This window comes from Talpa europaea, assembly GCF_964194135.1.
Source record: "Talpa europaea genome assembly, chromosome: 2".
Lineage (NCBI taxonomy): Eukaryota > Metazoa > Chordata > Mammalia > Eulipotyphla > Talpidae > Talpa > Talpa europaea.
In genome coordinates this window covers 42,069,603-42,185,532 of record NC_140068.1, presented here as the reverse complement: position 1 = coordinate 42,185,532, position 115,930 = coordinate 42,069,603, and the positions used below count along the sequence as shown (strand labels likewise).

Sequence of the window (115,930 nt, the reverse complement as noted above, 5' to 3'; positions counted from 1 at the left end):
ACCTTACACAAACTCTTTCATAAACTAGGGACACAAACATTTTTATTACAACAGCATATCTCCTATATGAAAATTTACTAAGGCATTCCAGGAAAAAGTAAACTATTAACCCTCCTGAACAGTAATAGTTTTATTATCAAAACATTAGCAAATCAAATTGAGCAACATATATAAAAAAGATCATGGTCAAGCAAGACTTAGCCTAGCAAGGTTAATTTAATGTTTGAAAAACAATCACTGTAATGCATATTAATAGGAGAAAGAAGAAAAATCTTATCAGGGTTCAACAGATATAAGAAAAGCATCTGACCAAAGGCAATTCCAAATCAAGAGTAAAAAACTCTTTGGACTGGAAGAGAACTTCCTCGATCTGATAAAAGCATCTACAAAATTCCTGCAGCTAGTATCATCCTTAGTGGTAACAACATACCTAAAGTGAATGCTTTCCTACTAAGACGGGATCAAAGCAAAGATGTCTGCTCCTACCATTCCTATTCCACAATGCACTGCAAGTCCTAGCTGTAATGAAACAAGAAAAAGAAAAAAAAAGGCATACAGATCAAAAAAGAAGTACACAAATGATATACCTGCTTACACAAAAATTTCTGTGGATTCTATGAAGCAACTTTTAGCTTAAATGAGACCTGCAAGTGTGAAGAACAAAGTCAATATACAAGTGATAGGATGAAAACAAAATGAAATTTAACCCTTAGCAATTCCAGATAATTATTGATCTGTGAAAGATAAAGCAACAAAGTCTCTAAAAACAATATAGGGGTGTCACTTAACAACACTGGCATGAGGAAATAGTTCTTCAACAGCACACACAAAGCACTAGTCATAAAAATGTCTGATAGACTACATTAAATAAGTAATTTTCAAAGAGTACCCATAAAAGTAAAACCAATAATCACAAGAAAGATGCTCAATCTTACTAGTAACCAAGGAGAAAAGAAAACCTACAACACAGTTAAACATTGCCATGTCTTCTAGAATAGCTTAAATTCAATGGAACAGTATCAGAGGCTGGCAAGAATGTGGAGCAACAAAAATTTTTCAGACTGCTGATAGGAGTATAAATCAGCACTTCTTTGGAAAGCCACCTAGTATTATCTATTAATTACCACATATCCTATGATTTAATAACTTCCCTTTTATGTATATGCTTCAGAAATGCCTGTACATGAATAAGAAACATATGCAAAAATGTTCACACCAATTTTATTTGGAAAAGTCCCAAACTGCAAACTGAAATGCATATATCATCAAAGAATGATAAATTGTGGTATATTTCTACCATGGTCTACTATAAAGCAATGAAAATGGACAAAGCCACAGTTTACAAACAAAGTTTGAAAAGAAAGTAGACGCAAAAAGCGTTGAAGTTTCAAAATAGAGACAGAATTCAGAAACACATGCTTAACTAGTGAAAAGCTAGAAAGAAGCAGGGAAGTCTTTACCATAAATTAAGATACTTGTTACTCTGGGGGCAGGGGTTGAGAAAAGGAGTGGTAATGAGCAGGGGGCATGAGACAGTCTTTCTAGAGTGAAGACAGTATTTCTTTTTTTTTTTTTTTTTTTTTTAATAGAGGCATGTTTTTATTTATTTATTTATTTATTATATTTGTTTGTTTTGTTTATACAAGCACTGGGTACAGTCAGAAGCGCGGGAGGGTGAGAGAATTCACAAGAGCCAGAGTGGGGAGCAGAGCAGGCAGAAGGACCGAAGTACACTGCTGAGGGGAGCAGCAGGGGCAGGAGAGGTCTGCACGCCATGTGGGACCCTCCTCCGGTGGCCGGGGAGCAGCCCGGGATCAAACCGGCGCCGCAGAGGCCGCGGGCAGCTTCGCAACCCAGTGCTCAACCGCTGCGCCACCGGGGAGGCCCGAAGACAGTATTTCTTAACCTGGGTGGTGGTTACACTGGTAATCATAGTGCAGATTAATTAGCTGAAAAACTACATGTACTTTTCTGATTAAAATAAAATACAATAAAAAAGATGAAACCACCATCAAAAGGAACAGCTGGTCTCGATATGAAGATGAAAGGCTTAGTATCTGGTTAGCAGGCCTTTCTCTTTGAGCTCTTTTTCTGGATAACAGTAAGCTGCCATTACTGAAATACCCAGATTCTTTTACCGACACCCCAGGCCACACAGTTCTGAGATGACTAGCTAAGGGTAAAGATTTTTGCCAAAGACCTCTGGAAAATTAACCAATCCAATAACCAAATTAAAAAAATTTAGCCTTTTTAAAATATGCTCTCAAAAACAAAATTATGCATACTACTTTTTGAGTTGAAGAAAGTGTCTTCAAAAGAAAATGGATTTCTACCAACAAAGTAAATGAGGCAGATGAGATAACTCAGACATGAAAGAGACAGATAAAAAGTCAAATCCCCAAAAGCCTCCCTTGGCTGCTTGTTTTGAATTATATAACCTTTACTGAGAATTTTCTTTGACAGAGTCCTTAGATTTCCAGATCTGAAAGATAACAGAATAAAAGGTAGTTGAGCATGAGAAAGAAAGAAAGAACAGGGCAAAATTGCTGCAGATGTAACAATAAAAACGAGGAACTGAAGAATAAACGTCTTAAAAAGACAGATCATTCATGTGTATGATTTCGCAAGCCAGGGGCTTATGAGTGTACTTAGTGAGAAGAGCGCAATCAAACATGGCAAATCAGATGAGAACTTTAACATGAGAGCAAATCATGGGATTAATACATTAAGGACATCAATCTCTAAATAGTCTTACCATCCCAGAATACAGTCAAAACACAACTCTGGATGAATCCAGCAATCTCTTTCCAGCAACTGTCTTCAGACCACTGGAAAAAAATATCAATACAGCAAACTGGAAGCATGATAAATTCATGGTCCCTAATCTCAACAATGTTTCAATATTGTCTGAAAATTTCCTATTCTTTAGCAAGTTCTCCCATTTTTCACTACTTCAAATATTCTCTTTTCTTGAAATTATTGACACTCCTCCTGCTCCCGATCATCCCACATGCAGCATTATCATCTACTTCAAAGAGGAAACAGATGTCATAAGAAGGAAAAGTCCTCACATTTTTGGCACCACACATTCAGATCTAACTTGTTACACATCCATGCTTTTCTCCTCCCTGCAGCAGAGATCTCCACTCACAAATTTGTAAGATTAATTCCTCCCTGTGACACACCACTGATCCATCCTTCCCCTGTCTTAAGTCCCAAACTATCTCATCCTTCTCCTCAAACGTGCTCCTTCTTTAAAGGTCTTTATATCAATAAGCCAGGACTCAGAAAACAAGTCAATTCACCCAAATTCAGAGTATTCCACATTCTAAATCTCTTTTTTCGATTGCTATCTCCTCTATACCCATCATCTCTAATTATTATCTGCCATCTACTATAGTAGTCTGTTGACCCCCAAGTTTTTTGCTTTCTTTCACGTACCACTTTGCAGCTAGCAACTATCTTTTCAAAGCATTATTATGTCACTTCCTCAACTTTATTGCCTGTGAAGTAAAATTCCTTAATATGGTTCTAAAGCCCTCTTATGATTTGCACCTGCTTGCTTAATTGATGTCTACTTCCTCTATTCCTTGGTGCTTTCATCATGCATTTCCAGTTTTCACCTACCTATAAATGCGGATGGGAGACTGTCCACCCACACTTCAACATTTGTCTGTCTAGCTCCACCTCAAACTTTAAATGCCATTTCCTTTTGGAGGTCTTTCCTGACTTCCCAGACTAGGTCTTGCCTCTGTGCTATGTGCTTCCCTAACATAACATTCATTGTTCTTTGTTAATTTATCTGTATACTCAGAAAGCAGGGCTCTGTCTATTCACTGTCACAGTTCCAAAACCCAACAGAGTAATTCTGCAAGCATAAAAAGTTTTTGTTGAATGAATAAATGAAAAGAAAAATAATATCAAGAAGAAATTTTTAAAAATACAAACTATTAATAATAGGTGATATGCTCCTTTATCTGGAAGTTAGATTTATCTGGTTCCTATTGATTTTCTCTAAAGTTAGAAGTACATTTCATGGTTTTCATGGGTAAGATGAAATATATACACTTTAAAATAGAAGATATATTGTGACTTGGTGGTTCCTGTATCTTTTATGTTATTTTCAGGCCAAAAAAGTGGATAGGAAATTTTATTACTCTTGGAAAACATTAATGTCCTTTAGCAAAAGCATAGTATTGAAGAGGATAGCCTAAAGGCAGGATGGATAAATAAAAATTTATATACTGTAAAATATTCAAAATCATTACCACTAAACAAATTTCTTTATTGCAGGAAAAAGGATAAACTAATAGTCTGAGAAGATGACTTCAATACATGCTCAGTTGTGTTTAATTTTTTTTTTCTTAAAGTCAGAGCAGCTGGCCTTACAATAATGAGAAAAAGGTATTGATAACTAGGTCTGTAAAAAAAAAGTGTCTGAAATGTTCATTCAAGGCTGGTATTCATTCTTTATTCAGTGCCTGGTTGTCAGGCTTGAAAAGCAACAGAGATTACTGATGTATTCTACAGCCTAGTCATGGAGAACATAAATTTGTTCTTAGTATAGCAGTGTCTAAAAGGAGGAAAAGACATTCTTTGTATAATAAGGAGCCTATGCATTCTGTTTGGCTTCAGTAAGATGATTTCTATTAATTACAGTTATTTGACACAACTTGGAAATAACATAATATAGTATGCATAGTCATCTTAAATTCCAATATTGCATCATTAATATCTTGCATTGGTTGATTTGTATTTTTAATTAAGTAGATGATGCAGAGATCGTGAATCGTGATGCAGAGTCTCGTCTAAAGCAATTTCTTGAACTATTCAGGAGCTTTAAATAATTTATGCTTGTTTCAGTTTAGGGAGGTAGCTTTCAGAAAGACTGGGATAAAGATAAATGTAGTAGAGTAAAAAAGAGAAAATACACAGTAGTACAACGGCAAAGTTAAAGCTATATTTTGAAGTAATTAATGAGCATGTCCACTAAATTAAAACACTTGGTCAATTTTGCTCAGTGCCTTAAGAAATGATTTCAGATATACTGGTAACTTTCAACTTCTGTCCAGAAGAGTCAATCCTATGCTTGCTATTTCTTAAATAACACACACACACACACACACACACACACACACAGTTTTGATGAATTTAGGACTAGTTTTAGGTCAACTGGGGGGAAACTGTTTTAAGCAGGAGTGTCTAGGAAGATACAATTTTAAAAGTTCTGGAAGACAGATCAAAAAAGGGGGTGTTTCTGAACTTGTCTACAAGATATATTGTGAGTTGCCCACTTAAGACAAGGTCCCTACTGTGTTTGGCAAATTTGAGTAGCTAAAAAAAATGTGATGCCATTTTGTATAACTTGAGAAAAAAGTTAATAAAAGAATTAGAGGAATTAAAAAGGAATATGAACTCCATTGTGATAGCTAAGAAAACTTCATTAAAAATATGGATGTGATATGTTGTTGAAGAAAGGGTAAGTCTTCTTCAAAGTGGAAAGGGAAGTATTTCAAAATTTACTCAAGTTAACACTGTCATCTTTTAGTAAATATTTATAAAATGAAAATGCTTCAGAAGGCATCTTATCTACTAAGTTATCAAAAGTAGTGGTTATAGCTGAAAATGCCTTATAATTCTATAGCTTAGAACTATCTTTTTTAGGAAAAGTTACCAAAATACTCCTTTTTCCCTCTACAGTAACAGAATTTCATCACAAACTCTACTGTGTCTCAGTATTTTGTTCTCCTTCCTCTGTACCATCATTGGGCAGGAGAACAAAGTCCAAAAAAAAAAACCAGAGGGAACCATTACGGAAGTATAACATACTTAGAACAAAGATTACATGAATAAAGGTCTAAAAAGTGCTCACTGGATTTGGTAAGATGGAGATAAATAGTAACTTCAACCAAACAATGGAAGCTAATCATTTATTCATGATATACAATTCATTTTTCCTGACTCTATGCTTATGCATGACTTTGTGGAATAGTACCATAACTCAGTAAGACTTCTATTCTTCTGAGGGGATGAAAATTGATCTCTGAATGATTTGTTCCAAAATTCTGTCAGCTAGTTAAGTTGTACATGTAGACTGAAAGGGTATTTTGATTTTAAAATAGACTTTATATATATATATATATATATATATAGTCTATATATACATACACATATAATATATATGGTGTCTGTACTCTGTGGACAATTGTAGTCTAGAAATGATGTGAAAAAACCAGAAAAATCTATTATAAACTATTTAAGATACACACTACCAGTTTTACAACCAATCCACTTCTATTATTAAAAAATCTTCAACCCTTTATGTTACCCTTAATATACCAGTTCAATACCAGTGCCATTATATTTCCGTTATCTGGCCACAATTGAACTTCATAAAAACTGTAAGCTAGCTACTGCCTTTTGACCATAAGCACACAAAGAAAGATAATATTTAAACCGTGTCTTATTTTCTTGAGTTAAATGCAAACCTATACATTTCTGTATGACAGGACAGAAAGAAACCTCAAAGAGATATTGAATCTCTTGTTCAAAGCAAAGTTACCCAAAAGCACAAAGGAGATATGTTGTTTATTGGAGCCATTAGGAAATGCTTCTTATGTCCAAACTGTATTGTTAGTACAACAGATTTAGTCCATCATCCTTATTCTACAGAGAGTACAGGGCATTAGTTATGTACCTAAATAATTCCTGAATGATCTAATTAAAAAAGTGACCTCACACAGCTACAATGCTGTGTGAAATAATCCATCTCAAAACTTAGATGTAAGACAATAAACATTTATTTTTTGCTCAAGAAATCACAGGTCAGCTGAACAGTTCTTCTGGGCTGGCCTAATCTCAGCAAGGCTTGCTCATCTACCTATCGTCACTAGCTGGTAAACTTGTGCTTGACCGTTCTAAGACAGCCTCACTTAGGATAGCTCTGTGCATGAGATTTCAAGCTAGCAAGTTAGCTTGAGGTTACTGTTTGCCATGTGCTATTGGGCAAAATAAGCCTCAGAGACAGGCAAGGCTCAAGGAGGTGGGATTAGAACTCATCTTTTTTATGGGAAGAGGACGAAATTACATTGCAAATGGGGTAGAAAAAGTCAAAGATGAACACTGCAGTTATTTTTACAAACTTCCAAAACATCATTTAGTCTTTTCTTCACATTCAGCAATCTAATATTAATGTTACTTCCCTTCTACCCCCAAATCTGTGCACTGTGTAAACATTAACAACTCATTATATCATTGCAGAATACAGTTTCAAGAATGCTGTTAAACTGAAGTCAAGGTATGTGAAAGTAGACTGCAAATTGAGATTTTAATTTAAAGTTTAAAGAACTGAAAAATACTGATTTTGTGACTTTAGGGAAAAAATGATATACTGGCTACCTTATACCATCCATAGTAACAGTCTGTACCATTAAGAGGAAATTGCACAGCTTAAACAATTTTAAAATTTTTGACAGTAAACATTTTACTGTCACTGTATTTAGAGCCTACTTCATATTATTTAATAAAATATCAGAAATAGTTTTATTCAAAGAACAACACCCATGAACCTTTAAAATGAACCATTTATTAAATCAGACTGTTACTCTTAACAGTTATGTAAGTTACATGTATGTTTATGTCAGAGTATTTCACATGGAAAATTTTTTAACTCGTATAGGCAAGCAAAATCATACCACACAATATATAAGTGGGAAGGGAGTACTGCTAAACATTCAAATAAGGCAAGTATTTAAAAACCATAAAATAATGAAAAAAAAAATTCAAGCATTCCTTATAAGAGAATTCAATACTACAAGCTAAATGTACTTTCTGAATGTATTCATATAATCAAGGCAGTGTTTCTTCTTTTAAAACATCAAGAAATGGAATAAGGCTCATTAATAGATACAGCTGCCCTCAAAATTTCAATCTCAGTTGGATTCTTTAAATTAAAATTCACAAAGTGCACAATTAAGATATATCAAAAAATGAATCTGCTACACTAACAACAGCTGTCCATGCTTAATACTTAGTGGTTTATTTGACCAAATTATTTCTTTTCAGGGAAAAATAAAAAAGATGAGCCACTGCAAAACATTTAGTTTGAAATGTATGCTAATATCTTTCTTAGAAATCAAAAATTATGGAGGAAAAGGGTTATTATCATACAGAAAAGAAAGCAAAACACTGGAATGACCAAACATTTTCAAAGAACAAGCACCACAAAGGACATTTGCATTCAGTTTTGTAATATTTATCAATGCATTTTTCTTACTCCAACCAATCTACTTCATCAAATTCGGAATCATCTTCTGAATCACTATATTCCACAGCAATACGGCGAGACAGGATGGTGGCCACATCATTTTCAATACGTTCATGTTTAGCTTCCTGTTCACGCTGCTCTTCTACTTTGCGTAGCTGAATACCTGATATAGTAAACCCAAACAAACACATTCATTGCAAACCAAAATACTAGATATTATGAACCTTTCTGAAATAAAATTAAATACACATTAGAAAAATACGAAAAAAAAGTGGTATCTATTAAAAAGAACTTGAAGGAATCACAATGAGAGACATTAATCCTTTCACGATGTTATCATCTCTGTCTGATATTTGTTAGTGAAACTTAACGGATATCCCAGTGTATAGCTACAATTTATTTAGGCACTGTGGTCTATTGTGCTTCCCCACTGTAGGGTAAGGGGAAAAAGTCAGGCTTTTCTGCTCTCTCGCCATCAGGATAGATGATGGATCCTTGTGGTCCTGAATGCATGCCTGATGGCGGGCACCTGGAGTAGGGTGTGGGCATAGGTAGATGGGATTCACCTGGGCTGAGACTGGGCTTTTAAGGGCGGCAATACGGGGACGCCACAGAAGTCAAAGGGAAGCCCAGAGGTAAGCAGAGCCATGAGAAGAACAGAGAATGTGAGAGAAGGCCGGAGAGCCCAGAGTGAAGACTTGCTGGGGGCTGGGAGGCCTACCAGCCTCCCAACCCCCCAGCGCCCCTGCCTGCTGTGTACCTGGTAAACCCCAATAAAAAACCTGCAAAAGCCACTGAGGACTCTGACTCCTCCCTTACCCGGTCTGCTGGATCATAGAAAACCTGCACTGTGGCCAGTCCTGGCCCTACACCCATACTTACCACACCTTAAAAAGTGCAGGTGATACATTTCTTATGTTACCTCTATGGCCAAGTAAATTAAACTATGTTGACTGTATTTTCTGTGACTTTATTCTCTCCAATACTTGAAAGAAAGCACTATTATTCATCCTGTGCTGTAGCGCCATATAGTAGGTACGTAGGCAATGTTGGCTGAATAAATGAATATGACAGCTCTTTACTTTTTTACTAAGGGAGAAATCTTAACCCTTTATAGGTTTTTGGTACAGCAACTATCACAGATACACCAAATGAACAACTAACACTGAAGAAAATACCATTTTTAAAGGATTTAATACAGATACTAAACATAACATGAAGGGTTTCAACTAAATTTTCTGTAACATTTAAGGCTGAGAGTTCTTTTCATTCCTTCAATAAGCATTTTAATATTCCTTAGTATGAAAATAAAATGGCTGTGACATATTTTCCTGAAAATAACTTAAAATATAAGTTGAACATAGCTTTACTTTCTAAGGAACATTTTTACAAAAACATGATCACCTAAAAATTTATAAATGAAGAAAACATTATTGTCGCAAACATTTCAAAAGTTTCTAAGGCTACCATAGCAATGCTTTAATGGTCCTGAGAAAATTACCTTTTCGTATTGCTTCCAGAAGTACACTCCTGGCGTCACTGATCACAGGTAGGGTTGATGGATGACGCTTTGGCTCAGAAGCAGGTATAACTTGTGATGGAGGAGATGGAGGCATTAATGGAACATGGGGACCTGGGGCAGCAGATGGAGTTGGATGTAGCCCAGAGGGAGGATGAGCAAGAGCCGCAACTGTGACAGGTGATGATGGTCGAATGCCAGGTGGAGGCAAAGGAGGCGGAGGTGGGGGTGGAGGCAGCCCCTGGACTTCACCTTGTGGAAGTGGATGCACTGGTACAGTCTCACATACTGGGGCAGCTCTAGCTACCGGTGGAGAGGGCTGCACTAGAGGAGGAGCAATTGGAGGAGGAGCTGGGTGGAGAACTCCAGGGGCAATCTGAAGAGGAGCTGGAGGTGGTGGTACTGCTGGAGCTTGCAAAGCAGTGGTTGGAGGTGGAGGTGGGGGAGGTACTGGTGGGGGAGGAGTTGAAGTCATTGAAGCTCTTAATGAAGAAGTTGATAAGGCAGATGGAAGAGGTGGCGGAGGAGGTGGGGGGGTAGGGCTCACAAACACAGGTGTCCTGCATGTAGCTGGTGACTGAGGGCGGTTTTCTATCAAACCTGTAGCAGAACTGCAATGATAAAGAGATGCTAACAGATTATTAGAAGAGAATAAAACTAATTACACAAAATATAAATGACAACACTTCAAGGTAGGTGCATTTAATAGGTTCCTATAGAAATGAGCAATTCCTTAGCAGTATTTAGAATGAAATGAATGGAAAGTACACCACCAAGAAAATTAATAGTTTGGTATTTTAGTTTGTAATATTCTAAGTGGTCTCCTCTCATGCAACTTTTATATCTACTCAAAGCATTTTATGCTTACTTTGGTAAATAAAAGGCTCAATTTTTACTGTGCTATAAGTCTTTGTAATGACTCTACATTTATCATATTACAGTATCTATAGCAATGCCTGTGATCAATACAATGCTGTTATTTATACTGAAGCTTTTAAGACCCATCAATGTCATTCAGTTTAATCAATGACAACTAATTACAAACCACAAAAGAAACTTTATGGCCTTCACCTTTTCTTCCTGAGGATGGAACATCAAATGAGTCAATGCTAGAAGGCTGATTTTTTTAATTGAAAATTATAAAGCTGATCTCTATTTCTCTTATAAACTATAATTTTGATAATTGATAAAAGTAAACTTCATAATAGCTTTACTGAAAACTATGCCTATTCTCAAATTCTTAAAGTACTCCCCCCCAAAAAAATTAGCATTTGTAACTAAGAAATGTTCCCTTTTCTTAATCCCTTGCCACATTCCAAAAATCCTTAATTTTTATTAATACCACCATGTATTTGATAACAAAGCTAAAATAAAATGAAACACACTTTTAATATTTAAAGTAAATCCTCGTTAGACAATTTTTTTCCCCAGAGAATGTGCCACCTCTTATTAGAGGCAGGCAAATTATACTACACAGGCTAAATCTGACCTGCTACATGTTTCTATAAATAGTTTTGTTGAAACATAAACATAGCCTCTTGTTTATGCATACTCTTAGGCTGCTTTCATGCAACAATGGCAAAGCTGAGTAGATAGCTATACCAGAAATCATAAGTCCACAAAGCCTAAAATATTTACTATCTAGTCCTTAAAAAAAAAGTCACCAACCCCTGTGATAAACATCTTGTGCTAGTCCCAACATACCTGATACAGGTGGGTATGGGTTTTGCATCTCCGGCTCCATGCATTGGTGGAGGTGGAGGTGGCTCATGCGGTCTAACTAAGACCCTCTCCTCAGCTCTAGTCAGAAGTTCACTCATTTGACTAAATGGCAAGGCAGAAAGTGAGTAAGATCCATCCATATGATCCACATATGTCTGAGGTCTAAAATAAACAAACAGTATCAGTGTCCTTTTCTTAAACTGTAATGGAGTAAAGTGTCTAAAGTGAGATATTTAAGGTTTATTAACCCTTGAATGCCAATATTTTAACCACTTCTAAGAAACTTTCAGAAATCTTACTTTTAAAGCAAAGAATACTTATACTGCAATCTTCCCTGCCGATTCTAGCTTATTATGATGACATTCAGTTATTTTACTTTTTATCATACTAATTCAATTCCAAGGATGAAAAAAATCTTACACATATACTCTTTTCAACAAGAAAATAATTAACTTTTAACAAATTGTGTTCAAAGCGACTTGCCTCTGTGTCATATTTTTCTTTATAATAAGATGTCAGTGACAAAAAAGTAGACGTTGAAAACTAGAATTCTCTACCAGAGAATTGCTGCTCTCCTAACCCTGAAAGACTTCTACAAGTCTTGCACCCAGGGAGGCAGGCCTTCATGATACTAGTACAACAGAAATGGGGGATCATATTTTCTCTTTTGGTGTTCCGAAATGTGCTAGGGTGCTTAAAAAATAGCTTAGTAACATATAAGTAGTGTATTTTATTTAATAATGCATATAAATAGTATATTATTCCTAAAATAGTCTAAGATATTTCACAATTAAGGCCAAATAGTTTATATATAGTATTCAAACCACCATTCTTTTCAATTCAAAAGTTAGTAATTATTCTAGTTATATAATATCATACACCATTATCAATCAATATATGCAAATTTTTTCATAGAGAAATGTTAGTAAAATGTTTGTTAGGGTAGCTGGCTACTTAGATGAGGTTCTAGCTATTAAGAAAAGAAACAGACATATTCTATATTTCTGCTAAAGGGAATGAATGTTTTGTTTGAAAATCCTTATATATATGAGGTGGAAGATGTGTTACAGAGAGGAAGTCAGGCAAAAGAATAAAGGAACAAAATATAACCCTTCCCAATTCTATATTTAATGACTCAATAATACTTCAGAAAGATTCTAAACCCTATTTCCACTATTATGAAATCCTAACAGACTCTACCTGAAATATTGAGAGGGAGTTGAGACTTCATGAAAGCCAAAACAACTCTGAAGGTCATCTACTCCAACCACATCTTTCTGCAGATACCAAAACTAAAGTTCAGGTATGAAAACAACCCTCATAGTGGCCAGGATATCGAAATCATCTTTATATGTTTAACAGTCTGTCAGTTCCATAGTTCAGAACTGACAAAGCTGAGTGTTATGCCAGAACTTATATTAGAGATACAGATTAATTAAAAATAATGCCAGTGTGTTATCATTATTTAAAATAAAATAAAAAAAGAAACGAAACCTTGTTTCAAAATGTGAGGCTGGGCCATTAGCAACTTCAATATGCTTATGTAAGAGATTAGCATCATCTTCAGCCAGCTCTGGACCTTGGGCCAGCTTCTGCCATTCTCTCCGCCTGTCATGAGGTGCTCTTGGAACTTTTTCTGGTTCATGAGGACGATCTAGATTTTTCTGCTATAACAGATGTATTGAAACAAAGCCAAATGCTGAAATGCTAAGCTTTTTAAAAAAAGGTTGTAACAATCAAAATAAAATTCTAACATCGATATTGAAAAAGACAAGGTTATTCTAAAAATAACACAGTTTATTTGTACATTCATAAATTTTCCTAGTCTGCTTGTAATCCCAGTTTCTCATGTTTCTTTAACCTCTACTTGAAATTGAGGCAGCAGATAAAAATAGCATGCGTAGGTAGGGACTATAATTTGAAGTCATAAAGACCTTTCAAGATGAAAAAAAAGATTCACCAACTTCGCTCTCACATCTACTAGTTTTTGTTATAATGAGAAAAATTTCTACCATTAATGGCAATGTCTACCTCTAGCCAAAACCTGGAAATTCACTAATGTTATGTTATCTGGGAAGTGACTAACTAGTCAATACATTAGAAAAATCTAATTATCTAATTAACTCATAACTATGCCATTCAACAGAAAGCAGATCTTTCAATAGAAAGATCTGGAGTAGGAGTAGGTGTAAGATGAGAACAGCTATCAACTGACAATCAAGTCCATTTAAGGCATTCTGGTTCAGAAACTTTAAAACCACTGTGTTTGTCAAACAAAACACTGCTTGCAGGCAAAATCTGGGCTCCCAGTCACCAATTTGCAAACTCTGGCTAGAATACTGGAATACTGTCTAGTGCAGAAGATTGTAACACGAAGGAATTATGGGGCACAGAAAGAAAAGTAGAGGAGAAACAGAGGAATGATGAAGATAGACTGCCTCCTTCATAACTCTGTCAAAATCTATTTTTGTTTCCTCCTTCTATATCTCCAATTATTATTAACATGGAAAAAAGGCAGAACCAAGTACACTTTATTATAAAGTAGAAACGACAACAGAGCAGACAGATGCCAGGGATTCAGTGGGAATATAATAACCTTTCTAATACACTTAGGATATGCTCTGTGGTAAGAACATATTAGCTTAATCTACTTTACAGTATCTGCACAATATTCCTTTGTTTTTTCTTACCAGAATGCCTTCCCTTCCCTGACCACTTAGTTCCTGTTTGTTCTTCAAGATTCACCATATGCTTTGTTGTCACCATATGCTATTTTGTGTTACCCAAATCTTCCATGCCTACCTCTGTTATGGAACTTATCACACTATTTATAACAATCTAATTATTCATCTGGCCCCCATTAGCCTTTGATCATTCCATGTAGTTATAAAGACTTCAGTATTTCACTTATGAATCCCCCAAAAAACCAATGAAGTACAAGGTTAATAAAATTTCACATATGAAATAAAACATAAAAACATGAAAGTTTCAGTTTTTTTAAATCTCTTGCAATACCTTCTGCTTCCTCTTTTCCTTTCTCTTATCCTCTGTATCTTGCAACATTTTTTCTTTCCACAGATCAAAGAAATATGAAGGATTGGTATAAAACTTCAAACCTTCTTTACCATCATCTCTGAAATATAAAATAGATTAAAATATTCACTGGTAAGCCTTAGACGACTAGAATGAAATCACTAACTTGTTTCTTCTTTGACATTAGCAAAATACAGAATTTTTGTGTAAAACACTGGCAAAATAAATTAGAATACTGCACCAACAGAGAATTTCTGACAATCAGAAAGGAAACTGAGTAAAATGGAAAATGAAGATGTTTTTCAGAGTTGGCGCTAATAATTTAAAATATGGCTGGACAATTTTCATTCCTAACTTCTACTAAATGCCAAGCTTTCTGAAAGTCCTTTGAGAAATTACAAATGGTTCTGCCAAAGAGAAAAGCCTGAAAGGATAGTAATATAATTTGGAACAGAAAAACTGTACAGGGCTTGTGTCAATACTAAATTTACTTATTATTTTACTCAGTACAAAAATATATTACTTAATAGTCATTCAACTAGTAACAGTTATAGTGAAGGCTTGAATACTGACAGTTTCAAGTAGCTATATGAATATCATTTTAGTCAGGACATGTGTTATACATCTTAAGTTAACCATTTAACTAATCATGTGAGAGGATTCCAAAGAAGGCTTGAATAAATCCAATTTTACTTGTTCAAAAAGCCTTGAATAAATTTATTTTTAATAGATACTATATACTTATGCAAAAATTTAACATACATAGGTCAAGAGTAGACAGGAACAAGCAAAAACATTTGGTTTTTTAGTATGGTAGAATTTTGAGCTCTTTATTCTTTGTTTTCCATCTGTCTAGAAGTTAAGAGACAACTCCTTGTCCCCTCCTATTAATAAGATTGCCACTGGCTTTTCTTAATAACACTCATTAAAACAACTCCCTAGAATAAATCCTGTCTTTCGTATGCTAGAACCCTGGAAATTAATGAATAAATAAGTTTCTAAAGTCATGGATATGAAGGATTCATTGCATCAATCAGAAGCCAAATAAAATAAAGACTGTTTAGGAATTCAGCATTTAATGGTACACTGCCACCTATTTGAACTTGAAGTTGTGTTAAATAACTGGCATTCTTAGTTATTAGCCTTCTGACCTATAAGGAGTGAGTATATTGAGAGGCGGAGGCTGTTCACAAACATCATATGTCTCTTGTAATGGAATAGGCAAAGTCTTGCGGTCGAAAAGCTGCTGATCTTGAATTGTAGAACTTCGGAAAGCTTTTCTCATCGTTATATCTTGCAAAGACACTAAAAGAAAAATCAAGAACGCATTTTGTTTTATTTTACTAAGATGATTTAACATAAGGACAAACTCATAAACTGCATTTGTTTAAAAGTCAGCATAGCTCAGGAGGTTGTGACTTGTGAATCAGAAGTTGTATTCTGAATGCTCTAATGTCACATCCCACATAATTTGCGCCTAATTTTCCCAATTAGATGAGTATAAATGCAACCTTTGCTTTCTAAGGTTCAGAAGGCTTTAAAGTGACACCTGAATGAAGCATATCTACATTTCCTATCATACAGACCTCCTGCCATCTTTGGCCCCCATCAACTTACATTCTCTTTTTTCTATAATTTTCCATCTCCTTTTATTATTTTTATTTAGCATATACTAACAATACTTCAGGAATTGCCTAGTTATTAGTGGCATTCTAGGCTAAACATATTGTTCACCTGCATGCTCATTAGACTATAAATATTATACATATACTATAAAATTAAGACAAACTTTACTGTAAAGAAAATAAGTACTGGGCAATCTATCTTACTGTCTATTTTATTTACCTTTTATCTTGTACTATAAGGCTCTCTACTTAACAATAAGCCCTTGAAAATACAGACTATCTTATATATTAATATCTCTAGTAATATATAATATCTCTATCTTATATTAATATCTTTATCTTATTAAAATTAAATTAATAATTAATAATTTATATTAGTTAATGTATTAATATGTAACATATTAATGTAACAACCTATCACATTATTTAAAATTACTTATTCATTTTCTTTTGGACTGTGTAGCATGTTAAAATAAGAGATGTACCAAAATACTACATTCTTAACTCTTAGAGTGATTTTTCTGATATTAAAAAATCAGGTGATTTCTTATATATTTAATATGACTTTAAGTATCAGGTAAATGCTTTGTAACAGAGCCAGGTTAGTACAAACAATCATAACAATTCTTAAACTACTTTTTCCTCTCCCTTACTCTCTCATCCTCATAAGTAAAACTTACCCCAAATAAGCAACATTAGACCTTTGCAATAGGTGACTGGATATGCAATGGCCATGCCATGACTGCATTTCCACATCTCACTACTGCATGACTAACAACACCAAAATAAAATTCAGAGCAGGAAAAAAATCTTTTTCCTACTATCACTCGAGCAGTATGAGATAGTTAATGACTACATATGGTATGTGTTAGATGTTTTCAGTAATCTTTATTTTTTTAAATCTTTATAACAATTTTATTGAGTTAAGAATTATTGTTCCATTTCTAAACATAAGAAAACTTAAAGCTAGGAAATATCTGCCTGGCCCAAGGCAAAATCGTTAATAAGCAGTGGAGAAAAAAACAGGAAAGCCAGATCTGGATGCCTTTGAGTCTGGTCCTTTTGCTACAACACCACATAGTGTTCCTCTGGTTCCTGTCAGAAGTGGTCAGTTTTCTGCAATCAAAATGAATTAATTTTTGCTATTCCCCCATGCCAGTTAATAATCAATAAGTACATATCTAGAATGAAATCTAGTGTTCAATCTCCCAAAATTTTCTTAGTAAAGGATGTAAAGAACATGAAAGTAATGAGTACTTTGCTATCTTCAAATACTCTTTATTTATTTGTTATGATTTATTTGTTAATAGGCCACAGTTACAAAGCTCCTTCCAGTTACCTGTAAGGGTATCATATAATTTAAATAATATATAAAACAGAAAGTCAGCACCCTATGTTTGTAAATATACTTTTATTAAATATAATTGTATAGTTCTTTTATTTAAAAACTCACTGTGATATACTTCTTTACTTTCTAAATTATATTAGTAGTTCTTACCATTACCTACTACTTAATGGTTATTTAAAAAACAAAAATATTAACATAATGTTGTGTAATTTAGTATTCATTTTATTTTCCTTGCACTCTCACTGAGTTTCAAAATCTAAATGAATATCTTAGTAAACTAAAATTCCTTCCACCCAACTTTCCTTCAAACAATTTCTAATTAAGTTGTTCAATTTTTAGGTTCTGATTCTTCCCAAATGCCCTACATAATTTTAAAGGAAATGATAAACAATTCCGACAGCATTGGCACATTAGCACTATTTTTAAGCACAAAAACATAAGTTATTTACTGGTAACTGGATTTTTGTTTTTAATTTTAATGGGATGGTAAGATATGTCGAAATTTAATAGTACTTTAAAACTAAATGTTAATTTTATTTCTATTACATACGAGAACTGGATTTATGTCTTATTAGACAGTATATATTAAAACTTAAATATTTAAGCTATATAGAAAAGAAATTTTGTACATAAATGATACACTTGAAAGTATAGGCAATACATGAATGTGCTGCAAAGAATACCACCAAGAAAAACCACCCACAGAGTAAAGACAAAATATCTGCAAATCATAGACCTGGTAAGGGATCTGAATTCAGAATTTTAACAGAATTCTTTGAACTCAACAATAAAAAGAAAAATCATCCCAATTAAATGGTAACAGAATCTATAGAGATGTTTCTCTAAAGAAGACCCTCAAATGACCAGTAAGTCACTTAAATACTGGTTTTTAAATCTACAAATTAAACCAATTCTACAAAATGAATCAATACAGAAAACATTATGTTAAGTGAAAGAAGCAGTCACAAAAGACCACACATTCATATGAAGTGTTCAGAACAGGCAAATTCATAGAGACAGAAATTGGGGCAGGGATGAGGGGGAAGGGGTGGGAGTGACTGTTAATGGATATAGGGTTTCTTTCCAGGGTGACACAAATATTCTACACTTGATTATGGGATAGTTGTGCTAACTGTGCATACACTAAAAACCACTTAATTTTTAATGGGTTAGTGATAGGGTATATGTACCTCAGTAAAGTTGTTTTAAAAGAAAAAAAGCACTGTTTCAGTTTCCTGCCCCTGAAACCTATATAATAACATTCAGGCCTGTGAGTTTATATCTTTTTAAATTTTTTTTATCATTATTTTTTTTTATTTTTTTACATCATTGTTCATTTTTAAACAATATTTGCTCCCCCCCACTCCCTCAGGTGTAGTCCCCATAGTTTCCTTCACCAATGCACCCGTGCACCATCACCTCAGTCCCCTGTGCTCCTCCCTCCCTCCTTCTGATCCCTCTCCCTCCTCCTCCCCTACAGGATGTCTCTGCTTCATAATTGACTGTTTGTTTTTGTTTGGTTGTGTTGTGTTTTATATTGTTATTATTCTTTTCCCCTGATGTATTATTTGGTTCCTCTATATTCCTGCTGTAAGTGAAACCACCCAAAATTTTTCTTTTTCTTTCTGGCTTATTTCACTGAGCATAATTCCTTCTAGCTCCATCCACATTGCTGTGAATAGCATGAGCTTATCTTTTTTGATTGCTGAGTAATATTCCATTGTGTATATATAGCACATCTTCTTGATCCAGTCATCTATTTTTGGGCATTTGGGTTGTTTCCAGGTTTTACCTATTGTAAATAGTGCTGCAATAAACATAGGGGTACAGGTGTTCTTTTGAATCAAGTGTATTTGTATCCTTTGGGTAGACCCCTAGTAGTGGAATTGCTGGGCCATATGGTAGCTCCATTTTTAGTAGACCGAGGAACCTCCAGACAGCTTTCCACAGTGGTTGGACCAGTTTGCACTCCTAGCAGCAATGTTGCAGAGTTCCTTTTTCACCACATCCTTGCCAACATTTGTTGTTGTTTGTTTTTTTGATATATGCCATTCTTACTGGTGTAAGGTGGTATCTCAATGTGGTTTTAATTTGCATTTCTCTGATCATAAGGGATGTTGAATATTTTTTCATATGCCTGTTGGCCATTTGCATTTCCTCTTTGGAGAAATGTCTTTTAAGTTCTTCTGCCCATTTCTTAACTAGATTGTTTATTTTGTTTTTGTTGAGTCGTGTGAGTTCTTTGTGTATCTTTGTGATCAGTCCCTTATCAGTTGACTGGAGTGCAAAGATTTTTTTCCCAATCAGTGGGGTGTCTATCTGTTTTGGTTAATGTCTCTTTTGCTGTGCAGAAGCTTTTCAATTTGATGTAATCCCAGGTGTTTATCTTTGCCTTGACTTTCTTTGCTTTGGGTGATGAGTCTTTTTTTTTTTTTTTTTTTAAAGATTTATTTATTTATTTATACAAGCACTGGGTACAGTCAGAAGCGCGGGATGGTGAGAGGATTCACCAAAGCCAGAGCGGGAAACAGAACAGGCAGAGTGACGAAATACACTGCTGAGGGGAGCAGGGGGCGGCAGGAGAGGTCTGCGTGCCATGTAGGACCCTAGTCGGGGGCTGGGGATCGAACCCGCGCTGCAGAGGCTACGGGCAGCTTCGCAACCCAGAGCTCAATCGCTGCGCCATCAGGGGAGGCCCTTGGGTGATGAGTCTTTAAAGATGTTATTGCGATACATGTCTTGTAATGTTTTACCTATATTTTCTTCTATATATTTTATGATTTCAGGTCTTATGTCCAGTTCTTTTATCCATTTTGAATTTATTTATTAATTTTTTTTAGCTTTTTTTTAATTTAAATTTTATTTTTATATTCCCCATACAATTACAACCCCCTTATTTCAACCCCAAACCCTCCTTTCCCCGCCCCCCACACCTCATAGAATGTCTCTGGTTCATAGTTGTTTGTTGATTTTTATATTTTCTTTTTTTTTTTAGATTTATTTATTTATTTATCTATTTATCTATTTATTTATTTATTTATACATACAAGCACTGGGTACAGTCAGAAGCACGGGAGGGTGAGAGAATTCACCAGAGCCAGAGCAGGGAGCAGAGCAGGCAGAAGGACCGAAGTACACTGCTGAGGGGAGCAGCAGGCGGCAAGCGAGGTCTGCGCACCATGTGGGACCCTCCTCTGGTGGCCGGGGAGAAGCCAGGGATCAAACCGGCGCTGCAGAGGCTGCAGGCAGCTTTGCAACCCAGCGCTCAACTGCTGCGCCACCGGGGAGGCCCTGATATTTTCTTTCTTATAGTTATTCTTTTTCCTGGTCCCTTATTTAAGTTTTCTAGATTCCTGCTATGAGTGAGACCATCCGGTATTTTTCTTTTTCTTTCTGGCTTATTTCACTGAGCAAGATCCTTTCCAGCTCCATCCATGTTGCTGCAAATTGCATGTGTTTATCTTTTTTGAATGCTGAGTAATACTCCATGGTGTATATGTACCACATCTTCTTGATCCAGTCGTCTATTTTTGGGCATTTGGGTTGTTTCCAAAGCTTAGCTATTGTAAATAGAGCTGATGAGACTCAACAAAAACAAAGAAAATAATCCAGTCAAAAAATGGGCAGAAGAGCTAAAAAGAAACTTCTCTGAAGAGGAAATGCAAATGGCCAACAGGCATATGAAAAAATGTTCAACATCACTTGTAATCAGGGAAATGCAAATCAAAACTACAATGAGATACCATCTTACACCAGTGAGAATGGCACATATTAAAAAAACTAGCAACAACAAATGTTGGTGAGGATGTGGAGAAAAAGGAACTCTTCTGCACTGTTGGTGGGAGTGCAAACTGGTCCAACAACGATGGAGAGCTGTGTGGAGATTTCTTGACCTACTAAAGATAGAGCTTCCATATGACCCAGCAATTCCACTCCTAGGCATTTACCCAAAGGACACAGAAACATCAATTCCAAAGAGCACCCGCACCCCTATGTTTATAGCATTTTGAATTTATTTTTATGCATGGTGAAAGGTAGTGGTCTAGTTTCATTTTTTTGCACGTGGTGGTCCAGTTTTCCCAGCACCATTTATTGAACAAACTGTCCGTGTTCCATTGCATGTTCTTTGCTCCTTTGTCAAAGATCAGTTGTCCATATAAGTGTGGTTTTATTTCTGGGCTCTCTATTTGGCTCCATTGGTCTGTGTGTCTGTTTTTGTTTCCGTACCAAACTGTTTTAATTATTATGATGGCTTTGTCATATAGCTTGAGGTTTGGAAGCGTGATACCTCCTTTCTCCTTTGTTTTCATCAGTAGGGCTTTGGCTAGTCGTGGTTTTTTGTGGTTCCATATGAATTTCATCAGTATTTGTTCTATTTCTTTGAAGAATGTCATTGAGATTTTTATTGGAGTAGCATTGAAGCTGTATATTGCTTTTGGTAGGATGTTAGTTCTTCCAATCCATGAGCAGGGGATGTCTTTCCATTTCTTTGTGTCTTCTTTTATTTCTTTTAAAGTGTGTTTTATAATTTTCCTTGTGTAGGTCTTTCACCTCTTTTGTTAGGTTTATTCCCAAGTGTTTGATATTTTTTGTTTTAATTATAAAAGGGGTGGTTTTCTTGATTTCTTCTTCTTCAGACTGTTTGTATATAGGAAGGCTACTGATTTTTATGTGTTAATTTTGTATCCTGCTACTTTACTGAACTGGTTGATTATTTTGAGTAGTTTTTCTGTGGAGTTTTAGGGTTCTCTATTTATATTATCATACTGTCTTCAAATAGCGATAGTTTTACTTCTTCTTTCCCTATCTGGATTCCTCGCATGTCTTTCTCTTGTCTCATTGCCCTGGCTAGGACCTCCAGTATTATACTGAAGAGCAATGGTGAGAGAGGACATCCTTGTCTTGTTCCTGATCTTAAAGGAAAGGCCGTCAGCTTTTTGCCATTGAGAATAATATTGGCGGTGAGTTTGTCATATATGGCTTTTATCATGTTAAGTTATGTTCCTTCTATCCCTAGAATTTCAAGGGCCTTCATCATAAATGGATTCTGGGGGCCTCCCTGGTGGTGCAGCAGTTGAGCGCTGGGTTGTGAAGCTGCCCGCAGCCTCTGCAGCGCCGGTTCGATCCCCAGCCACCGGGTGAGGGTCCCACATGGTGCGCAGACATCTCCTGCCATGCCCGCTGCTCCCCTCAGCAGTGTATTTCATCAGTTTGCCTGTTCTGTTCCCTGCTCTGGCTCTGGTGAATTCTCTCCCCTTCCCATGCTTCTGACTGTACCCAGTGCTTGTATAAATAAATAAATAAATCTCTTAATAAATAAATAAATAAATAAATAAATAAATAAATAAATAGATACTAGACTATGTTGAATGCTTTCTCAGTATCTATTGATATGATCATATGGTTTTTATTTTTCTTTTTGTTGATGTGTTCGATTACACTGATCGATTTTTGTATGTTGAACCATCTGTGCGTCCCTGGGATGAATCCCACTTGATCGTGGTGTATTATCCCTTTGATGCATTGTTGGATTCTGTTGGCAAGGATTTTACATCAGTGTTCATTAGGGGGATTCGCCTGTAATTTTCTTTTTTTGTGCTTTCTTTTTTTGGTTTTGGTATTAGTGTAATGTTGGCTTTGTAGAATGTATTTGGTAGCATTCCTTCTTCTTCAATTTTTTGAAAGAGTTTGTATAGGATAGGCACTAATTCACTGCTGAACATTTGGTGGAATTCATTTGTGAAGCTGTCTGGGCCTGGGCTTTTGTTTTTGGGGAGTACTTTGATTACTGCCTCAATTTCGCTGCTTATAATTTGTCTGTTTAGGTATTCTATTTCTTTTTTGTTCAGCTTTGGATAATTATATTGGTCTAGGAATTTGTCCATCTCTTCTAGGTGGTTGAATTTGTTTGCATATAAGTGTTCATAGTAATCTCTGATTTCTTTTGATTTCAACTGAGTCTGTTGTGATTTCTCCTCTTTCATTTATAATCTTATTTATATGTGTTTTCTCCTGTTTTTTCTTTCTCTGTGAATCTGGCTAGAGGTTTGCCTATTTTTTTTATTTTTTCAAAGAACCAACTTTTGGTTTCATTGATCTTTTGGATTATTTTTTTAAATTTCTATTTCATTTATTCCTGCTTTGATTTTTATTATTTCCTTTCTTCTATTGGCTTTAAGGTTTATTTTTTGTTTTTTTGCTAGCTCTTTGAGATGTGGGATTAGGTTGTTTCTTTGAGTTCTTTCTTGTTTCTTGATGTGAGCCTGTATTGCTATATATTTTCCTCTTATTACTGCTTTTGCTGCATCCCATACATTCTGGAAAGTGGTGTCCTCTTGGTCATTCAACTCCAAGTATTTTTTTTTTTAAATATTTATTTTTTATTTATTTATACAAGCACTGGGTACAGTCAGAAGCATGGGAGGGTGAGAGAATTCACCAGAGCCAGAGGGGAGAGCAGAGCAGGCAGACTGACGAAATACACTGCTGAGGGGAGCAGCGGGCGGCAGGAGAGGTCTGCGCACCATGTGGGATCCTCCTCTGGTGGCCGGGGAGCAGCCGGGGATCGAACCGGCACTGCAGAGGCTGTGGGCAGCTTGGCAACCCAGCGCTCAACCGCTGCGCCACCAGGGAGGCCCAACTCCAAGTATTTTTTAATTTCTTCTTTGATCTCCTCATTAGTCCAGTGGTCTTCCAGTAGTGTGAATTTCAATCTCCATGAAGTGAGAGGGTTCCTTGTTTTCTTTTCATGATTTATTTCTAGTTTGATGCCTTTATGACCAGAGAAGATAGTTGGAATGATTTTGATCTTCATGTATCTGTTGATGTTTGTCTTGTGGCCCAGTATATGATCGATTCTGGAGAATGATCCATGTGCACTTGAGAAAAATGTGTACTCGGATTTTTTTGGGTGCAGTGTCCTATAGATGTCTGTTAAGTCCATGAGTTCTATGTCTTTATTTAGGGGTCTAGTGTCTTTATTTTTTGTCTCACTGATCTATCCATTTGTGAGAGCTGAGTTTTGAACTACTATGAGTTTATATCTTTGTGAGCATAAATATTTAGCATGGTATCTGTTTCTCTCAATTAGGAATTATATTATGACAAAAGAAGCTGGTTCAATTACTAAGACATCTATCATTACAACCTAGTTTTTTCTTTTTCTGTTGTAGTAGTATCTTTAATTGCTTTTAGTGTAGAAATTTAGATCTATCATATAACTTGCATTTGTTCTAAAAATATTACTCAGCATAGTAGTAGTTTGAAGAGAAGATTGTAAGCAATTCACGTTAAATAATTCTCTAGGGTAGATATGGAAATTATGTTCTTAGTGGCTCCATTTCTTTTTGGAAAAATAAAAAGAGGTGTTTGAGAACATCAGCATTTTTGTATTCAACCAAGGCATGAAATGTTTTACCACTAAAATAGCTACCATTATTTTAGCTTGTAATGTGTGTGTGTGTGTGTGTGTGTGTGTGTGTGTGTGTTTTAACCTGGTATCCTTGGTTTTATACCCAGTATAGACCATTTAACTAACTTGCTCTAATTTTAGCAATTTAGCAATATGTACACAGAAGCATATTGAAAGGAATAATCACATTCTTGTAAAATTGAACCTAAGAATTACAAGTAATTTTCAAATAATTTTAATTTCTAAGACAAATTTCTAAGTACATGATAATAAGTCATAAGGGAGAAAAGAAGAGAAGGAATGGAGAAAAAGTCTGTCCAAAAATTAAGAGCTATCAAATATACAAAAAGTGGTTAAAAAAAAAAAAGAGTAGAAAAGAAAAACCAGGTCATCCTATGGCAGTATAGAGAAGTCAGTGACTTAATACAAGTTCCCCAAAAATCACAGGTAAAAAAAGATTTGCAATAAATTTGTGTTTAATATTGTTCTTAAATATACTGCTCATCTCACCTAACCTAAAATATATACAATAAAGAAAACTATAAATAAACTTACATTCTTCTTCTTTAGGGTCAAGTTGGGTAACACTAACAGATAAACGGTCCACACGTTCCTGTAATGAGTTAACTCTGAAGGAAAAACTATGTGCTTCATTGAATAATTCTCCAAATATATCTTCAGCATATTTACCTAAGCAAAAACAAAACATACACCATAATATTTAATGTCATCAGAGATACATATAGAACAATTTAATATTTAAAAGTGCTATCTGGATAAATTTGGTATTTATTTGGATGTAGTTTGAATTTTAAACCCTAGCTTGAAAGTAATCTAGTTGTGAGAATGGAAAACAATACAAACCCTGGAAATTTTATTTTAAATACTGGCTCTTCTGCTTCCAATTTGGCAACATGTGTCTAAAATGGAATTATTCAACTTGCTCTATCCACATCTACCCACTTGTTGAGGGTTAGAAAAGATTATGATGGAAAAATACATATGAATAATACATCTTTTAATCTCAAATCAGCATCCATAAATAGATTCTCCACTAATATTGAATTTCAGGCCAAATTGAAGAATTCAGCATACATGACCCTTGTCTCCTATACCCAAAATACAGAGTATGAAAATTTATGAGAGATACTTTACATTCTCTGCTGGCTTAGTTTCTTAAAAAATCATCATAAATTTAAAATCAATTATTCTTCTGGTCATGTAAATTTCTATTATTGAAAAGAAAAGGCTAAAACAAGAGACAAAAAAGAATACACATTTTTAGGGGCCTCCCCGGTGGCGCAGCGGTTGAGCGCTGGGTTGGGAAACTGCGCGCGGCCTCTGCGGCGCCGGTTCGATCCCCGGCTGCTCCCCGGCCACCAGAGGAGGGTCCCACATGGCGTGCAGACCTCTCCTGCCGCCCGCTGCTCCCCTCAGCAGTGTACTTCGGTCCTTCTGCCTGCTCTGCTCCCCGCTCTGGCTCTGGTGAATTCTCTTGCCCTCCCGCGCTTCTGACTGTACCCAGTGCATGTATAAAAAAAAACAAACAAACAAACCAGCAAACAAATAAATAAAGCATGCCTCTATAAAAAAAAAAAAAAAAAAAACAAAACAAAACAAAACACCTAGTTGTGGTGTTTTGTTATAAAAAAAAAAAAAAGAATACACATTTTTATCTAGTAAATAAACCAGGGGATTTTAGACAATCTATAATGAAAAATACTCGTTTATTTAGAACACATAAAATAATGAATACTTACAAGATAAAAATGAGTCAGTCACGCTCTGTACCTTTGAACAGCTGGTCTTTCTAAATCAAGATATTTGACACCCAAACATAGTGCCTAGTTAAATGTAGCTCAATAGCAAGTTCTATCAGTTTCTGTAATATAGAACTGTTCTAATCATTTCTATTTGAATAATGCTGCATATTTTTCAAAGGATTTCAATATATTATCAGCAAAATCAACAAACATTTACTGGGTTCACCCTGTGCCAGATTAAAATTATGACCCTATGAAGACATCAAAGAGTAAGATGCAAAATTCCTCTCCTAACAGATTCAATAATCTTTAAGGAAAAAAAATCAAAATTATAATCTCCTTAATGAATTTAAAGGATGGCTTTGTATATATTCATTTACTCACTATATTCTTTAAATCAAACTGACTGAAAATGTCTTACTTATGTTCAGACACTACTCCAGACCCTGGAGATATAAAGATATTGGAAGACGGTCTCTGCCTTTCTGAGCTTTAAACAGAAACAGCTTTAAACAATTTAATAAGTAAGTTCAAAACGCTGGTCCATTCACTTTGAGACCTTGGTGTTACTGTCCTCACCTGTGAATTGGGACTAAAAGTATTGCTTTGAAAAGGAGAGGCAGTGAACAAAGGGCCTGCTGGAGTTCTTAACAGAGGACAGGAGCCCAACAATGGGAGTCTCCTCTATAAAAGGAAATAGAAGGAAGCCACAGAACACAGACAAGCATGGAACTTTTGGGAACAAGAGACACTTTCAGAAACAGTTTTTCAGAGACTTACTTTCTCACGGGGAAGCATTCAAAGAAGTTTAGGAATAGAAATGCTAGGAATTAGCTAAGTTTAATACTACCAGGATCCTTAACTTACAATCTGTAATAACCACATGAAATTATATGCAGACTTTTTTTTTAATGCATTTGCAATTTTCCGGTGAAGGCTTGCAGTTTTTTTTTTTTTTTTTAAAGATTTATTTATACAAGCACTGGGTACAGTCAGAAGCACAGGAGGGTGAGAGAATTCACCAGAGCCAGAGCAGGGAACAGAGCAGGCAAACTGATGAAATACACTACTGAGGGGAGCAGCGGGCATGGCAGGAGAGGTCTGCATGCCATGTGGGACCCTCGCCCCGCAGCCGGGGATCGAACCGGTGCTGCAGAGGCTGCGGGCAGCTTCGCAGCCCAGCGCTCAACTGCTGCGCCACCGGGGGAGGCCCAAGGCTTGCAGTTTTTAAGTGGATTTTTAAGAGTCTATGTACCACTGCCACAAGTTTAAGTACTAAAGTACTTCAGTAGATAAACTACTCTGTCCATTCTTTTTATATCACCTATTTTGCAAATCTACCTCCTCCTCCCCTCCCAGAGAGAGGTACAAGCAATAGTTTACAGTATAAACTTGTGCATATATCTGAATTTCAACTAAGTGAGCAACAGATTATACCACTTTTTCCATTCAATTTTCTATAATGTTAAATCCAAATCCTCTCATCCAACACTGTTTTCCATAATTAAGAGTATACTATTCTTATCCAATATCATTTTTTCCTTTAACCTCCCCCCTCCCTTGTATTTTTACTTTGCCTCTATTCATTTGCCCAATTCTTCATGTAAGTTGAAATGCCTTCCATTTTCATTCCACTCCATTTTCTAAATTCCTTTGTTCCTTTCAAGGCCCAATTAATTCACATTTCATTTAACAAGCATCCTTTAATAACTTCACCTTATGTTTATCTCTGTCAGTTTCTATAATCTAAAATTCATTTTAATTATATAAGTGCTCACACTATTCAGAATGGCTTCAGTATTCATATTAACTCTTCAACTAAATGGGATATATTATTCTCAGACAAGGACCATGTATTCAGTATTATCTGCTCATTGTTGGTCTATGTATCTAACTAGTTTTATCAAGCTAACTTATGTTAACTTATGTACTAACTATCAAGCTAACTTATGTACCTCCTCCTACAAATCTACCCTGATGCCAATCTGCCAAATTTTCTGTTTATAAGAAGTAGGCTGTAACTATCCATCTTGGGAGCATGAATTGACTATATTCAACAACTGAAATGCCTTGGGAAGAGAAAATGATAAAAGATCCCTCAGATATAGTCTAAACAAGACTATCATTTTGCATAGACTATACAGAGTCCCAAGAGCTGTTAAGAACAATAAAATGGGAAAGAATTTTGGTACAGCAGAAAAACTTAAATAAAGCACACTGAAGGTTTTCAATAATTATACATTATAAAGCAGAATTACATTGTACTATTAAGAAACAAACCTGGGATGTACATTTTTGTGAGTAAAAGGTCAGAAAGATGTCCAGTTCCAAGTTATGCTAAGCCTTGAGATTTACCTTTATTGCAATTTACCTTTATTGGCTCTTTTGTTGCCAACAACAGTACCAGGGTGAAAATATTAACTATAGAACCATTTGGATAGGCAAATTTTCAAAGTAATTCAGAGATTATTTAATGCATTAATTATAAGTTTAACTATTTTGGATGGAAACCTATGTAAAATCTAGTGTAAGCCTCCCTGTCTTCTTAAGTAGAATATAAAATTAAATGTAATGTAACCTTTGTTTGGACTCATAGCCATGAATTGATTATGAAAATCTATTCATGTGCTAGGATAGAAAACAGGCTTGACATGTATAAGTACATTTGCTTTTACATTAAATGGTCTCTTTACAGTGTTTGTATTGCTTCTTATCTTACATCACTTCTTCCTTTGCTATAAACCATCTATTCTGATTGGCTCCAATAATGCCTGCTTCTATTATCTCCTCCATACTTTCTCTTTTAATACTCTGAAGCATAAATGTTTGTCCTTTTACCTTTAATTCTAGGTTCTCAACTATATCAAGTTAGAAAGGTGCCAGAGACTGTAATTGCAGGGTGTTAAACTATTGTTATATCATCTTAAAGCTACATATTTTATGGACTTTCTTTTTGTTTATGAATCTCCAGAAATTGCTTACAAAATGTTTATATAGTTTCTGAGTCCAAATTTGAAAGCAAATGCTAATTTATAGTTTCACAATGTATTTCTATTTTCAGAGTTTGGCTACATCATGACCTTGTACTTACTGCTTGTGTAGACTATACTAGGTGCTGCTTGTATAGTCTATACTAGACTTGAAAATCCTTTAAAGTTTCTCATTTAGGTTATGTAAGAAATGAGTTAGTAGTGAAAATTAGCAATCATTACATTAATTCTAAATCTATATTGGGAATATACCTAAAACAAAAGTGCCTGCAGTAAGTCCAAAATTCATTTTAATTTTAAGAAATATTTTAAGCAAATGTACCAGTATCATTTCTATACTCTTAACATGCATTTTAATACTAATGTGCTGATGTACTCATACACATATAGTATGTGTAAATTTTATATGAAATCATGTTATGTTAGATTCGATTACAGCTAGATCACAAAAAACACCAGCTAATATCTTTAAACAATATAGTTAATCATATGTTAATATAGTATCTAGGACTCTCCTTTGACTTGTCTCAAAAGTACATTCTGTATTGACTTTCCCAAGGAAGAAGCAAGTAAACAATACTTTAGTGACAAACATTAAAAAAAAAAAAAAAATCACCTAGAGGGACAACTTTTTTTCTTAGAACATTTATTTCAGAGGCTCTCACAAAGAGCATTCAAATGTAACATTTTATGTTACACTAGCTATATAGATTTATGGCCAAATGTGCCCACTTGAAATAAATTAGATTAACAACCTCTTTTTTTTATCTTGTACTAAGTGTAACAGGTCCGCCAATAACTCTATTTGTTCAACATCTTTTCTTTATAATGTTATAACCACAACATTGATGAAAAATATAATATTGAAGAGGAAAAAAGCAATCCCAGGCAGACAATGTTATTATTCTAGGACCGGATTTCATTATGTTATTTCTTTACTGTGTTTGAAGTCTCAGTTTCCAAGAACCTAATAATCAGTTAAGTGAGGACTTACTGCACTCAATTATGAAAAGACAAAATTTTAAAGGAAAAAATGAGACAATCCTGTCTACAAAGACAATCTACGTGGTGAGTATGGATGAGTAGATAAATCTAGTACTATGACTTATAGAATATACCTAGGCCAAGAACACCTTGTTTTAACTTTAAAATGAAATACAAATGTTTACTGTAAGCTAAACCTTCAATTCAAAAAAGTTGATTTTTTAAATTTTCTAACATTAATTTTAAAATGGGAAAAATTTTAATTCCTTAACCTAGTAGCTCTGTAATCTTATAATCTTATAATAGGAACACACTGCCTGATCCTCCTTCCCTACCTGCCCCTTTCATTGGTCTTTATTATCTAGTCTGACTGCTTACCTTTTGTATACCAGAGGTCAGGTTCACTAGATATTTCATATTGTGCTGCACATCAGACTCTTGACTAGTATCCTAATGTCTTTCACAAACTCCCTTAACTAACCTAATCATCTGACTAGTGACAATGCACATACTAGTGTAGTGGAAGCCTTTAAATAAGTAAATAGCAATAACAAGCAAGCAAAGGTATAACTCTGCCCCTAATTTTCACAGATCAAACCATACGTTAAAAACAATTCAGTAATTGTTATGATATGACTGTTCCTGAAGAGTTTGTCCTTGTTTTCCTTTCCCAGAAGAAACATGTAGGGGGAGAAGAAATGGTTCTAAAATTCACTAATTTTACTTAAATCTACAGTATTTTTGGGACAATTTTGTAATCTTCTCACCAAATATCCCCCTCAAAATTAATCATAAGAACATCTTAATATAATTATTTGGTTTGCAAGTAATATTTATAATTGATATAAAATACTTACTTAGGCTACTTAGTTGTCTAATTATATTTGCCAAGGAAATATTGGTCACACATTCCAGTTCATTCTTAATGCCTCTAGGCAGTGCTGTGTGGCACAAGTGCCTAGGATCGATGTTTCTTTTCACTAATGGCATCTTGAGATCAACCTCTGTGCCAGTTCACCTGTAGGAAATCAAACAAATTAATATTATTCAATCTCAGCCAACACAAAATGGGAGCTTATCTTTCACATTTAATAATAAAGTATCTGCCAGTAATTGGAGTCACCTGATTAAATGAATCAAAATTGATTTGTTAACCTTTCATTTTCAATTATTACAATGTCAATATTATATCAACCATGAAAAAAATTACTTTCAATATCTATTGCTTCATGGTGAATTCATAATCACTAACTATTATTCCCCTGAAACAACTGTTTTTTGCTTACTACAACTAGAAGTTTTGTTCTAGAGTTGATATGAATGGCCATCTCTAAGGAAATGCTTAAGAGCACTTAAGAAGTGAGAAGAGTAGTTCATATTTACATTTCCATATAAAATATTTGGGGCTTGAATAACAGCTCCTAGAAGACAAAAATCTTGTTTTACAATAAGCTTATGTTTCTAAGATCTAGAAAATACAAGATGTTTAACAGTTGACTGATAAAAGGAGAAAAATTGAAACTTTAAAACTATGAAGCCAAAAAAAAAAATAAGTTACTGAACAGAGGGTGTGTGCACACACACATACACAACTTTTGTAAATTAACAATTTAATGATTCTAGGGAACTGCTCTTTGCTGTGTGCATAGAAAAGGAATGAATACTTTGGAGAAAAACAATACTTCACTATTCGATTGTGGAATAACAGGTTTGCTTGTTTTGCTCTCCCAAGAGCAAGGATGGATCTGCTCTTACTCACTTTCGCATTTTTAGAGACTAGTTATGTTGAGTACAGCAGTCACAGAAATTTTGATCAAAAGAATGTTGTACCACATACAAAGTTGTTTTAAATATTGTTTTAATCTCAAAAGAAAAATGGCTTTTTGATGTGATTAAAATAGTGCCCTTAGGTAAAATATCAAAGTTTTTTCAGAGAGAAACTTGCCTCATCCTCTTCTTTACTTAAATTTCAATACTGGATTGTTTTTCTTATTTCTGTATCCTATTCATTGGTGATTCTAATGATCACTTATCTAAATCAACTATCAAAATCTTAGTAGGAAAAAGTAAAATAAAGCTTAATAACTTCATCTCCTAAATCCCGAGAAAACTGTCTGATTTTCTGATACTTTTAAAAAAGGACCCTAGGGTTAACTAATGTAGGAATTTTTTTGTCAGATTGGTAAAGAGCGAAAAAAACTCTAATCAGTAAAATTAGTTATAATTAAAATTAGTTACTAATTAAAAAATTAGTTATAATTTATTTAGCAAGCAAAAACAAAATCAAGTTCATTTCAGTACCTATTAATAGAGCAAATGATATTTTCTGCTTAAAAGCAATTATAAAATACTAAACAATGAATTTTTTTTTTAAGATTTATTTATTTCTGTACAAGAACTGGGGTGCAAGCCCGAGGTGCGGGTGGTGAGAGGATTCACCAGAGAGAGTAGGGAGCAGAACAGGCAGACTGACTGAAATACACTGCTGAGGGGAGCAACCGGTGAAGCAGGAGAGGTCTGCTGAGCCATGTGGGCTGCTCCCTGGTTGCCTGGCTGGCCAGGGATCGAACTCTTGCTGCAGTGGCTGGCAATAGCTTGATAGCACTGTGGATGTCTTTTACCCCTGCGTCACCAGGAAGGCCCTAAACACAATGAATCTATGAGATATTTTAATACCTGTTAAAGTTCACCATTACCTATTTGAGGGTGGAAAATTTTTACTTAAAAAGAAAGTTAAGTTATATTGTGCTAAAAAAATTAACTAATTTTTAAAAGTGATGATCTGTTTTCTTATGTCACAAGTAAAGATATCATCACACAAACAACAATTTTCCAGCTATAATATAATCCATCTAGTTATAACACTAACTGAATTAGCCAGCTTGTAAAAAAAACAAAACAAAACAAATTTCTAGGTTTCTGCATATACTTTCCTGATCCCTAGCAATTAAACTGTCAATTATGAAGCAAACAGAGATTATATTAGAGTATGAAAACTAAAGACTGCATTTCCTCAATTATTTCTTAAGGTAAAATAACTTAAACTCTCAATAAATGTTTCTAATTTAAAAAATCTTTTCATGAGTTTAATTTTAACTCCTAATATGAATTTTAAAGTAAAAATAAATTAACTACAACACTGCTTAAGACAGGTCTATTGAGCTAGGTACACTAAAAGTCCTTAGAAGGGTAAGGAAAATGAAACTATTTCATGAGTTACATAGAGCATAAGAATTAAAGTATTTAATACCATCAACAACAAGTGGTTAATTCCTTATACTCATACATTGATGAAACAACTAATCTATGATCAATTAAGGTCTTACCTGAATTTTTAAAATAATAGTAATAAGGAAAATACCAAGGTAAACTTATATCATATAAGCCTTTATTGAAGTTTAAGGCTATTTTGCTGGAATGTGAAATATTCAAGACCTTTAAAATATTCAAGACATTTACAACTAATTCCCATTAAATTACATCATTTTTATTTTCACCACACGAGACTATTTTAGTGCCTTCTCACCTTTATTATTTACTGTCTGTGAGACTCCTTGTATTTCTTTTCTTTTTTTTTTTTAATTTCTCCAAGTATCAATCTATTTATTTATTAGAAGATTTATTTATTCATACAAGCACTGGGTACAGTCAGAAGCACAGGAGGGTGAGAGAATTCATCAGAGCCAGAGCGGGGAGCAGAGCGGGCAGAAGGGGCGAAGTACACTGCTGAGGGGAGCAGCGGGCAGCAGGAGAGGTCTGCGCGCCCTGTGGGACCCTCCTCCGGTGGCCGGGGAGCAGCTGGGGATTGAACCGGCGCTGCAGAGGCTGCGGGCAGCTTCGCAACCCAGGGCTCAACCATTGCGCCACCGGGGAGGCCCGAGACTCCTTATATTTCAATGCTTGTCTTTAACATGGGGATAACACCACCTACCCTCAAGATCTTTTGTGAAGAGTAAAATAATTATAACAAGTAGAGCTTTTAAAAAACTCCTGAATGACTAATGGGTCAAAGAAGAAATCAAATAGGAAACTAGAAAATATCTTAAGACAAACAAAGATGAAAACAAAAGATACCAAAATGGATGGGGTGCAGCAAAAGAAGTTCTAAGTGGGAGACTTAGTCATAAATGCCTGCATTAAGAAAGAAGATAAAAGGTTACCCTATCGGACCAGGAAAATGAATAACTATAAGAAAGTGAAAATCAAAATCAACAAAAAACTATGAACCAGAGACACTCTATGGGGGGTCGGGGGCAGGAGGGGAGGGATTGGGGTCAAAATAAGGGGGGTTGCAATTGTATGGGGAATAAAAAAATAAAATTTATAATAAAAAAAAGGTTACCCTATCTTAATTTTACTTTCCTTCATTTTACAGGAAAATATTTGAATAAAGGGTATTCTGGGTTTCTGCCTCCTTCCCTTTTATGAACTATTATTTTGAATGCTCACAGAATCCATTATGTACATGCTTGCAGAAAAGTGCTTTGCTGAATCTTCACGTGGTCTTTAACATCATCAATAATTTGGTTGGTAGTTTTTAAGACTCAGCAGAACAGAAGAACTACGATCTGTTTTTACTCACACTGCACTTCTGACCAACAAATGAATGGATTTTCTACACCAAGCAATTCTTCAACTCTCTGCGGACACCACCTGGGTGTCTTACAAGTCAGTTCAATTCTGACAGTAATTACCCACCAGAAACTCAATTTCACTGGTTCATTCACACAAGATTGCCCCCACTTTGGATGCCCCAGTCAGTAGCACCAGGTTTCCCATACTTCTCACCAGCAGGCTATAAATCCACGGTTCCCATAACTCTCCTCCTCAGGTTTGATCATTTGCTAGAATGATTCATGGAACTCATGAAGGTACTTTATGATTACTGGTATATTATAAAAGATACAAGTCAGAAACAGTCAAATGAAAGAAACACTAGAGCATGGGATGGGTGTCAATGCATAATTTTCAAGACTTTCTGGACCTGTCACCCTTCCACAACCCCAATGTGTTCACTGATATGTAAGGTCTCCAAGTCTCATAATTTAGGAGATTTTGTGGAGATTTCATCACACACACACAATTGATTAAATCACTAACCAATGGTGATTAGCTCAATCTCCAGCTTGTCTCCCCTTATTGGAGGATAGGAAGTAAAGCTGAAAGCTCCAAGCTTCTAATGTTTCTGGCCACCCCGCCCCCCCAATCCTGAAGCTATCTAGGAATCCCAGTCACTAGCAAAAATATTGTTAGTTGTACTTAATCTGTAAAATTTGTCTACATCAGTCATCACACTAGCAAAAAGACACTGAAACTCCAAGATACAAAAGTTTTAAGAGCTCTGTGCCAGGAACCAGGGGCAAAGTTCAACTCTATGTTCCTTATTATAACACAAAAAGCAATTCTGGTATTAAAATGCAGATTCATCTTAGTCATTTATTTTTGTATTGTGATCACGACAACTAAGGGTCCTTGGCGTCTCTCAATAAAGAATTTCATGCATATGAAAAAATGTTCAACATCACTTGCAATCAGGGAAATGCAAATCAAAATGAAGGTGAGAATGGCACATATTAAAAAAACTAGCAACAACAAATGTTGGCGAGGATGTGGAGAGAAAGGAACTCTCCTGCACTGCTGGTGGGAGTGCAAACTGGTCCAGTCACTATGGAAAGCTGTGTGGAGATTCCTCAACCTACTAAAGATAGAGCTTCCATATGATCCAGCAATTCCACTCCTAGGTATTTACCCAAAGGACTCAGAAACATTAATTCCAAAGAGCACCTGCACCCCTATGTTTATAGCAGCACTATTTACAATAGCTAGGCTTTGGAAACAACCCAAATGCCCAAAAATAGATGACTGGATCAAGAAGATGTGGTACATATACACCATGGAATATTACTCAGCATTCAGAAAAGATAAACACATGCAATTTGCAGCAACATGGATGGAGCTGGAAGGGATCATGCTCAGCAAAATAAGCCAGAAAGAAAAAGAAAAATACCGGATGGTCTCACTCATAGCAGGATTCTAGAAAACCTAAATAAGGGACCAGGAAAAAGAATAGCTATAAGAAAGAAAAAATCAAAATCAACAAACAACTATGAACCAGAGACACACTATGGGGGGGCGGGGAAAGAAGGGGTTGGGGTCAAAATAAGGGGGTCGCGATTGCATGGGGAATATAAAAATAAAATTAAAAAAAAATAAAGAATTTCATGAAGCACCAGAATGAAGCCAGCCATAAAGTTTATTAGGAAGCAACAGGACAGAACACTGCAAGAGGCTGTCAGCAGTCTCAGAGAGTATAAGAGCTACACTGAGCAATAACACTGTAGGGTTTTTAAGGTTTTTTTTTCCTTTTCTAGGTGGGGCGGGGTCCCTCTTAATTATGCATAATATCTTGCACCCATCACTCTTCCTGATTTCAAGACTAATTGTAACTAACCCTCCTACCCTCTTTTCAATAAGGGAGGTAGGGGGAAGCTGTAAGACTCTACCCAGGCCTCTCAGACTTGCCAGACCTTATCTGGTCCTTGAAACAGTGACAGCAACAGCTGGACTATGGTATTACAGAAATGCAGCGGTGCTCCTCTGGAGGGGTGTGCACAAACCTTTTCTTTCCCTAACACTTGTATCTATACTCTTAGTAGTCAGAAAGTCCACTCAATTACATTATCTCAGAGGCTTTAAAGTGAGAAGGTAGTGATACACTTCCACCACCATTTTTTGTATCAAAAGATAAAGATGGATAGAAAAAAGGAGATTCAGTTTTCAAACTAAAAGTTCACTTGCATGTAATCTTAATAAAAAATAAAAAACTGTGAAATTATTCTTTTGTGAGACTCTATTACTTGCAAATAACACTTCTCTGGGCTACCCTATGCCATTTCAGAATAGTAAAAACCATAGTCTCCATCCTCTTATCACTACCCACGTTCTCCCAAGGATATGACTCCCTTGTTTGCTCTGCCAAACAATCCAAGCCAATTTGGTGTGCTAATTTTCATAAATAATTGTACATTGTTACCCATATATACTGTCCACTTTATGCAATCTTTAAGTGCCTCAGGACCTATGGTAGATTAAAAACAGCCACAAATTCTTTGCAACTTCTTAATACATTGTTTCCCTATGTGTGGGTTGGTTTTACTACTTGTTTTGACAATATCCTCTGGGGTTAAGTAACATTGTGAGATTTCTAAGTCTAGGCCTCAAGAGATCTTCTATCTCCTACAAGAGTTCTTCCACAGATAAACTGAGTAAGTCTGTAGAAACATAGCCTAGTCAATATCCAGAATAGAACCAACTGTCAAATACATGTATGAGGTCCTCTTGCGCCCACGAGGTGTACAAGATAACTGCAGTAAAATGAGTGACCTTGACAGCCCAAACTGCTGGTCTATGGCATCATAAACAAAATGGTTAAGTCACTACGGTTTGGCATGGCTTTTTTATCCCATGAGAGGTTAGCAAGTCTACAATCCTTTTCTAAAAAAAATGAAATTATTTTTTTGCATAGAGTAAAACTAATGAGTTGTACTATTTTATCTTCAATTAAATCAAAATCACTAATCTGATCACAACCACTAGATGGGTATTTTATTTGAAAGCAGGCACATATGAGAAGACACTGGGAAGGTTTATCACCTATAAAGTAACATGGCACAAAATTCTGCCTCAACGGACAACTTCTCACAAGATAGTGACAAACTCAAATCTTTTATTAGGTAATAAGAATGCAATACGAACAGTGAAGAACTGCTCACTGAAGTTTTTATTGCATCCTGAACAACTTGCTAGAAAGCCTTATCTACCTGTAAAAAGCACTATGACTCAGGGGTCTGCATGTCAATCTAGCCTCCTTATATCCCCGTTTTAACATCTACTCTGAGTGAATATATATTGCCTATGGAAATAGGCATTTCTTTCCTATACAATGACCTATAGAAACACCTTAAAGTAGTTGACAAAACATTTCTAAATAATTCATTTGAGAGGCAAAGTGGCACAGCAGACAGCAGATTTCAGGTCAATGTGATATAAGGGAGATATTGTGTGATGATTATGTGTTGTTTGAAGGATTAGAAACAAAAAAATATTTAAAAAAATGTAAATACCTGGCAAATAACAGCATTGCAATAAATGCTATTTTTCTATAATTTGTAAGTTATTAAGGAGACTGAGCTTATTAGGTGGCTTTGGTTATATAACAAACCATTTCAAAATTAATAGCTTAAAATAAGCCAATTCTGAGTCAACAATATTGGCAAAGCTCAGATGGGCAGTTCTGCTAACTTGGTCAGGCTCACTCACGTGCCTGCAGCCAGCTGCCATGGAGAGTGGGGACTGGCTGGTCTAAGATGACTCTACTGCGTTGAATCAGTTATTTTGAACTGATCTCCTGTCATCTAGCCGGCTAGCCTAGGTTTGATTATATATGGAAACACAGAAGGCCTGTCTCTTAAGGACCAGACTCAAAACTCACAAAACCACTTTTACCAAGTGGTAAAGTGGCAAGTCAAGACTTTAGGAGTCCAAGAGCAGCTTAGTGGGGTCAATTCTGCAACACCCCCCGTTGTGTATTCTTTTAAGGTCTTTTAGAGAAAGAAAATTCTTATTTTGTGCCAGATGCTTTGCTAAATGCTATATACATAGATCTGTGCATGCTGTTATGAATTTATTCATTTCAGTAAATCATTATAAAAAGTCCTATCATGAGAGAAGCTATTCCTACTTTACATGCGCTGAAACTGAAGTTTAGGTAGCTAGTCTAGCTAATTAGCCTAGCTAGGCTAATTAAAATACTAGCTAAAATACTATTACTTATACACAGCAGAGTCAAAATTGGAAAGTGGGTTATCTAGATCCTACCCATTTCATGGGTTTTTCCACTAGATCATCATATGTTGTCTAGAAATTTTAAGATTCTAGTGGTTCTATAATACCTCCACAAAGTTGCCTCTAATACTGCATAACAAAATATTATCTTATAATTTGAGATGTAAGTTTAAGTCAAGTTTCCTTGACTAGTTTGGCACAGTCTACTGAGCCTAACACGTTGCCTATGATCAACTTAAACAAGTTGTTTACAACACCACTGAGTTTCCTTCACCCCTACTTTCTCTCCCCCCTGAATGCCTCAGATCTACAGTCTGCTTTCAAGGGTCTGTCTTAAAGTTTGTCTTTGTCTGGTCCTTTGTTTGGTTTCTCTATATTCCACATATAAGTGAAACCATATGGTATTTTTCTTTCTCCTTCTGGTTTATTTCACTTAAAATAACCCCTTCCAGTTCTATCCAAGTTTCCACAAATGGCATGAGTTTATCTTTTTTGATCACTGAGTTGGATTCTAGTCTCTCTCTATATATATACCATCTCTTCTTGATCCCCTATCTGTTCTGGGGCATTTAGGTCGTTTCCATATCTTGGCTATTGTAAATAGTGTCGTTATAAGCATAAGAGTGCAGGTTTCCTTTCAAATTAGCACTTTTATGCTCTTTGGATAGATTCCTAAGAGTGGAATTGTTGGGTCATGTGGTAGATGGGATCTATTATTTTAATGGAAATAATTCCTTTTTATATTAAAATGCTGGAATAGCTAATAAAAATACCAACCACAATAAATCAAATCACTAGATATATTAAGATACTTTCAAATACACATTTAATTATCCAAATCAGAAATCTGTCAGTCATTTTGATTGTCCCTCTACTCATCACCCACTTTTACCCCCACCACTTCATTGACTTAACCTTCAAAATATTATCAAGTCTATCCACTATTCTCCATGCCCATTAATACAACCTTATCTCGAGTTGCTATCATCCCTCACTTAGACTATTACTGACACCTTTTGGTCTCTCTTCTCTTATTGAGGAATTAGTGGTAGTTTTAAAATATAAGTCTCATCATGTTATTTCTCCTGCTTAAAACCCTTCACTATAGTTTCTCTATCCTAAATGCAATCCCTTCACCACAGCCTAGATGTCTTGCTTACCTTTCCATCCTCACCTTGAGCCCTTCGTACTGTTCCACTCACATTGCTCTCTTCCCTATTATACCAAGCTCTTCCTCTGTGGGGCCTTTTTATGCATTATTTCCTCTTGGCATCACTGGCTCCTTTTCATTTTTCAAGGCTCAAAAGGACTTTCATACCTATTAATCTATTACGGAATCCTACTGGTTTCCCTTTATAGCACATTTTCAATTTACATATGTATATTTACTAGTTTGTTTGTTTTATCTTCATACTAGGCTGTAATTACCATGATTACAAACTACATTTCAGTCATCGCTGTCCCAAAACTTAACATTCTGCTTGCTACAGTTGAATACTTTTTTTTTTTAAAAGATTTATTTATGCAAACACTGGGTATAGTCAGAAGCGCAGGAGGGTGAGAGAATTCACCAGAGCCAGAGCGGGGAGCAGAGCAGGCAGAAGGACCGAAGTACACTGCTGAGGGGAGCAGTGGGCGGCAGGAGAGGTCTGCGTGCCATGTGGGACCCTCCTCCAGTGGCCAGGGAGCAGCTGGGGATTGAACCGGCGACACAGAGGCTGTGGGCAGCTTCACAACCCAGCGCTCAACCGCTGCGCCAGCGGGGAGGCCCCCAGTTGAATACTTTTGAAAAATAATCACCGTTTGCCTTTTGTATGGCACCATATTGGTTGTTCTCGAACAGTAACAGACAGTGAAAGAAGATGGGAAAAACTGAATTCACCACAGGAATGAAAATGAAAAGATCTCCAGGAGCAAAATGCAACATGAAAATAAAATTTATTACTTAAAAATAAGTACCTGGTGTTACCATCATTTTATCTTATTAATTATCCAACAAATAAAACCTACTTCCTATGTGCACAGAGGATCCAGGATTAGTGGTTTGCTGTTTGGAAACACAGGGATAATCATATCACTGCTAGTATGACTTTTTGTAATATGGTTTTCTCTGCAGGAGCACTTTTCAGGTTAAATATGAGGTTGTTAAAATATATAGAAGTGGAATTTATCCACTAATTTCCAAACTCAGTACAGTGTAATTCCAAAGACAGAATTATACTGCTTCTGGCATAAAAGCAATAACTATGTTGAAACAAATTTTCTACTAATGGTTGTTTGCAGGCAGTTAAAAAGAAGGAATTTCTAAAGTCAGTTACTTAAAGTGGAATTACATGTCTGTATGATATAGAAACTGGTATAATGAACTAAATTTAGGTAGCTCACTAATTTAAAAAAAACCATATTAAATAGTAGTTAGCATCAAATGTTTTCACAACTATAATCAGAAACAACGCACCTGTCTTTTAATCTTGTAAAATAATATTTATTGTTGCCCACTACACTGACAAGATGCATTTCTTGAAGAAAATTTGAAAAATGTTCACGTATGTGAAATTAAAATCATTCCAAATCCCTACAATTAGAGAGACTAACAGTTAACATTTTAATCTACAAATAATTGTATTTTAGATTGACTACATTATGGAGCTATATTTACAAAGAGAAGAGAATTCTAAAATATTCTGTGCCTACCATTGCATTGCCTGCCATTCTTTTTTTTTTTTTTTTAAGATTTATTTATGTATACAAGAGCTGGATGTAGGCCAGGGGTGTGGGAGGTGAGAGGATTCACCAGAGACAGAGTGGGGAGCAGAACAGGCAGATCTACTGAAATATACTGCTGAGGGGAGCAGCAGGTGAGACAGGAGAGGTCTGCTATGCCATGTGGGTTGCTCCCTGGCCAGCCGGGGCTTGAACTCATGCTGCAGTGGCTGGCAATAGCTTGCTAGTGCTGAGACTTAACCCCTTGTGCCACCATGGAGGCCCCTGCATGACATTCTTTCCTCAAAGAATGACCCAGTCTCAAACTTTTCACCTTTACTGTTGAGAATTACTAAACATCTCTTAGCATCTGTTTAATCATATGGTTTTTGTGGGAATTTAATAATCCACATTAGGTGCTATACAAATGGTAGTCATTGTTAGAACTAAAAAAAATAACCACTTTGGTGGAACTTTTGCAGATTGCTTCAGTCCTATTCTTAAAATATTTGTGTCACTTATGCTATTATGCTCATCATGAGCCAATACATGTCTTATCTCTCTCCCTAGGATCTGAGGTGATCTGGGAAGCTTCCATACCTCCCACAGGTTTATAGATTCCACAGTGGATACAGAAACTTAAGGTCAATTCATTATATTTTCACACTTATTACTTATCAGTCATTATACTGGGAGACACAGAGATAAACAATAACTCTCAGTTTCTGCCCTCACATACCTTATAATTTTGTAGTGGGAAAGAGACAGATTTAGTACCCTTCTTTTTGAAATTCTTAGAGACAGGTATTTTAGAATACAGAATCTTTCAGATGTCAGATATATACTGTTTCAGATATATACTGTTTATGAAAAACCCATTCATCAAAGGCTAGGTCAGCATCATATGACAAACATTATTTCTATAGCGAAATTTCTATAGTGAAATACCTGAATATTCACACTAACAGGCATAATTAAAGGCTATACATAGCCTCGATTCAGTTCAGTCAGGGTTTATCACTTCATTAGTTTGAAACCACCATTATACAAATTATCACAAACTTAGTGGTTTGCATAGTACATATCATCTTACTTCTGGAATCAGAAGTTTCATTAGGCTAAAGCCAACATATCTTCAGGACTGGTTTCTATCTACAGGATGGATGGGAGAATCTGTTCTTTGCTTTTTCAGTGTTCTGAGACTGTCCACACTCCTAGGCTCCTTGCCTTCTTTCACTTTCACGGCAAGCAAGCCCATCACCTTTACCCATCACTTCTGCCATCGTACCTTCTCTGGCACTCATTTCTTTCCCTTATAAAAATCCTCACTGATTATATTAAGCCCAATTGGATAATCCAGGTCAATGTTCTCATTTCGAGGGCCTTAATTTATTCACCTCTACAGAGTCATCTTTGCAACGTATGATAAAATATTCACAGGTCGCAGGGATTACGTTCTGACCACCTTTGGGGGATATTACTCTGCCCACCAGAGCCACTAGAGTTTTCAGTCTTTTTGGCATGAGAACTCTAACGAGGAATCTAGACCTGTATAACCCAAGGTAGTACAAGGCCAGTGATGTAAGAAAAGCATAGGCTGATTGCAGAAACGCAGCAGCTGTAAAGATCACAACCAGCTAGGTATCAGGAAAAGTTTCATGAAATATGGTATTTGATGAGAGCCTTCAAAGATGCAAAGCATTACAACAGGTGAACACTGGTACAAAGGTTATTTTTTTTCAGACATACTTGCTCTTAAAACTTTTCACAGACATACAAAACAGCTACAAGAAATTCAGAGACATCAAATTATAATACATATTTGGGGAAGAAAGAAAAATGCAGTTTGACTAAACTATATAGAGTTAAAATTAAGAACAGAGGGAAAAAAGAATGGAAATACAAATTGTAGACAACTATAGTCACGTTACTTGTCAGAAAGAAGAGTCTGCCCTTAATTCTGAGAAAACGAGCAATCAGGTGGAAATAGTTTTGAACACAGAAATGATGTGATATGATTGGCGTTACATTGGAGAAAGGTTAATTTGGCAGGAGGACTGATTAAAATTGGTAAAAGCAGAAGAGTAGGAGACCAGTAACTAATCTAAAAAAGTAATAAGTACTTTTGGGTGGTGTAAGAAGCAGAATGATGCCAAGATAGCTAGAATCTGCAAGATATGAACATCAACATGGTCTTTAAATAAAAGTAGCTACCAATCAAAGTGCTTTACTGTGTGTCAGTTAGCATTTTAAATGCTTCTGTCACAAATAACTATGAACCAATTTGACTCCAGTTTACAGTTGGGAAGAGAATCAGCAATCCTACAGCAAGTAACCAGCACGCTAGGATTCAAATTCAGGTGGATCCAACTCCCAAGTCCAAATAAGTTACCAGCCTTAAGTGACATAGTACTACATTCTCAATTGAAAGCTAGAAAATTAGTGAAAAACTCACCATTTCACCTGAAAGTAAACTGTAAGTTATACATGTATAATATAAACTCTAAAGCAAACATTAGAATATCACAACAAAGAGTTGTAATTATTAAGTTATAACTATTAAAGGAAACAAAATGGAATCATTAAAAAATATTCACTCCAGGGCCTCCCCGGTGGCGCAGCGGTTGAGCGCTGGGTTGCGAACCTGCCCGCGGCCTCTGCGGCGCCGGTTCGATCCCCGGCTGCTCCCCGGCCACCGGAGGAGGGTCCCACATGGCGCGCAGACCTCTCCTGCCGCCAGCTGCTCCCCTCAGCAGTGTACTTCGGTCCTTCTGCCTGTTCTGTTCCCTGCTCTGGCTCTGGTGAATTCTCTCACCCTCCCGCGCTTCTGACTGTACCCAGTGCATGTATAAACAGAACAAACAAACAAATAAACAAATAAATAAACATGCCTCTATAAAAAAAAATTAAAAAAAAATGACAATATCTTAAAAAAAAAAAAAATTCACTCCAAAAGACAAAAAAAAAAGAGAGAGATCAACAGTCAAGACAAAGAGAAAATGGCAGATTTAAACTCTGCATCAATAATCACATTAGGGCCTCCCTGGTGGTGCAAGGGGTTAAGACACAACCTATGAAGCAATCCACAGCCTCTGCAGCACGAGTTCAATCCCCAGCCAGGGCATGGCAGACCTCTCCTGATTCGCCACTGCTCCCCTCAACAATGTGTTTCAGTCGATCTGCCTGTTCTGTTCCCCACTCTGTGTCTGGTGAATCCTCTCACCCCCCACACTTCTGGCCTGTACCCCAGGTCTTGTATGCATAAATAAATCTCTTAAAAAAAAAAATCTTTAAAAAAAAAAAAGAATTAAAAAGCTAGGGATAAGGGCGGGGCTCTCAGGCGGGGCTCGGGCGGCGCTGCGCAGGCGTCCTGGGCCGGCAGGGCTCGCGCGCGGGGGCCCCGGGGACCAGGCGCCGCCGCGCCCCCCACCCGCGCCCTGGTGCAGTCCCAAGATGGCGGCCACCATGAAGAAGGCGGCTGCAGGAGATGGCAATGTTACTTTTGAAGACCAGCTAAAGATAAACAAATTTGCCAGGAATACAAGTAGAATCACAGAGCTAAAGTTAGAAATAGACGTAAAAAAGAAACAACTACAGAATTTAGAAGATGCCTGTGAGGACATCATGCTTGCGGATGACGACTGCCTAATGATACCTTATCAAATTGGTGATGTGTTCATTAGTCATTCTCCAGAAAAAAACACAAGACATGTTAGAAGAAGCAAAGAAAAATTTGCAAGAAGAAATTGACGCCTTAGAATCCAGAGTGGAATCAATTCAGCGGGTGTTAGATTTGAAAGTTCAGTTATATGCAAAATTTGGGAGCAACATAAACCTTGAAGCTAATGAAAGTTAAACATTTTTTTAATACTTTTTAAATTTGTTTAATAAACTTGAATATTGTTAAAATGATAATTTCCCTTCTTCAAATGATATGGAAAGTAAACTTTTTAAAAAACTCATTTTATTTAATGGAAACTTGCCTATTTTGACATCCTGCTTATTTATTTTATACTTTTTAAAAGACAGTGTTCCTTGTGTATTTTGCGTCACAGTTACTCAAGGGCAGGGGCTTTATGTCATGTTATTAAAATCAGTTCAGCAATCAAAAAAAAAAGCTAGGAATAAAATTTTTTTAAAAAATCACATTAACCATAAATGATCTCAACACGCCAATTAAAAGGCAGAGATGATGAGCGGGGATTAAAAAAGCAAGACTGACCCACATGCTGCCTACATAATCTGCTTTAAACATGAAAACAGAAATAGGTTAGTTGTAAGTAAAAAAGATACACCAGGGCCTCCACAGTGGTGCACTGGGTTGAACGCCTTGCTATGAAGCTGTCCGCAGCCTCGACAGTGTGGGTTTGATCCCGGCTGACCGGTGAGAATCCCACATGGCGAGGCAGACCCTGTCTCGCCTGCTGCTCCCCTCAGCAGTGTATTTCTGTCATCTGCCTGTTCTGTTGCCCGCTCTCTCTGGTGAATCCTCTCACCCTCCCATGCCTCCGGCCTGTACCCAGCTTTTGTATAAAAATAAATAAATCCTTAAAAAAAAAAAAAAAGATACACCAGGCTATTGGAAAAAAAAAGTTGGAGTGACTATATTAATATCAGACAAAATTGATTTTAGAGAAAGAATATTACCAGAGATAAAGGATCATTCATAATAATAATGGAGCCAATTCATCAAGAAGACATATCTAAAATGTTTATGCACTTTACAAATAGCTACACAATAAAAAGAAATGTAAGTGCAAGAAAAAGAGCTATAGTCAGAAATTTCAACATCTCTTCTTCAATAATTGATAGAACAAGTAGACAGAAAATCAATAAGCACATAGAGATCTTGAAAGACACCATAAACAATTTGACCTAATAGAATTTTATAGAACATTCTATCCCAACACAACAGAATACACATTTTTCCAAGTGTACAAATAACATTTACAGAGACTATATTATAAGCCATAAAACAAGTGAGAATAAATTTAAAAGAATTTAAAGTTCTACAAAGTATGTTTTCTGAATACAATCTAATTAAATAAGAAAATCAGTATCAGAAAGATACCTGGAAAATTCTCAAATATTTGTAAACTAAAAACATTTCTATATAACCCTAAGTCAAAAGAGAATAAAAAACGCTAATGTAAATTTAAACTGAGTAAAAACAACATACTGAAATTTGAGGGAAGCAGTCCACGCAGAACTGAGAGAAATTTACAGCAGTAAAATGTCTACATTATGAAAGAAAGGTCTCAACTGAAAGCCCTCAACAACTTTTACAGCAAGAAAACACAAAATTTAGAACTTGCAAAAGATTGGAAATAATACAGATGAAAGCAGAAATCAATGGAATAGAATTATTCTAATCTACGCATATATACAGGAATAAAAGGCTAAGTTTTTGTTTATTTATATAGACCTCCACTATAAACTCAAATTTACTTTTCATCCATATAGTATATAATGCAGCCAATGAGTTTCTTGTACTTTTTTATCTGTACTTAGTGTAAATATACTTATTCTGGAGTTGTGTTTTTAAGACTGGTATTTGTTTATAATAGATTAGTCATTAAGTGCAAGAAAGTCTCAATTGGTGGTCTTTACAGACAACTTTAATTATCTTAATGTTATAATAGCAATTATTGGTCCTTTATTGAAAGCAAAATTATTTCAGTCTCAGAGTAAAGCAATTAATTTCTTTGTACCTTCAGATAAAATATTAAAATAAAAAATATACTATTGGGAAGATTATTTAAATTAACTGCCTAGAAATGCTTTCCTAAATATCTCTCTCAACCATGTCTTTCTTGATATTAGGAGATAATTCTTAGAAAAACTACATAATTATATCTGACAGGTATAATACAAAATATAATTTTGAACCTGCTCAGAACATGGTTTTTACTCCTCTTCTGAATTATTCCTTAAAAGATCAAATGAATTAAGAAGGACAAAGAGAGGACTGGTGCCATGGGGACTAGTTCTCATAGCTGTGTTCTTCACAGTCCTTACTAGAAGGGGCTTTATAATCATACAAATAGTTGGAAAAGAAGGTAACAGCTGGGTGTTTTGATTTTTTGACAAGACCTTGATATTTTGGCACCTTACTATTCAGTACTCTACAAGGAAGACAACTACTTATCATAGTTTTCATCCTTCACCTTCTTTCCTCAGCCTTATCAGAGGTTGTCTAAGAGATCAATTGTCTGGGTTGATAATATAAATTCAGAAACACAGAAAATGAATCATGATTATATTATTACTAGTCATTATTATGATTACTCATTATTTTGTTATTTTTAGACTTATAATAGTAATGAGATTTACTAATGTATGGTCATTTATTTAACATGTTTTCTATACCATGGAATAAGTAACTAATTGACATTAAAGAGAACAAAAACCTATCTTGCTTCCACTTAAGTGAGAAAACCAGTATAAAGAAAGCAAGATTTTAGGAGCATACATATCTACTTACAGAACTCATGAAAAATTGTCTAAATCATATATAGTGTTATAAACCTAAACCAAACTTTATTTCAATAGAGTATATAAAATGACACAACCACTTTGAAAAATACTTAGGCATTTTCTTATAAAGTTAAACATATAACTACTATATGACTCAGTCACTCCACTTCCATGTCTTTTACTCAGGAGAAATGAAAGATACAACCAAACAATGTTTTGTACATGAATGCTCACAACCACTGCATTGTAACAGCCAAAACCTGAAAACAACCAAAATGAGTAACAAATTGTTATCCATCAGAATAGTCTGCAAACAATGGAAAAGTGTGAAGTAATAAAATGAACTAATGATAACAACATGGGTGAATTTTATAATCATTATACTAAGGGAAGTAAAAAAAAAAAGGACACTATATAATTCCATTTATGTAAAGTTCTAGAAAATGTAAGCTAAGAGTGAAAGTGTATCAGTGGAGGTTGGGGGGTTGGTCCAAGGAGTAGAATAAGGAAGGATGCAGGGATTACGAAGGAAGACTAGGAAAACTGGTGGTTCATTATCATGACAGTTTCAGGAATGCAACCATAAGTAAAAATTATTGTGTAATTGTATAATATATTGTATTGTAAGATACTGTATTGTATATATAGCACATCAACTATATTCTAATAAAGCTCTCAAAATCCATTTAAATAGCATTAACTATTCTCATATACACAAAATTTGTATTATGTCATAAAAATGCTTATATTCTACCACATTAATGATTTAAAGTCCTGATAGTAATACTAGACATCAAATTCCATGTGCAACACAGTGTAGATTTTCAAAATTATGGAAATATGCAAGTAAAATATCTCAAAGACTAACATATTACAACAGTACAAATTCAGCAAGCTCAGGTAGATTAATGAGTTTTGCTATCTTCTGTCAATGTATTACAATCCTCTTCTTGACCTGAAAATAAATGCAGTTATTACAATGGAAAACTGGCATGACTTTAATAATTCCCATCCCATCACTAACCATAATCAACAACTATAAAATGGTAAGGAGTTACGTTATAAGGTATTTGTAATTTGTCTATGTCAAAGTCAAAACTTTCTCCGCAGAAACCATTTCACCATGGTGACAAAGTTCCAGGCTAGTTCCCAAATCCTATTTAAGCAATAGGATCAATTATTCTTTCTTCTGCATCACAGTTTTTCTTTTTATTTTACTGCATTGTTTCCATAGGCATAAACACATGCTATCCTATCATCCATATTAAAAATATATATGCAAAAACCAGAAACAAATCTCTCTTAGTCTCACTTCTCAACTCCTCCACCCCCTGACCTCTCTGATCTCCTTTATGGCAAAAGTCCCTGAATGACTTCTCTGATTTCTCTCCTCCAATTCTCACTTGAATTTGTCCCATTCAGGCTTTCATTTCCAGCATTTTCCCCAACCATCTCACCAAGGCTATAGTTAACTGCTATAACCAGTGGTTAATTCTCAGACCTTTTTCTCACTCAGTCTCTTAACTGCATCTGACAGTTGTCATGCCTTAAAAATACTTTCTTAATCTGGCTTTCAAAAGACAGGTTCCTGGCTTTCCTCTTACCTTAACTTCAACTTCTGTATCTCTAAATCTTAGAGTACTCTAGAACTTAGTCCTTGGATGTTTTTTCTTATTCATATCTATGCTCACTCCCTTAGTGATTTCCTATTAAATTTTCTTAAAAGTGAGATACATCTACAGCTAACTTAAAGAACTTACATGCTTCACTGTCACCCTTAAAGTCAATTATAGATAATTCTCCTATTATTTAGAGGCAGCTGTAGGTAAAAAGTTTCAAATAGAAACAAAAAAGGAAAACAAACAATGATTTTCAATACATCATCACCCTCTCATAATTCAATATTACTAGTATAGGGGATTACTTTAAAAATCAATAAAATTGACAAATACCAAAACTAATACCTGTTTTTCATTTTGTTGCATTAGGAACATTTAAATAACATACCAAATACTTTAAAAAAAAATGGAAATCATGGCCTTATCTTTGGTACTAGCCTCATGGACCTAAATATAAAATAGTACTGTTTCATATTAACAGACTATATTTTAAAGCCACTTTTTAACAATTTTTCATTTTAACCTAAAAAGGACGACATATGGTTATTACAGTACTATTTTAAACAGCAGTTTCTGCTAACATGACCTCTCACATAAGACTTTTAATAAGTGAATTTAATTAATTTAAAATTTGTTACAGAACTCATAAATCCAACTCTATTACAAGAAATATATATTAAAATTCATTTTTAACTGATGACAGGTCATTAATATCATCTTTCTGTACTTAGTATAACATTACAAAAAATAAATTTACATTTTCTTTTTAATGCTAATGAATGACACTAAGTCCTTTATGTATGCACCATTAAGAAATATGGATACTTTCCTGAGAGTCAAAATGAATTCTATGAAATTAGTACTGCTCTACACTATATATTAGGCACACAAATGGTGGCTATCACAATAAAAGTTACTTTTGCTAGCAAGAAAGGAAAATACACTTATGATTGAGTACTCAATAGTAATACATAACTCCTTTCCTCCTTCCAAGATTCGCACCTCAAATGACTTTGCATATACTGCCTGCCGACCCCGCAGCAAGTGTTAGAAGCATATAGAATAGAGACAGGTTTTTAAGTGTATCTCAGCTCTCTCGGAGGGTTCCATTGTCAGTGCCTCAGTTCTGAGGAAAGAGTAATTAGCATCTTTCTTTCTACTACTAAGCACATCAAGGGTCTATACTAACTCAAACAGTTCAACCTTCAAGATCTCTTTCTCTGAAATGTCCCTTTCTGATTTAAATATTCTGTTCTACCCTCTCCGACTCCTCATTATAAAATCTGTCTTTACCAAGTTCCTGTAAGTCTTTCACACTCCTCTATTTTTAAAACCATTTTTTGGCTTGGTTTTATTTCCCACCTCACTAGCATTTCAGACTTGAGAAGAACTACCCCAGATCACAAGGCCTTATACTCTGGGTCCCAACAGACTAGTCATATCAGAACACAACACAGTATCTTCTCTCTTCACACCTTCAGCATCCGCTTCTGATTTTCCTTTTAAATTCCACTCTGTAAATATTAAATCGAGAATCAACAATTATATCTAGTTCTTTGTACATTCTTACCTCTTCATAAATCCTCTATCTCCAGATCTTAACCTATCACCTGTAAATTACTTAGACGGACAACCATAACATCTTAGGAAATATTTAGTCCTGTCCCATCAGTCTGCCAGACAGCAACAAGAGTGTCTGATTAACCCAAATTCAACACGTGAAAAATCAAATTCATCATCCATGACTCCCCACTAGCCCTTAAAAGAAAATATACTGGTTCTTTAGACTTCTACTTCTAGAAACTATCAAATCACTTAGGATTTGAGAACACCTTTAAATTAAAGTGAAGTACTAGATTCTGCACTAGTCAATTCAGTAACCTTTTGAGTGCAAACTGCTGGCAAAAAAATTCATTCAGCTCCTTCAGTGGTGAACTTCGGAACCAAGCCCATCTCCCAACCCCAACAAATTGTCTACAGCTTAGCTATCGAACAAGAAAATCAAAATAATTCCATAATTTCCCTATGTCTAAAAGAAGCTTGAGTCAGAAGTAAGTATAAACCTGGAGATTAAGTTTTGGCTAGTATTGTGAAAGATTCTGTAGCAGCCTATGCTTAAAATTTAGTTTCCACCTAATAAAACTGAAAATTACACCTCCTCATGGGGTTGTTGTAAGGATTACACCATATACTAGCATAGTGTGTAGCAATCATAGGTGCTCAAAAAATGGTGCTGTTATTACTGGTGTCACTACTACATTATCAGTAACACTGCCACATGAGATGTCATTCTGTTTCTCCACAGGACCATTTCAGCATATCTTTTCTGAAGTGTTCAGGTCTCTACTCCCTTCGCTCTCCCTTTCAACCCTGTTTAAAGTAGTGGATCCTCCTACTATTTTCTTTATCTATGCCCTGTTTTATTTTCCTTCATAGTACTTATACCTATCTATCATTATATAACATAGGTATTGTTTATTGTCTATATACCCCACTAGAATATAAGCACCATTTGAGCAAGGATTTTGTTTTGTTTTCCACTGAGACTGAGCACTTAGCAGTCTAGCACATAATAGGTGCTCAATAAATATTTATGAATTAATGAATGGATGGTGAGGCCAAGACCTATATATGTGATATATAATACAACCTCATCTGGTTTCTTAAGAGAGCAGATCAGAAGCAACAAATTAGACGGGGAAGCTGCCAGAAGTAGATCCATAAGCACTGAAAGCCGTCAACTTCACAGAGGAAGATAGTAAAAATAGCAAACACAATTAACATAGGTGAGCAATGTAGTAGGATAATTTTTACATGGGTAAATAATCTTATGTCCTTTGATAATCAGATTCTTTGTATTTCAGCAAACTATAGTAACAGGAGCTCTTCATAATGAGTCAATTAATCTAATTGAACATCCCTCTATATAAGGCTTTGTTAAGTGCTAGAGTAATCTTACTCCATACACTTTGTTTTAAGGAAGCAGGAACTGTATAGTACTTTTAGAACTGTCTGCATGGAAAGTAATTAAAACACAAACTTCACTTTTAGGAAAAGAGAATTTTTTTGAAAAAGACATTAAATTGCGTTTTCTCAATTTCTTTTTTTTTTTTTTTAAAGATTTATTTATTTATTTATACAAGCACTGGGTACAGTCAGAAGCGCGGGAGGGTGAGAGAATTCACCAGAGCCAGAGCAGGGAACAGAAGAGGCAGACTGATGAAGTACACTGCTGAAGGGAGCAGCGGGCAGCAGGAGAGGTCTGCGCGCCATGTGGGACCCTCACCCGGCAGCCGGGGATCGAACGGGCGCTGCAGAGGCTGCCGGCAGCTTCGCAACCCAGCGCTCCACCGCTGCGCCACCAGGGAGGCCCAACATTTTCTCAATTTCTAATGAAGTTGTATGAAGGAACCATTACCACATTCTGTAAGTTTAAATATTAACCTAATTTTCTTTTTAAAATTCAATATTATTGATGTATAGATCATTATGCTTACAATAGCCTATCCTCATCTCTGTTAAGAGTATAAGAGTTTTAAAACGGATTAAAGCATCCCTGTATTTAGCACATTTTCTATCAATATTGGTAAAGTTATATTTAACCCAATGCCCATTTCTCTTTTCAAATCATAAACCATTCAGGGAGAAAATATTTGCACACCATACAACTGTTAAAGGACTAATATCAAAGATCTTCAAAGAACTTATATAACTCAACAAAAACAAAGCAAACAACCCAAAGCTGCAATCTTATCTTTACTGCAGCACTATTCACAATAGCTAAGATATGGAAACAACCTAAATGCCCCAAAACAGTTGAAAGGATCAAGTAGATGGGGTCTATATACACAATGGATCACTCAGTGATCAAAAAGATAAACTCATGCCATTGCAGTATGACAGATGGCTTCACCTATTGGTGGGCTAAAGGAAAACGAAACAAAGGGTCAGGCAAACCATAATCTCTAAAATATGTAATAAAAATTTATCCAAAAAAGTAAGATATAAGCCAACAGATGTTTTATTAAAGACTGGAAAACAAGAACAAAAAACCCTTACTTTCGTAGCATAATGTAAAAATATGACCAGGCTTCACATTTTTTGGAAGAGAAATTAAGTAAATTAATCCATGCTCCGACACACAAGCTTTTGCTTTTTTCTTTTCCAATGAGCTAGTAAATACAGAAATATTAACGTACTAGAATAGACTTGAGTAACTGTTACTCCAGAGGGCGGAGTGGCAAAAAGCTATACCATTACTAAACATACTCAAAACAAAACACTGCTGCCACCATCAACAGCAGTCACCAAATCCATCATCTACCTTGTAAGAAGTGGAATCTTGACAGTATAGGGTAGTAGGAAAAAATGGAACTTTAAACTTTGTATTCAAATTCTAACTCTACCATTTTTATTAGCATGTGGCCTTGTACAAGTTACTTAAAGAGAGAACTCAGATAGTTGGTTGCCAAGTACCAGAAATACACTTCCACCTAGTTTATACAAAAAGGTTGTCTTAGGAAGAGACACAATCTAAGAATCATGGACAAAGACACTTGAATACAATGAAGACTCTTTTTATGTATTTTCTTTTATTCTTGCTCTTTCTTCCACTTGATCTTAGACAAAAGGGCTGAGGAATGATTGCTCTTTCTTCCGGAGGTCCCTCTTATCTAGTTCAAGTGGCAAGAAACAAGGTCATTAACAGTTACAGAGTTTTACATCTTAGAGTTTCAGCCACCGGAGAGCAAACAAATTATTTAATCTTCTGGGCACTTAGGACCCAGGAAAAGCTCGAGTGGCATGGCTTAGTGCAGTTGTCTTGAACTGGACCCATATAAATACAGAAATGGGCAGAATTATGATTGATTTACCTTACTCTTTCTAAGCCAGACTGATTTTAAAAAAAAAAAATCAGATCTGATCCAGTTATTAACTTGATTAAAACCTTCATGACCTTCTCTAACATACTTAAAATCCATACCCTTAAACCAAGTCTTAGCTGAAGTTTTATGTGGGTTTTGCTTGGCTCCTGTTCACTTCCACAACCTCTTATGTTATCTACTCCAGGAAATTTTATTTTTTTAGTTTCTCAAACCTGTCAAGCTGTCTCTCACCTCAAAATTGTTTTACATGTATCATTTGCATTCTTTTCCTTTTTCAACTAGCTAACTTCCACTAATCTCTCCTCCAAGATGGCCTCCCTGGTTCCCAAGATAAATTAGGTTCCTTGTTCTTTTCCTTTATAACATTCACAATTTCTAATTACAAATGAGTGTTTGTTTAGTATCTGTTTCTCATATATACTGCTAACTTCAAGAGAGTTGAGATTCTGTTTTGCTCTCCATTGTATCCTTTTTGCAGCTAGCTGCCCCTAAATGGTATGTGCTGAATGAATAATTGGCTTAGAATGGGGCAAGTGGTAATCACCATTACAAGGTCCAATCACAGATGAAGGGGAAGGTAGCAGGCAGGTACAATTACTATTATCAAGTTATTAAAATGATTGCTCCAGGAGTAACTTACTGGGGAAAGGGATGAGTAAGTCATTCCCAAAGAACCTGTGCATCTGCTGAGCAGAATGAACAACTGTATTTATTCCATTAACCTTCTTCCATAAACTCCTCATAGAACCTTGACATCAACAAGACAATAAATGTAACAGTACCTATACACAGACCTGCACATATAGCTAGTGTGCAATGTTACTTTTCCTTAGATCGTATTACCTGTTATTCTTGAATATCATTAAGCTCTAAGAAAGTTCATTAAAACTCTACAATAGTGGCACAGCAGGTTGAGCGTAGTGCTGTGAAGCTGTCCGCAGCCTCTGCAGCACATGTTCAATTTCCTGGCCAGCCAGGGAGGTACCCACATGGCATGGCAGACCTCTCCTGTCTCGCCCGCTGCTCCCCTCAGCAATGTATTTTGGTCCGTCTGCCTGTTCTGCTCCCCTCTCTGTCTCTGGTGAATCCTCTCACCCTCCCTCCCCTCTGGCCTGTACCCCAGTTCTTGTATAAAAATAAATAAATCTGTAAAAAAAAAAAAAAAAAACCAGCTCTGCAATATACTGCAGTGTATATGACAAACATAGCTCTTTCTTGACCCATCTTCTCACAGCATCCTTTTTCTATAGTAACTGCAGCCACTCAAATATAAACTTGGCTTAAAGAACAACAGCAATGGCAAAACTGTCCTTGTCCTTAAAAACTCACTTTCTCACACCTATTATGTCTGCCATGCCCAAAGCTCTACAGCACCCATAGGCTGCCAGATTTAGCAAATAAAACACAGGCTACCCCATATATTATCTGACAACTCATGCCCAAGTCATATTACCTTTGTAAACCCACTGCACCTTAGTTCCAAAATTTTTTCTTATAAAATAGTTTCTCTGGAGATTTACTGGATCTTTCTCCAACGTATAAAGTCTTTAAGCCTAGACTTTGTGTTTCTTGGTGGTGTTGAGAGTAAAAAACCAAACAAAACCAGACAACCATAGCGACCAAAAAAAAAAAAAAAAAAAAAAAACCCACTCCCCTAAAAACCTATTTTAGAAAGCCTTGCTTCCAACACTAGGCATAGTTTACAAAAAGGTTATATTTTCAGCGGTAGATCCAGAAAAAAGAAATTTTCTGACAGGTAGAATATAAGCAGTAGTATTATAAAGGGAAAATGAACTCTCAGTTAAAAAAAAAAGGGGGGGTGTTACACTGTCTTGAAGTACCTTTGAATTTTGTTTGTAATTGAAAGGAACATCAGCGGTCAGCTACTTCAACCTTCTTGTTTTATAAATAATAAAAGCAAAGACCATGAATGGTAAAATGACTTACTAAACATCACATAGGAGCCCCAGTTCTAATTTCTTCATTCTCTCACCACTTGCCCCAGATGATATAAAGAGCACAACTCACTGAGCTGAGGACGGGCCTCCTCTTTCTTTATGTACAGTGTCAGAGGACAAATTGCTTATAATGTTGTCACGTCTGACACAAGAGAAATGCATTCCAAGCATTGCAAGTCAGATTCTAAATTGATTTTCCTATAGGAAGATAATTGTACTCAAAACCTTAGGTATTTTTAATATAAGATTTATATTAACTACTAATATAATTTCATAATTCTCTGATATTATAAGCATAAACCTATAATTCAGTTATTTTATGGGTTAAATTTGGTAGATTGCCTGCAAATACGACGACTAAGCATACTGTGCCCGAGAAAAATAAGTTCCAAGTTTTAAAACATTTTGTAAGGTTTTTTTTGTTTTTTTTTTTTTAAGATTTATTTATTTATACAAGCACCGGGATACAGGCCAGATGTGCAGGAGGGTGAGAGGCTTCACCAGAGACAGAGCAGGGAACAGAATAGGCAGCCTGACGAAATACACTGCTGAGGGGAGCAGTGGGCGAGATAGGAGAGGTCTGCCGCACCATGTGGGTATCTCCACGGCCAGCGGGGATCAAACCAGCACTGCAGAGGCTGCGGACAGCTTCAGAGTGCTGCGCTCAACTGCCTGTACCACCAGGGAGACCCCCATTTTGTAAGTTTTAAAGTACTGATACAATCAATCTCATCTTACATTAGGAACTACCAACACATAGAATCAAGATTATAAACTGAATGCGATAAACCAAAAACACAAGAGTCTTCATTTTATAAAAAGGTATCATTTATTTTTAAAGTTAGGTATTCAGGCACATTTACACGGGATATAATTTACATACAAATTTTTATTAGTATTTCACTGACAGTTGATGTAAAAAAAAGTCAAACATTTTTCTACACTCACCTAACTTAGTAAAAACAAAAACAAAAAACCCTTAATGTACATATACAGTAAGTGAGCTTTAAAAGAAAATTATTTCATAAATGAAAGTTTGACAATATATAGAATCTACTGCTAGCTAAAAAAGATGTCAGAAAGGAATTATATCTGAATGGGTAAATGAAGTTTAAAGAACCTCCAAATATATTTTTTTCTTTTCTCTCCTGGGATAAAGTAGTATTTCATGAATCGAGATTTGTTTGATAAATCATTTTTTAAAATGTCTATATAAAATATTGTCAATGGCTATTCTATACCCATTCATTCTATTTATCCAACAAAAAAAATGAGCTCCTACTATTTAATAAACACTATGCTAGCTAGCATCTTCGAATTTAAGATTTCCAAGTGCTTGATTTTCATTATCACAGTAGATAGGCACTTTTGATTTCCTATTGGAGGATTAACGCAGTGATTTTATGATGACATGATGACAGTAGCATCATGTCAGTTCCTGTCCTCAACGAGCTTAGAAAAATCCTTGAGTTAAGTGTATCTACCCAAGTGATACTAACAGATGAATTTTAGTTGGTCACTCAGGAACACGTTTAAAATGTAATCAAATTAATTCTCAAGAAAAGAAACTACAATAGTAATTAAAAAACATTTGAATAGTCTTACTTATATGAGGTTTCCCTACGAAGTTAACTAAATGCACTGCTTTGGTAAAAGTTCTAATATTAATATTTTAGCAGCAGCTTCTGCTATGGGAAAATCACGGCGTTAATCCTCCAATACGAAATCAAAAGTGCCTGTCTACTGTGATAATGAAAATCAAGCACTTGGAAATCTTAAATTATTCAAAAAATAAAGCAAAATGTATAAATACAGCATCATACAACATTATATGATTACATAGAAACCTGAATAATGAAGAAGCTCCATACTATACCTTGCAAATCAAAACTAGGCATTCTGGATCCTGTCATCTACAAATTTTTCAGTTAAAAAAAGCCTTTCATGTTTTTCTGGAGATTTCATTTTTCACAAACTTAATTCAATATTCAATTTGTTTATGACAAAGTCATACAGCTTTCTTTATCAGTATTAATTATATGTCTAATTAGGTTCCATAGGTACTAGCTATCATACTAGCTGTCATATAGGTACTAGCTATCATACTTACTAATTTTGCAATTTTTAAAAACTCTTAATGAATGAGAAACATTGTTCAGTTTAGAGCCACAAGTCTCCAAAGAAAAGTCAATGTAAAACCACCATTCTAACATACCATGGACAATTCTAAAGAAATTTGTTTGTACTTTACACTGAAATGTTTTCATCGTTCATCAGCCAAAATACTAAGCTTTCTTTAAAATATCGTGAAAACTAATGAATTTACGCATCTTATTTAGTGAAATGGTTATTATCTCCATTTACATAAGGAAACCAAGGCACAAAAGGTGTCCATTTTGGAAATTGCAAGGTCATTTCCTAAGCAAGCAACTGATCCTACACCATCAAGTTATATTATACGTGCGCCACTTCCAAGTGCCATAAAACAATTACTGTGCCTTAAAACACAGCCTCTGCAATGCTTATGTGTAATTCCATTTTATCAAGAGGGTTAGGCAATAAGCTTAAACAAGAAAAGCTGAAAAGGGAGGATCACAAAAAGAAAAAGTTATTTTTGATAATGAACTATTTATTTTTAAATGAGATGTGAACAGTTTTTTAACATTAGCAATCAAATAACCAACAATTTTTTCTTCCATTTTCTGGAAATATTTTCATCTTTCAGGTTGCTCATGCAAAATCGGAGGCTATCCATCCTTGTAGACAAAAGTTAGAAATACAAGGTAAAAATCTGCAACAATGATGTTGCAAAGAAAAATGAATAAAAAATAAAATTTAGATAAACTAGAGAACGTTCACGATGGCAGTGAAAACCCCATCTTAAATATCAAGTGTTATCTTTCCTTCAACTGAAGGTTATGATTAGCAAACATCCTGTTACCGAAAAATACAAAACTTTTCCAAATGAAAACTTAAGACATTTCTATCAAGTACTTCATTCAAATGTTTGACATGAATAAAAATGCTTTTCCTAACAGAAACTTACAGATAGCGTAAGGAAAAACTGCTTCTGCGAGTTCAAAGACTGAGACTGCATTTGTAATTATGACATAGTGCTATCAGCAATTTAAAAAATGAAAGATGATACGAATTCAATTGAAGAACTTTAAATGGATTAAATAACCAATCAGTTACATCAACTCCGGACCAAAACACGACCGGTAATGCATGACTCTCACACCAAAGGAAAAAATTAAAAGAAAACCCAAGGCACACCTTGCAAGAAAAGGCTAGACGGAGTCGTGCTAAAGTAGCCAGTCTAGCGGGGGATTAGTTAATGAATCGGCTCTAAGACAGGCTGCGAACGCTCGGGTCAGACGTGCTTTCTTTTCATCATCCTTCCAGCTCATCATCCGCAAGTGCAAGGGAAGGCGTCGGGGTGCGAAGCTAGGGGGCATGCTGCAGCCAGGGGAAAAGAAAAACGGGCTAGGTGCAATGGATGCTGCAGAGTTGAATAATTATCTGGGTGGCACAATGGGCGAGTCCTGCCTCCCTAACTGCACCCGAGGCAGCCCCCCAAGAACAGGCATCCGAGGCGACCGCCACGCTTCGCCACCTCTTCAGACGAAGAAAGGGGTTCCCGCACTCGCTCGAGCCGTCTGTCTCCAGACCAGCCGCTCGGCGCCCGCGCGCACGGGCACCAGCCAGCTCCCCAGCCTCGGGCACGGCGCGAGCAGGGGCTCCCCGCCGGGGCTGCAGCCCGCCCGGGGCCCCGAGGCCCGCGGCGGAGCGTGGGGGCGCCCAGGCGGCGGCACCTCAGGTGAGCCCCGCAGCCTCAGCCCGGAGCAGCCTCGCGGGGGTCCCCGCCGCGGAGACCCCGCGCGCCGCCGGCCGCCGCGTCCCTGGGCACCCGGTCCGGCCGGCGGGGGGGGGGGGCGGCCGCGGCTCGGGGGAGCCCGAATGGGGGTGGGGGCCGTCGCGGGGGAGGCGCACCCATCCCCGTAACCTCTGCGGGGCTGGAGCGCCACCCGCCACCTCTCTCCGCTCCGGCAGGGAGGAGGAGTTCCCTCGCGGCGCCCCTTCTCCCCCGCCCCCCAAAAATGCCAATTCCTGAGAGACTCGCGCTCACCGTGAAATCTTGGGGGGCTCTTGCCTTACCCCTTCTTCATGCTTCGGCGGCGGCCGCCGGTCCCCCTCGGCTCCCGGGACGACACCCAGAGCCTCCAGGAGCGTCGGGCTCCGGGGTGGACCCCGCTCCGGTCCGCGGCCGAGCCACCTGGCCACGGGGACCGCCGCCCGCGGCGCCCGCCGCTCGCCGGACCCTCCGTGTGCTCGACGCGCGAGCGAACAACACCGCGGCCGCCGCCGCCCCCAGCCCGCCCCCTCCCCGCGCGCGACGCTCCACAACTGGGCGCCGGGACCCGAGCCGGGATGGGGGGGGACGCTGGACCCTCGCCACCTAGCCCCCCATCCTCCCCGCCCGGAGCAGCTCCCCGACGGCCAAGGTCTTCCCCGTGACCTTCTCCTTCCTCGCCAGCTCCCGGGGTGCAGGTGCAGCCCTGAAGGCAAACTCGCCCTCCGCCCACTCACCCATCCGCGGACACGACTCTCTCTCGTCCCCCCCTTTTCCAGAGGCTTTATGGTATTGCCCAATCCTCAGTTTGGGGGAAGGGGACGGCGAGATCGGTGCTCGGCCAGGGAATGAGGGAAGATGATAGCCAATTGAATGAACCATCCTTTCAGGGGCGGGATCAAAGAGAGGCCTGCCCGCCCCACCCGCCCCCTCGTCCGGACTACATTTCCCATTGTGCCCTGCGGCCTCCCGCCGCGCTGCACGTCGGGAGAGGCGGGCCCTGCGGCCGCAAGGTATTTCGGGACTCGTAGTGTTTCGCGTAGTCATGTAGGTCCTGGAAGTTATAAGCTATTGTAATTCTCTCTGTTTCTCTATGTAAGTGTAGCCAAACTCTCTGTTCTGTTGTAATTATTTTAATATGATTAATAGGCCGTTTAAAGTTTTTGGTTAACGATCGGCAAGGAAGTCATGAGTTTCATGGCAATCTGGCAGGACCTAGAAGCCGCTGCTGCTTCCGCCCGGGCCTGGTCTCCTCCGAGGATCTGTTGCCGTCATGTCGGCTGCGATTGCATCTCTGGCTGCTTCGTACGGTTCGGGTTCAGGGTCCGAATCGGACTCGGACAGTGAGGGCGGACGGTGTCCGCTGCCAGCCGCCGACTCCCTCATGCATTTGACTAAATCGCCTTCAGCCAAACCCTCTCTGGCCGTGGCGGTGGACTCGGCTCCGGAGGTGGCAGTTAAGGTGAGTGCCTTGTGCCGTGGCCCCTGAAGTGGTCCTGCATTGTGAGTTTGTGCCCCAAACCCGACAGTGGCTGGTTAAGACCCCGGGATACTTCGTCCTCAGTGCTGAGAGTTAAATTGCTAACGCTTGGATCGCTTCTCCTTCCCATTTGAATCTTCCGCCGGGACAGCCGAAAATTGGAAGTTGGATCCCCTCCCCATTGCTCCCCTCTCTGGCCTCCCGCCATTAGAAAGCAAGTGAGAAGAGGGGGTGAAAAAACATGGATTAGGATGTGGCATGCGTGGAGCAGGTGAAATTTCAGAGCATAAGTAAAGGTAGATGAGGACTTCCCTAACTGGTGTGTGTGCCCTCGCTTGAAGGAAGCAGTGGCCTAACTTTGTTTTGTTTTCTAAGTCCGAATTAGATTTTAATTCCAGCTCCCTCACTTGTGTGAACTTTGCAAGTTATACAACCTCCTGTTTCCTTACCTTGCAATGGAGAGAAAAGCACTGATCTGTCCTAGAGGATTATTGTGAAGATTAAGTGAAAAGATACAAATGAAACTGATAGCACAGTGCCTGGTGTCTAGTAAAAAGTGCATGGCATGTTAGCTCTAACATTCCTCGATCATAGTGAGAAAAAAGCCTTGGACTTTTTTAGAAAGTGTGTGTGATCCCAATTGAAAAGGGTGATAAAGGGAGAAATTGGATTACGGAGTTGGCTTAATGATGGTTTAGGAACACATGTTGTCTGTCAGGAACTGTTCTAAAGGCTAAAGACACAGGCCAGTGAGCCAGAACATCTTTGCCATCATGATGCATACATTCTAGCGAAAGGTAGCCAATATCTGAACAAATAAAGTGGTTACAGATTGGATTGAGTACTGAAAGGAACAAAATAGAATATCATGATGGAGACAGAAGGTAAGTAGATAGAGAATAAAGTTAGGAGTATGACTTCCATAGATTGGTCAGGAAAATACTGTTTGAAAAAGTGCCTGTGAAGAATTAGAAGCCAGATTGTGCAGGCTAAGGCAAGGGTTTCCAGACAAAGGAGACCGGAAAGAATTTATTGTGTTTGAGAAACTGATTTATTGTGTTGAGGGTCTGCTGGGAGCATCCACTAGTTGGGAGCACAGACCCAGTAGAGCCTAATGGGGTGATCAGAAACCCAAGATGTGGTGAGGAGAGGAAGAGCATAGAAATGTATTTAAGATGTTCCTAAGTCTAGTTTTATAACTTAAGAAGTCTTCCACAGGTTTTTAATGATCAATATACGAATTTTACTTTTTACTAATGGACATTTGGCACGAAAGAACGCTTACAGTGCTATCTTTATAATAAAACAGATTTCCCCCAACTCAACCCCACCAGCAACCTCCTGAATCTTCATTCTGTTCACAGCTCAGCTTTTGGGAATGCTGTCATTTCATCTCATTTTCCCTTCAACTCAGTGTAGCATAGCGCTAGCTTGAGGACCCTCCCAGAGTAATGTCATTGACCTGGCATCTGACTTCAGTATCTGCATCAAGTGACTGTTAAAAAGTTCTTGAAACTTTCTTCACCTTTATCTTCCTTGGGACCATGTCCATTTTCAACTTTTTTTTGTTTTTTTAAGATTTATTTATTTATTTATTTATATAAGAAGTGGGGTGTAGGCCGGGGTGGGGGGGTGAGAGCATTGACCAGAGACAGAGTAGGGAGCAGAACAGGCAGATTTTACTGAAATACACTGCTAGGGGAGCAGCAGTGAGATAGGAGAGGTCCGCTGTGTCCACTGTGGTAGTGGTGACAGCACTGAGACTTAACTCCTATACCACCAAGAAGGTCCTGGTCAGCCTTCTGATCTCTTGTGCTTCTGCCCTCCCTTGCAATATTTATGTTTTCCAGGACTCTGCTCTTATTCCTCTTTGCACCTCTCATACTCTTTCATGCCTTCAACTGCAATCTGTGCTACTGATGACTCACTCGTAGGTGAACACTGAGGAGTGGTTAGCACAGACCTTAAAATCAAAACTGTCAGGATTCAGATCCTGCCTCCACCACTTACCAAGGTAGACCATGAATAAGTTACTTAAGTGCTCTGTGGCTAAGTTGTTTGTGGGTTTTTTTTTTTTTTTCATCTGTAAAATAGGGTTAAAACTTATCTCGTGGGGCTAGAGGTTTGTCATAAAGCATGTTAAGCACAGGTAATAGTGCCGGCTATTATTTCCAACTTAAATTCCTTATCAGCTCCAGAGCTATTAAAGTTCTCTTCCGAGATGACCCTCTGGTATTCCAATCCAATATGCTGAAAAATTAACCTGTTATATTTCCCTCAAAATTCATTTCTTTTGCTTTTCCCATTTTGATTAGTGATCCCACAACGCACCTATTAGTTCGTGTCAAGAACCGATTGGTCTTTTTTTTTCTCCCTCGGCCTCCGCTTCAAAGCTAGTCATTTCAAAAAGGTAGTCATTCAGCTGGTAATATTTCTGCTTCATTAATTTCTCTCATAGCAAGTCCTTCCTTTCCACTTTCACTGCACAACCTTACTTTATATCTTCCTTATTTCTCCCAGAAGTTATTCTTGTCTTTTCTTTCTTTTCAACCTGTCCATTGTGATTCAGTATCATTTCTCAAATGTCTTTCCTCTTCTGTCACCTGTTTAGTTCAGATTCTTTGTTTTTTTCAATTTTAATAACACTCTAATGGTCTTTCTATTTCCTTCTTTCTTGTCTCCTAGGTCATTACCCCATTCAGCCAGAGAAGCGGTTATCATGTTTACCTAACACAGTGCATGCAGAGTGATTTTTCTGAATTCCAGTGTTGTATCACTTCCCCACTGGAAGACACCAGGTTGCCTACTGAACAATTTCTAAGTTCCTTATGTAACATAGGAGGCCTGTCATTCTCCCAGGCTGACCTTTCTACAGGCCCCCCGACTTCTATTATTTTTCTACTCAAGATTTTGCTCATATTAGTCTCTTTGCTTAAAATCCGTCCCATACCCTACTTCACTGTCAGTGTTCATTTCCCCTCTCACTACCTAAGCCCCCTTTTCATATCTCAGTTGTAACACTTGCCACATTGCTATGATTTGTCAACTCTTTTTTCCCCTTGAACTGTTGTGAAATCCTGAGGACCAAAGATTGTCATGGCTTTGTCTTAATGTCTCCAGTGCCTAATACACAAGATTAGGGAAATATATTTGGTAAGAGAATTAATGAAAGAGGAAATACAAAAGAAATCGGTGTGCATTGATTGATTGGGGGGGGTGGTGAAGGGATGTCTCTAGAACTCACTTAATTCAGTCACTTCAGTTTTAAGTAAGAAAATCCAGGAAGTTTGTATGAAGTACCAGAGGTCCTTTAGATGCGGAGCTCAGGCAGGACCTCCCGCCCCAGTGTATAGATGCCAAAAAAAAAAAGCTTACTCATAGTAAATGTAATGATTGAAAATAACCAAGGGAGATGTGAAGCATACAAATAACGTCTGTATTTGGCTAAGTGTATTGTGAGTAATAGCAAGAATTTTGGCAGACTATAAACTTATGCAGGTTTTTAATCCATTTTCCTGAATACTGATGAGATTGAGCATATTTTATATGCTATTGATGATTTTTTTCCTTTTTGAAGTGACATTTGATTTTCTTTTTGATTTGCAGATATTTATTCTGGATACTGTCCTTTATCAATTATGGAAATATATTTTCCACTTAGTGGTTTATCTTCTCACTCTCTTCACTGTCTGATAAAAAAAAGTTATTTAGGGCCTCCCCCAGTGTTGCAGACGGTTGAGCGCAGTGCTATGAAGCTGTCTGCAGCCCCTGCAGCGCAGGTTCGATCCCGGCTGGCCGGCGAGGGTCCTACATGGTGCAGCAGACCTCTCCTGCCTCACCCGCTGCTCCCCTCAGCAGTGTATTTCAGTCAATCTGTCTGTTCTGTTCCCCACTCTGTCTCAGGTGAATCCTCTCACCCTCCCGCACATCTGGCCTGTACCCTGGTTCTTGTATGTATGAATAAATAAATCTTTTTTAAAAAAGTTATTTAGTATAGTCTTATCAAATTATTCCTTAATGGATTGTGGTTCCTGTTTCTTGTTTGCGTACTCCTTCCTTATCCTAAAGTTATAAAAATATTCTCCCATTTAACTTTTCTTTGCTTTTTATGTTTTAGTTATTAACATATATGGAATTATTTGTTTATGTTATGCACATCTTTAATAATATAATCTGATCTTTATAAGGCATTTCCCTCCTGCCCGCACATCTTTTTTGGTTGTTATTCAAGAATGTCTTGTCTATCCTTGGCCCCAGTTACAGTTTAGAATTAACTTTTAAAGTTTGACATGCCCAGAGAGGATTTTTATTTGGGATTGCATTGAATCGTAGATCAGTTGGCAGGCTATGTTATATCTATTCATTTGTTTAGGTCTTCTTTGGATTTTTATTTTATTCCAAAGTTTTTAATTTTCTCCATCAATGTCTTGTATAGTTTTGTTGCAGATATTTCTTGGTGGGTATTTTTTTATGCTATTGTATTAATAAATAGCATGCTTTAATTTTCTAACTGATCTTACTAACATACTCCTGTTAGCTGCAAATATGACAGTATTTTTTTCTTGCAATATTTATTTCTTTTCAATTTTTTTTTCTTGCTTTGCTTGCTAAGATGTTCGGAAAAGTAAAAAGTTAAATGATTAAAAAAGAACATATCAGGCTAATTCAAAGCAAAAGAAAGTACATAGGTTGTAATAAGATCAATAAAATAAACTTTAAAATAAAAAGGGTCAGTTCATAAAGATACAAGATTCATTCATAAAAAGGTGTATAACAGTTTTAATTTTGTACACACTTAATGTAAACTCAAACTCTTCAAGCAAAACTTAATAGGACTACAAGGAGAAATCAAAAAAATCTACCATCACAGTGGGAGATTTTAATACATCTTTCAGTAATTGCTATAACAAGCATAAACTATGAATAATGATAAAGAAAATTTGAACAAATTTAGCAAACTAAAGGACATAAAGAACATAGCTCTCAATGCAGAGTATTGTTTTCAGGCACTAATAAAACATCTTTTTAAAATCTGACCAGGTATTGGCAAACTTGGGTAAAGGTCCATATAGTAAATATTTTAGGCTGTGCCTAAAATAATGTGCCTTCTCAGTATTGCATGGAACAAAATCTGAAAAATAAATATTTCGAGCTAAATCAATAAGGAAAATAATACTCATCAGAACTTCTGAGATAGAACCATCAGAATTTTTTTTTTTAGTCTCAATATAATGTAATAGAAAAGAAGAAAGGCAGAAAGTTAGTGTGCTAGGCCTCCGTTGTGGGTTCTTTTGAACACTTCACTTCTTTTACTCATTTACAAATGAGGTATCACTGGTTTTCAAGACTGTAAGTTTCAGAAGTACATCTTCACACCTGGACAAATGTGTCCATCACATCATGCTGACCACCAAAGGGCTAGTTACCGTCTACCACTATCCAGTTGACTCCTTCTACCCTTTCTTCCTACCCCTGTACTCTTCTCTGATAACTACCATTTTGTTGTCAGAATCTGAGGGGTTTTGTTTTGTTTGTTTATGCCCTCAGTTTCTTTTAAGTAGTTATCTCTAGAAATTAAAATATGTTTGAATTAATAACTTTGCTGCTTTCTGGACTGTGCAGGAACATTAGAACACTGAGGTATTTATTCAGTACACCCCACTCCAGCTATTAGTCCCCTGTATTTTTTATATACATTTAAACCTCACAAAATGAAAGTGAATGATATGATTTTTGCCTCTCATGCAAGAGATCTGTAGTGTATACTTTAGATTGAATGTCCTTTAGTGAATGTTAACTGGTGACAACTATTTTCAGTTTTGGTTTATCTTTTAAATGTTTTTCCTTGAAGGATATTTTCCCCTGTATTTTTTATATACATTTAAACCTCACAAAATGAAAGTGAATGATAAGATTTTTGCCTCTCATGCAAGAGATCTGTAGTGTATACTTTAGATTGAATGTCCTTTAGTGAATGTTAACTGGTGACAACTATTTTCAGTTTTGGTTTATCTTTTAAATGTTTTTCCTTGAAGGATATTTTTACTGGGTTTAGTTTGCTTGCTGACATTTATTTTCTCTCAGCATATTAAAATAGTCTAACTTCTAATTTACATTGTTACCGATAACAAGTCAGCTGAGTATAACTTTTTCTTCTTTTAATTACTTTTAAGTCATGGATATGTAACCCCCCAACTGCTTTTAACTGGGTTACAGTTTCATGCTTTATATTCATCATAGGACATACAGATGTGGATTTCTTTTTGTCTTGCTCAGAATTTGCTTCTATAGTTGGAAATCGATTGGTTTGGATTGTGGATCTTTCAGTATTTCTAGAATACTGTTGAATGAATAATATTTCTCTCAGTTCTTACCTTGTCACATAATAGTCTAGTTCTGTTCTCTGTTCTCTTATGGTAGGATGTCAATTAAACTCATTTATGTTCTCCACTGTATGACAGTGATTATTTTTCTGGTTAGAAATTTATTTAAATGCAACATTGTCAGTTTTTGCACTTTGATAATTATGTAATAAGCTCTCTTTGGTTACATGAGCTGCTTATTAATTGACTTTAAAGTTATAAAATAAAAGCAGACATGACTTTCATTTCAGTCACTGTGTTACTCTACCCCTATTATTCCCTGCTTTCATTTAGCCGTCTTAAGTAAAATGAAAAGTCTGCCTCTGATTTTAAGCATATTTTAAAATTTCTTCTTCTTAGGTGATGTTTCTCATACTTATGAGCTTCATTTGTAAATGGCCAGATTCAAATGATATCATTACCTGAATGGCTATTCTTACCTTCCCACCTAAACCCCCATCTTAACAAGTTTGTTCACTACCACTTTCTAGGAGAAAAAGAAAGCTATACCATAAATTGATAAACACTTTATAATAATGATTAATAGTTTCATTCTGCTTTATAGCCTAGAGTTTGCCCTCACATCTATTTTCTTCTTTGTTCAAAATAAGGTATGTGAATGTGACTTAAAAGTAAATATTATTTCACTTTTTCTCATTAGTTTGACTCAACAAAAGATAAATTCTGTAAATTTACTTGATCCATAGGATGGCCTTCCTTAGTGTACTTTCTTTTTTATAGATAATTAAAACTGAATAGAAATCCTTTGTAATTCTGTGGTAATTCAATTGTATGCCTAATTGTTACTAAATTCCTCATGAATATTGAAATAAGGTTGTAGACTTGGCCAAGTCTTTTTAATTAAGTATAAAATTAATAACCCTGCATTTTCTTGAGAGTTGTTCAAATTGTTCTATAATTTTAGCAGAAGCCAAATTACATTTTTTAATAGTTGCCACTGAGGTTTACACAGAGTTACTGTTTTAAATTGTGCTTTTAAAATTTGGTTTTTGATGGTACACTCTGTTCAAGATAATTCAAATTTAGAATATTTAAAATACCCTTAATCAGAAAGATTTGATAAACCTTATTATAAAATGATTATACCAATTGTATTCTGTAAAATCCATTGGGGAGGTGTGATTGTGGCTAAGTTCCTGTGGTTTTAAGCAGTTTGTCACTAGGAGTTGAATATTAAAAGAGAACAATGTTTAATTTAGCTTTTATGCAGTTTAGCAATTTATATATCCCCTTTGAACTTGTTACTGAGTTTTGCTACTGAGCTCTAAGCAAAGTGCTGTGTCTAATCAATGAAAATTCTAGTGTGCCTGCCAGAGTAATATATTTATATGTATTTTGATGGCCCAGCATTTGTACCCCCTTCTTTAAGAATTTTATGTGAGGGGCCTCCCTGGTGGCGCAGCATGTTGAGCACAGCGCTGTGAAGCTGTCCGCAGCCTCTGCAGCATGGGATTGATTCCTGGCCAGCCAGGGAGATTCCCACATGGCACGGCAGACCTCTCCTGTCTCACTCACTGCTCCCTACTCTGTCTCTGGTGAATCCTCTCACCCTCCCACGCCTCTGGCCTGTACCCCAGCTATTGTATAAATAAAAAATAATAATAATAAAACAAGTAAATCTAAAAAACCAGAATTTTATGTGAGGAACATCTTACCCCACCCTCAACCTTCAGAATTCAGATACCAACGTAGATTCTCATTCTCTCAGCTGAAGTTCATGACTGTAACTTGAGCTCAGTCAGATAAATGCATCCACTTAAATTCTAATCTAAATTTAATGCATAGAGCCTCCCCTGGTGGAGCAGGTGGTTGAGCACAGTGCTGTGAAGCTGTCCACAGCATGGGTTCAATTCCCGGCCAGCCAGGGAGAAACCCACATGGTGCGGCAGACCTCTCCTGTCACACCTGCTGCTCCCCTCAGCAGTGTGTTTCGTCAGTCTGCCTGTTCTACTCCCCGCTCTGTCACTGGTGAATCCTCTCACCCTCCCGCGCATCTGGCCTGTACCCTAGTTCTTGTATAAATAAATAAATAAATAAATCTTAAAAAAAATAAATTTAATGTACAAATAAACAAGGAATTTTTTTTCTTTATTGAGGTAAATTGGTTTACAACTCCGTATATGATTTAAGGGAATAGGTTCACACTTCTCAGATATGTGTTAACCACACCAACCTGACTATCAAAACACCTATAGTCCTGTACCTATGCCATTGGGTTTCCTTCCCTTTTCATCTGAACTTGAATTAATCTGAACTTACCAAACTTGCCTTATGAAGAGGCCTGTGCACATGACTACACAAAGAAAATAAAAAGATCAGTTATGGCTCCCAAAATCTCCTTCAGGCTCCAAACATCTACCACCCGTTCTTGTCTTTGTCATTTCTATTTCATCTCAGAGAGAACGCTCCTCTTCTCAGAGATTGATCTTCTCCCTAAGTCCTGGATTTTTTCTCCTCCCATCTCTTCCAGGGTAACCATACCTTTGATTAGTCTTCCTCCTTGTCATGTGTTTCTTCCTACCCAATCCTTTACTCCAGCTTACGATTGAGTAACTATTTAACCTAGTCTTTTCTTAAGAAAAAAACAAACTTGGGCCTCTCCTGGTGGCACAGGTGGTTGAGCGCCGCACTATGAAGCTGTCTGCAGCCTCTGCAGTGCAGGTTCAATCCTGGTCAGCTGGCGAGGGTCCCACATGGTGCAGCAGACCTCTCCTGTCTCGCCCGCTGCTCCCCTCAGCAGTGTATTTCAGTTAATCCACCTGTTCTATTCCCCACTCTGTCTCTGGTGAATCCTCTCACCCTCCCGCGCCTCTGGCCCGTACCCTGGTTCTTGTATAAATAAATAAACAAACAAATAAATAAATAAATAAATAAATCTTAAAAATAAAAAAAAACCCTAATTTTACACTGAAAATCCCTAAATCTCACACCCTATCTCTTCTCTACCACCAAGTCTCTACCACCAAGAAAGAAAAAAACATTTTTAGTCTTGTTTTTCTAAATCTTAGTTATGACTTTGCCCCTTTCAACTGCCTTTCCATACTCCACTACCAAAGTTATTTTGGCAAAATTTTTTTGTGACATATTTACCAAATTCAATGATCTTTGGTCAGCCTTCATCATATTTAATTTCTCTATGGATTTTATTTTTCTTTCCTCAAATTAATAAATATTAATTGGACATGCACTGAGTGCCCTCCATTCTACTAGGCAGTAAGGATATAAAATGTAAGACTGCTGGTGATATTTTAAAAAAAATTGTTTTTCTGATTCAGCTGGGAGATGAATTTGAGAAGGTTGAAACATCTGTACCCTGCCACTTTTTGTTTTCTCTACATTCCCTAACCAAGAACCATTTGGGTATATATCTGAAAAGATTTGCTTAATAAAGAAGGAGTGTTTCTTCCTAAATTGAACCAGACGATCACGTCTTTTGAGTTAATAAAGAGGAAGAGTTGGACTCTTAAGTCTTTCGATAGTGTTAACCAATTTAGAAATTTTTAATTTATTCAGATGGAATACAGTTGGTATTTTGAAAGGAAAAAAATTCATGTTCATTTTAACCTCTAAAACTATAAACATTGATTTTATTAGTGTTCAATTATTAGAATTATTAATCATGGCATTGGTGTAGTGATTATATAATTTTGCTATTTAAATGGATGGTTGTGACCTTAATGTACCTATTTTTTTATTCTTTAAATTGTGGTAAGATTCACATTCTCTCCATCAGATCACATCATGGCTTTTAAAATACAGTTGGCACTCGTTAGATTTTTAATGTTCATTTGGTTTTCTTTTAGGAAGATTTGGAGACTGGAGTTCACCTTGACCCTGCTGTTAAAGAAGTTCAGTATAACCCTACATACGAGACCATGTTTGCTCCTGAGGTAGGAAAACAGACTGTTTAAGATTCTGCCTTCTAAGATATTTACATGATATTTGGGTAGACAAATAGCTGTTGAATTTTTTTAAGTTTTACACAAAAGTGTTCTGCTTAGAATTTTAGAAAATGTCCTATTCTCTAAAATGAAGTGAAAAGTGGGCCTCCCGAGTGGCGCAGCGGTTGAGAGCTGGGTTGCGAAGCTGCCTGCAGCCTCTGCAGCGCCGGTTCGATCCCTGGCTGCTCCCCAGCCACGGGAGGAGGGTCCCACATGGCGCGCAGACCTCTCCTGCTGCCCGCTGCTCCCCTCAGCAGTGTACTTCGGTCCTTCTGCCTGCTCTGCTCCCCACTCTGGCTCTGGTGAATTCTCTCACCCTCCCGCACTTCTGACTGTACCCAGTGCTTATATGTATAAATAAATAAATAAAATCTTTAAAAAAAAAAAAATGAAGTGAAAAGTACCTAAACTTTTAAAATAGAATACTTTAAAAAAAAAAAAAAACCTACTATTTATCTACATATATACACTATTGTCTGATAACTTGGAACAGTCTGTGGAAAAAAGAAATCTTAAAATGCATAATTCTTCTATGTCAAATAGTTAACATCTTCCTGTCAGCATTGACATGGGAATAGTATAAATTAACTATCAGGGTAAAAATTTGGTTTATTAGCATTGTCAGTGCATAGTGTATTATAAAACATCTAATTCTAAACGCTGCTGTGCTAAATTCTCAAAAAGGGTAATATATTGACATGGTCACTGCTCAGAAGTAGACAGTGCTTGAATGCCTGTTCTGCTTAATACTTTAGCCATCTTGATTTTTTTTTTCTGACAGTAATAAATGGCTGATAATGATAAACAGTGATAGAAGGATTAAAAAATAAAGGGAGAAAAAAAAACAGTGGAAACTGTACATTTAGAAAAGTTTTTATGGAAAAGATTAAATGTCTAGATAATTTGCCTTTGAAAAAGGAAAAAAAAAAAACACTTGACTGACAAAATACAATAGAGATGCCAGAAAAGATAATTATAAAACAAGGCTTCAGTGGCCAGTTCTTTCAGAGGCACTTTAAAGATGGAGATGAGCAGTAGGTTGAGCGCAGTGCTGTGAAGCTGTCCACAGCATGGGTTCGATTCCCGGCCAGCCAGGGAGAAACCCACATGGTGGGCAGACCTCTCCTGTCTCGCCTGCTGCTCCCCTCAGCAATGTATTTCGGCCAGTCTGCCTGTTCTGCTCCCCAATCTGCTCTGGTGAATTCTCTCATCCTCCCCTGCCTCTGGCCTGTGCCCCAGTTCTTATATAAATAAAAATAAATCTTTGAGAAAAAAAAAGACATTCTTAAATTGTATCCCCTTATTTTTTATATCCTCATAGCCTATCAAGCTTTAGTCTGCTGCATAGCCCTTGGAATCATCTTAGCCAGCCCAAGAAGAGAGATTATTACATATATGCCTCATGACTTTTTTTTTTTATGAAATGTACTACAATAAAATAGAGACATTGAAGTCAGAAAGTGAGAAAATTTGCAAGTAGTGTGGTATATAACATTCATATGTCAGTGTATTTTCTGTAAAGTAAGTTTTTCTCATATTTTCAGATCTTAAGCCTAGTATAGTGCTGTATAAATTACACTTTTCAAAACTTTCAAGAAAAATTGAAATGGTCAAAGTTTTTTGTGATGCTATTGATGAGGGGCCTATTATTTTCTTTGGGGATTATCAGTCCTTTAATGTTCTGGGTTTTTCCCCCCCCCCTTTGGTTGGGGGACCTCCTCTAAATATGGAAAGTAGGCTATATAGAAAATATGCTAGTAACACGTTGATGCTGGTTGTCGACATTTTAAGAGTGAAACTGAAAAGTGAAAAAAAATTATAATTTTTTCTGGTTGCCAAATAGATTATCTGTAACATAAAAAATTATTAAACTTCAAATTTATGACTAGGATCCATATAAGTTGGCAGTCTGGAAAGGAACTTTGCTATATGAAATTTAAGTTCCATATTTTGAGAATCCAGTCTTAGAAAGAGGATATAATCCTTCTCCTCAACTAGTGTTTCCCAGAGATGATATGCAAGTGTATTTTTAGAAAAGACAGGGACCAGGCTATTTCCTATTATGTCTTTAAAATACTATTCAAATTTAAAGAGAGGTAATATATGCTTGTTAAGATTAGGAAAAGTTCCATGAAAGCAGTCATATTTGAAGTAAACAATGGAATTCCAGTTAAGAACTTGAGATTTATAGTTAAATGGATTGCTTATTAACTCTTGCTTTGACCTTGGTTTTCTTAGTCTTTACATGTTGAAATGAGGTAAATTCTACTCTAGTGAGTTAAAAGGGTAAATTATGTGTTTAAAAATATATGATGTGTTTAGGAAACCCTGTGACTCAGTGACATAATGTAAGCATTTAATGGAGATGGTAGTTATTATTTATAGTAATAGTATCGGCATTGATGGCTAGATAGGTTTTTATGAGGAAAGATCACAGGCAGAAGGGAACAGCACCAATCAAATCATAAGATCTAAAGAACTAGTATAGGGGAGAGAAGGGGGGTAAGACTAGAATGGTATTTTATTTAACATTGCATAGGGGACCAACATGAAGGATTTGGTTTTGATTTAATAGATGACAAATAGATTTCCAAGGTTCTTTAATGGGGAAGTGGCATAATCACAGCTGGATTTTTAGAGGGTTAATTTGGCATGGGTTTGCATAATGGAAAAGTAGAGGGGTAGAATGAAAAAAGCTACCATACCATTACCGGGTGCCAGATACAACCGTGAGAGATTTATCCACCATTTATCTGCTTTATTGCCTTTAGTCCTGACTATAGCCCTATAAAGTAAGTACTCTTTTCCTCATTTGATAGCAAGGAAACTGAAATCCTGCCAGCACGTGGCATATCTGGGGATTTGGGTCCATCCATATCACTCAACAATCGCTCTAGTACTGGAATATCAGTTTGAATCAGGCCATTGTGGTAGTTGCAGAGTATACCTCATGCTTTTGACTTTGCTAATTCAGTGAAGTGAGTTGGCTGTTTTACCTTATAAAATACCATTTCTCCCTCTCAGCCAAAAACTTGCTAAATCATCTAGCTACTTATACAGATAAGCTTTCTCAAATTCTATGTAGAAATTGAAGATGCAATAACTGTTGTTTTAGTCTAGCCATTTTCTTCCTTTCACTCAATCCTTTTTGGATCTGCTTAGATGAAAATGTTACTTCTCTAAGCTCATATAAAACCCATAAGCCCTCAGAGAAAACTTAAAACTCCTTAAAATAATAGTACTTTTAAGAATAAAAAAAATATATAAAAGGTGAGGAGGGGAAAATGCCATTTACTATTAAAAATCTGACTGTAAGGGCAGCTGTAAATATTATTAGAATGAATTTTATAAATCATACAGCTCAGTTCTTTTTTTTTTTTTGTATAAATGAGGAAAGTAGGGCCCAACCTCATATAATCAGCACTATTAAAATATTCTTACATTAGTAATAAACTGTGCTTATGTCTTATAAGATTGAGATGTTCTGCCAATAAAATTGATCTGTGGTGATCTTCTCCAAATTTGTAGAAAATAATTGTTAACCAATACATTTGTCTCACCTTAAAGCTTGTTTATAAATTTTTTTTTAAGATTTATTTTTATTTATACAAGAGCCGGGGTACAGGCTAGATCCGTGGGAGGGTGAGAGAATTCACCAGAGACAAAGCGGGGAACACAACAGGCAGACTGACGAAATGCATTGCTGAGGGGAGCAGCGGACAAGAAAGAAGAGATCTGCTCGCCATATGGGTTGCCCTGAGGCCAGTGGGGATCGAACCGGCACTGCAGAGGCTACGGACAGCTTCACAGCACTGCGCTCAACTGCTTGCGCCACCAGGGAGGCCCATGTTTATAAATGTTTTTAAGCATTGATGGTTGCACTAAATATTAATGAAAAACAACAATCTAAGTGTAATATGATTTTTTACTTCAATAACCTGGAGTTTTTATTCTATATGTCAACTTATGGTTATGACTTCATGTAATCATTTTTTTACTATAAATTTTCTTAATTGTAATGCTGTGATATTCTGCTGAGAAACTGTACTCATTGAAGACTTTGACCACTGCCTTACAATATGCATATCTCTTATATGTATCAACCAGTATCTTAACAATTAAAAATGCTTTTCTCGGGCCTCCCCGATGGCGCAGCAGTTGAGCGCTGGGTTGCGAAGCTGCCCGCAGCCTCTACAGCACCGGTTCGATCCCCGTCTGCCAGTCGAGGGTCCCACATGGCCCGTAGACCTCTCCTGCCGCCCGCTGCTCCCCTCAGCAGTGTACTTCATCACTCTGCCTGTTCTGCTCCCGCTCTGGCTCTGGTGAATTCTCTCACTCTCCTGCGCTTCTGACTGTACCCAGTGCTTGTATAAATAAATAAATCTTTAAAAAAAAAAATGCTTTTCTCCCAACTCTATACATAAATCACTAATTTACTTAGGTGAAAAATGTAAGGTTACTTATTACCACTTTTTCTCAGAACCATTATACATTCTTTTTGGTGCAATGATCTGAATTAATACTTAAATGTGTAAGTTTTATATAGGGAGGTTAAATTCTGTTGACTATGATGTACTTCAAACTATTAGCTGAACTTATTAGATGTTAACTAAAAAATGATATTTATACCCAATTATCTTGAATATGTTTTTTAAAATCACTTGAATACAGATTTACTCCTAAACTTCATTGACTACAAAAAAAAATTGAAAAATATTCAGAAAATCATTTTGCGAGTTTTTTTAGTGGTTTTGTTTTTTATTGGTTCACCCAATAAGAGAGGTACATATTTGTAGAGACCAAGAAAATCTGGAAGACAATTTTTTGAATAGTCGCACGAGGTGAATCCTTCTGAATAACATTCTCCACCTTTGTTGACATTTAATGTCATTGAGTTCAGCTCTGAGCTGCCAGTAATCAAGCAGTTAAGCTGAGCCAAATGTAAACGAATCCTCCCTTCATACAAAAATCCTTTATTAGAAGACTTTTTATTATCTCAAATTAAATATTTGTTGAATATAAGCACATTTAGGAATAGAGCCCGATATACAATGTATTTACTATCATATGTAGATCTGTAGTCCTATAGAAATAAAGTTCTTTAACACCAAGCATTTCTCATTAAAAGGCAGAGCCAATTTGATATTTATGGCCTGTAGAAGAATTGTTTTCTTTGTAAAATCTTACTAAGACTATAAAAATTATAATTTATTTTTAAATTGAAAACTAAGTACAGTGATTGGTCATTTATTTTATGTTATTGGAGTAGCAATAAAGGCAATGAGGATTTTTATCTTTTTTTTTTTTAATTTTTCTCTCAAATCTTATCAGCTGCTGCTGTGCAGATGGTAACTATTAGCAGGCTGAGCATCTGAGAAACTTTTGAAACATTTTATTATCTTTGATTTTATGAATGTTCTTTTTGTTATAAATTTCTTGACTGAATGAAATATGAATTGTAACTTCTAGCATTTGGCGATCTAGATTTTTTTCCTCCTACATTCCAACCACCAGCACAGAAAGAACTAATATGTGCTGCAAAGATTTGTACTATTCCTTATTTAAGATAAATAGTAGTATAAGCTATATATACCAGATATGTTAAGATTGAGTCATTTCAAACATAGAAATTGAAACTGTCAATAGAAAGCAATAGTGTAGTAATTTATTTTCTTGTAAAGCAGAAAAAAATTATAAGGCAACTCCAATGTCATTTAAATTCATATTTCCATGCATAGTATAATATTTCAATCTAAAGAAGACAGGATTGTGGTTATGAGAAGATCAATAATTTATGACTCTGAAAATGTATCATAGAAAAGGTGGTTTCTGATGGTAGTGATTCAAGATGTTCTAGTGTCAAAACATTTGACCATAACAGTAGACCTTCCTGAGATCAAATGAAAATATCTAGGCTAATTCTAGTATTTCCAAAGTGAGGAATTCATTTTATTTTAAAACAAAAAGGGAAGAGTTGAATTTCCCCAATATCTTTTATATTAGCATTAAGTTAATAGCACTTAATCTATTCTCACACATTTCACCTACTTTTTTATAGAGACTGTGAATGTAAGTTTAGGAATGTTATGATGTAGTAGAATGGAATAGACCAGGGTTTGTTCTAGTCTTGGTCCTGTTAATCAATAAAATTATTTACTATAAGGAAGTTTTGTAATGTCTTTCCTTAGGGACTTTTTCAAGCATTTTACTTTTATTATCTCTTTTCCTATCCTCTGCCCTGAGTGGGATTCTGACTAATCTTTCCTTCTTTAGTGCTTTCTATTGCCAGGCTCTGTGGTAAGTATTAAGGATTCACACTCCAGTGGGAGATACATGTCTTTTACTTTTTAATTGTATCATTGTGCCATTATTATACAATAATCCCCAAAAATCACCCTTATTATGGTTTAGATAAAACTGTAGTAAGACTCCATTATGTAGAGCCATAGGGTCAAATAGGACTTCCTGAGATACTGGAAATGTAGTTGTCAATAAACATACATAGCTATTGCACTCTTAAAATGTGGCTACTGTGAGGAACTGAATATTTTATTGTAATTAAGTTAAATTTAAATAGCAGCATTGTAGAATTGGGTAAGATTCCTCTCCTGTCCTAGACACTAATAGTTCTAATCAGTTATTGTCCAATTATACTGAACTATGTGAGGTGAGCATGTTCCTATATAGGTTATTTGGGCTTGTGATGATTTTTCAGTTGAAACTACATTGTACATTGTGTATTATTTTAATAATTCTAGCTTTATACACTCAGAACTTGATGGGGTTTTTTTTTGTTTTATTTTGTTTTTTTTATATTGGTACTTTGCAGTTTGGACCAGAAAATCCCTTTAGGACACAGCAAATGGCTGCACCTAGAAATATGCTTTCGGGATATGCTGAACCAGCCCATATCAATGATTTTATGTTTGAACAGCAAAGAAGAACTTTTGCTACATATGGTAAGGCTTCTATGCAGTTTCATTTTATAGGAAATGGTGTATAAATCTATTTTATCTTCTGGCTTTTAACATTTATTATTCTGGATTCTTTGAAAAGAGCAGTGTGTGTTATACATATTATATATAATTTTGTAAACAAGGATGTAAAGTAATAATTTTAGCTGTCATTCTAAATCTGCCTTGATTTCTGAGTAGTAAAAATATACTGTGTTCTTAAAAACAATTTCTCTGTTGTAAATGATAATGAATTTTTGTCATTGGATGTCTATTATGTGCATATAGCTGTTGAAGTTGATAAATGACAGGATAGTATTAAGAAGTTCCATTTTTATCTTATAGTTGACTTATCTTACTAGTTGACTTTACTCTTTCTCAAACCTTAGCACTTAGAAGTTTTCTGAGGGACATCAGGAAGTAGAATAAACAGGTCTTCATTGTGTAAAATAATTGTCCTACTAATGGTAAAACTTTAAAAAGTAAATGTGCATAATAAAATGAGAACTCCCTCTAAAAGAAGATATTCTTTATAATGTCCTTACAACTAAAGTTACATGGATCATGAATTTTGGTCACTTATATCAGATTTGTCCATATTTGTAGTGCCTTTCCTTTCTATTCCTATAATCTGCATCTGTAGGTTAACAGATATCTTGATCATCTTATGCTTTGAAGAACTTTTTGGTAGAGGTGGATGAACAAAGTGAATAGGGATGTTTTTATGCTTGTTGTGATCCTCTTTATGAATTAATTACTTGTGCTGGTTTGTTTCTTTCCACAAGAGTTTTTAAAAAGAAAACTTTGAATTTTCTTTATAATAGATTTAATAATCACATTTGTTGATATTGGCACATTTCTTTTTTCTTAAGTTTTCTTTGCAGTTAGAATTCTAATACCTCCTTATTTTTTTATTAATAGAATTTTTTAAATTTGAAATGAAATTTTTTGTTCCATCAACCAATAACTTCCATTATTATTATAGGACCAAAATTATCAAGAAAACACTATCATATGAAATATTATGCATATTTGCAATTTAGGCCTAAAATAATCTCATATGTTAAGTGTGCTTTTTAATAAGCTATTTTCATGGGGGGAAAAAATGTCTAAAACATTTGAGAAGAAAAAGGTTACCTTCAATCCCACTATACAGAATATCTACTTTAGCATTATGATCTTTATCTCTCCAAGTCTTTTTCATATGCATACTTGTATTACAGAGCTTAATCCTCCTACACTAAAAATTTTACATAGCACATTTTTATTCAGTGTTCCATCATAGTCATTTTTCAGTGTGACTGTATAATCTTAAAGCCTATCATTTTTATGAAGTCTGTAATACCACTAATTAGCTAGAGCATAATTTATATAATTATTCTATTGTTGGAAAGTTAAGTTTTTTCCTGATTTTTAGTGAGTAACACAAAGTAATTCATTGTAAACTAGTTTAGAGGTATACAGATAGTTACTTATCACAATATATTCTTGAAAAGTACCATATATTAGAGAATTGCCATATAAAAAGAATTGCCATGTATTGGACCATCTTTCACCAAGGCCATTTTATAACTGACTGAAAAGTGTGCCAAAAATCACCATTAAGATAGCATGCCTAGAGATGAACCAATATAGTGACAGAGGAGGTTCCTTGCTTCACTCCCAAGAGGATCATCTAACAGTAAATTATCCCTCTAATTTACTGTTAGATGATCCTCTTGGGAGTGTACCCACAGAGTCCCTTGGGGTAAAATGGGTACACCCCTTAGACATAGGAGATCAACACAGACTTTGACACAAGAAGAGCGACTGCTTCATTGAACTGGAGGTGGGGAGAGAGAAACACCAGGAGACTGTGCTCAGGAGCAGGGGTACACATCAGCAGTCTGAAGGCACAACAGGGATCCCAGGGAAAGTAAATATATGTGCCCCAAACAAAGGAACAAAGGAAACTATTGACAAACCTAAAAACAGACAGTGGCAGCAACACAGTAGTAGGGGACTCAACCCTCCAATTTTATCAATGAGTAGAATGGGTTTAATGGGGACTGTGCCCCAAAAAAGCCAAGTACACTTTCTTCTCAAGTGCACAAGGATAATTCTCAAAAATAGACCACATGTTAGATCACAAATCAAGTGTAAATAAATCCATAGATCTTGAAATTATATCAAGTATCTTTTCTGATCACAACAGTATCAAACTATAAATCAGTCATAGAAAGAAAGCCAGAAGAACCTCTGCTATGTGGAGACTGAACAGTGTACCGTTAAATGACTTTTGGGTTAATGAGAAAATCAAAGAATAGATTAAAAAAATACCTAGAGACAAATAGGACTGAAGACAAAACCTACAAGAATCTATGGGACACAGCAAAAGCAGTACTAAAAGGGTAATATATTGCAATATAAGCCCACATCAAGCAATAAGAAGCTCAAATAAATAATCTAGCCTTACACCTTAAGCGAGTGGAAGAAAAAAAAAAACAAAAGCTATTAGAAGGAAGAAAGTAATAAAAATTAGAGCAGAAATAAACAAAGTAGAAATCAAAGAGGTAATCTAAAAGATCAATGAAGCCAAAAACTGGTTCTTTGTAAAAAAGAACAAAATAGACAAACCTTTGGTCAGACTCACTAAGAAAAAAATGGACAGAACTCTAGTAAATTTGAATCAGAAACAGAGACATTACAACAGACTTCTCAGAAATTCAGAAGATCATAAAAGACTACTATGAACATCTTTATGCCAATAAAATGGGTAAACCTATAAGAAATGGACAGATTAGTAGGAGCATACAATCTTCCAATACAGCATCAGGAATAAATAGAAAAGCTGAACAAATCAATTACAAGTAAAGATTGAAAAAAATAGTTAAAAGCCTCCCAAGAAACAAAAGCCCTAAGACTGGATGGTTTCACTAGTGAGCTCTGCCAAAGATGAACTGATACCTCTCCTTTTCAAACTCTTCCAGAATATTGAGGTATTGGGAAGGCTTCCAAATACATTTTATGAAGCCAGCATTACTCTGATACCAAAGGCAGACAAAAGCATCTCAAAAAAAGAAAGCCACAGACCAATCTTTCTGATAAACATAGATGCAGAAATCCTCGACAAAATCTTAGCAAATTGATTCAGCACTACATTAAAAGGATCATACATCATAACCAAGTGGGATCCATTCCAAGAATACAAGGATATGATCATATCAGTAGATACAGAGAAAGGATTTGACAAGAATCAACATCCATTTATGATAAAAATCTCAAAAAATAGGGATAGAAGAAACCTATCTCAGCATAATAAAGGCCATATATGACAAAACTTTGGCTTGACTCACTGAGAAAAAAATGGACAAAACTCCTCTAGTAAATTCAAATCAGAAATAGAGACTTTACAACAGACATCTCAGAAATTAAGATATTTAGTGGTGAAAATCTGAAAGGTTTTCTCTAAGATCAGGTACAAGACAAGGATATCCACTTCCACTGCTACTATTCAACATTATATTGAAAGTCCTACCTAAAGCAGTTAGGCAAGAGGAAGATATAAAAGAAATCCAAATTGGGAAAGAAATAAAATAATCACTATTTGCAGATGACAAACCTTAAAACCCTAAAAACTTGACTGGAGAAACTATTAGAAACAATCAGTATAGTAAAGTGGCAGGCTCCAAAGCTAATATACATTAAGTAATTGTATTCCTATGTTTCAGCAACAAACCAAAAGATTAAGGAAATCAAGAAAACAATCCTATATGTAATCACAAAAAGAATTAATACTGAGCCGTCCCTGTGGCACAGCGGGTTGAGCAACATGCTGTGAAGCTGTGCGCAGCCTCTGTAGCACGGGTTCGATTCCCGGCCGGCCAGGGAGAGTCCCACATGGCATGGTAGACCGCTCCTGTCTCGCCCGCTGCTCCCCTCAGCAGTGTATTTCGGTTGTCTACCTGTTCTGCTCCTTGCTCTGTATCTGGTGAATCCTCTCACCCTCCCGCCCCTCTGTCCCGTACCCCAGCTCTTGTATAAAAATAAATAAATTTTTAAAAAAAGAATACTAAGGAGTAATTTAATGAAGATGAAAAGACATATACAATGAAAACTGTAAGATATTGTTAAAAGAAATAGGTCACACACACAAAATGGAAACATGCTCTTGGGTTAGAAAAATTAACATTGTTATAATACCCATTTTACTCAAAGCAACATCCAGAGTCAATGCAATCCCTACAAAGCTTCAATGCCTTCTTCAAAGAAATAGAACAAACATTACTGAAAGTTATATGGAACAATGAATGACCCCAAATAGCCAAAGCAGTCCTAACATAAAAGAAGACAGATGCCATATTTCCAGACTTCATACTATACTACCAATGTGTAGTGATCAAAACAGAATAGTATTGAAAGAAAAATAGACACACAGACCAAAGGAATAGAATTTTAGCTGTGAAATAAACCCACACTTACATAGACAGTTAAATCTACAACAAAGGAACCTAAAATATGCAATGGAGAAAGTCTTTCCGACAAATGGACTTGGGAAACTGAGCCACTAGCTCACACAATACACAAAAATTAATTCAAAATTGATTGAAGACTTGGTTAAGAGCCAAAACCATAAAATATATAGAATGAAATGTAGTCAAAACATCCAAGACACTGGGTTCAGAGATGTCTTTGGTGACTCACTTTTAATGGCAAAGGAAACAAAAGCAAGTGTAAATAAAGGGACTATCAAACTAAAAAGCTTCTGCACAGCAAAAGGAACCATCCTTAAAACGAAGACATCTTACTGAATGTGAGAAAATATTTGCATATCATACATCTGACAAGAACTAATGTCCAGAAATAGATCAGAGTATAAATGTTTTTAAAGCTTTTGTTATATTTTGTCAAATTGCTTTCTCAATGAATTCTCCCAACTTAACTGCCACCATCATGTGAGAAAGTCCTATTCCCTTGACCCAAGACCTGTATGATTGTTTTTCCTGTGTTTGATTATCAGAATATTGTTGAACTTTATTTTACTTTTATTCTTTTGGACTACTAGTATATTTGAACATTCTTATACAGCTTGTTTATAGTATCTTCTTTTACCTGTTGAGATAGTAGTACTAATTAACTTAAAACTCTAATAATATTAAACTGATATTATTAGAGCTGTTTCAAATAGACCTACAAAGGAAGAATGTAGACATTAACTGTTAAAAACCTAAAATGGAAAATAAACTTCCGAAAGATAGATGAGACTATTTCAGGACTAAAATGCAGATATTATTATTTGAAATATAGTAGAAAACTAACTGGACTGAAATTCTGTAGTATTAAATGTTGTATCTTGTCCTGTCATTGGCTGGCTTCTAGTAGGACATACAGTTAAATTATTTTACTTATTTGTAAAGGAAATATACCATTATCATTAATTACTTGAGTTGGGGGGCAGTAGTGGTAATGATGACAGTGGCAGTAAAGATTTTACCAGAGGATGGTGGGGCAAGTTCCTTAAGTCTCTTGAGTCTTTTTCTCAGGAAAAAAGACTATGGCCACATGCGCTGGGGGTTGGTGCTTACACAGACATCACAAGGAACAAGGAAGATCTTCCTTTCCTGTCTCCTACTTTCCAAACACATAATGTAATGCCTTTTATACAGACAGAAATATCCTTCAAGATACAATTACACTCTAGATAAAATTTTATGGTGGAGATTTTTAACTTAGGGTGAGTTGGTCTAAATTTTGTATGAGCCTTATAAAGTCTCATTTTTTGAAAATTATTTATAGAACACTTTTCTGTACATCAAAGAGATGAAAGATAACTTATGGGATTTGAACCTGTTATTTCAGAGATTCTACTCCAAAGCTGCTTTTCTGCCATCAAGCTTTCTCCTCTGGCTAAGAACATATTTTAACACTGAAAAAAACTATATGCAAATGTGCTAATAGCCAGGTGGTTGGTTCTATTCTAGCATATCATAAGGGTGAGTTGAACACCTACATATTAGCTTGTTTGAAAAATATGTTTGATGATAAGAAAACATATGTCTGTTTTTTGTTCCCCAAAAGAAGTTCTTTAATATTTAGTTGGAAAATTAAAATGTTAATTATATCCACTGGATATACTTACTTTTAAAAAAAAAAATAGTCTATTACTTTATGCCGTCCATGATTAATTACATGGATCAAAGGCAAAAACTGATTAATGATCTTGCTCTCTGTTGTGAATATGCTCAATTATTATTAAAACTGACTTTACCAAATATTTCTCATGCTAGCATCCCTACTTGAGGAAAAATTGATTTAAATAGATATTCTTTACTTGTTTTCACAGACCACTGAAGACCACATTTATATGTAGCTACGTATTCTATCATTAGTTGAAGGACTATATTCGAGTGCTGTTAGTTAGATATCCTTACTTCCCCTAGCAAGGAAATACAAGTATTCATTTATGAAGTAGAAATATATCCTATTTAATTGGAAGGCAAGACTTTTTATTGAGAATGGCATTTTCAAAATAATTGCTAGATTTTGTATTCTCCTTACTCCATTTCTTTTTTTGATAGTATTTAATTTATTTAGTTTGATAAAGTACACCATATTTCCAAAAATAAAAAGAAAGTGGTTTCTAAACTTTCAGATATATAATGTACATTTTAAGCGCCTAGAAAATTTAAGTCAATTTGCTATTGACATTGTATATCATTGTATAAGATATTTCTTACTCAGTTGAAGTCATTTGTGGTTCAGCGTGAGATTTGGGTTAATTATTCTAAAGAAGGATTGGTACTAAATTACAGGCCATTTTCAAAATCTAGGAAGGAAAATGCGAAGTGAGTATTATTTGCATAGTAGTAAAATAGGTGTAATGGAAAAAATGGAGTCAACAGTTTGTAATTTTTTTAGTAAAAAGTACAGGTGGCTGATGCACACCTGAAAATTACATGATACTATAATGCAATGTTACTTCTATTAAAAAAATTTAAATAAGGATAATGTGTACTTTTTTCTTTCAGGTTATGCATTAGACCCTTCATTAGATAATCACCAAGTGTCTACTAAATATATTGGTTCTGTAGAAGAAGCTGAAAAAAATCAAGGTAATTACAGGAAATATTAAATATCGCATAATGTCTTGCAGATTGACTTTAGAGTAGGAAAAACTATTATTTCACTTAGTGCATTTTTTTTAAGTTGAGAGAATAGGGTGATGTATTTTAGAGCAATATAGGTTTGAGGCTATTTTTACCACTTACTAGGTGTGCAACCTTCTAAGGAAGGTAGTGGTACCTGTTATTTGGGCTCTTATGAATACTTGGCAGTCCCAATCCTGTATAACTTATTAAATGAACTATAAAGTATAGCTGATTTTAGCCATTTCTCAACACTAATGTCAAACTATATTTTCTCAGAACAGAAAACATTTTAATTGCTCTTTTCTGTGGAGATTATCTTTGAAGGGTTGTTTTAAAGACTGAGTTTATATATGTGTTTTAAGTACATATTTGTCATACTCATTTTGTATTTATTATTACGTGATATAGTGTCATGCTCTAAATGCTAACTTGTACATTGGAATTTTATCCATACAGTGTTCATAGAAAACCAGTGTGCTGGTTATACAAGGATATTTCTGGTTAGTAGCTATAGAACATGTCTTTATGATGAAACTATTTTGGTAAATGAGCTAGAGTTTTTTTAAAGTAGAATTTTAATGAGCTTTTGTTATTACACACAGCCTAAAGGAAACTGATTTATATTCATATAGGTAAGATCTTTTCTTTAAGTTAGACATCTATAAGCCATAGCTTTATGTAGCTAGCTATTCAGTTAGCTGTTAAATTTTGACCATGATTCCCATAAACTTTTCTTTTTCCAATTTAATGACCACACATGCTACCTCTTGTTGATCAAATCAAAATATCACCCAGAAATATCCTTTTCCTCCTTTCTTTTCACTCTTGAGATTTATACTATTAGAGGCCAAATTTAAGTTGAGATCACTTGGAAGAAATACCAGATTCCTAGAAAACTTTAATTTACATTGTTGTATTACAAGTGAAGCAAAGATATTAATTATTTATTTTAATCTCATCTAATTCAGTTTTTTTTCCAAGATTTATTTATTTATGCACACAAGAATGGGGGGTATATGCCAGGGGTGTGGGGAGTGAGAGGATTTACCAGAGACAGAGTGGGGAACAGAACAGGTAGACTGGCTAAAATACACTTCTGAGGGGAGCAGTGGGCGAGTCAGAAGAGGTCTGCTGCGCCATATGGGTTGCTCCCTGGCCAGGAATCAAACTCGTGCTGCAGAGGCTGCGGTTAGTTTCCTAGGTTGTGTCAACCCTTTGCTCCAGAAGGGAGGCCCTAATACAGTTTTTTAAATGATAATTTTTAGTTCTTTCAAAGGTAGCTTTATCTTTAACAATATTAAATTCTAAGTTTCTTTGAAAAACTGGTAAGAATTCACTGATACTGTAATTAATTAAAAAGATCATGTGCCACTGTAGGATTACAGGTCTAAGTCTTTAAATATATTAGAATTTGCAAAATACTGCAGTTGTAGAAAGTTTCTTGCCCAGAGGTTGAATCCTTTTTTTTTCCTCCTCAAAGATTTATTTATTTATGCATACAAGAACTGGGGTATAGGACAGAGGTGTGGGGGGGTGAGAGGATTCACCAGAGACAGAGTAGGGAACAGAACAGGCAGATTGACTGAAGTACACTGCTGAGGGGAGCAGAGGGCGAGACAGGAGAGGTCTGCTGCACCATGTGGGTTGCTCCCTGGCCTGCCGGGGATCAAACTCATGCTGCAGTGGCTGTGTACAGCTTCATAGGTTGCATCTTAATGCCTTGCGCCATTGGGGAGGCCTCTGAATCCCTTTTTTGTATAAAGTTAGCTGGTATATCTGACAGATTTATATAGATTTTATTTTGCATTTTTTATTAAATCTTTGGTCACTTGAGCAATCATCATTTAAACTTATAAAGTAAATTATAGGGCCTCCCCGGTGGCACAGCGGTTGAGCACTGGGTTGCGAAGCTGCCCGCAGCCTCTGCAGCGCCGGTTCGATCTCCAGCTGCTCCCTGGCCACCGGCAGAGGGTCCCACATGGCGCGCAGACCTCTCCTGCCGCCCGTTGCTCCCCTCAGCCGTGTACTTCGGTCCTTCTGCCTGCTCTGCTCCCCACTCTGGCTCTGGTGAACTCTCTCACCCTCCCGCGCTTCTGACTGTACCTAGTGCTTGTATAAATAAATAAATAAATATTAAAAAAAAAATAAAGTAAATTATATGTGTGCTGCTACTTCCTTCAAAAATATCCATATTTTGATCCTTTTAATTTTTTTAATGCAGGTTTAACTGTGTTTGAAACTGGTCAGAAGAAAATAGAAAAGAGGAAAAAGTTCAAAGAAAATGATGCATCTAATATTGATGGTTTCTTGGGACCATGGGCAAAATATGTGGATGAAAAAGATGTAGCCAAACCTTCAGAAGTAAGTTTTGATGTTTTTCATTATCAATTCAGGTATATGCTGTATTTCTATAGCACATATTTTCTATATTAATAAACTTGAGATTTGCTTAGACCAGATGACTCATCAAAATTTCTTTGCCTTGATTAAGAAAATAGTGTTTCTTTTTTGAATATTTTTATTTATTTTTTTTTCATGTTAATTGCTAACATATTGAGCAATTTTTAATAAAAATTACCATGATGCTCTTAAGCTGCCAGGGTAGCTGCTCTTCTGATAACAAATAATCAGATAATAATGATAGAATCAGCCTTTCTATAATTTTAGAATTGATAGGTTTTCTTTATTATTTAAAAATTTTAACAAAGTAATTTGGTTTTTTTAATAGTGCTTTATAAAATTTCACTTTATAAAACTTATAAAGTGAAACTATAAAACCCCCTTTCAGCCTCCTAATCTTATTGTCTCTGAGCTAGTCATTGTTCTGGGTCCTGTGATAACAGCAGGGGACCAGATCAGGAATCACCTATCATGAAACTTACCTTTAGCTGTATCTTATGTCCATGTATGTTAATAATATACATATGCTGCTATTTATTTATTTTAAACATTATCTGCTGACTTCTTTGTTATTACAAAGATTTACTACTGACCCACCTTCTACCCACTGTTGCTGTCATAAGAGTAGTGTCACAAATCTAGTCTTGTGTGTAAAACTGACTGTGTAAAAACTGTTCACTGAAGACAACATGTATACTAAAATTCATTTTCCTTTCTGATACTAGATTTTGTAGTTGCCTCTTTCATTTGCTAAGTTAGATTATTTCTAGATATTCCAGAAGGTTGAGTATTTGTATAAAATGAGATTAAAAGCATTATCCATTACCCTTTATGTGTTTGATGCCATTTTTGTAATCTGTCAAAGAGTTGAGATTGATATCCTGGAACACATAGTTGCAACTATTGCTTCACCAAAAGTGCACCTCATTATAAAGAATTTATAACCAGTTTTGGGTACGATGGCATAGCGCATCCATTTAAAATTCATTCCTTAATTCCCTTAGGAAGAACAGAAAGAACTAGATGAAATCACAGCAAAGAGGCAGAAAAAAGGCAAACAAGAAGATGAGAAACCTGGGGAGGAAAAGACAATCTTACATGGTAATACATTTTCTGTGCTTTTTCATTTTTTTTCAAATTTAGAGACCTAATTGGCTTTACTAAACAATTCATAAATCAGGCAGTATCCTGTCTAACAAGTAGGAACGCTCTGCCTGCTGCTGGCTTTTTTTTGGTTGAGAATTTTTGCACCTACATTCACCAGAGATACTGGTCTATAATTTTCTTTTTTTGTGCTATCTCTGTTTGGTTTTGGGATCAGGTAATACTGGCCTCATAGAATGTATTGGGGAGTTTTCCTCTCGTCAGCTTTTTTTTTTTTTTTTTTTGAGAATGTAGTAGGACAGATATTAGATCTTCTTTATAGGTTTGGTAGAATTCACTGGAGAAACCATCTGGTCCTGGGTCTTTGTTCTTAGGGAGACTTTATTCTTCGTTCAATTTAAGCTCTTGTGATTGGACTGTTTAAGCTGTATGTTTCAACCAGGTTCAGATTTGAGGTTGTATGAGTCTCAGAATTGTCCATTTCTTCTGGGTTACACAGACACTTTTATAATAGGTTCTTAATGATCCTGTGTATCTGTTGTAATTTTGCCTCTTTCATTTCTGATTCTGCTGATTTGGATTTTCTCTTTGTAAGTGTAGCTAATGGCTTATCAATTTAGTTTATTTTTTCAAAGAGACAACTCATGGTTTCACTGATTATTTTTGGACTTTTTTCTATTTCATTTATTTCTGCTCTAATTTTTGTTATTTCTTGCTTTCTACTGGTATGGAGGTGCTCTTGTTCTTTTTCTAGTTTCTTCAAGTGCAGAGTTAGATTGCTAAATTGAGATCTTTTTTGTTTGTGTGTGTGTGTGTGTGGTCCTGTATTACTATAAATGTCCTATGTAGTACAGGACTGCTTTTAAAGTATCACATAGGATTTGGTAGCTTGTCTCTCCATGTTCATTAGTCATATCTCTTGAGTTCTTCATTGATCAAAAGGTTGTTAAGAAACATTTTGTTTAGTCTCCATATATTTTGGTTTGTTTCATATATTTGGTTTGTTTCATATATTTTGGTTTTGATATATTGATAATTTCTATTTTTGTCTATTTCTTGAGACTTGTTTTATATCCTAGAATATGACCTATTCTTGTAAATGTTCCATGTGCACTGGAAAAGAAAGTGTATTCATTATTTTTAGGATGGAACACTTAAAAATGTCCAGTAAATCCATCTGATCTAATACTTCATTTAAATTGTTAAATTTCTGTATGGATGATCTATCCCTTTGTGTCAGCGGTGTTTTGAAGTCTCCAACAATGATTGTATTTTTGTTGATATGTTGTTTTAGGTCTATTAGTTGCTTTGTATAAATGGGTGCTCCTATATTTGGAGCATCAATATTAGTAATAGTCATAGCTTCTTGCTGGTTGTTCCCTTGATCATTATATAGCATCCATCTTTGTCCATGATTAGTTGGAAGTCTAGCTTACCCGGCATGAGAATAGTCGTTCTTGCTTTACTCTTTGAGTTATTAGCATGTATGGCCTTATTCCAACCTATTATTTTAGTTTGTTTCTGTCTGTCAGTTTTAAATGGGTCTCTTGTAAACAAAGTATTGATGGTTAGGCTTCTTCATTTTTATGAAAAACTTTCAGATATTAACTCTTCTCTTGCTTTGTATATTAATTGCCCTTACTAATCAGCTCCTGTAATTCATTATATTGATATTAAGAATTATATTGGACAGTTTTCATCTCAGAGAAATTACAGCAAACTCTTTTATGTTCTAGCAAAGGAGAGAAAATAGCATGATTAATGATAGCTACAGATACTTTTTTGAATTTCTCATGAATTTTTTTAAACAGGTAGATAAAAATGAAACCTGAATGGGGTTTCCTTGCACAATCTCTTCTTTCCTATGATAAAGATGACTCTTTGGCGTATTAATAGTGCTCTATTTGTTTTAACCTTTTGTTTTTGGCCCATGTCAAATACTCTCCAGGTGCCCTCACAGTTTATAATTGTTAATAAGTTATACTTTAAAAAAAAAAGCTTTATTTTTCATGTAAGTAGATTAGAGATTAAGACTCATCCTTTGATTTGTGGAAGGAAATACATATTCACAAAATCATAAATGTTCTTGAATGTACCTTGTCCTACTTGATAAGTTCTTTAATTTAGGAAATTATGTTGTGATTATCTGAAAGTACAAAGAATAGTTCATTAACAGTATTGCTTAGTCTAAAGTTATAACACCTATCAAATATTTAGATTTCATGAGGCCATAATTTGGTTTCTCAACCTCTAGTTTTATCTCCAACAAATGTGTTTAGTATTGTGTGCTTGCATCCATAACAATAACAGCCAACACTTTTGAGGTACTTCTGCTGTTCAGGTATGCTGATAAATGCTTTACAACAGTCATTTAATTCCTACATGTGACTTTATTATAAAATTTGTATTGAATTGGAAAAGAAATGAAAAAAGAATCTGGATGGGCATAAAAGAAAAAAGGATAGCCGATATTTATTCTTTTGTTTTAACTTCCCTCTTATCCTGTTTTGCTTCTGATCCTCTGCAGATGACTCATATGGCCCAAGTATTATTCTCTCTCCCTTGCTATAATTATACTACAGTGAAGGCTTTTTATGTATATCAACTAAAATGTGTAAAAGAAGCACGGATTTAAAGGTCTGATTTTTGGGGTACTTAGGAATTCCAGTATACTTCCTCAAATTGTAAATAATAGCAGTGATTTCAGGCAACTAAATTTTAGCTGGCTTTCAGTTTTAATGTGATCAGAGTGTTTCCTACTTATACCTTAATTTGAAACAATATTCCTAATGAGGAAAATGCTTGTTTTCTTTTTAAGATAGTATATTTTTTGACTTTGGCTTCTAATTCTTCACTACTTTCCTTTGCTTTGTTTCAGTTAAAGAAATGTATGACTATCAGGGCAGGTCCTATCTTCACATACCTCAGGATGTTGGTGTTAATCTGCGGTCAACTGTGCCACCTGAGAAGTGTTATCTTCCCAAAAAACAAATTCATGTGTGGTCAGGGCACACAAAGGTAAGGAAACTGGTTGTTTCTGTTTGTTGTAGTGTATAGTAGTGAAGCTAGCATAAAATTTTAACTGTTGATATGGAACATCCAATATTTCTGATAAAGATATAGAGAAATCAAAATAGAGCCAGGAAGTCAAATGGAAGATAAACCTGAGTTAAGTTTTGGAGTTATTCATACATACCAGTCACAAGTGACTACATAGACTTCAGGGTCAGCTGGATTGGCCATGACATAAACCATTCATAATTCAGTATACTTTACCCTTATGGTGGTCCAGGTCCTGCCCCCCAAGTTCCTGCCACAATCTGCATCCTTTTGGGCACCAGTGAGTAATGGGCTGCTACTGGCACCAAAACGACAGTAATTTTGCTTCCTCTCTTGAGGTTATCACACTTCTAAGATTAGATGCCCCTGGTTTATTTGCTGTGGTATCTAAACTAAGGCAAAAATAAAATACTTGAAAATGTTGATATTCTTTGTCATCTGCACTACTCCAGTTGATAATTTCCAGCTATTACCAAATTGCAAAGGAACTGAGTACAAGAAGGAAGAGAAGTGGTGCATTAACAACCTGCTTGACTAAGGATTCCCTTCAGGGAGGAAGTCAATATTAAAAGTTAAAAAAAAAATCTTCAAAAATTTAGTGTCAATATGGACTGCTCTTGGAATACTAACAGGTTATTCTGGGGCAGATTTTTGGAATGAAGAAAAGTAGTAATTAGGTTGCTTAAAAATATACTGTCTTTTCCTTATGTTTAATTTTAACTGATATTTAGAACACCTCTTATGGTAACTGTAATACCTTTTTATAGGGCGTCAGTGCAGTCAGATTGTTTCCTCTCTCTGGCCATTTATTGCTGTCTTGTTCCATGGACTGTAAAATTAAGGTGAGTTTTCATTAACAGTAGTGCAGCTTTGGTTAAATTTGCTTGATTAATTATAAATTAATTTGGGTTTGTTATGCAATTAAAGGCTAATTATTTTCTCTTAAGCCCTGTGAATGCCCAGTTGGTGAATTGATTCCAAACATGATGATTGAAATATGGCTCTATAGTGCAATTAGTTAAGCTTTTCTGTAAGCTTAGATAAATGATTGCTATGTCGTCAGTCACTTTGGCTTTAGACATATAAATATTAAATCATCGGTAATGAATTTTTATAAAATTTTTGTGTATATATAACTGGGTGCATTTGTTCTCTGAACCTTCTCAAGTAAAGAGGACATGCTGAAAATCCTGTTTTTAGAGAGTAGATAAATATAATTCATCCTTTTTTCCCTAAGTGCTAGTAGACTAAGCAGCAGAAATGTTCTCTGCCTCCTCTCCCACTTTTTATAATCTTGGAGAGTTCCACCTTTAGCTGATGTCCAACTCCAGTGTATAGTAGAAAAAAATCAGTTGCCAATGCATGTCAACTTGAATGTAGGGGAAGCCTATAAAAAAAACCCATATATCTGAAAAAAATAGTTCTTTTTTTGGTAGTTTCTATGTCCACATCGTTACAGTGGTCAATAAACAGCAACACTAATGCTCTTGGGCCTAGTTGAATCACTGGAATTTTACTGTTTGTTAATAATTCATGGATATTAAAGGTATTTTAAAGGCAGCTTCTTTTGATAAGATCAGCCCTTCAGGCATTTGTCTCTAATAGCTTAAATGACAAACCGAGAGTTTTGAGTAGAAACTCTTTTGGCCTTTAACTGTCACTTTATACAAACTATGTTAATAGAGATTGGGTCTTTTCGATGACCAATTTAAAAAGTTTAAAATGCTATTTAGTTCACTTCTATAAACATTTTTAGGTACCTATTTGAGCCAAGGGTTGAGGATGAAAAATTACTAAGGACTATGTGCCTGCCCTTAGGGTGGTGATTATGAGATAAATGATTATACAAGGTATTGTGGTTTTAAAGAGGAAGTGTACTCAATGGGAAGGTAACTAAAGTAAGTTTGGATCAGGGTTAGAGTATGTCTAAGAAGAGAGAATGGAGTGAATTAGCATGGTATGTACTGAAAACTACAAGCTTTGTGGTTGCTACAGTCTAGAATTGAGAGAAAGAGAGAATGGCTTCAGTTACAGGCAAGGGACCAGGCACTAGAGGTCTTTGCCTGGTGTGCTGCAGGATATAAGGCCAGGAAATGTTTTCTATTATAGAGCAATAGCAACATTGTCAGGAATTGGATTTTAGGTAGGCAAGAATAAAGGTATTGTGAAGGTATTGTATTAATTTACTTAAAATGTGATAAGAATTAAGTCAAACTTTAGCCAAGATCATTTTCATATCACTTCAGTAATACTTGTTACTTTAGAACAGTTTAAAAAAAAAAAACTACCAAAATGTATAAACACAGCAGTTTTAATAACATTTAATTGTTTTAAAAGTACTTTATAATATTACGTATGTGGAAACTTTTGATCTTACAGATATATCAGTTACTACAGAAAAGAACAAGAAATGAAGTCACCTATATTAAGTCCATCTAAGTTCTCTTAATATTTTAATATATCATTAGTATTAAACTTAAAAGTTCACTCTGTGTGTGTTTTCCAAATAGTGCAACACAGATGAGCAGTGCTTAGCAGTATGTTCAGTGATGTGCAGAAAAAGTCTTTAGTGAAACCCCCCTGTGCATACACATATCTGGCATAGGACTATTGTTATTGATTGAAAGTTGTCATTTTATCAGTACATTTAATATTTCCTTGTGTTGTTTCTTACTCAGTTATGGGAAGTTTATGGAGACAGGCGCTGTCTACGAACATTTATTGGTAATACTTCTTTTCTCTCTGGCTATACATCTGTTTGGAAAGACATTTTAAACTAAGATAACAACATTGACAGTAATGGCACTACACTGGTATGAAAGAAAGGCTTCATAGACTTGAATTCAATCTTGAAGAGGGTATACGTGTTCCCATATAGACAACTAGGAGGAGGGAGCAACAGGAGAAAAAGCAAAAGTGGTGTAAGAAAACTGCTTTGGTAGATCACATACACTTTAAAATTACCTGAGTATGAGATATGAGAAGAGATGAAAGTGGGGGAAAACAGTAGGGGTGCAGGGGCAGAAACTGCAAGACCCTGTGTGCCACTAATTAGGAGTTTAAACTGTCCTGAGGCCCTTGGGAATCCAGCCATTAAACAGCTCTTGCAAGAAAGCAACATAATCAGATTTGAAGTTGACAAAGATCACAGTGGCAATATAGAGGATGCTTTGGAAGGGCAGGCCTGGAAGCAGGGAAATATATTACAGCAGTATTTCATTTATCTAGAATAAAAATGATGAAAGCCTGAACTAAATTAGCAGAGATAAAGAAAGGAATCATCAAGAGTTAAGTTCAGTGGGACTTAACAACTGGATGTGAGTGGTAACAGACAGGAATCTAGGGTGACTCCCCTCTGGCTGCATGAATAGCAATGCCATTCACCAGGGGGAGGAACATAATGACAATGTTTCAGACTGGTTGAATTGGAGCTAACTTTGTAATACAGAAATGAAAATGTCCAGTAAGAATTAGATAGCCAGACACTGAGCTGTAAAGAACGATTGGGAATTGGCAACTAAAGCATATAAAAGGAAGAGATTGAACGAACTCCTTGGAGGAAAGAAGAGGGCCAAAAAGAGAACAGCTCTGTGGTATACCAGACTTTTTGGTAGAAAATCGCTTTATTCTCTGTCAGATTTTGTGCTAAGGCTAGTTACATTTCCAAATTTAACAGTACCACACTGAAACACTATTTGTGTGCATTGTAGTGGCTCTGTTTTTAGATTCAAAGTGGGAGTCCGTTCTGCGGTGCTTTGCTGTGATTTTAGGACCTCACTGCACAAGTAAATACTGCCTAAGATGTAGCCTAAAAGAAGACTTGCAGGAGGCTTCCAGCAACTACAGGAAAACAAAATGTCTCCTGTAGTTGTAGTAGATTTGGTCCCTATCTGTTTCCTTTGTTCTGACAGTTTCTTGGGGAAATCTGAAAATTACCTGCTAAGACCAATGTTAAGTGCTCTGAATGGAACTCCTTGTGTAGAAAATGCCCACTTGCCTTGGCATGTGCTTGACTAGAACTTATTGGTACAGGGCTTCTGTGTATGGTAGATAGTCTGTGCCATACACATTTGCACAATGGCCCTTGGCAGTCTTGGTCTCGGTAGGGTAGTGAGAAATAGAAAAGCTTCTGTTTTCATTTAGCCACATTTTTTGTCCCTATAATATTCTGGTGTCTAGGAAGATTGATTTCCAAGTGAAGCACCTTAAAATTAATCTAAAAAGCCCATCATAAAACAAAATGAAAATTAATAATAATTTTCAAAAAGGCTTGGTCGCTACACTTCTCAATCCATTTCTATGAAATTTGGCAGTAAGACAATTATTAAATGAGAGCTACATCAACTGTAAGTCACTTTGCTTTCATTCCATCTTGGTGAGTAATCAGAGTGAACCTTCATATGCTACCAGTCAATTATCTTTCACTGGCAATAATTTGCCTATTGTGTTTCCTTTAATTCTTGACCATTTAGTCATTGGTTGTATGCATTACATATTAAGAGGTTGTCGTGAGAAACGTAAGAGAAAAAAAAAATCTTTTTGGTTGCCTCTTAGCTAAATGTTAAGCATCTGAATCATCTGAGGAGCTTTTTGAAGGAGAAAAAAAAAATACCAGCTACATTCCCAAGCCCACACATAAACAAATTCTGAGTCAGTAAATAAGGGAAGGGGGGGTTCCAGTGATTTTGATTTACAGCATGTTTGAAAAGCACTATTAAATGCTCTTTCTGTTATGGTATCTGTATTTTAAGAGAAGGTATTTCACCTCACCTTCATATCCATTGTCTCTGTGTTTAGGTCATGGTAAAGCTGTTAGGGACATCTGCTTTAATACCGCAGGAACACAGTTCCTCAGTGCAGCTTATGACAGGTATCTTAAGCTCTGGGACACCGAGACAGGTAAGAGCTCATTTATATTAATACATATTATCTTATAAATTAGCATTTATAGGGCCACTCTGGTGGTGCAGGGATTAAAGTCTCAGTGCTATCAAGGTATTGTCAGCAACTGCAGCGTGAGTTTGATCCCTGGCCAGGGAGCTAACCCACATGGCACAGCAGACCTCTCCTGTCTCACCCGCTGCTCCCCTGAGCAGTATATTTCAGTAGAGCCATCTCTTCTGCTCCCCACTCTGTCTCTGGTGAATCCTCTCAACCCCCGCACCTCTGGCCTATACCCCGGTTCTTGAATGCATGAATAAATCTTTTTTTTAAAAAATCAGCATTTATAAATGAAGCAGTGTATTCTGTGGTAAAATTATGTTTTGGTGATTCTCATCTGGCCTATCAGCTAATATCACAAAATATTTAGAGTTGAAACTCAGCTAATATAAGTAGCTCTTTCATTATTATAAAGACTTTGTTTCCACCAAATACAATTTAGCAAGCAAACACTGAAATCTTTACTAAATAGACTATTTAATTGATGTTTTTATTCTAATATCACCTCACACACTGCATTCAATGTAATACAGGCGCTGTTAATATCTGATGAAATTTACATTGTCCAGATTAAATTTAATTGTCCAGGTTGATTAAGTTGTGAGTCTAAACTTTCATGGGCCAGTTAGTTTATATGATCACAGACATATTAGTTGCATCAGCACGTTGTGGCTAGTCTAATTAAAGAACCATCTGTCATCTGACTGATTTTTAAGGATAAAGTTAATAGCTAATATTGAATATTTATGTTTGGCAGGCATTCTGCTAAATAAGTTCCGTATCTTATTCAAACCTTAAAATACCTCTGAAATAACTACTTTTATTATTATAAATGAGGAGCTGCTCTCAAAGAGGTAACTTTTCCAGTGTTACACAGTGGCCAAATTATATTCTAACCACAGTTTCTCATATCCTTAACCTCTTTACCAGTGGTTGTGAACTCTGGCTGCACATTGTAGTCACCTGAAAAGCTTGATGTATTCTGCAGTTGATGATACAGATTTACTTTTGAAAGAATTATTTTTGATCATTAAAAACCTAGAGTAGGAACAGTCTAGCTTACAGTAAAGAACAAGCAGGCTGCCCTTCCTCAAAATTTATTAGCAGAGTAACTCAAGCACTTCATCCCAGGGTTGTCATACAACCTGGGGTCATATTTATTTTACCTACTCTAACTTGGATCTTTTGTTTTAGGACAATGTATATCAAGATTTACAAACCGAAAAGTACCCTATTGTGTCAAATTTAATCCTGATGAAGATAAGCAAAATCTCTTTGTGGCTGGGATGTCTGATAAAAAGATTGTGCAAGTAAGTACTTTCATAGTATTTTTATTAAGATTCCATGAGGGGAGTGAATAAAGAATATTAACTTGTTTAATGTTTGCTATTTGGGGGACTGCTGATTATTCTTAGTAAATCTATAAAAATAATGTAGAAGTTTGTTTCTTTCTCCACTTTCCATAATTATGCTCTTAATTCCTATTAATACATTACTCCACCTCTGTCTTTTCCTTGTTTGACATATAGTGGGACATTCGAAGTGGAGAAATTGTACAGGAATATGATCGGCATTTGGGAGCTGTCAACACCATTGTTTTTGTTGATGAGAATAGGAGATTTGTGAGCACATCTGATGATAAGAGCCTAAGAGTTTGGGAATGGTAAGTTTCAATAAGTAGAAAATCTGATTTATATAAAGCAAACAGTTTAAATATTTGTAGCTGAAGACAAAGTCTGATAATATGCAGTCATTTGAAATCTTTCCAAACTCTCTTAACCTTTAAGTATCCAGAATATGGAAATAATGTAAACATGCTGCCTTCCAAAGTCTTTGCATAGTCTGTCTGAAGGATATATATTTTGAGTCATCTTTCTTACAGTGGTGGAAAGTTTACATTGTGCTCTCTTACATTTTTCATCATTTTTTTCATCATTTATTTGTCTTTGCAAAATGACTGACGAGAAGTAGGGGCCATACATGTATACACAGAGTGGTTACACTGGGAACCGAACATGAGATCCTGGCGTCAGAACCAACCCAAAGAAAACATTGGGTTGACATTGACATTGAAAATGCTCTTAATTTTTTAATGTCTGTGTTATGATCATTCAGAACCAAAAATTGCTCCATGGTATCACCCTTGTGTCCTGTCATTCATAGCCCATAAATGTAGAAAACAGATTTTTCACTTATAGACTATAATCAGAACGATTGTTAATTTTGCTTTCCTAGAGAAAAAAATTTTCTAAAGTACTAAAGCTACTTTCACTGAGTATCATAACTCATGTTTTATAATTTGCAAAGAATTGCATTATAATTTTTTGGTTAAAATGAATCTTTGAGTGTTGAAAGGAACCCAGCTTGTTTTTATAGTCAGTTCTGAAGCACAGCTCAATGTGGTTACTGCCTTGTGGGGGACTAGAAAATGTTTCTTCCCACTCCTAGAATCTCTTCTGCTTTAAAGTAGGAGGCTTTAAAACTACAACTAAGAGTTTTCTCCTAAAACTGTGAGTCCCATTGGGGAGCTAAGCAGATCCCTAAGAGATCTGGGGCAGTTTGGGTAAAGATTTAATATAATCTAACTGTAGTTTCTCCCACACTCACCACTACTATCCCCATCCAAATTACCTCCAACTCATGCATAGTTAACAATACTCATATATAGTCTTATCACCCATTAAGTCTGTGGTTTAAGACTCTTTTATAGGTCTTTCTTCAGAAATGATGTTATATGCAGAGATTGATATAGACACTAAATTTTACATAAGCCACCTTAGATCATTTGCATAAGTTTCCGGAGAATAAACATACACATACAGGGTTTGTTTTATATATTTTTACAGCTTGATTATACTTAAACTTTCAGACGTTTCTATTTTCAGGTATTTTAGCTCCATTTTAAAATAAGGAGTGGTATAAAAGAAATTGGTAAATATTTAAATGATGCACCAATTACAGTGCTTTAAGAACACTTGAAGAAAATTGTGTGTGCTTTTCTTAAATGAAAGTTGGGCTACAAAATATTTTGATTAAATAAAGAGGTGATGTTAGCCTGTTTCTTTTTTGTCCTCAGAGCTTAAAACTACTCCTAAAAGTCATAATATTTGTATCATTATAAATGATTACTTCCTTTAGAATTTAGTTTATCACTTCCTGACCAATCCTCACATGAAGATAGGTTCCTGATCTCTGTCTTCCCACACTCTTTTTTGCTTCCTTCAGCTTTTAGCATACTTTTTTTAGTGCTTGCTTATTTGTTCCTCTCCCCTGACAAGTTCTTAACAGTGACAGATGAACTGTGTCAGCCTGTTGTCCATCTTCCCCAGCACCGGCACAGTCCTGGCACATAGCAGGCACTGAACAGCTAAGGAAATAGTTACTATCCTAATTATAAGTGATGTTACATTTATTGAACCACTGAGCATTTTATGTGAACTGCTGCATTTGAGTTGCAAAGCAATCTTAGGAGATAGGTATGTTTGTTGTCCCTCTAAGTGAATAGCATAATTCCATGTATGTATACATTGTCAAAGGATTCTCACCATCAGTTAACAAATAGATTGTTAAATGGTTGAAGTATCTAGTGGGGAGAGAAGTTAACTTGCGTCCAGTTTAATTAGTCAGAAAACAAAAAAATATGAAGATCAGTCTTGCTACAAAGACAATGTAGGAAGTAGACCCACTTCAGGACCCCTGAAGCTGTCCCTCACTGAAAAAAAAAATATATATATATGTCCCTGAAAGCAATCACTAGTGATACTGGCAGCTTGCATAGGAGAGGAAGGGAGGTCCTGACCACCTCAAAGAGAGAACTGACGCCAGCAGGAGTAAAGTTATCAGTGGGACCAGACAAGTGGTGTTTTCTAGACCTGCTTACAATAGCCAAATGATACAAGACACCAAACTAAAGGAAACTTGGTTTTCTAAAACAGTGCTATATATCCTGTGACTATTACACTGTTTTAAAGGAGAATAAAAGATATTGAATTGCCCGAGGTATTCAAATTGGCTAAATTCATGAACTGTCAGATATGTTTTTTTCTTTATTTTGTTAAAATACTCTTCAAAGAAAATGTAGCAGAGGTTGACATTTTTAATTTCTGTCTTTAAATTTTTACAGATATTTGTTATATTTTGGGATTTTTTTTTTGATGATTTAATTTTAGACTGAAGAATATTTGTAAAATAGAAGTTACTATTAATAGTTTGTTATACTAAATTAATTTCTAACTAAAAAATACATTGTATTTATTAAATGCAGCTATGCCTAACAGACATTTTTACTAAAAGTAACAAAGTCCAGTGTGTTCAGATTCATTTCTCATTCTGGAGCTCATTGTCCCAAGAATCCTTGAAATAGGGGCCTATTTAATTTTTTTTTTTAATAGAGGCATGTTTTATTTATTTATTTGTTTGTTTTGTTTGTTTGTTTTGTTTATACATGCACTGGGTACAGTCAGAAGCGTGGGAGGGTGAGAGAATTCACCAGAGTCAGAGCGGGAAGCAGAGCAGGCAGAAGGACTGAAGTACACTGCTGAGGGGAGCAGTGGATGGCAGGAGAGGTCTGCACGCCATGTGGGACCCTCCTCCGGTGGCCAGGAGCAGCCGGGGATCAAACCGGCGCCGCAGAGGCCGCAGGCAGCTTCCCAACCCAGCGCTCAACCGCTGCGCCGCCGGGGAGGCCCCTATTTAAATTTTTATGGTTAGTTTTAGTACATAGATTGCTATGAATCTGGACTATGATTACTTTAGAAAATGTTCTTGTTTTTCTCCCATTATAAAATTTTTAGGCACTAGTAGTAAATGAGGAAAAACCAGCTGAACTTTTTTAAAATATTTATTTATATATAAATATAAATATCAAGCATTTAAGCTCCCTTGCCCATCTAGAGATCACATTATCTTGGGGTGGGCTAGGCTTGCTTGCAGACCCTGTGCAGCTTTGCCTCCCATCCGCTTGCTTTGCTGAAGCCTGTTTAGCATTCTCACCTGCTTGCAGAATAACAAATTAAGGTTGACTGGCAGGTAAAGTAAGACTGCTTCCCTATATAGGTTTGCCTCAAACACCTTGCTTCTGCCTACCCTGGTACATTTGAGTTGGTTCACTAGTAAAGAACTTTTACTAACAGACTTTTTTAATATGAAGGGCAAAGTTTAAACCAAATAAAGAGAAAACTAAGTATGCCATTGTTTTAATTATGGAAAGGCATTTGTGAAGTAAAAGATGGATAATAGTAGAATGGCATCTTACGGTTTTCCTTCTTTCAGGAAGTTCTATGAAAGATTTCTAAAATCGGTAATTTTCAAGAATACTGCTTTTGTTTCAAAGGTAATTCTTCTACAGATGCATTTGAAAACTACTAACTCTGATATGCTATTTTTAATTTTTAGGGATATCCCTGTGGATTTTAAGTACATAGCAGAACCCAGTATGCACTCAATGCCTGCAGTGACTTTGTCTCCAAATGGTGCGTTAGATAGAATGTGTTTTTAAATGTGTTTCTAAGACATTGTATGATTTCTATATTCGAAAGAACATTGGCCATTCTCTCTTAGGGGAAATCTATCGTAGTGCCAAACTTGTATAAAGAAATCTTTTCAGTGTTAGAAATAATCACTAGTTTTTATATGTGAATCACCTCACTCTTTCTCCTGTTTCGAAAAAATATAAAGTAAAAATTAGGGAAAAACCATGATTTGCAGTTAACATACTGAACATCTAAGGAGTTCCATCTGAGAGTTAGAGTTGTTTTGTTTTGCTTAAATCTCATTCTCAGATAATAATATTTGACACGCATTTAGTAATTTATTGTGAGTTTTTTCTTTCAAAGAATAGGAGATTTTCACCTGATATCCTATAATGATAGCAATTCACTATAAAAGACTTTCTCCAAAATAAACAAAAATAAAAAGGATATTTATTTAATACCATTCTCTATTCAATAATCCATTTCATTTTAAATGCAGATATTTGTACTATGATATACTGACAGTATACTGATAAAATGGTAGCTCTACATGAAGGTATTAAAGCTGACAATGTTGGGCAACATTTTCATCAAAGCCACTGTTAACTCATTACTATGAGTGTAGACATGGAGGAAGAGGCAGGAAATAGTTTGCTCTTCCATCAGTACATCTGCCACAGGCAAATTGGTGATCATTTGGCAAATGCCCTAGGATTTTTATGGGAAGAGCAGCCAGTACCTGGGTGTTATTTTCATAATCACCTCATTAGGTACTTTATCACATGATCACTGCATCTGTAGTTCATGTGTATTTTTAAACCATCCGTTACAAATATGGCCATCTTGAACAAGCCCAGTAACCCAATAAGACTGATCATTGTTAGGATCACTCTCATTTAGAAACGTCTACGATTATGTAGGATGCTAGGAAAGCACTACAGTTTAGTGACTGGGCGCTTTGGCACTTCCTGGGTAATATAAAAGCAATGTGGCCTTTCAACAACATTACTATAGTTTTTTTAATCGTATCTTTTATTGTCATTTATTTAATAATTCTAGGTTTTCTCACAGGGAGTTAATCTTTCCGTTTTCCAGAATTAACAGAAATAAGTCTCTTTCTTGCCATGATTCTGTTGTCTATAATAACTGCAAATTAATTTTTATTTCATAGAATTTTAGCTTACTTATGTTAATGCTAAAGTCAGAATTCTGTGTATTCTTATTTATGCAAACAAAAAAAAGCTTGTAAATGGAGACACCCTAATAAGAAATTACATAAGCAAAACCATTAATTAAAAATACTTTTGCCAACAGTGTATTTATAACAAATCCACAAGTGGTATGGTAAATTTGTTACTCTTTTTTTGAAGTAGTTGGAAGTAGGAGAATGTTAATGACTAGAACATATTTAAAATAAAATGCCTTTTAAATTTTTTCAGCTTTCTCTAACACATCTCACTTATTGGATTTACAGGGAAATGGCTAGCATGCCAATCAATGGACAACCAAATCTTAATTTTTGGAGCACAGAACAGATTCAGATTAAATAAGAAAAAAATCTTTAAGGGCCATATGGTAGCAGGCTATGCTTGTCAGGTGGACTTTTCACCAGACATGAGGTAAGTTTAAATCTTTTATTCTTGTGTTCAAATATGATATAAAACTACTATTGTTCATATAACACTTTACAAATCACCTTCAAGTATGTATGAGAACTATGTAGAGTGTCAAATTGTCAGGTAAAAAGGGAAGAGCAAGTTATGAAAACTACACTTTTCTTTTTATTCAGTTCTTCAGCGTATCTCCTTATTGCTTAGTCTGTACCCTGTAACATCATAAATTATAGACAACACCTTATTTTCTCTCTGCTTTTCTATGCAAGGCTGGGAGGATTGTAATTACTATGTTGCTGTGATTGAATGAACACAAGAAGAATTAATTTTGTATTGCATTGTAGAAGTTAACTTCACTTCAGCTTTTCTGTGCTGAAACCTCAAATTCAACTTCTGCATAGTTCTAGGTCACTAGATTTATGAAGCCCAGAGCCTAAGAATGCAACACTGCATTTGTAACTCCACTCTTAACTAAAATATATAGATGTGAGTAGTTCAGAAATCACTGTAACTTTGTATGTTTAGCCTAGCAGTTGGGTCATAAGCTCCCACCTCCAGATCAGCCTTAGACCTATTTGATAGATGTTGGAGCCAAAAAAATTAAGGAAGCCGATAATCTACAATGGTAGACTAGCTCTAAATGTGGTCATTGGCTCTTTGTGAAACATTCCCTTATATAAACATTCCCTGATTGTCTGAGAGTGATTATGATACCACATTGTGCTGCCATGGCCCCTGCATCTCCCAGACTCCAAGTTAAAATTTTTCATTCTCTAGATTGGTGGCTAAATGGGGAGAATTTTTTCTGGTAGTTTAAATTACAGACTGCTTCATGCTCTATTCTCATTGAGTATTTTATATTCACATTGTTTTTTCTTTTTGTTAAAGTGAAAAGATAAACCCTCTGTTTCTCTTAATAAAGATGTTTGAATAATTTGAATTTAATTTTCTTCCCATGTAGCTATGTGATTTCAGGAGATGGAAATGGAAAATTAAACATCTGGGACTGGAAGACCACAAAACTCTACAGTCGATTTAAAGCTCATGATAAAGTGTGTATCGGTGCAGTGTGGCATCCACATGAAACATCTAAAGTGATAACATGTGGTTGGGATGGTCTCATTAAATTGTGGGATTAATGAGATTTACCCTTAAACTATCCAGGATTATTTTTGAACAAACATCATATTTAACTATATTTAATTATTAAATGTGTTGAATGGCAACTTGATTTACAGATTGTGGTTTCCTTATATGCCTTATGAAGTTGTTCCGTTGTTTAAAAAAAAAAAAGAAAGCTTTGGGGCCTCCCCTGGTGGCGCAGCGGTTGAGCGCTGGGCTGAGAGGCTGCTCGCAGCCTCTGCAGCGCTGGTTCGTTACCCAGCCGCCAGCGAGGGTCCCACAGAAAAAAAAAAGCTTTGTAAATTTGGCTCATATAATTTCATTGGCAACTTCATTTTGTTTTTTATAAATGTAATTTCTTCAGAGAATGACCACTGACTTTGTATTTGATAAGTTGTTATTATTGGCAGGCAGTTTGGGTTTACCCCCATGAAATGCTGAAAGGATCCCTTTGGAGTCAAGAAAGAATCCCTAGTGAATTTGGGGTTGTCAGGAAGGAACAGAATTAACGACTCAAAAAAGTACCATATACTTAACCTCCTCAACATAAAGGGCCATAAAGAACAAGGATGATGTCATTTAATACGAATCTTAAAGGAGTGTAAGACCACCCACAATTACAGTCCCAATATTTTCAGTGGGTCAAGTTCTAACCTTTTGGATTCAGAGTTCCACTATTTTTTATGACATGCTGTGTATTTTTTTATTGTAAGCCAGCAACCTTCTTTGGTTGCAACATTCCTCAAATTATTAAACAGTGTAAAATAAAAATCAGTCCAGAGTTCTTTCCTTGATTTTCTTCCTGATCAGCATAGACAGGACTATATATATATTTAACCAGAGAATTACATTATTTTTGAAGATGGAACTCGAAAATGAGTCAAGACTTGAATATTATTTGTATTTGCTGTCAGTGAGGACCTGGCTACACTTTCTGAAATCAGGGCCTCCTAGGTCATTGCTTCAGACGTTACTACTGAAACACTCCTCATAGGAGATATAGTATGAGGGCATAGTCCAAAATGTCATCTTGTAATATCTTTGAAGTTGTATGTTTTATCTTTAAAATTACTGGTTTTTCTTATGAATACATTCAATAGAATTTACTAAAATTAGAAAAAAATTAATTTTTTTCCAAATCTTTTAGTAAAATTCACACTCTAGGAAGATGGCTGGGGTTTCCCAATTTAGGAAGCAGTGACTGTGGTTTGAAAATAAAGCTTAAAATAATTGGATTGTGAACTCAAGATAGCCTCCTGGATATAGTAACTAATAGCACTTTAGTGTGTGACAAGCCATTTCTCCTGTTTTATTACAAATCTATGTCAGATGTTTTAATGTGGTTTGAAACATCTCAATGCCATGCTAAAAAAAGATTGGTTCATAGCTGCTCGGAGTGCCGACTTGGAGACCAAAATCATGTTGCGTGTTGATATCCTAAGGGCATTAGCTCTGATTCCTGTGCTCTCAATAGCAGTTCATGCTCCTTGCCCTTAGAAACTTACATTTTTTTTAATTAAAATTAAAATAGAGAGGGGAGCCTGGTATAAATGATCAGATGCTATAGCCTGTAAATAAATATCAAAGAAGAAAATAGTAAAAGAGAATAAAAGTGGTAGAGAAGTATTTGGAACTCACAGGCATGCAAAGAAATAAGAATATACTGCCTGGCTGCTGCTGTTCATGTACCTGCCAGGAAGGGTGGCTGCCATTTCCTAAGGAGGAAAGAATTCTTTAGACCCAACCATGGGTTTTAACAAATGTGAATTATTGAAATGTGATGGGACAGAGAATCATACATTTAATCTATCTTGTTCGGCATCAGTATTGTTTGTATATGTTAAAAATCATAATTTCTAGATCTGGGTTTATTTTGTTGTGTTTTTGACTGTTTCTTAACTAAGTAACTGTATATAAAAGTCTCCTTTTTTAAAAGATATTTTTAATAAAATTTTTTGCAGAATGTGTTATCAAAATTTTTATTCTTAGTCTCCTTTAAAATCTTAACTGTTAAAACACCAAATTATACCACATGCAGATTTTAAATGGGAAATTTTATTTTATGGGGAGAAATGATGCTTTAGCACTGACTATAGGATATTACTGTCAGTTTTAATTAAATAATAGAAATATAGGGCAGTGCCTTCAGAGCATGTATTAAGTTTAACACATTCCAAGTTTACTTAGTGGTTGTCCTAAAGCAGGACTGTACCCATTTTAGATTACACAGATGACTGAGGATCTTTTCCAGCATAAGTCTCAAGATCATGTTGTTAACTGCAATTAAGTAGTTATCATCTGCTTCCTTTTTCTCACTGCAACCTTTTCGTCACACCCAAGACAGATTTCCTTCCTCAAAGCAGTGCTTCAGGGAAGGATTTAATTGAATGAATATTTCAATGCTGAAGCTTAAGTTGGGAATATTTTGTCCTAATGGGGACCTCATTTTAAGATAAGGAACAGGGAATAACATCAACCAGGCACTTCTCTAAGTGAAAAAGTATGGAATGATTCTTGAGGGTGCACTGTGATATTGGCTGATATCCTTAGCGTGTTTATAAATAACCTGGAGAAAATTCAGTGAAATGTCAAACCCTTGGATGACAGCCATTAGGATGGCAACACAAGCAGTAATAGACTCCTTGAAGAGCAGTATTGTCAGAATACAGACTGAGAACCATCTGCATCAGAATCACCAAAGGGATGGCATCACTTACTGAGAGATGGAATTCCAAAGACATGTTAGTTGGGGGAACCATAGTGACTTCAGATAAGGGAAAAAGGAAGGGCCGAAGTGGCATCCAGGGCCAGATAATCCAGCAATATTAAATTTGGGTCTCAAGGTGAAGCTGAGGGAACACTAATGTTATATTCCATCAAAGATGTGTACTTGTTTCATTTTGCCATCTCTGAAATATCTTAAAAATCAATGATGACATTGTTAAAGTTTAATTTACATTCTTTGTAAATCATTAAATAATTAACTATATTACAGACAAGGCAAGTGCTAAGATAAGTGATGGAATAAGATCCCATAACTAAGGGACTTAGGAGATTTAATGGAAAGAAAGTTGTCACAGCACTTGCCTCAAAATTCATTCTTTCAACTGTTAATTTGATCAATGACTAAAAATCAGCTAACAAAAGAGTGCAATTTAAAACAATTTGTTTTATACATATATGGAGATGTATGAATTCATTCACTGGGAAACTTACTAAGAAGGCAGAATTCGTGTTCCCAGCTCAGGCTTCCCAGATCAAAGTCAGCACTTTCAGCAAGGTCCCCACAGTAAGGATGAGAAGTAATGGAATCCTTTATTTCCAAAACTACGCTGTTTAGTACATATAAACTCAGAAAAATTGAGCTAACCAAAAATATACACATTTATACATGTGTATCTATAATGTATGTTTGTAAATATATGTATATACTTTTTTTTATATTTGTATATAAAATATATACACCTATATTCATAGTTACTTTAGTATTCGTAAAAACAATGCACTCAAACATTGCAATTTTGGGCCTCCCAAGTGGCGCAGGGAGGTTAAAGCTCAGCACTATCAAGCTATCGCCAGCCACTGCAGCAGGAGTTTGATCCCTAGCCAGAGAGCTAACCCACATGTCTCACCCGCTGCACCCTCAGCAGTGTGTTTCAGTAGATCTGCCTGTTCTGCTCCCCACTCTGTCTCTGGTGAATTCTCTTCACCCCCACCCCTGCAACTCTGGGCTACACCCCACTTTCTGAATGCATAAATAAAAAAATCTTTTTTAAAAAATGCAATTTTAACTGGAACTTAAAAGAAGTCATAGGCTTGCATCCAGAGTCCTAAGAATGGCTTTAATTTTAGTGACACAGAAAGAGATCCTTTTTACAGCTTCCAACAGCTATCTTCAGATAAATCTTTAACTCCCCACACCCTTCAGCGTCTGAGCTCTGGGGAACTGATTCAAACATCAAAGATTTTGATTTAAATATATGTTCTAGTATAGTACTGCCCAATACATAATTTTCTAATGGCCACATTTTTTAAAGGGATTTTAATATATTTAACATTTAAAATACCCCAACATTCAATATCTTTAAAATCAATATTTTACTTTCCTCTTAACTAGGAACTCAAAGAATCGGGAAACAAATGATTAAGATAGTTCCATCAAGAAGGAAAGAGTGAAGACCACGAAGTGCTAACTCTCAGCAGGCCACTTAGGTTGCTTGAATGATCTTATGTTAAATCTGGCCCCTTACACGGTGGCTATAGTCTTGATCTGACTTACTCAAGGACAATAATGTCGGACTAAATTGTACCCCATTTGTTTTAGTCAAAGACAATAATGTATAACTAAAAGCTATCTTGCTTCGAGAGCTAAATTCCAAACACTCCTATTGTTTGAAAAGCGCTCTGGCCCATATAGAATCCAGAGCAGGCTTGGTTTATTCCCAGCCTCATTAGCATACTAAAACTCTACCTAGGGGAGAAATTGGGCCACATTTGCCATATTTGTGGAGGCATGAATTACCTCCAGGCAGGAACAGATGCCTGGCACCTCCCAATACCTCCAACACGCAAACACCAAAAGACTCCTTGTATCTCACTGTTGCCATCCTTTCTTTTCAAAACCTTTTCAAGCCTGTTTTCAAGAAGGTAGTCTGTGGGAATTTAACCCTCTTTGCCTCAATAACCCACAGGTAATTAACTGCTCTTCCTCTGTCAAAAATAGTGTGTGTCTGGTCTATTTGGCACACTTCCAAGTGGTGATCCCTTAAGTTCAGTAACACTAAGCCTTTGAAATCTGGTATATATTTTACACTTAGTACATCTTAACCAGCTACTAAATTTTCATCATATTTTTCATACCAAGTAGCATTTTCTAACAATTGAGTCACTCATACCTTTTTAAAATTTAAATTACTTAAAAATAACTATAATTTTTAAAAAAGCATGTCTCAGTTAAACTAGCCACATTCTGAGTGCTCAACAGCCAACATGTGGCTAATGGCTGTCATATCGCATATCGTTCTAGTGTCTTGTTTCATACAGTCACAGAGATAATTTTATTCATCTTCTGAAAAGCATTCTAAGGTTCAAACTCATTAGATAACGCACCTAAAAAATACAAATGTTCATGTTTTGCTGTGCTACATTTTGGGTAATTTCTTCAAGCTTAACATCCAGTTCATTTCACAATCTCTTCAGCTGTGTCCAATCTCTCTTTAACCCAGTAAACTCACTTCAGTGACTTTTTCTTTCGTGGAAGGAAAGTGCTTATCTATATCTACCTGTTCCTCATAGATCTCACTTTTGTATATAGTCCTTTATGCCTTTAACCATTTTTAAACAATTTTATACTTAAAATTGTTTTAAACTGTTGTTTGGGCTGAATCTCTTAGTGTTCTGTTAACTTTGCTTTGTGATGGGTTATTTCCTTTTCAGTTGTAACCTTTTTTAGGAGCTGATTTTAAATGGGTCTTGTTCTTTTAAGAAAACCCATTGTAGCCTGGGTTGAGGAAGTCCCTTCAGAGTGGTTTTACATTTTCTTCTGCCTTGTGTCCCTAGAGGTATCACCCTGTAGAACCATTTATTTCCTGTCTTAATTTCTCACCATGTGATTAGTACCAACTCTTCGAAAAGGCCAGCAATTTCAAACTCTTGTGAGAAATTTTCTCCTTCCAGAGCTACAGCAAAGACTTCTGCGTGATAGGGTGGGTGTAGTGGGGCAATCAGGCACAGGGCAGGGATGGGGTTGAGGGGGGACTGGGAGACTGGGAGCAAGCCCCCCAGGCCCCAGGGAATCTTTATGCTTTCTCTGGGCTCTCTGGTGTTCACTCATCGTCTTACCTCTTCTGTAGTCAATGGTCCTCTCATAGCCGTCCTCGAGCCATCCTGCCTCTCTGAGTGACGCTGCCCTTATAACCTGGCCCTCCAGACTCAGGTGTGCATACTTATGCATGCCCACACCATGCTCCAGGTGGCCACGATCAGACACGCATGCCTTGCGCCTACCCTGCCGAGCGCCCTCTGCGTCAACAAGATCAAGGCCGCAGGTGAGAGCCACAGAGGCTAGTGGCATAAAAAGCCTATTAATTCCATTGACCCTACGGGGGGGATGAGGGGTACATTATTTAAGACCATCCTCCACTGAGGTGGTAGCCTTCCAAGGGTCCCCCCACTGCAGGTGTCTCAGTCCTAATCTTTTCCCCCAGTACAAGTTTTATCTCTAGTGCTCTAGGCCGCTCACCATCGCTGCTGTACTGAACACAGTACTACTGCGGGGTAGCTTCCCACTCTGCCTCTCTGGCCTTAGGCTCCCTGTGAGCTACTTTTATGTGATGCTTTTTTTCTCCTTGGGCACTCCGCCATACATATATATGTAAGTGTACATGTGTGTGCTGTGGACACACGGATACACATAGGTTCCCTCTTGAGTTTTTTGTTTAAGATTTTTCTTCCATAGGCATTCATACACAATCCAGACACAAACATACGCATATATATAAATATGTGTATAAATATATACATGCTCATTCATGTATGTTTAGGCATATATAGAAGGAACATCAAAAATAGGGTATCTTCAGATATTGCCACCTAGGGTCTAAAAACATAGAGGTATAAAGCAATATAATCTGAAACATTCTGATTTTTAGAATCATAAGTATTTATCCGAACTGGTACTGTACCTTGTTGGCTGGAGAGCCACCTATAATGGAGTCATGTTTTATCTGCACTTTTTCGTCCTAATAAACACATCATTTGGGAGTCTTCAGAACTTATCCTAAGGCTTACCTTTATAGCACACAGATCAAGAAGTTTCCTGCCTTCTCTAATCACCAGTCTTAGAATTATGAGATTCTCAAGCTAGCAAAAAGCTTAGAAATTAAATATTCCAACCTTGATTACAAAAATAGGCCAGGAAAGTTAATGGACTTGCATGATGCCACACAGCTAGCTAGCAGAAGCCTCACAATCTTGCTCAGCCTACTATCCTCCCTCCTCTGTAAAATCCCACTTAATTGTGTATTTTTTGAACTGTCAGATTTGTGTCATCATCATTGTAGCCCTTAGTGTCTCTCTCTGAATTAGTTTAAAAAGAAACGTTCATTTTTTTAAAAACAGATCATGTTTCTTTCACCCTTAACTAAAACAGAAAGCAAAGTTAAAGACAGGTTCTTGTTCTTTAGGGTTGGCCACCATTACTTTCTCTCAGAACTGTGTCGCAGACGTTTCTTGGTCATAGTTCAGTGAAACAGTCTTGAGAATACAAACTCTTCTCACCTTGTTTTCACTCTTTTTTGTCCTATGCAGTATTGGTTTTTTTTTATTTAATTTTTTTTAAAGATTATTTATGCATACAGGAACTGGGGTACAGGCCAGAGGTGTGAGGGGTGAGAGGATTCACCAGAGACAGAGTAGGCAGATTGACAGTACAATGTTGAAGGGAGCAGTGGGCGAGGCAGGAGAGGTCTGCTGCACCATGTGGGTTGCTTCCTGGCTGGCCAGGGGATGGAACTCATGCTGTAGAGGCTGCAGATAGCTTCATAGGTTGCGTCTTAACTCACTGCGCCACCAGGCCCCCCTATGCAGTATTGTTTTAATCATTTTTGTAGAAGGACCAGCTTCTAGCCTTGGCAGAAATAGCTTCATGTACTTTCCTTAGAAACTGAAAATTATTCTCCATTCTTCTATGACTTATGGTTTAATTGACTCTATAAATTGTGTTTTCTTGGAGTTGGTACAAAGAAAGGACAATGAGGAATAAGAAAGAAAGATTGAGTCTTAATATATATATTTTACATGAGAAAATTTTCATAAAGTATTAGTTTTAATGAGTTTTGAGAGTTAGCATTTTTCCACACAGTACTAGAAATAAGTGTGACATTAAACTTGCTTGATTCACTTACTTAAGGACAGAAATACAATAAAATCACTAAGGATAGAAATACAATAAAAATCATTTATTTATTTTTAAGATATATTTTTATTTATGCATACAATAACTAGAGTGTACGCCAAAGATGCAAGGGGGTGAGAGGATTTACCAGAGACAGAGTGGGGAGCAGAACAGGCAGATCGACTGAAGTACACTGCTGAGGGGAGCAGAGGGCCAGACAGGAGAGGTCTGCTGCACCATATGTGGGTTAGCTCCCTGACCAGGGATCGAACTCAAGCCTCAGAGGTAATAATAGCGTGATAATGCCAAGACTTAACCCTTAGTGCACCAGGGAGACCCCACAATAAAATCATTTAAAAAAATCCCGATAATTTCCTAATATAGGAAATTTAAGAATATATTGAATTTTAGATGATGTAAACACCTCTTCCACTGTAAGAAAAAGGAACACATTTTAGCACAAGGTCCAATGTACCACTGAATTCACTGAATACCATCAATTGGTTAATACAAAAAGAATTATATTATTGTTTTTAAGGCAAACATAAATCTCTAGCAGAAAAGAATAATTATATTAACTGAGCTTGGAGATGCCATTGTTTTATTAAGTGTAACAATCCATTTAAATGAGTCCTTTTTTAATCTGGCAAAATATGATGATGAGGCTGGCTTCCTGGTATTAATCCAAGCTTCACAAAATCCTTCCATGTAATCATTAGGAAATGCAAATCCTGTACTGTATTTACTATATAATATAATCTTATAGCCAAGGCAGAAATGCTTATATGAACTAACCTCTATAAATTTATGAATTTACTTTTGTTCTACCATGAAGTAAATATTAGTGGACCTTCAGTCAACTTAACTAAAGTGTGTTTACTACTCCTTGGCTCTCTTCATTTAGACATGATAAATAGTAACAAATATTTATATGATAACCTATTATAACTACATCAAATACAGTCATTCTAAGAAAATGGAAAGGGAAAATTGTTTTTCTTTGACTTTAATCTCAAATTGTGACACCATTCCTGCTGAAAGGCAACCTCTCAAACTTATTCTCATATATTCTTCACCTTAAGAAAAGGAGAATTGATAAGAACATTATTAAATTTGTAATTTCAGTATCATTTATGAACACTCCTCTGGTAAGTTAATTAAGAGACTCTATGTCACAAGCAATCACATCTGAGCTCATTTATCTGCATGTCAAAGACTAGTTTGAATCAAAGGAGGCTCACAGTACAGCTCCAAGGGACTGCCTTTCTAAAACCCAGCAGGAGAGTGCCAAGTGTTGGGATGAACTAAAGCCAATGTCATTTCCAGACCTTGTAAGAGTATTTTTTTGGCAACCTGGATATACTAAGCAGTTGTTAGGGCCCCGTATGTCTTCAGTGAGACTCTGATTACTGGCATTTTTAATAAGTACTTTATGTTTAC

At 36.0% G+C, this 115,930-nt stretch overlaps 2 protein-coding genes and 1 pseudogene across 4 annotated transcripts; 2 read left to right on the top strand and 1 right to left on the bottom strand.

The window, feature by feature from the left end:
* Window positions 1-8,271: 8,271 nt before the first annotated feature.
* On the bottom strand, window positions 8,272-31,961 carry WASF1 (WASP family member 1; the record flags this gene model as incomplete). 2 transcript variants are annotated; one of them, XM_084228399.1, is made up of 8 exons in its annotated part: window positions 31,519-31,961; window positions 25,480-25,614; window positions 15,692-15,845; window positions 14,523-14,640; window positions 13,002-13,174; window positions 11,490-11,669; window positions 9,768-10,396; window positions 8,272-8,429 (listed from the first exon to the last, which is right to left on the bottom strand). In XM_084228399.1, exons 1-8 carry the CDS (start codon window positions 31,649-31,651, stop codon window positions 8,272-8,274), a joined length of 1,680 nt encoding a protein of 559 aa, XP_084084525.1. In that variant the 5' UTR covers window positions 31,652-31,961. The 2 variants fall into 2 exon arrangements, with proteins under 2 accessions (XP_084084525.1, XP_084084526.1); XM_084228400.1 differs by having other exon boundaries at window positions 13,002-13,171.
* A 12,897-nt stretch (window positions 31,962-44,858) lies between these two features.
* LOC311167374 (prefoldin subunit 4-like) lies at window positions 44,859-46,064 on the top strand (annotated as a pseudogene). The gene has a single exon. The product of its transcript is annotated as a prefoldin subunit 4-like (transcript).
* Window positions 46,065-62,274: 16,210 nt separating this feature from the next.
* On the top strand, window positions 62,275-106,613 carry CDC40 (cell division cycle 40; the record flags this gene model as incomplete). Its single annotated transcript, XM_084256359.1, has 15 exons — window positions 62,275-62,463; window positions 72,668-72,754; window positions 79,635-79,764; window positions 86,766-86,849; window positions 89,107-89,246; window positions 90,290-90,386; window positions 93,268-93,407; window positions 94,217-94,291; window positions 96,128-96,173; window positions 98,247-98,348; window positions 99,585-99,700; window positions 99,920-100,053; window positions 103,785-103,861; window positions 105,336-105,480; window positions 106,436-106,613. The coding sequence occupies 15 exons, from the start codon at window positions 62,275-62,277 to the stop codon at window positions 106,611-106,613; spliced, it is 1,740 nt and encodes a 579-aa protein (XP_084112485.1).
* Between the last annotated feature and the right edge of the window lie 9,317 nt (window positions 106,614-115,930).